The sequence below is a fragment of the Lynx rufus genome, unplaced genomic scaffold (assembly GCF_022079265.1).
Source record: "Lynx rufus isolate CCGP_SWC_20201006 ecotype Redwood Valley unplaced genomic scaffold, mLynRuf1.p SCAF_1, whole genome shotgun sequence".
In the NCBI taxonomy this organism is placed as follows: Eukaryota; Metazoa; Chordata; class Mammalia; order Carnivora; family Felidae; genus Lynx; species Lynx rufus.
In genome coordinates this window covers 163,826,493-163,970,671 of record NW_025814823.1, presented here as the reverse complement: position 1 = coordinate 163,970,671, position 144,179 = coordinate 163,826,493, and the positions used below count along the sequence as shown (strand labels likewise).

General features: G+C 36.3%; 2 protein-coding genes and 1 long non-coding RNA gene across 15 annotated transcripts; all 3 read right to left on the bottom strand.

Annotated features, from left to right (window-relative positions):
• Nucleotides 1-11,126: 11,126 nt before the first annotated feature.
• Nucleotides 11,127-29,329, bottom strand: MACIR (macrophage immunometabolism regulator). 4 transcript variants are annotated; one of them, XM_047090062.1, is made up of 3 exons: nucleotides 29,181-29,329; nucleotides 21,135-21,224; nucleotides 11,127-13,642 (listed from the first exon to the last, which is right to left on the bottom strand). In XM_047090062.1, the coding sequence occupies exon 3, from the start codon at nucleotides 13,617-13,619 to the stop codon at nucleotides 12,996-12,998; it is 624 nt and encodes a 207-aa protein (XP_046946018.1). In that variant the 5' UTR covers nucleotides 13,620-13,642; nucleotides 21,135-21,224; nucleotides 29,181-29,329; the 3' UTR covers nucleotides 11,127-12,995. The 4 variants fall into 4 exon arrangements, with proteins under 4 accessions (XP_046946018.1, XP_046946027.1, XP_046946036.1 ...); XM_047090071.1 differs by lacking the exon at nucleotides 29,181-29,329 and adding an exon at nucleotides 27,968-28,240; XM_047090080.1 differs by lacking the exon at nucleotides 29,181-29,329 and adding an exon at nucleotides 22,044-22,744.
• A 13,994-nt stretch (nucleotides 29,330-43,323) lies between these two features.
• On the bottom strand, nucleotides 43,324-62,312 carry LOC124506700 (uncharacterized). The gene is made up of 4 exons (XR_006960868.1): nucleotides 61,687-62,312; nucleotides 57,396-57,467; nucleotides 45,806-45,936; nucleotides 43,324-43,450 (listed from the first exon to the last, which is right to left on the bottom strand). It is a non-coding gene; the product is annotated as an uncharacterized LOC124506700 (long non-coding RNA).
• Nucleotides 62,313-71,334: 9,022 nt separating this feature from the next.
• PPIP5K2 (diphosphoinositol pentakisphosphate kinase 2) lies at nucleotides 71,335-142,602 on the bottom strand. Of its 10 annotated transcripts, XM_047089984.1 has the most exons (32): nucleotides 142,412-142,602; nucleotides 141,512-141,642; nucleotides 138,526-138,879; nucleotides 133,858-134,053; nucleotides 131,257-131,347; nucleotides 129,971-130,056; nucleotides 128,735-128,889; nucleotides 126,352-126,453; nucleotides 124,823-124,984; nucleotides 123,145-123,266; nucleotides 121,505-121,606; nucleotides 120,285-120,371; nucleotides 119,475-119,550; nucleotides 119,284-119,393; nucleotides 118,482-118,567; nucleotides 115,487-115,612; nucleotides 115,223-115,344; nucleotides 114,767-114,949; nucleotides 109,840-109,981; nucleotides 108,848-109,071; nucleotides 103,369-103,496; nucleotides 102,675-102,789; nucleotides 97,264-97,371; nucleotides 96,999-97,115; nucleotides 93,453-93,620; nucleotides 90,939-91,112; nucleotides 89,579-89,651; nucleotides 87,747-87,866; nucleotides 86,805-86,867; nucleotides 83,251-83,391; nucleotides 79,404-79,529; nucleotides 71,335-73,062 (listed from the first exon to the last, which is right to left on the bottom strand). In XM_047089984.1, the coding sequence occupies exons 3-32, from the start codon at nucleotides 138,637-138,639 to the stop codon at nucleotides 72,950-72,952; spliced, it is 3,732 nt and encodes a 1,243-aa protein (XP_046945940.1). In that variant the 5' UTR covers nucleotides 138,640-138,879; nucleotides 141,512-141,642; nucleotides 142,412-142,602; the 3' UTR covers nucleotides 71,335-72,949. The 10 variants fall into 10 exon arrangements, with proteins under 10 accessions (XP_046945940.1, XP_046945932.1, XP_046945947.1 ...); XM_047089976.1 differs by lacking the exon at nucleotides 141,512-141,642; XM_047089991.1 differs by lacking the exon at nucleotides 141,512-141,642 and having other exon boundaries at nucleotides 115,223-115,341.
• Nucleotides 142,603-144,179: the final 1,577 nt, after the last annotated feature.

Here is a 144,179-nt window from a genome sequence, read left to right as displayed (position 1 = left end):
TTGTTGCGAATGCACAATTGCTTGACACTCTTCTTGGGAAAATCAATTCAGATTTGACATCGGCCATATCACTTCTCTTGCACGACACCAAATATCAAAGATACCTTGAGAGAACAGCTCGCTCGTCATAGCAGAAGAATATGCCCAAGATTGTTTAAACTGAGTTTTCATGGTCTATGAAATGCCATGACATTATTTTAATGGTTAAAAAATGAAAAGTCAATAAAAATGACTGATGCAAACATCCTTAATTATATGCCAAAGGTGAGTAGATGTCAGTTTCTTTATCATAAGCTGGAAAAAAAATGAGTTAACTATTACACCAGACACTGTGCTAAGCAAAGGCATGTTAACTTAGCTCACATCCTCCACAATAAGTTTAAAAAACTGACTCTCGAATTCAGTAGCTCAAGGTCATACAGCTAAAAGCCTCCGTGGCAGGGTTCATGCCCAGAATTCAAATCCAGGTTTTGTCCAATTTTAAGGCCCATGTTTTTTCCATCTCATATTCTGCTGCTTGGTTTCAGATTGACCTGGCTCCCCCCAGTCCTGCCGCTTTCAATTCGATGACCGACCCCAGCAGTGCTGAATAGCTAAAAGCTGCAGAACAAAGGTAGCTGCTTCCTTAAACTCACCTTGCTCTGTTCTCCCACCGCCCTACTCTGGGAATTCTGGGTAGGACACTCCTGGTCCCTCTCCAAGTGATTATAAGAAGTGCCCGAGCTAAACAGTGCATGCAAAGAGATTTTAAAGTCATTCCGGCATAATTATCCTAATCAACAAAAACCAAGTGCAGCTCAATTAAACTTTTGAGAAAAAAAGATTGTGTGGGAGTTAAATTAAAGCATAAGGTCAGGCTTTTATAAGGTGCTCCAGATTCTATCACCTTGCTCTAATTCTTGCATATTTCAGCAGTCACGGTTTTTTGTGACTTCACAGAAATAACAAGTCATTTAAAAAATCCTGAGATGGTTACAAAAGTACTGTTAACACACACTGTGCATCCACATATAGCCCATAGCACTGAGAACATTGGGATAAACTTGGAAGTCTGCAATTGCGAAGTTATTTTTATATCTAAAGCAGGTGAACACTTTAAAAAAAAAAAAAGGAAGAGGTGAGTGTTACTGAACCAACTTAGGTTTCTCAGTTTCCATACTGTTTGCATTGCTCCTTTCATTTCTGGCACTATCAGTGTCATAAGGGTTTGAACAAATCTAGAGCAATTATCTGGAAACCCTCACACATAGAACAACTTCATCATACTGAGGCCTTTTATTCACATATTTCTTCAAACATTAAGTGAAGTTACTTACTTGCAAAGATTCTTCATCGCCTTTTAGAACGGTAATTTCAAAGTTTCTTGAATAGTACAACAGTGATAGCAAATAACTATTATCAAATTGTCAAACGATGATATGTCATGATAACCCAACTGCATGAAACCTTTGGTTATATGTACACAAAACAAAGAGAATGCTATCTGTAGTTTCAGAGAAACTCATAGGCTTTCTGAACATTAACTATTATCCTTAAAAGCCACCTACTACCTAATTTGGTTTAGTGTCAAAGCACTATGTGCACATAGTAGGTTCTCAATTTTTAATCTGAATAAGGCTAAGCACTTAAAACAATATTTTTAATGTTTATTTATTTTTGAGAGAGAGGCAGAGCATGAGCAGGGGAGGGGCAGAAAGAGGGAGACACACAGAATCGGAAGCAGGCTCCAGGCTCTGAGCTGTCAGCACAGAGCCCGACGCGGAGCTTGAACCCAGGAGCTGCAAGATCATGACCTGAGCCAAACTCGGATGCTTAACTGACTGAGCCACCCAGGTGCCCCAAGCGCCCATGCACTCTTAACCCAGGAAATTGTCAGGGGGGGATGGGAGAGAATATATATATATATATGTATATACACACACACACACACACACACACACACACACACACTCTGTAACAGTGACTGATTTCAAAACAAAACACTGATAGAATGAGTATGAGGCATACTATGTATCAGGCAGGCCTTCAGAAAGGGCAATAAGACCCCCCAGGTACAGAATGCAAGTCTGTGAATGGGGAGTCATTCATTAAACAGCCCACATAAAGATGCTTGTTAGTATACATTTTTATGGAGCAACCAACTGCACACAGGGCTATTATAAACATCGATTATGTACCACAATTTGCAGGAATGGAACACTACTTTAAAAAGCCTTCAGGTACAAAATGTTTTGAGAATTTCTGTAATTTCAAAAAGGTCCAATAACACACTCACCCTCCTCCACCCCAATTTTCCATTGCTTCAGATGTTTTTATTAAAACTAGCAGCTACAGAGGTATTGTGAATGCAGATTTCAGCCAAACAGGCTCTTTTGCCTTTCCATTTTCATCCAAATAAAATTTGATTTTTAAGGTTTTTGTCAGTATGCCCATCTTTCAGATATATCACAAAATCTTAGAGAAGAACTAATATAATTTGAGGCTTTGTTACAAAATGAAGAATCTACAGTTGTGCATAAAAAAATGTGTTTTTACTTCAGAAGCTATGAAAAAGTAAGCTGCACCAGTCATAAGAGATTTTTGGAAAACAGATCAAAGGATGGCTAATATATTTTTATATGAAAAAAGACGACAAACTAAATTCTCAGCGGTTCTTGTCAAAGTCAGTTTGCAGTGGCTAGACAACAAATAAGGGCATTGTTAGCAACTCAGGAAAACTCCTGCAGAAATAATTGAAAATTTCCCCTCTGGGTGCTCAATTTACCCTAGGCAAAACAAAAACAACCCTTAAACCAAAAATACACACTAGAAACTAGACCAGGCATTGAGATGATGGCCAAACAAATCTAACGAAGAGATGTAAATGTGCAGGTTATGGTACATGTAAATATTTTCTTCTCCATAAGGAGAGAAAGGAAATGATGAAAATGGATCTCTATTCTTATTAAGTACAAGTAACAGGTATGCCCTACAGGAAGTTAGCTGTAACTAACTGTAGCAAAGTTAACTACAGCAAATAATTGGTGGGGAAGGACTAGGTTATGCTGCATAGTTTGATGGGAGCCATGAGAGCCAGCTGGTCCTAAAGATGGAAAGAACAATATGTGGGTTATGGGCAGGTGGGTCTTTGGACCACACCCAACCCGATACTTCATACTCACTGCTTGAGCACCAGCCGCCTGTGCTAGAGAGGGTGGGGTTAACTCCAGCTCTTAGTTGTGGCAGAATCAGGGGAGTGAGGAAGAAGCCAGTTTCTAATCGCTTTCTGTCATTGTTATTTACCCCTTCATTGCCAAAGATTCTGGCAACAAAATGTATCACAACACAGTCTCTGGTTTTACTTTTTTTTTTTTTTCTTTTTAACCAGGATAGGAGAGTAACCATATGCACAATTTACCTGTCAGTGCAAGAGAAATTGACCTCTGGGAAGATATATTTTGTATGGGAGTCATGGGCCAGAAAATGTGATCAGGAATTCTGCTAATTTTCTGAAAAAAAAGAAAAAGATAAAGAAGTCTTCAAATGATCAGAGATGGCTACCTGGAAGAACTGTGGGGTAAGAAGCAGAAAGTTCTGAAGGGTAAGGCAGTATCATGCCTTTAAAAGACATGACTAAAACCCATGACCAAGAACATGACCTCACTTGAGGCACAAAAAATGGATTCTGCAAATGGGATATTCAGCAAATGTTTCACCGCATGGTTCAGGAGTCCCTAACCAAAACTATAATGTGTGCACAGGAAAAGGTTCACAATAGAAACTTCAGAAACCTATTGAGACAGATGGGTTCTGTTCTGGTGTCTTTTATTTCCCAAATTGTATTAAAATTCCTCAAATTAGGAACTAAAAAGCAAATCCAAAAAACTTGAAAAACACTGCACTGGATAGAAAATTACTAGCAAACAGATATAGAATAAGAATAAAATAAAACTGCCCAAATACTGCCCAAATAAAACTGACCATTTTTTTAAATGGTCCTTATTTTTTAATCTTGCTAAATCTCAAACCCATGTTCAAACATTTAATGCGATAAAATTCTAAGAAATTGGACTTGACAAGAATCTTCATGTTATAATGGACGTGGCCACTTAGATCAGTGATTTCCAAACGCTTATGGTCATAAGTTAAAAAAAAAAAGTTTAAAAAACTGAGTTGATATCTTATATAAAGAGACATTTATATAATTTATGCATTTACTACTATACTGGCACACTATATAAATGATATATACAACAAATACAATTTTTTATTTTAGAGAGAGAGAGCATCAGCAGGGGAGAGGGGCAGAGGGAATGGGAGAGATAGAATCCCAAGCAGGCTCCATGCTCAGTGTGGAACCCGTTATGGGTCTCAATCCCATAACCCTGGGATCATGACCTAAGCCGAAATCAAGAGCCGGATGCTCAAACGACTGACCCACCCAGGTGCCCCAACAAAAAAAAAGTTTAAAATTTTTTTTTTTCAACGTTTATTTATTTTTGGGACAGAGAGAGACAGAGCATGAACGGGGGAGGGGCAGAGAGAGAGGGAGACACAGAATCGGAAACAGGCTCCAGGCTCTGAGCCATCAGCCCAGAGCCTGACGCGGGGCTCGAACTCACGGACCGCGAGATGGTGACCTGGCTGAAGTCGGACGCTTAACCGACTGCGCCACCCAGGCGCCCCAAAAAAAAAGTTTTAAAGGAGAAGATAAATAATATTTTTAAAGCAGCTCTAATATTTTCTTCCCACACGCAAGTGCATGATCTTTGCATAACTTGGAATGTCAATAGCCCACTTCAGAAAACACTAGTTCGCTGAGTGTGAGTGGCAACATATAGTTACCCGTAGCTCACAATTTGAGATTTTATAGTATTTTATTCAAAATATGTCAATTTTAAATGTCGTGCTTTTATTTTACTGTCTAGAACCTTAAGAAATTGTAAGTTTATTTATTTATTTTGAGAGAGAGCGTGCAAGCAGGGTAGGGGCAGAGAGAGGGAGAGAGAATCCCAAGCAGGCACTATTCTGTCAGTGCAGAGCCTGACACAGGGCTGAATCTCATAAACTGTGAGATCATGACCTGAGCCCAAATCAAAAGTCGGATGCTTAACCAACTGAGCCACCCAAGTGCTCCTGTGTAGAACCTTCTTAAAGCAGTTGTGGGGTAAATTAAGACAGCAATTCAGATGTTGCAAAGATGGTTTTTATTTGGTTGCACTTTATTCAGCAATTACTATGTGACAGACATTTTATATTATATGAATTACGTCCAATTCTCCCAAGAACTATAAAGTAGAAATTATTACACCTATTTTATAAAAAAAAATGAAACTAAGTGTCATGATCAACTGTATCCTATAAATAAGTGGTAGAGCCAGGGTGGGCATCTTTAAAACCACAGCATCAAAATGATGCAACTATAGGACATTATGTGAAGGGCCAGCATTTTAGCTCTTTCAATATTTTATTTACAGCTGGCTCCTTAAGGCCGAGAGGGGAACTTAGAAACAAATGATTGGCTATTAAAAATTGCCTTAGTTTTAAAAAACAACAGCCCTCAGACATTTCCACCTGCTCCTCTCCCCTTCTCCAGCAAACAGCCCTTTTAAGTCCTAGAAAGAGGTCTGCAGGCCTGAGTTCTGAAAGTGGTTACAGCAGTCAAAATCATTCGGCCCAGGGCAGGGTTCCACTCGTCTGAAACCTCTGAGCCTAACCAGCACCGTTTCCCCAAACAAGGTCCCCTAGGCTTTAAAAAGAACTTGTGAAGGGTGAGTTTTGGAGCTGGCAGTGTTCGTGTTCTGTTCTGCACTGAGGAAGGGCAAGAGCAGTGGATGCACGGAAAGCCGGCTTCCCTCCCCACCCTTCTCACCGGCCTGACTCTGTAGCAGGAGCATCTTGGACTTTCCCTCAGGGCCCAGTGTTTCCAGCTACGCTCCCAAATACAGTCTGAAACTGGCTTCTTCATACCCCAAAACTTACTCCTCTTCCAGACGCAGATACAACTAAAATCTGAAAACTCTGGACCGACAGAGACACACAAAAGATGGGGTCAGAGAGGCTGGGGTAGTTACATGAAGGTAAAAAGTGGTTGGATTAGGAGAAACGCTGATTGAAAAATTCTGTTTGGCAGTTTAAGTACCATGACTTGAAATTTCACTGCTGAACTCGTGAACGGAAAACATGAGTCAAATACAGTAGTAACTGAATATGATTTCCTTTCTTGGACATTTTTAGATACATGGCATGCTTCTGTCCAGGTTGGTTTAGATAGTAGAAAAAGTAGAATGGGGGGATCCTGCGTGGCTCAGTCGGTTAAGTACCCAACTCTTGGTTTCAGCTCAGCTCACAATCTCATGGTTTGGGGGTTCGAGCCCCACATAGGGCTATGTGGTGACAGAATGGAGCCTGCTTGGGATCCTCTCTCTCTCTCTCTCTCCCCCTCTCTCTCTGCCCCTCCCCCATTCTCTCTCTCTCAAAATAAATAAACTTGAAAAAAAGAAAAGTAGAATGGATGAATCTGGAGGCCTTCTCCAGTTTTATACCCCCACACAGGCATTCTCCCCACTAGCAAACCCCTCTTCACGATTAGTATCCTCTTCATGGTTGGCACCCGAGCAGGGCTTCCATGTGAAGCTTTCCCCACACTTAACGTGGAATTAGGAACTTTCTCCTCTGCGCACTTCAAAAGATCTTAAACTTATGTTTATTAAGAAAGAGGTTTGCACCTTCTTTCTCTCTCTCAAAAATAAAAATAAAAAATAAACATTAACAATTGTTTTTAATTTAAAAAACAAGTTACGATTTAATGAAAATCTGGGGGCCCCTGGGTGGCTCAATTGGTTAAGGGCTCAGGTCACGATCCCATGGTTCAGACGTTCAAGCCTCATGTCAGGCTCTGCACTGACAGCTCAGCGCCTGGAGCCTGCTTCTGATTCTGTGTCTCCCTCTCTCTGCCCCTCCCCCGATCTCTCTCTCTCTCTCTCAAAAATAAATAAATATTTAAAAAAATTGTTTTAAATAATAAAAAAATCTGAAAAAAAAATCCCCCTCTATTTCACTTTGAGGGCTCGATCAAGCAAATATTTAAAAAATGAATTTCAGGGTGGGGTGTAGTTAGGCAATGTTACACCAAATGTAGTGTATGTCCTTTTCCCCACAAAGAGTCCATCTGTCATGTTTAGTATCTTTCTGAACTACCAGTGAGTTACTTTATGTGGCCTACCACAGAATATTCAATCCTAGAAATAACCTAACTTAAAATTTTCCTTTTGAGGCACCTGGTTGGCTCAGGAGGTTGAGCATCCAACTTGGGCTCAGATCATGATCATGGGTTCGTGGGTTCTAGCCCCTCGTGGGGTCGGTGTTCACAGCTGAAAGCCTGGAGGCTGCTTCCGATTCAGTGTCTCCCTCTTTCTCTGTCCCTCTCCCGCCTTGTGCTCGTTTGCACTCTCTCTCTCTAACAAACAGACAAACAAAATTTCCTTTTAAATTTAGTAACTTATTATAGAAGCATGACACCAAATCTGTATGTGAAACATTGAGAATAACGAAACTCAAATCTTGTAAATATTAGAAAGTAAAATACAGAAATCTACCAAGTAACGCAGGGTCCTAGTTAGCTGTATTAAAAGGTGATCTATATGAGGAAACTCCTTGTGCAAAACACTTCTGACATAGTTCAATATCTTATATAAATTATGCCAAGAATACACATTTTTATTTTTAATGTTTTTTTATTCTGAAATAGAGTGAGCGTGTGCGAGCAGGGGAGGAGAAGAGAATCTCAAGCAGGCTCTGTGCTGCCAGCACAGAGCTGGATGCCATGTGGGAGCTCAATCTCACAGACCCTGACTGAGATCATGATCTGAAACAAAATCAAGAGCCAGATGCCTAACCACCTGAGCCACCCAGGCGCCCCAAGAATATACATTTTTACACGTACTTCTGACCCTAAATAAAGCAAACCTTCTATCAATCCCCAGGCCACCTATGCCAGGATGAAGGGCAGTGCAAGAGAAAACAAATCACTAAAATATCCATTTATTTATTCCCTCATAGCTCTCACCTTCCCTGACTCCCAATTCCACTATTTCCGTTAACTATCCTCTACCTTACCTCTTCTCCTCTGGGACGCAGGTCAGTAACCAAGGAGAAAGGTAGAGATAACCAAGTGAACACCGTTGCCATGCCCTGATCCTTCTTAGATTCAATTATTTTGTTAAGCTTTTGCTTTCCCCAAACTTCCCTCTGAAGACTTTTTCTTTTTCTCTTTTTTCACCTTCCACACAGATCAGCAATGAAGTGTGCATATCCAAAATAAATTGGCCAGGCTACTGAATGAGAACAAGATAGTTCTTTCTCAGATTTCAGTCCCATAGGATTTCAGCTCCTCTTTCTTAAATTGCTATTTATTCAACACAACACTTACTTGGCATGCATCTTAGGCTACCTTACTTACCCTTCTCCTCTCCCAATAAGAGTCAGGTCCTTGAAGGTGAAAGCTATCTTAAGCCTTTTTGTAACCAGAGCGCCAGCATATGTTCAGTGGGCACCCTGTGGGTGATGGTAACAGGGATGGGCCGTTCTCCTGTGGTCTCTGGTGAGGAGACAGGACCTGGAACAGCCTCCTACTCAAAAACATTCAGACCATTTACCAGTTCACAGTATAACCTATTATAGGGGGTGAGGGGGTGTGGGGGTGTGAGGGTGTGGTGAAGAAACAGGTTTTATCTCCTGTGTAATGCTGATCAATACAGGAGCAGCTGCCTAAAGCGCTGGGTTAGGAAAGATAATGAGGCCACCTCTGGACTGAGTGAGAGACTGCACTAATGGATTAGTGATGTCTGCCATATGCACTGGTGAGGAGCATGGTGACATGGATGCTCAGCATTTGCCATCCTAGCTCTAAGCACTTAGCCAAAATCTCAATTTCAGTAAGTTCAAAAACTTCTTACTGCTTAAGTTCCTTTCCTAACTGAAGCTTTAGGCCAGGGATAGAGAATTCAAAAGTCTTCCAGATATATATTGCTATGTATCCTTTTATATAAAAGTTTGGTAAAGAATACTCTTCCTGGTGAATCAGACTGAAAGGTCAACATGACGGACCCAGTGTTCCCTTGTCTTGCCCATAGCTTTTCCACAAAAGCAAAAGCATCAAAGCTCTTCGTTCCAGAAGCGACACCAGCCAGGATCACTTAAGGACTCCACTGACGGTGCAGCTACTCTCTTTCATTCTAGTAGATGCTGCATCTTTCCGTTTAAAGAACTCTATTCGCCTCATCCTGTGCTTTCCCATAAATCTGTACATCAAAGACAACCCCAAGATCAGGGGTAACAACATTAAGAGATTCGGTTTCCGACTTTTCCTCTGAAATCATTTGATAAAACCCTGCACAAAGTCCTTTCACAATGGCTGAGAATATAAATTCACCATCTCCCCCAACAGGAGCAAAAAAACGTCCTAGGGGCTCAGCAAACTCAAAATAACATATCAAACCCCATTCTTCTTTGGATTTGTTCCTGGGAGTGCTCCCCTCAGCCAGAAAAATCCTTAATTTTTTTTGTAATGTAAAAGATCAAAGAATCTATTTCATAATTCTTATCTAAAGAAGCATATTACAAAAAGCAAAGCACATCAAGCAGGGACAATCTCCACTTCTAGGTTTATAATCGGATTTATTTTATTTCTAAGGCCATCTTCATCAATTTGCACTTCCCTCATCAAATTATATTGTTTAAAAAGGCAATTTTGCTTAATACGCATCGTTCCCTCTGCATTATGATAACGTGCACCCTTGCTCTCTCCACCCCAACCCTTCCAAAGCATTTATGCCACTTTAAACTGCTTGACAGCCTCTCCTCCCACTTTCTTTGACCTAGAACAAATCACTTAGGCCAGGGTCATTTAAAAGTTCCCTTAAAATGTTTTCAATGGTTGTAACAAAATAAAAGTCTTTCCAAGATAAAAGTATGTTAGAATGAGAAAATAAGTAAAAATCCATTGCTTTTCTCAAGAGTTGAAGAAACATTCTTTGTTCAGTTAAAGGCCAATTTGCTTTTGTAAGTTAACTTACAATCTTATAAAAGCTTCCCAAATCCCAAATATTAGAATCACTTAAATAATTATGTTAGGGAAGAAAAAAGACACACACACGGACATTACATAAGGAGCAAGAGCCTGGAACAGTAGCCTAGCTGAGCCGGAGTCTGGAAGATTTGGGGGTTCTGAACCAGTTTACATTTTAATCCACCCCCAAAAGTCTTTCCCTCCTTGACTGCTGACTACAGGAGCCCTGGAAACAGAGGTGCAAACACAGCCAGGTAGAAGTCAGAGGTGCAAAAGCAGCTCACCTCAGATTTGAGCAAAGAGTGAAATTCCACTGCTACATCAGCTGAGCCTCTAAAACATGGTATTTTTCCAAAAAGGAAAAAAAAAAAATAAAGCCATATAAGATGGCAATTTGTTTAAAGGCAGGTTGTGTTATGGCCAATGGAGCCCTGTTTAGTATAAAATACTAAATTCAATAAAAATGGGGGGGGGATAAAGAGTTCAAAATTAGAAACCATGTGAAAAGTCTATAGAAAATGGGATTTTTTTTTTTTTCCTGCAGCTGAAAGTGATCCAGCCTACCCCTTTTTCTTGATGGGATACTACCTACATTAGGAGCACAAGATCATGGAGAGCACAGAAAACAAGACCAAAAGGAGCTCTCCAAACACACTCTGTAAACTACAGACCTAGACTTTCATAACTTACAACCAAGCTGAAAATTATTTCTCTTTACTAACCAGATCATTGCAAATATGTCATATCTCAAACTTCCTACCCCTTCATTTTGCCACAGAGTTTCACTTGTCTTTAAAACCAAAACGAAAGAGCTACATATTTCTATTTAGCTCAAGAAATTACTTAGGTGCACGAGCAGGGACAGATGTCACAGGCACCCAGTTGTGTTTCCTCATGGACTGAATGCATACCATTGCCATGAATATATCCTTTACCCTGAAATACAAATGAGCTACAAAATTTTTTTTTTTTTTTTTTTTTACAAAAATGGGGCCTAAAAACAAGTCCTTAGGTGGAATTCTTGAACAGTAACTAGCCTGCTGATGATGGACCTTGTTTAAAGCACCACACAACAATGTGTGTTTACATCACCCTTTTATTTCATAGTTAGAAATAATACAGTTCCACAGGGTAAATCATCAATAAATAACGGTGTTTAATCATTAAACGTAAAAATCCCAACTCTTTGGCATCTGACAGGATTCTATTTCTTGTCAAACTAATGACTGTATAGATATAGTTAATCTTAGTGATCATTCGTCAATACAATATGTTACAAAGGTGCAATTTACTTTAAAATATACAACAGCTGAAAATTTCCAGCCCACCAAGAAATCTGACCAACACAGTCTTAAGATATGGGTCAACTTCCCCAAGGCTCTTTCACATGATTTGCCTCAGTGAAAGTATAATAAATGTTGATTTAAAGAGTTCCTAGGGTTTTCTAATACTTACTCTGCTCTACATAGAGTTAGCCATTCATTCTGGCTAAATAAAAGTCATTATCTGCACCAGGAATGACCCACTCATTAATAAAAGGTGTTCTTATTTTATAAGCAAGATGGCTAACACCTAAGAAACAGTCTCCAAAATAAAATTTCAAATAAGCAGTTCTATGCTGCCAGAAATGCCAATTCGGTAATAAATTGCACCTTCAAGAGTCAAAAAAGAAAAAAAAAAATAGAAACTTTTACAAAAGGTTAAGTTACATACATTTTCCTCAAAATATATTCAAGAATAGTTGAGCTGTATTTGTTACTAAAGCCAGGGCATTATTTCTTTAGCAACAAATTAAACCAGTGCAATTGACATAAATTGTTAAGTAATCCAGGATTAACCCATTAAAACTGTAGAAGCCCTTTAGGCTCCCACACTAATCCTAGAAACTGAAATTTCAATGAGCGCTTTGAGCTGCACAGAACTAAAACTGGAATGACCCGATGCCATGCTGAATGGTATCACTTCATACTTAGTTTAAGCATTCGATAGTAGAAATCATGAGTCCTTCTATTAAAGTTTCATTCACTTACAGAACATTCAGATGCAAACAGTATTATGCCTATCATCCACAATTAAAAGAATCCTTTCCATTTTAAAGTTCCAGATGAATTTTAACTTAGAAAGTAAGCACTAAGGAAACTTTTTTAACTTATGAAAACTTCATATTGGAAACTTTCTGGAAAAGCTTCCCCCCACCCATTGTAAAATAAATACTTTGTATCCCAAATTTAATTGTATTAAGACACACTTTAATAATGCTATAAAGAAATATTTTACAGCCATAGAGATCAATAACTTTCCATGCGGAAATAAAAAAATTCATTGCTCAATAGTATTATTGAGGCAAGTGAAGAAAGATTATTCTCTTGTCAATCTGAAATGTTAATTTTTTCAGTGCAAAACCAGTTATAAAATCTTTAAACTCAATATTTAAAAATAAAAAGTGGTCCAATTCAGCAATGTTCAAGTTCTAAATTTCGTAAAACAAATCATTACATACATTTTATAGTAAAATACAGAGATTAAAGAAGTACTTGAGTACTTAAGGATATCAATTTCTAATGAATCATACCAAGTCAGCAACAACCAAGCATATAACATTCCCAATTTGAGTGTCAGAATCATAAAGATGGTATTACTGTACCCGAAGCCTTTTTTCCTAGCTAAAAAGCTATACAGACTAACGGCCAACATTCTGTGTTCTTTGCAGTTGCGTGCTCTAGAATGATTTCCCCCAAAGTACCTGTGATTTCATCCCTGCATTTGAAATCTGATCCAAACAATTTTTCTGTTCCAGGAACGCTGAGCTGATATAACCATCTGTAACATGAAGAGTCCTGTACAGAGTACAACAGTGGGTTTCCCGCCAAGCGCAGGCTGGCCTAGACTGGTCTTTTCCCGCCAAGCGCAGGCTGGCCTAGACTGGTCTGCACTCTCTGTAAGTCATTCATGTGTTATTCCTAGCAAACACACGGTCCCCTCTGAGGGTTAGGTGTTGAAGCTGGTACTGGAGCACTTCGGTGTCGGCTGGCTCCTTGATGTTCATTTTATCTAGATTGAGGTAGTCCAGAGATTTGGAGTGAGCCCTCTTACCTTTAAGAAGACAAAGAGGCAGGGGCCCATGGAGGGCCTTGTAAGGTTCATAAGGTAAAGATTTAGTGCACTTGTCTCCCGAGCTGGGCATCCGCCTTCGCCTCCTGCCATTGACCGCCGGAATCTCGTATGGCTGGTAGTACCTACTTCTGGTTTTATACAAACGAGAGGAACGTGCAAGTCCTGCATCCAGCTGCTTGGAGCGCATGGAAGGCACAGCCTCTCCCTTACTCTCTTCACCTCCTGTGCACTTCTGGGCTAACTTCAGGAGTTCCTCACCAGTTGTGAAGCCCACCAAATAGTTAGAGTCCATGTGCAGGATCTGGTAGCCCGACACAGTCCGGCGCATCGGCGAGCACGGCGTGCTGGAACAGCGCGGCTTCTCTGCTTCTGCCTTTCCTGGGGAGCTCGCCTCTGCCACAGGCAAGGGCAGGGTGGCCAGGGTACTTCTGGACTCTCCATTAACATCTACTTCCATCTTAGGCACCAGTCTGCGCACCCCTGAAAGCAAACAGACTCAGATTGTAAAGGTGTAAGACACAGAATCCTGGGCCACGCTGATCATTTTAGAAGGCTCAGGGAGCATGAAATAACACTGGCCTGAAGAACAGCCAGTGAACAACCGCCAGATCTTTATCTGTGTCTATAAAGCATTCCAGAGCAGGCATAAAATGACTACTACTTCTCTGCCTTCAAGAACTCAAAGGCAGGTTAAATTAAAGTCTGGAGTACTACTAAAAGGTTCAGACAAGAAGCAAACACAAAACAATACTTCTCTAAATGAGGCACTCCACACAAATCACACAAAGTTTATTCCTCGATGTGCTATTAAGCAAATCAAATACAGATCTCAACATTAAGCAAATAAAAATACACACAGTTTATTTACCAAGAATCCACTAAACGTTCCCAACCTGAAAATTTAAATCTTTACATTTTCCATCATTTAATTTAAAACAAGCACTCAGCTCCTCACGCCCACAATTTTGTTTTTCAATTGTGTTTAAGGGACTTTTATGAAAGATAAAAACCTTTCTGCAAAGGTTCCAATCAGACCCAATTTTTCTTTTTAAGGTATGGGGAGCCTTCAGGGAAAGTTCCCCAAATGTTGTAAATGTTGTTCCTCCCATACACCCAATGAATTGTTTAGAGCAAACCATTTTTTAGTTTAAAAATAAACCCCAATCCAATACATCAGGTCGTTTTTAACAGTGAAGTTATATAAAATATCAGATGTACTTTGATTGTTTAATCAGCTATTGCTCTGAGAGTCATTTTATTTTGCAATACCTAAAACACTGTACTTTTGAATAGTATAAAAAATGGCAGAACAATTCTCAATGAATGCTGGTATTATTCACCACGATTATCACATTACATAGTTTGGAAAACCCTACTGACACCAAGTACCACAAATAATGGCCACGTTTCTAGAAAGCCGCAGATACATCAAACTTTGGAAAATAAAATACTAACGAAAACGGAGTGGCCGTGTCATTTCAGAGAAACTTTATTTCTACTTGATCATCAATCAGAAGTAGAAAACACAGTTTTAAGAATCTCAGATGGCTAATCAAAACGATGTCTGAGAGTCAACTATTAAGATGTCAACTTTAAGATAAAAAATTTATTGAAAAATAAATTTATTAAATAATTTTTATAAAATCTCGTTGTAAAACAACCTTTCCCTAATTGAAGCTCTTCCCAAAGTTTGGGTATTCATTTAAAATCCAAGCAATTCTAAAGCTTAATTTAGAAGAAAAAAAAAAAAGAACCTTATTCCCTCATTTACACGCTATACTTTCCTTCATTAGAAAATAAACCAAGACTATGAAGAAGTTCCCAGATACTATCCTGTCCTCACTACAGCCCACATCTATAGCACAACTGAAAACTAACACTAATAAGGATTCCTAAGATACAGCAAACGCCAAAGGGATCCACAGAACTCTACTTACTTCCTGTTCTAAATCTTAGACTATGCATTCCCAAATTTAATTTAATCAAGATACTGTAGCCCTTCAGACCCTCCGGATTTAAAGTGATTGACTTTATTCTATATTACTAATGTAAAAATAAATTTATATTTGACCATGTAATTTATAGCTCTGTTAACAGGACAGGAATAGTAGGCGACTATCAGCTACTTTGACATGCATACAAAAACCTGAAGATTTCTTACCTAATCAACTTTAGAGAACCCAAGCCTCGTCAAACCTTATGCTGAATAAACAAATGTTGACCCTAAGCCAAATGACAAACTAATTTAATACTTTCTTTCTCGCTAATTCTACAGCCCAGAAGAAGCACAAGAAGACAGATTCAAGGCCTCCAACCTACCTAACCTGACAGGCAGCTATAGGCACGAAGTGTTTCTCTGACACTCCATTCTGAAAGACGAGGAGGGTCAGTGAGGCTAAAATAACCCAGGCTACAGAGGAAAGAGAACACACACCCAGATGGGTACCTCACTCAAGAATGACCCACGTGATGACACTCCAGCAGTTAGTCCACATTAAGTGACACAATGGTTTAGATCTCTTCCAAATCTGGTACCCCATGACAGTCCACAGACCTCCACCAGCCACGTTCCTGCATTCTCATTTGGTACATTATAAACTTCCCCAAATCCATGAATTCACACTCCACCCATTCTGATTTGGGTAATAATTCAAACGGAGCTAGGCTGAAAGTCTTTTTTGCCTCTGAAGGATAAAAATTGCTAAACAAGGTAACACACAAAATCACCACAAAGAAGAGCAGGCACAGGCTTCCATGATCAACAGAATCACTTGGAAGTGTGTTCCTATACTAAGCCAATTCTGCTGCATCAAGGCAGACCATCAAGAACTGTGAGACTCTCTAGAGGATGAGGATAAAGGGTGGCAGGATACAAAGGTCTGAGAGTAAAAGGCAGAAATTATCTATTATCTAGAAAATAAGCACCTAGAAAATGAGAAAACTTAAGACAGTGAGTAAAGTGATGTATAAAGGTCAAAATCTGATGGAACATGAAACATGAGGTACGTAACCACCACTGCATAAGTTTCCAGCAGCCATAACATCACACAAAAATATCACCTGGCCTGGGCAAAACTGCCTAACAAGATCTGCAGGCATCTACCTGATAGACAATGATTTCACCCAGATTGTCAAACAAAAGGTACAGATGTGGTTAAAGAGCTCTGGAAATTTCAGCCAAGCAGCCCTGGTGTAAGAAATCTACTGTTATTTTGCTAAGGTAAACAACCCACTCCCTTGTTAGAAAACACCAACGAATGAGAAAGTCAAAGAAATAAGCATTTCTAATACACTCTAACAAATATTTAGCCTAGTGACTAAGGTCAATACTCTACGTCAGATTTCTGAATTATAGTCTCACTGTGCTGGAACATAAAAACGCTGTTTGAAATACACATAAAGCTGCAACCTACTCAATCTCTCTTGATGCACAACTGTAAATTCTGGAGAACTGTGCACGTTTTTGCTACAAAAGCATCAGTATTTCTGCTCCAAACAGTAAGAGAGTCTCAAAACTAACAGCTCTTTTAGGTGGCTTCACTGGTTTCTGCAATGTGCTGCCAAATTCATGACATCTTCAGACCTTAATATTCACGTAGGAATGAATGTCAATGCTGCAACAACCTGAACTCTTGCAGACCACTTAGTTTTTTTTGTTGTTGTTTTTTTGTTTTTAAAGGATCCTTTTTAATTAATATATTGCCTTTCTAAAGAGCATCCACTATGCAGCACTAAGGAAGCTAGGTGGCGGCGGGGTTTCAGAAAAGAGAATGCTGGTTGGCAAATATTTTGTTTTTAGCTAGGTGGAATGCTGACTAAGCAGCATGCCTTCCATTCTTCAATGTGACCGAAAGCAAAGTTTTTATGCTATTAAATTCCTTAGAATTTCCTGACTGCATTTGCACACTGGAGCAAGATCCTGGGAGCAGTTAGCAAACCAGCTTCCACAGGCTATCTCTTAAGTGGGTAGAAGTAGTATAGATCACATCTAGTATGTTCTGAAGAAGTCTAGGTACCTTCTAATTCTGCAATCCTACAGAAAAAAAATAATAAAATAATAATAGTAATACACCAGTGACGCTAAAGATGGATGTCCAATATTTCACATTGCAAAATTTCTCACTAAAACCACTCATCAGGAAACATGGCTACCATGACTACAATTGGAGATGGCCTTTGTTTGGCAGAACATGCTTCATATTTTCCCATGAAAAATTTGCTTATAGGTTATTCTTCATAAACTGCTCATGACTAAGCATTTTGCTTCATATCCTAAAATAAACTGTGCATCATAAACACATACTGCCAAGGTAAAAGATTACAAGAACTCTTGTAAACACTGCGGGTATGTGCAACAGGCACCCTCTCCCACTGCATCAATAAGAATAAACATGAGGCGGGAAATCAGGCACAATGCTAACTTCTGCACTGCTGAACACTAGAAATCAGAGACCAACAACATCCTTATTGATTCCATTAATGCTTTTCATATATAGTTTAAAGCAAAAATAAAAACTGGAAACAGAAAACAGGGAAAGTATTGTTAATAATAACAAAAGCAGCAAAATTTCTGTTGATAGAAGAGTCTAGAACAACACAGTACAATGAGAATAGAAAAGTCAACTTGTAGCTGAATAGTACTTTTAAAAGTGAGTTTCTTAAGTACGTTCCAAGAACAAACATAATTCATATATTTTTTAAAAATTTTATATAATTAAAAAAATTTTCTTTAATTCCATATCAAATTGCCTCACAATCTAATCTGTCACAAGGGGACTAACATATACTTATAAAACATGCAAGCCCTGACAGTGTTCATGGATGCCATTTATTTCTTTGAAATAGATGAGGATTCAAAATTAGACAACACTAGACAAGGTAACATGTTTTGCTAGAAAAATGTACACAGTGCATACAGTGCATATTTTAAAAACACTAGGTACAGCCTGCAATTATGAATTTTGGTTGCAACTGATGCCAACAGGTACAAACCCCAACACACATGTGGGGAACCCAGTACAGCAAGATGAGCACGGTCAAAAGACTGTGACCTGTCTAGAATCTGTTCAGCTTTGAACACTCTCCAGGAAATCTAACTTCCTAAGCATGTGGCACAAGGGGCCTTAAAAAAATATAACCTAAACACCTTAGCTCCTTAGACCAGCTCTGAAAATAGCTGAGAAGTTTCACAATTGCCACACAAAGAATTCTTTTTGAGAAATACTGCATTCTGGGAATTTTTTTTTTTTAATCAGGCCTATCAAAAAAAAGTCACCACCAGTAATCAAAAAATTGTTCCATATGTTTGAACCGCTTTTAGTAACACACAGCAATCCCATTTAAACGAAAACAGATATAACTGTCTAAATATACAGAACAAAAATGTCACCATGTGAACCAAATCCTTTTCAAGAAATGAACCATTTGGAATAAAGCCGGCTCTTGGAAAATGGGGAGTCTCCTAAGCATGACTACTGTCAATCTAGTAATATCTAGAACCACCTAGTTTTAATGCCAGAATGATCTTGGATTGCATGGATGCTGAACTTCTGAAGCCATGAAGGCAGGGGCCTGCCCAGAGTCAGGCAGACATTTCCTGGTTTCCTGTCTCCATCAACTTCATCATGCTGGGCCTGCAGCACATGGTTCCCAAGCTTGTACACATGCTAACATCATCCAAGGAGCTTCAAAAAATACTGATGTCTGTGCTCTACCCCAGATCTGTGATTTAATTCATCGGGGGTACAGCCTAGGGTCTGAAGTTTACAAAAGATCTCCAGGAGATTCTACTGTGCAGACATGTTTGGGAACTTGTCAGAGAACTTACCTAGTAGGAGAATTTCACTGCCTTTTTTGTTTGTTTGTTTGTTTGTTTGCTTTCAATCAGTGATTATTGTCATATTAGTGGATATCATTTTTGTATGCTCTGAATTGCTAACAACCTATCCCTAAGACCTTTAACTTACTGTTTCTAATCCATTGTGGGCTTAATAATGATCTGCTAACCAACCTTGTTAAAACCGGATATAAAATAAAAATAAATCAGTGCTGAATGAGAACCAGGCCCCTTCATCTGCACATACTTTGGTACAGTTACTTTAGTTTCTTAGCAGCTCTTTGGACAACAGTCTGGCAATTACTTGTACAGTTAAATAAGTACTTATTAAAAAACCCACCTACCCAACTTGTAGGCATTTACCTACTAAGAAAAATGAAAATATATGTTCACACAAAGACCTGAATGTGAATGTTTTTAACAGTTTCATTCTTAATCACCAAAAACTGGAAACAATCCAAATGTCCATCAACAGGGAAATGGAAAAAGAAACCATGGTCCGTCCATACAGTGGAATACCACTGAGCAACAAAAAGGAGCAGACTAGCATTACACAAGTGAAAGTTGCAGACAGAAAATGCTACATACTGTGTGATCCTATTTATAGGACATTCTGGAAAAAAATCAATGACTACAAAATGCTACAACGGGGGGTGATTAAAATATTCTACATATTGACTGTAGTGGTCTTTCTACAACTGGATACATTTGTCAAAACTCATCAAACTATACAAAAGGGTGAATTTCACTATATATAATTTATATGTCAATAATTCAGACTTTAAAAGTAAAAGAAGTCTATCACATATTTCCAAGTTTTTGACTGTCCTACTTTTAAAATTCTTCACATTATCTAATCTCAGAATCAGAAGGAATCTTAATGGCTGTTACAGTGTGTGTTTGAACACCTTCAATTACAAGTAACTTACTGCCTCTTGAGTTGGTTCATTTCACCTTCTGCAGCTATGCTAGACTGTCCTATCATTTATAAATATATCTATAATTATGTATACATGCATTTGTCTACAGACATGGATCTGGAGAGAAAGAGACAAACAGGCACACACATTCCTGTAGCTTCTTCTCACTGCAAGTAGTTTTGTGCTTTATTTAAATCAGATGAGTTAATAACCCAGCCACAGTATTTCTTATTCAGTATCCTCTAAAAGTATTTTGTACTTCTTGCTTTCTTTCTCAAAACTGAAAATGTAGTAATGTTTCCATTTTGTCAATGTTTTAAAATGCATTTTCTTAAATCTAATAAGCTATATCTACCTACTGACACCAAAGTGTTGGTTTTCCCCCATCATTCTTTTGAGTCATTCTGCTGCTGACTGCTAATTTGGAAATCACTCATTAGGAAACTAGATTTTTTTCCCCAAGGATTCCCCCCACCCCCCAAGGATTATGATGACTCTAATTCAAAGGAAGGACCTACAAAAACATTGCCCAAGCAGAAGGACATACCAAAGCATGAACTCACACTAACACACTTTTTAAAATGCTAAAAGCTATAATGATCATTATTAAATGTTTTTCACCTTCAAAGAGACGGAGTCACATGGACACCTGTGTTGGCACAGATACACAGATGACACACTGAAAAAGAACTAAAAGAAGACAACAGCACTGCATAATCTGAACGAGTTTAAATTCATGGAGTAATAAAAGGAACGCATACTTGCAGTGAACTGCTACATGACCAAGTGAAAATGATGCTCCATTCAGTCACCTGTTTGCCATTCTTTATGTGGGATAATATACAACTAGAACTTTTTGCAAATTATTGTGCCAATCCCTAGGGATTCATGTTTTACTAAAATCTCCCTGAAATTAGAGCAACTACCTCTTAACTACTCTATTTTGAAATCTTATTCCATAAAACGTCCTGTATCTTATAGGGAATAAAAAAAAAAAACCTACTCAATCAATGAAGCAAACACTTCAAGATAGTAACAGTCTCATTCTGCAACAGTAATTTCAGTTCTCATCATGAAAAAATTCGTAATAGTAGTGTACATATTTGCAATGATATACTGACATTTCATGTTCATTGTTTATGTGGTCCTTAAATTACATTACGATACTATGTTCACACAACTGGTTAACAAACAGAAAAAGCAAAATATAACTCACCAGACTAAATCCCAGAAGATGTCACTGTACAATGTCCAATGAGTCCCAAGGGAACACAGGCATACTATTTTTTCTGCTCTACTCCAGATACTAAACATGGAATATAAAAATAAACCTTTAATATAACAAGTAACACAACTTACAAAGCAATTATAAGAATTCTAACTGCAAAAGAGGATGAAACTAGCAGGAGGTACTAACACCAGGTACAGGTTAGAGAGGACACAATATTAATTCATTTCATTAAAGCAATTTGAGTTTGTTCAGCTAAATTTTAACTTCAAACACTTTATCATGTTTGTTCCTCTGTATTCTGCTGCTGAAATTCTACCTTGAGACTAAGAGCAGCTAACTGGACTAAAGACAGAGACACAAAAATTTGGGGGGTTCACAGTCGATTCCACCACCAATTCGTGTGTTCAAGAGATTCAGAGTATCCTATGGAAAAAGTAAGCCTGAGGCTGAGGTCAAAAGAACAGGTTCTAGTCCTGGCCTTGCTAACAACGCTGCCTCTTGACCTTGCATCAAGAGCAATTATTTAATATGAGGACAGTACCACCCTTCCTCCTCATACAGCTGTTGTATGGATCTAATGAGAGGAGGCAGGTGAACATATTCTTCAAAGTCCTTTATGTATGTGTGATGTTATTGTCATGCAATTAATTTCTGGTGTCTACTCATTTTAGCCACAAAATACCAACAATTAAAAATCCTTCATAAGACTGCTGCTCTGAAGCAAATAAATGGAAAGGTCTTGGAAAACAATGCCCTTCCTTCCTTCCTTCCTAGCAACAATTTGAAAAACACTTCTTTGGAGTTACCACAGTGCTTAAGGTTTCTAGCATCTCCTTTGCGTCTTCCCCCTACCTGGGAAGGTAATGTGTAAGAGAATGTATCTTCACCTCTTACCTGACTAGTTAATTGGCTTAACTTCTTAAGGCCAAGAAAATTCCCCAAAGTCCTTTCCACCTGTAAAGATTTCTTTGGTTGCTGCATTTCTGTTGTTGTGTTTAACTTGGGGTGAGGGAGCCCCAGACGAGCCTTGTGGAGCCACTTCACCCCCACAGGTGCACAGGGCCCGACACAGTGGCTACCATGAAACATGCCCAACTGCAAACAGCAAGGGAAAAGGCAAGGACTTTGTCACTTTATTACTGTCCCCTTGCCAGTACTGAAGAGTTTTAGCCAAAGGAAAGGGATAATTCCCGAATTAAAGGGATTTGCCCCTGCAGCTTGAGGAACTGGAAGGAGTTCGTGCACCAAGAACGGTCATTCCGAGCAGCTCACACGTTTATCAGCCTTCGGAACGTGGGTCCACTTAAGAAACGGACACGCTCCCTGCCACCGCCTGTGGCACAAACCCGGTTCAGACTGGGGAGCCAAGACACCTCGATGATGAACACTAGCTTCTCCTCCACCAATGCAGCCTCTGGTTTTTACATAAAGTGAACTGTGATGTCTCGAAGCTGTTGCCTGACAATACATTCTTTATTTCATACACTCACCCCTCCAAATTTCCCCAATATTACCGTTAGAAAGCTCAACTTGACTTCTTTTCTTTTGTAGACGTTTCTTTATTTTTGAGACAGAGACAGAGCGTGAACAGGGGAGGGGCAGAGAGAGAGAGGGAGACACAGAATTCCAAGCAGGCTGCAGGCTCTGAGCTGTCAGCACAGAGCCCGAATGGGGGCTCGAACCCACGAACTGTGAGATCGTGACCTGAGCCGAAGTCGGAGGCTTAACCCACTCAGCTGCCCAGGCGCCCTGGCAACCTGACTTCTTAATTCAAGTAAATCGATTTTTAATGGGGAAGGGAAATTAAAGAAGAAACTAAGATTTTTTGAGCACCTTCTGGACGCCAAAAGCCCTACACCATTGTTTCACTGCATCTTAACTTCTACTCCACAAGGACGTATCCTCCCCAGTGTAAGTATTCCATCAGGTGACGCTGTCTGAACCCGAACCCCATCTCGTCTGACTCCAAAGCCCACTGACGCTGCTTTATATACATGTGGCCTCTGTTCAGCCATAAGCCCGGATGTACAGCTTTTTACACAATAACCATGTTCCTGAAAAATGTAAATTAATTTCTGTAAATGGAATTCTATTTCCAATGTGTGGGGAGGCACTTTATTTTAAAGCTTTACTGCCTCACTTGTGAAATGATTAGAGGGAAGTAGTTTTAGCTACTAGTTCTAGTGTTATTTCCAACTGGAAAGTGTTAGGATGTCACAGCACATAGTGCAGTCTTCCACGAAGTCATTCTAAGTCACGGGCCCTTTCTTCCAGGAGCGGGTAAGATACTTTAAAATCATAAATCGTAAGGCAGGAAAAACACGTATCAACCAGTGGTTGGGCATCAAATACAGATCGACATTTCCACTGAATATTTCAGGACTACATCTATCACAAAGTGAGATAAACTTCATTTAGACTTCTAGCAATTTTAGATTGAAACCCCAGGAGGAGGAACATGGGAAAAGTCTGGATCTGGTTTAAGTCTAAATCAAAAATCGTTTTCAAAAACAGTGTAAAATCTCAATCAAACTTTCATATAATTTGCACCATGTACTTGGTGATACATGCTTCCCTTCAAACTTTTAAATGCACTGAAGAAATGTACTGTCCAACATTTTTTCTTTTTTTTTTTTTTTTTAATTTTTTTTTTTCAACGTTTATTTATTTTTCGGACAGAGAGAGACAGAGCATGAACGGGCGAGGGGCAGAGAGAGAGGGAGACACAGAATCGGAAACAGGCTCCAGGCTCTGAGCCATCAGCCCAGAGCCTGACGCGGGGCTCGAACTCACAGACCGCGAGATCGTGACCTGGCTGAAGTCGGACGCTTAACCGACTGCGCCACCCAGGCGCCCCTGTCCAACATTTTTTCAACAGCAAAAGAAAAATCAACCTAAAACTTCATTCTGGATTGGAAAACAGAGGAGCCTTAAAGTAATTATCCCACTCGTGCCCCGGAGCTGATGTGGAAGTCTAGGAAATGGTGGTAATTTCATAGTAAACAAAGTGTAGTAACTGATTATCCCTAATAGAGCACTGCCAAGCCAAAAATAGAATACAAACACAGAGTCCAAGGGAGCCACCCAGGCAACACCAAGGCACGGCAGCTCCTTTCCTGGTCTCAGTTTTACTCATTTCTGACTTTGCTTTCTGTCAGGCGTGTACCACCTGCTATCTGTGCACAGGTACTAAGGGGAGGAGGAGGATAAAGATGATGAAAAAGGGGAAGAATCAAAAGAATGAGACCAGACACGAGTATAAGAATATAACTTCTTTAAAGAGACTGCCTATAAAGGAAACTAGTTACAAAAACAAACAACAAAACAAAAAACTATAGTAAGGGCTTACCCTCATCTACTACAAACAATTAGGAGTCTAATATAAAAGTTTCCAACAGATTGGGATTTTTAATAAAAAAGAAACCAGTATTTTTGAACACCTTCTTTACGCCAAAAGCTATAAGCGATTTATAGCTACTCCCTGAGGAAAATACTACCCCCATTTTAAAGTATTCAATCAAATAATACTATTTGAGAGTCCAAGCAAGAATCTCAATGCCTTACCGGTCTGACTCCAAAGCCCACGGACACTGTCATAATAGGGAAGATGAGTTAATATACTTTGTTTACTATGAAATTACCAACCATTTCCTAAATTTCCACTTCAGCTCCAGGGCTGGCAGAGATAATCACTTTAAGGTTCCTCTGCTTTCAAATCTAGAATAAAGTTTTAGATTGAAATAACATTTTAGAATACTTTTAAAATCTATAAATCTCTTAACACTTGCAACTGATTCTGGCCAATGTTTTGAACATGAAGGCTTGGCGACATATCAATGCATCTCCTCTCAAAAACAGTCAGCAAGAAGGAAAAGAATTCACGTGAAATTCTTACAAGATGTACTAAATGCTGTGTAGAAAGACAGACTGAAGTAAACAGACCAGAGGCTAGAGTACATAATGCTTCCAGCTATAAACAGCTGAAACAAACAGAAAACCCTGTGACATTATCTTGTAAGCACTGTAAATAGGGAAAACTGAGCATGGCCAAGGACTTCCCCACAAGCCTCTGGATAGGGAGGCCATGAGTGAGTAAGCAAAAGACACTCAACACACGACTGCAGATGAATCTTCCGCAGATAGAAAAGTTTGCAAACTGGGGCGCCTGGATGGCTCAGTCAGTTAAGCGTCCAACCTCAGCTCAGGTCATGATCTCACACTCCATGAGTTCGATCCCCATGTCAGGCTCTGTGCTGACAGCTCAGAGCCTGGAGCCTGTTCAGATTCTGTGTCTCCCCTCTTTCTGACCCTCCCATGCTCATGCTCTGTCTTTCTCTGTCTCAAAAATAACTAAAAACGTTTAAAAAAATTTTTTTTAAAAGTTTGCAAACATTAACTAGGAAGTGTGTCAAATTTCACAGGCAAGGTGATAGATAGCAAAACAGGTAAATAAAGAAGAATGTCCTTCAAAAGTAGGGTGGCCATGTCTCTGTCAGAGCCCGTTCTCTGGCATAATTATTTATAGCACGCCCTTTATCTCTCAAAAGTGTCCCAGTTTGGCAATTACATTGTTATTCTACTCAAAAGTAATATTTAACAATGAAAAGGCAATGAATTAAAACAGGGGGTAAAAGGGAAAGAAAGCCCCTTCTGCTTGCACAGTGGCTTCCCATACAGATCTGAGGAGTATTTCTTTGGGTGTATCCATTGAGCCATTCAATTATTCATTTACTCATTCTGTCATCCAACAGTATTTCTGGAGTCTTATTATACCCCAGCATTGTACAGGCACTGTGGCAAATAGAAAAAGTGAAGCTGGGAAGGAAAGACAGACAGACATGGAAATAATATACATCTAATACACAGAAGAGGAAACCTGAATGGTCCTGGGAACCCAGAGAAGGGAGTGGTTTTTTTTCCCCAAATGCAGAAAGCTCCCACATGGAAATGTTCAAACCCACACACAAAATCTCTACACTCAAAAAAGCCCTAAGTATCAGACTTCAGCACAGATCCACTAACAAAATAGCAGTAAGAAAAAAAATTAACATCTATCACTTCCAAACCATATGGTTATAAATATGAAGGCCAGGAAATAGCCCTTGCAAAATTCTGGTAAACAAATCCCACTAATCATTAAAGATTATGTTATGAAAAGATAAATTTTGGGCAAAGGAAACTGGTAGAGTAGAGGTTATGGGTTCTAATTCTAGATTGAAAAACACAAAGATAAAAAAGGAAACAGGCAGTATTTCTCAGAGTAGCTCTTTGAGGACCGATCAGTAATTTTAAAAAAGCACCTGGAAAAAAAAAAAAAAAAAAAAAAACAGCAATTTTTAAAAGTCTCATTCAGATTAATGAAAATATTTTGCAACCACCAGTCTCAAATATTACTCTAAAAACAAAAAAGACACAGACCAAAACATCTCTCAAGTCACAAAACACTGAGCAGAAATAAAACAGGTTAGCTGCTAAAGCACAACACACACAATGAAAACAAAATGCTTAGCTGTGCCTACCCTACATGATCCTCTTAAAGATTACTTTAATCTTACTTTTCCATTCGTAACTCATAAAAACTAACATCAAAAATTTTAAGAGCTGTTGAGTGTGACTGTTCTGAAACCATCCTTGACCTTACAAACAAATCACTAATCTCACCAGGGTGGTAAGACAACCCATAATTGGTTCAGTAGACAAAAATGTGTTTCTCTTGCTAGTATCAGTTCTTTCAATAGCAACCCCCTCAAAGTGCAGCATTCATTTTCCCCTCTGTTTCTGCTGGTAGAAATTAAAGCTAGATTACCAATGTTGTCTTACCATTATGTGAAGTCACCTTCTACTTTTAGAAAAAAAAAAATGGGAGTTTCACTACAAATATGACTGATGGTAACTGGAACTGGAGGTCTACATGCAGTCTTTACAAGAAATTTGCCTCCTAGGAAACATAACCGAAATGGGACAGGTGCACACGGTGGAAATGGCTAACCTTCCACATGAAAGCTTAAAACCAGAAACTTCTTCTGATAGGCCTGTGATGAAATCAAGAGTTCTCTCTGGAGGAAAGAGGTGATTCTTCCCCCAGAGGATATAAATTGGCAACAGCAAAGAAAATTTAAACACTGTATATAAAGTTTTATCACTTCTACCACACTACATACTTTTAAGAGTGTACAATAGCCTCCCAAAGCATACAAAGTTACACAGAGAAGGTAAACAAATTTACTGACCATTATGCAAGGTCAATGAATATCCTATGTATCTTATATCTTGGAATAGTCACTATTAAACAGTGTCATTTGCAATTAACTAAAATGCTGACAGAAGAATTTTCTATACACCATTCTTATCAAATTAAGAGGTCTAGGGGCTCATTAATCCTTGTATTTCATCCTGGACATTTTATTAAGTTTATAATGCATACACAGTTACATGATAAAAACACTGAAATCTGTGAAACATTCATTAAACATAACTGTAAGCACAAAGCATGGCCTTTAATTAATAAAGTACCAAAAGCTTCTGCAATAATAACCAACACTTTATTTTGAAATCACTGGGAAAATAAACTGAGAAGAGATCATTTATATCTCCCTGAGAGTGTAACTTCTACAGGGTTAAAAAAAACATACAAAGCAACTAACAACTCTAAATTGTAGAGTGGCTCATCTGAGAAAAACAATGTAAAATGAAGTCTAGTAACGTCAGAAATGTTTTGCAAGAATTGCTCTTTGGGCTAGGAGTAGCAAGCATGCGATTAAATGCTACTGCCTCCATTCTTCCTCAAATGATTAAAAAGTTCCCAGCCCCAGTTTTACCTATGTACAACCACCATGCACAGACACTGTCAGCATCTTGGCTCGACACTCATCAGCAACCCACCCGGATGCAAACCGAAGTGGGTGGAGAAGCAGGAAAACCCTAAGGACGTGGAACACTTGCAAGGGGAAAAGGACGGGGCCGTCATTCCGTTCATGTTCCCATCTCCTTGCTGGCAGATTTGCAGATTCCACCACTAGAGAGAGTTTGGCAGCTTCACAATGGGGCCGCCTGCTCAGCGTCTGACTGCCGCCCGCCTGGAAACCCCTTTCCCCCGCTTATCACCCGCCCTACAAAAGTCCACCCGCGACAGGTGGGGAGAGGGCGGCAATGCCCAACAACAAATCTGCCGCTTTCGCTTCTGGCCAGCAACCCGCCCCAATCTACAAGCGCGCCCCTCCCGGCACTGCCGGCCTGTCCGCCCCCGCTGTACCCGCAGACGCGCAGCGGGCGCGGGCTGCGGGCTCTCGGGCGACCTCACCCCCAGGATTGCAGTGGGGGCGAGGAGGGCCGGCGAGATAAGACCTTCAGGGCTCGCCCGTGGGCGCTATCTGGCCGGGGCAGTCGCACCAGGCGCGCGGCCGTGGCGCGCCGCCAGAGGCGCAGCAGGCCGGGGAAAGAGCTACTTCTCAATGGGGCCCCGAGGCCGTCTGCCCCGCGGTGCGGGCACGCCGGCAGAGGAACCAGCGTGCGCGCCAACGCGCCTGGACTTCCGCACCGCCGCACCGCGGGAGAGGCGCTCCGGATCGCCGAGTCCCTGCACCTCCCCGGCGAGCGCACGCCGCGCGCACACGGGGGCGCACGCCCCCGCACACTCACACGCGCTGCACACTCACGGCGTCTCCAGCCCCACCCCTGTGCCAAGCAGCCGCGGGCTCCCCGCACCCCGTAGGGGCCCCACCCAGTTCACCAGACCCCAGCCTCCAGCTCGGGCGCTCAGGGACCAGCCCGCCGAGGCTCGGGGCCCCTGGGGTCGCCTCGTCGTCCACCCCGAGGCCGACCCGCCCGCCTGGGGTTCCCCGGCACCGCGCGGGCACCGCGGGCACCGCGCGCCCGGCCCCGACACGAGGCAGGGAGGAAGGGGCGGTGCCGCGACTGGGCTGGCACCGGAGCTCAGTGACTGGAGCACCCCCCAACCCACCCACCCATCACCACCACCTTTTCTGCAGCACAAAAGGTTGCAGGCGGAACCGCCGTCCCCGTGCAACCTACCGGTGGCCCAGGGCTCTGCCACCTCCGCCGCGCCTGGGCCGCAGAGCCGGAGAGAAGGGCGGGAGAGGCGCAGGGCTGCGGCGCCGAGATCCGGGCAGAGGCCGCCAGCCGAGCCAGCCGGGTACCCTCTCCTCTCCCACCGCGCTCGGAGCCAGCTACCGCCCGGCGTAGTCCCCGCCTCCTCCTCCTCCTCCACCGCCCGCCTTCCCGCCCTCCTCCCTCCGGCTGCGGAGGCGCAGCCCGTCTGCGCTGGGCCCGCCTCCTGCGCCCTGCTCTGACACCCGGAGGAAGGGCGGGCCGGCCGGAGAAAGGCGCTAAGAGGCCCGAAGTAGTTGGCGGGGGCGGGGGAGTTGCGGACTGGGAAGGGGAGGAGGAGTCGTAACACCTCCTCCCAGTCCAAACCTGCAGCCCAACTGAGGAGCTCCGACTCGCTGGCCTAGGCTGTACGTACGTTTCCTCAGGTGGTGTGGTGATGTTTGTCATTCGTGAGTCTGTGCTTAAAGGACTCAGCCCTGAGCAGACTGAAAGCCCATGAAATTACAAATTTGACCCTTCAAATCTTAGAAAACTGCTAAATATCTAGGGAATGGAGTGAGGTGAATTCAAATTCACATTCTGATTGGATTAGCTATTTTTGAAGCCTCAGGCTTGATCTTTTCCATTCTTGTAAGAAATTCTTTTCTTTGATCAAGATTTTCTTTTCTCAATTCATATGCATCTCCTCCGCCAAACAGGTTCACAAACTCAGTGATAAGAATATATGCCAAGACTTTTCACATGCATTTCCAAATTTACACCTCCCGACAAATTTGTGAGGGAGTGACCGATTATCCACATCCTAAAGGTTTGGAAAGTTTAACTTCCTCGAGGTCACACTTGTACTTAGTGCCTGAGCTGAGTCTGAACCCAGCCACTGGAAACACGAAATTGTTTATAGATGTTGCTAATTTATGTTCCAGTCTCAATCCAAGAGAGTTGTTACTGTTCTTTTTTTTTTTTTAACAAAATACTTTATGTGAACACAAAAGCATAAACTTAATACAAATTTAAACAAATCTTGATTCAAACTTGTTCCCAAATCTGTATATGCTTCTGATAACATAAAAACAAATAAACCCGAACACCCCTGTTTCAAAAGAGCAATGCCCATCGGTTTCTCCGCTAGAAGACATTTTATACTACCTCTCTGTGTCCTAAAGTAAGTATGGGAAGTTAGAGGGAGAAAAAGACTTTGAAGAATATTCTCTAAAGAACAATTTTAGAAAACACAAATTACTTAAATTTTTTTTAATGTTTAATTTTTTTAATGTTTTTATTTTTGAGACAGAGAGAGATAGAGCATGAGCAGGGGAGGGGCAGAGAGAGAGGGAGACACAGAATCTGAAACAGGCTCCAGACTGTCAGCACAGAGCCCGACGTGGGGCTTGAACTCACGAACTGTAAGATCTTGACCTGAGCTGAAGTCGGTCGCTTAACCGACTGAGACACCCAGGCGCCCCTTAAAAATTTTTTAAAATGTTTATTTACTTTTGGGAGACAGAAAGAGAGAGCGTGAGTGGGGGAGGAGCAGAGAGAGAGGGAGACACAGTATCTGAAGCAGGCTCCAGGCTCTGGGCTGTCAGCACAGAGCCCAAAGTGGGGCTCGAACCCACAAGCCACGATATCATGACTGGAGCTGAAGTCGGTCGCTTAACGGACTGAGCTACCCAGGTGCCCCAAAAAACATAAATTATTTTATTTCAAACGTAGATGTGTACATAACTTCTCAAATATAGAACCTGGCACAACATACTAAGTATCAAATAAACGAATGGATTTTTTTTTTTTTTGCATCAGTACTTCAGGAGAACACACTGAAAGTTATTGCAGATTATAATCTGTGTGACATAGCAGTGAATTGTTCTGATGATCATTCTCATAAAACCACTTCCAAAACAATGTGTATATTATATTAGGAAACTTCCTTTCATTCTGTCCTGTCTGAAATCTTAAAACCTTTTCAGAAGAATGCCTTGTACTTGCTCTTTGCTCTGAACGTTTAGCGATGTTTTTTTGACCAAAAGCAACAAAGTGCTGATTTGTCCTTAAGTTTTTTTTTTTTTTTTTTTAAGTTTATTCATTTAGAGAGACAGAGACAGAGTGAGAGCAAGCACCTGTGCTCAAGGGGCATGCAGGGGAGGGGCAGAGAGAGAGAATCCCAAACAGGCTCCTTGCTGTCATGACAGTGCAGAGCCCAGTGCAGGGCTCCATCCCACGAATTGCAAGATCATGACCCGAGCTGAAATCAAGAGTCAGATGCTCAAATGACTGAGCCACCCAGGTGCCCTTGCCCTTGAGTTTATTAGGCTCCAGGCTAACCCTCTTAGGAGAGCATTGTCTCCAAATTGCCTTGCTCTTTGGGTGGTGCTTGCATCCTTGCCTTAACTCCTCATCCAATCAAAACTTCAGTCTAGGATTGTCACATAGAACACCTACCTAACCAATTCGTGAGGCGGTTAATGACTGATAATAGCTTTATGTGTGGCCCCTCAATGACATGTCTGTGCCACCTAAAGACTCTGACTGGGACTGCCTTAATTCAGATGTGTTGTGGCTTGTAGGGGCTGAAGCTCAAGGGAGGTGGGGAATGTGGAAGCTCTTGCCAGAGCTTTCCCATATTCTGTGAAGATGATCTATTCAATCTACAAAGAAAAATGCTGTGCTTATAAACAATAGGGACAAAGGTGGAATAGACCTTGTGATCTGAAAGGCCATCTTTGCCTCAAGCCAGCCTCCCCAGAAAAATCACTTTAAAATGACGGTTGTCTGGGAAGGATTATACATTGATGTAAATAGTATTTATGATGTAAATAGTAAATAGCAAACAGCCAGCTTACAAGAACAGGATAGGTAAATTTGATAATAACATAGTGGATATAAAACAGAAACTACAGGGGCGCCTGGGTAGTTCAGTCTGTTAAGCGGGGGACTTCGGCTCAGGTCATGACTTCATGGTTTGTTAGTTTGAGCCCCAGGTAGGGCTCCGTGCTGACAGCTTGGAGCCTGAAGCCTACTTCAGATTCTGTGTCTCCCTCTCTCTCTGCCCCTCCCCTGCTCACATTCTTTCTCTCAAAAATAAATAAATATTTAAAAATTAAAAAAAAAAAGAAAAGAAAAGAGAAACTACAAAGCCAAGTGTGTAAGAAATACCACATTGCACATTTCCTCTAAACCCTTTTGTTTGCATCAGGGGCTAACTAGGAAAATAGAAACCACTTCAAGTTTTTCCAAACAGACAACTAAACACAAGGAAAGGATAACACAGGCAATGGAAGAACTCAGAAGCTAAACAGGGGTTGGTGAAGTGAGCATAGACCCTTGCTGGAGAAATAAGGGGAGTAGAGAGGGTTACTGGAGCCCAGGGACCCAAAAGTATGGCCAAACTGGGAGCTATGGCCAACCTGGGAGCTATGGCCACAGAGGAGAAACAGCTACTGCCAAGTAGTCCTTTATGGCAGGGAAAAGGGGGAAATGTACATAGGCTCTCCTCTCTTCCTGCCCTCTGATCTCCTGCCAGTGCCTGACATTTAGCCAAATGTAGACTCCTGCCATCATGAGAACCAGGAAAACACCCTTCAGGGCTTAGCCCTTCTGCAACATGGAGGCAAACAGGGGAAGGGCATGGGGTGTGCATCTAAGGGCAAACAGGCCCCAGATCAGCACATCTTTTTATTTCACTTTCAAGGCTTCAGTCTTTCTTCAAGTTTTTTCCCCACTCCCTTGGGTAGGGTCAGAGTTCCAAGAGTTCCATTCCAGGCCATGGGTAGGTGGTGATGACAGGCAGTGGGAGGAAGTCCTTTGGTTTATATGCAATTATCCACAGAGGTTTCTATTGTCCCTTCCCAGAACTATCACCTACGGCAGCAGGCTGCAGTGCACAACATGTCCATAGATGGGATGGCCCTGTCCTATACACTTGAATCCTCCCTTTAGCCCTCTCCTGTTCTAGCACACACTTGGAGCCAAAGAATATTTCTAAGGTCTAGGACTGTCCTACTAAGCCTCACACATTATCAGTCATTTATATTTAGGGTCCTTTATCAAATATATGATATAGGCAGGTTGAAAGTTTAAGAATGAAAAAAAAAGATACATCATGCAAATATTGTTGAAAACAAGAGTAGCATCATTAATATTAGATAAAGTAGACTTCAGATCAAAGAAAATTGATAGAAAGGGGCATTATAAGATGATTAAATGGTCAATATACCCAGAGACTACTGTGCAATACACCAAATAGGAGAGCTGCAAATTACGTAAAACAAAAGCTGGTGAACTGAAAGGAGAAAAAGGCAAACATACACTTACAGTTGAAGACCTCAACACCCCTCTATTAAGAACTGATAGAACAACTAGACAATAAATCAGCAAGGATCAATAACAACATCACCCAACAGGCTGTAACTGACATCTATGGAACACTCCACCCAAGAACAGAAGAATGTACAACTTTTTTTTAATGTTTATTTTATTTATTTTGAGATAGAGAGCATGAGCAGGGGAGGGACAGAGAGAGAGAGAAAGAGAGAACCCCAAGCAGGCTCCAGGCTGTTAACACAAGAGCCCAATATGGGGCTCAATCTCATGAATAGCAAGATCATGACCTGAGCCGAAATCAAGAGCCAGACGCTCAACTGACTGGGCCACGCAGGGGCACTTGTACAGTCTTTTCAAATGCCCATGGAACATACACCAAGAAGGACTATCCTGGTTCATAAATCAAATCTGAACAAATCTAAAACAACAAATCATACAGAGCATTTCCTCCAACGACAAGGAAATCAAACTAGAAATCAATACCACAAAGAAAACCAGAAAATGCCCAACACTTGGAACAAAACAACAAATTTCTACATAATCCATTAATCAAAGAGGAAGTCTTAAGGGAAATTTTAAAAATACATTTATTTAACAGAGTGAAAATGAAAATACAACATTTCAGAACATGTGGGACACAGGTAAAGCAGTCCTGAGAAGGAAATTTGTAACACTAAAAAGAGTACATTAGAAAAGAGGAAAATCTCAGATCAATAATCTCTTCTTTTAAGAATCTAAAAACAAACAAACAAACAAACAAACAAACAAAAAGAGCAAAATAAACCCAAAGCAAAAATCAGAACAGAAATCAATGGAATTGAAACAGAAAACAATAGAGAAAATGAATGAAATGGAAAGCTGGTTCTTTGAAAGTATCAGTAAAACTCAGTTTCTAGCAAAACTAAAAAAAAAAGAAAATCCAAATGATCAAAATCAGGAATAAAACAGAGGATGTCACTGTAGGCCCTGAAGACATTAAAAGGGCAGTAAGAAAATACTATGAACAACTCTATACTTCTACATTGGACAACTTAAATGAAATGGACCAATTCCTTGAAAAATATAAACTACCCAAATATACCCAATATGAAGTAGATAAGAACAACCATGTAACTATTAAAGAAATTTAATTCATAACTTTACAGCTTCCAAAAAGCAATATCTGGGTTGAGAGAACTCCTAAAACCTCTATCATACATTTAAAGGATTAGTACCAGGGGTGCCTGGGTGGCTCAGTTGGTTAAGCGGGTAAGCAGTTAAGCATCCAACTTTGGGTCAGGTCACAATTTCATATTTTGTGAGTTCCAGTCCCGTGTCAGGTTCTGTGCTGACAGCTCAGAGCCTGGAGCCTGCTTTGGATTCTGTGTCTCCCTCTCTCTCTGCCCCTCCCCCACTTGCACTCTGTCTCTCTCTCTCTCTCTCTCCCAAAAATAAATAAATAAACATGAAAATAAACATAAAAAAAAAAGAATTAGTACCAACTCTGTGGTCCCTTTCAGAAAAAGGATGAGGAATGAACACTTCCCAATTCATTTTATGAAGCTAATAGTACTCTGATACCAAAACCAGAAAAAGACACTACTAAAAAAAGAAATCTGTAGACAAATATCCCTCATGAATATAGTTGTAAAAAAACTCAACAAAATATTAGCAAATAAAAATCAGTGATATATAAAAAGAAGTATACACTATGACCAAGTGAGTTTATATCAGGGATGAAAGGCTGGCTTGATACTTAAAAATCAATCAATGTTATCCATCATAGTAATATATTAAAGTAGAAAACTCATATGATCTCATCAATTAATAAAGAAAAGGCATTTGACAAAATTCAACAGCTATTCATGATTTTTAAAAAAGCTCATAGAAAATGGGAATGAAGAGGAACTTTCTCAATTTGATAATGAGCATCTATAAAAAAAGCTACAGTTAATATGATATTAATAGTGGAAGATGAAATGCTTTCCCCTAAGCACTTGGGAAAATACAAAATTGTTCTCACTACTCATCTTCAAATTGTGCTGGAATTTCTAGCCAGTACAATAAGGCAAGAAAAGATTGGAATAGAAGAAAGAAAACTACTGCTATTTTCAGATGACCTCATTTTCTATGGAAAATCCCTAGAAATCTACAAACAAAAACAAATAAACAAACAAGTTCCTAGAACCATTTAAAGAGTTCAACAAGGCCTCAATATACAAGATATACATACAAAAGTCTACAGTATTTCTGTGTACCTGTAATGAGTATATGGAAACCAAAATTTAAAATACAGTATCAATAACAATCACTCAAAAAAGAAATATCTAGGTATAGGTATAGGACTTATATGTTGAAAACTATAAAATGTTGATGAAAGAAATCAAAGATCGAAATAAAGAGACATACTGTGTTCACGGATTGGAATATTCAACCTAGTAAAGATGTCAGATCTCTTTAAATTGATCTGCTGGTTTAATGAAGTCCCTACCAAAGTCCCAATAAGGTTTTTTGTAGACAGAGATGAGTTTATTCTATAATCTATATGGAAAGGCACAGTCCCTAGAACAGCTTAAAAAAAAAGATCTTAACAAAGAAGAATAAAGCAGAGAGAATCAGTCTACTCCTTTGGAAACTGATTTTTGACATAGAAGCAAAAGCAATTCAACAGAGGAAAGATAGCCTTTAGAACAAGTATTGCTCCAAGCCATCGGACGTCTTGGAAAAGAAAATTGAAGCTCAACGTGTCTTATGCTTTCTGCAAAAATTAACTAAAAATGAATCTTGAACTTAAATGTAAAACATAAAACTATAAAAACTATAAAACTTTTCAAAAACGCTAAACTTTTAGCTAAAACATGCAAAACATGATTCATAAGATGAAAAACTAATAAAGTGGACTTCATTAAAATTAAAAACATTCGCTCTGCTAAAAGCCCTGTTAAGAGGATCAAAAGACAAACTGAAGATGGGGAGAAAATATTTACAGATCATATACCTAATGAAGAACTGGAATCTAGAATACATTATAAATGTTTAAAACTCAACCGTAAAAAACTCAATCCAATTAGAAAATAGGCAAAAGATATTTAGAGATATTTCACCAAAGAGGATATACAGATGGCAAATTAGCACATGGAAAGATCACTAGCCATTATGGGAATGCAAAGTAAAACCACAATGAGATACTACTTACATAACTATCATAATGGCTAAAATAACAAATAGTGACAACACCAAATGCTGGTGAGGATGTGGAGAAACTGAATCATTCACATTGCTAGTAAAAATGTAACATGGCAGAGCCACTGTGGAAAACAATCTGGAAAAATACTCTGGAAAAAATTAAACATGCAGCTACATATGACCCAGCAATTACACTCCTGAGCACTTTTTCCAGGGAAATGAACACCTACATTTACTCAACAAACTCTACATGAATACTTATAGCCTTCATAATAATGCTCAGCATTATTCATTATAGTCAGAAACAGGAAACAACCCAGGTGTTGTTCAATGGGTGAATGGTTAAACAGTGATGCAACCATACCATGGAATACTACTCGGCAATAAAAAGGAGAAAACTATAGATTTATGCAACAATCTGCAGAGAATTGTACTGAAACAAAAAAGCCAATCTCAAAATCTTACAATCTGTATGTTTCCATAAATGGGAAATTCTTGAAATGACAAAATTATAGAAATGGAGAAGAGATTAATGGTTGCCAGGGGTTAAGGCTGTGATATTGCACCATAATATAGTACCACGTAGCACTATACTGTAAGTTACCAGTGGGAAAAACTGGCTAAAGAGTTCATGGAATCTCTCTGTATTATTTCCTATAACTGCAAAATAACTCAAAATAACAAACGTTAAAATATTGGATTTAAAAGCAGCACATCTGCATATTTAGAACATATTTTTAGAAGCATAGCCAAGAAGTGGAAAGTATTAGTTGCCCCCAGGGAGGAAAGATGATGGAAAGGAAAGATGATGGCTGGGGAACACAGTGGGAGGTAAATTTGAAATATACTCTTCTGTATATTTTCAATTTTGAACTATGCAAAATTAATGCCTATTCAAAAAATAAATTTTCACATATCTATTTTGTAATTCCTCAGCCAAAGCCTGATGATTTCCAATTGTTAACAGTCTTGATTAATCTGTTAATTTTCTATTCAGAAAGTACATGAAGTGGCTCTTTTCCCCTTCCAGTCATTAACCTATTGCAGTATTACAAGTACTTTGTTCTTCCTAAACACTTAGCCAAAATCTTTATTTTTTTTTAAATTATGAATATTCACTTTTATATACTCATTCTTTTCCAGAATAAAAAGCAGTTGGTGGGAAAATCTTCGTTCCTCTTTGTTACTAGTGTAGTTACTACAGTTTGTTTACTATGAAATTACTGACCACTTCCTAGACTTGCACATCAGCACCAGAGCAAGAGTTGGATGATTACATTAAGGCTCCTCTGCTTTCAAATCCAGAATGGAGTTTTAGGTTGATTTTTCTTTAGGTGTTGAAAAAAAACAGTTCAGAAACTACAGCTGACCCTTGAACAACACAAGTTTGAACTACGCCAGCCCACATATGCATGGATTTATGTATATATATATATATATATATGTGTGTGTGTGTGTGTGTGTGTGTGTGTATGTGTATGTGTATATATAATATATATACACATATATATAATATATATACACATATATATATACACACAGTATAGTACTATAAATGTATTTTCTCTTCCTTATGATTATCTTAATATTCTCTTCTCTATAGCTTACTTTATTGTAAAAATACAGTGCATAATACATATACAAATCAACTGTTTATGTTACTGATTAGGTTTCCAGTCAACAGTAGGCTACTAGTAGTTAAGTTTTGAGGGGTTGAAAGGTATATGTGGATTTTCAACAGCATGGTGGTAGAGGGTTGTTCAAGGGTCAGCTGTATGTGTTTTCAAAGCATTTACAAGTTTGAAAAGAAGCATGTATCACCAAGTACATGGTGCAAATTATATGAAAGTTTGATTGAGATTTTACACTGTTTTTGAAAACGATTTTTGATTTAGACTTAAACCAGATCCAGACTTTTCCCATGTTCCTCCTCCTGGGGTTTCAATCTAAAATTGCTAGAAGTCTAAATGAAGTTTATCTCACTTTGTGATAGATGTAGTCCTGAAATATTCAGTGGAAATGTCGATCTGTATTTGATGCCCAACCACTGGTTGAAAAACCACGTGTTTTTCCTGCCTTACGATTTATGATTTTAAAGTATCTTACCCGCTCCTGGAAGAAAGGGCCCGTGACTTAGAATGACTTCGTGGAAGACTGCACTATGTGCTGTGACATCCTAACACTTTCCAGTTGGAAATAACACTAGAACTAGTAGCTAAAACTACCTCCCTCTAATCATTTCACAAGTGAGGCAGTAAAGCTTTAAAATAAAGTGCCTCCCCACACATTGGAAATAGAATTCCATTTACAGAAATTAATTTACATTTTTCAGGAACATGGTTATTGTGTAAAAAGCTGTACATCCGGGCTTATGGCTGAACAGAGGCCACATGTATATAAAGCAGCATCAGTGGGCTTTGGAGTCAGACGAGATGGGGTTCGGGTTCAGACAGCGTCACCTGATGGAATACTTACACTGGGGAGGATACGTCCTTGTGGAGTAGAAGTTAAGATGCAGTGAAACAATGGTGTAGGGCTTTTGGCGTCCAGAAGGTGCTCAAAAAATCTTAGTTTCTTCTTTAATTTCCCTTCCCCATTAAAAATCGATTTACTTGAATTAAGAAGTCAGGTTGCCGGGGCGCCTGGGCAGCTGAGTGGGTTAAGCCTCCGACTTCGGCTCAGGTCACGATCTCACAGTTCGTGGGTTCGAGCCCCCATTCGGGCTCTGTGCTGACAGCTCAGAGCCTGCAGCCTGCTTGGAATTCTGTGTCTCCCTCTCTCTCTCTGCCCCTCCCCTGTTCACGCTCTGTCTCTGTCTCAAAAATAAAGAAACGTCTACAAAAGAAAAGAAGTCAAGTTGAGCTTTCTAACGGTAGTATTGGGGAAATTTGGAGGGGTGAGTGTATGAAATAAAGAATGTATTGTCAGGCAACAGCTTCGTGACATCACAGTTCACTTTATGTAAAAACCAGAGGCTGCATTGGTGGAGGAGAAGCTAGTGTTCATCATCGAGGTGTCTTGGCTCCCCAGTCTGAACCGGGTTTGTGCCACAGGCGGTGGCAGGGAGCGTGTCCGTTTCTTAAGTGGACCCACGTTCCGAAGGCTGATAAACGTGTGAGCTGCTCGGAATGACCGTTCTTGGTGCAAGAACTCCTTCCAGTTCCTCAAGCTGCAGGGGCAAATCCCTTTAATTCGGGAATTATCCCTTTCCTTTGGCTAAAACTCTTCAGTACTGGCAAGGGGACAGTTATAAAGTGACAAAGTCCTTGCCTTTTCCCTTGCTGTTTGCAGTTGGGCATGTTTCATGGTAGCCACTGTGTCGGGCCCTGTGCACCTGTGGGGGTGAAGTGGCTCCACAAAGCTCGTCTGGGGCTCCCTCGTCCCAAGTTAAACACAACAACAGAAATGCAGCAACCAAAGAAATCTTTACAGGTGGAAAGGACTTTGGGGAATTTTCTTGGCCTTAAGAAGTTAAGCCAATTAACTAGTCAGGTAAGAGGTGAAGATACATTCTCTTACACATTATCTCCCATATTATATTACAGTTAGAAATATGTTTCTATTCCTTACTATGAATTTAAACTTTTGTGCTCTGACATTTATTGTTCATTTCCCTCCCCCACCCGTGTATTTGTCTCTTTCTCTCTCTCTCTCTCTCTCTCTCTCTGTGTGTGTGTGTGTGTGTGTGTGTGTGTGTGTGTGTTTTATTTATTAGTTACCCCTAGGAAGGATAAATGGATATAGCTTATTCTGTTTTTATTTTTTTATTTTTTTAATGTTTATTTATTTTTGAGAGAAAGGGAGAGCACATGTGGGGGACAGGCAGAGAGAGAGAGAGAGAGGGGCACAAGGAGAGGGAGACACAGAATCTGAAGCAGGCTCAAGGCTCCGAGCTGTCAGCACAGAGCCCGATGCAGGGTTTGAACTCACAAACTGTGAGATCATGACCTGAGCTGAAGTTAGACGTTCAACTGACTGAGCCACCCAGGTGCCCCAGACATAGCTTATTCTCAAGCCTTAGGACACTTCACTTTTTGAGAGCCAAAGCCAACATGCACTTTCTGCTGAAATTCCTTGATGTTGTTCCAGATTGAATATCTCACTGAAAATATGGTTGAGGATGATTTCATTTTCTGGATTACATTCCTTGGAGGAAGGGGCTAGAAACAAGGGCAGGTTAAGTCCCTGTGGGGCAGGCCATAGGGTTTTACTAAAACGGGGAGGGTGAACATTGGCAGCAAGGAAAAAGAAGGAAGAAGAACAAGACAGATAGTGTTTGCTCTTAAATGATCCCTTTGATGGGCTGAACTTGCCTGTTTTTCTTTTCTCTTGGACTAGGGAAACAGACATATTTGGGGTTTAATATTAAATAATATTAAAGGTTTTTAACCTTTGTTGTAATTAATTTTATTAAATTATTCTTCATTCTTCAGAGAAAACTGTTTCACCCATACAGCCTTGACTGCTGGCACTTTTGGGGAATTACACTACATAGTAATAAATCAAAGTGCAGAATTTCCAACCACAGGAACATGGAGTCCAGGCCAGTACCCTAGCAGGGCGGACAGTGGGGAGTTCTAGAAGGTAGTAGCCCCCAGTAGAACTGAGGGCAATGGAGAGGATGCGGCACGAGGACCAGTTACCAAGATGAGGCTTCGGAGGGGGGGGGCGGGGGGATGTGATATGAACCTTCTCCTTCACAAATCGCATAAAGAGAGTAAAAGTCGGTGAAATGGGAGAGGTTGCCACATAGATCACACTCAGTAGACACAAAGTATCCCTACTCACAACATGAAAGAAACCCCAGTTCCCACATTTGCCTCTCCCCTTCTTATCTTGGGTGCTTTCTTTCATTAGGAACAAACTTCCAATGTCAGAGAATTATCAGCTGTGTAGTCACCTAATCAAATAAGACAACAAATCAATCTGAGACCATTTTAACAGGTTAGTTCCTATTAAATCAGTAGATTAACACCAGTAATATACTGTATCTACATGAGCATCCACCTTAATTGAAGATGGCACAGAGCCACAGTTCCATAAGGCATTAACCTAATGTACATCAACTCAAATTTATGAATATATGTGAGGTTTCTTTGATGTTTCTGTATTTCCATATTGTTTCAATAGCCACAAGTGAAATGTTGTAGCTAAAGAATGTTTAAGATGCCTCTTTTACTGTAAGTTTCCAGTTGCCAGTTGAAGTCCCTACATTGACATTTAACTCTGACATTTACATTTCAAAGTATTCTGCCCTTGTTGATGTATAATTTGCATACAATAAGTTCTTAGCTCAAACTCTAATGTAGTCAAAAGGACAGTCAAATCACAGAACTTTCATAGACTCGTTTCTGTAAATAGCATACATATATTAATGTGCACCACACAGGTGATTATCATTTTGGGGGCTTCTTGGAACTCAAAGAGATTTTTATATTGAAGTCATCATCCTACCTAAGTATTCAGCAGAATTCATGAATAGAAGACTCATAGGGACAGAATGGTCTAGATATCAATGGTCACTAACCTCCGTCTCTCTGTACTCATTATTGAAAAAGATAGTCTTATTAGGAGACTGGACTCTCCTTTTGTTGCACATGACCAAAGCTTTGAACTGTTGAGAGGTAGCATCTGTGAAGGATAAGCTGGTGTTCAAAAAGCTTCGTGCAGTTTTTTTCTCTCTCATCCTATGCTAAAGTTGATGATTTAACAACTGTAAAGATCAACTTATCCATTTCCTGGAAAAATCCACTACCCAAAGTCATATAAAACAAATTTAGAGTAGAAAGTCCATTTAATCACTTCTCAAAGAAATATTTCGCTGGCAGAGAAAGCAACTTGATATTAGAAGTCTGCCTACTTAGGATTTCAGTAAGAACTGCACATACCCTCACGGGGTTGGGTAGATTATCCAGGTCCTCCTGTTGGCCCATTTGACCTCTCTTTCCTGGGCAACCTAAAGACAAGAGCCCTAAATGGTTTCCAAGCCTGGATTTCCACTTCTCCAAGCTACCCTTTCGGTTCTTTGAACCTCTAAGTATTTACCTGGAAAAGCCCCCACGGCTGTCTTACAAAGAAAGCTTCTCTGAATCAACCTTTTTTTTAAGAGACAGTATCTGGTTTGTTGAGGACGTGGCACCTCCATCCACCACAATTTAGTGAGTTTAATCAACAATTATTGTTTTAAGTACCTTAGCAAATAGGATGACTATGACTTCCTTATAAGGCATTGTGATTTTTGCAATATCACTTTATTGATTATTTTTGAAACTTAAGCCCATTCTTAATGACACAGCCAGAAATTGTAAGTTGGCTCTTGGGTTCCTGTGCTTCTCAGTAACATAGCCATCTTGGGAATGCTACGTTATTAACTCTATTATGATTATTACCAGGCAAATGAAAGCTTTGTTTCTCCATGCTAAATCACAGAGTCAGAAAGAAAGAGTTGGTTTTTAAAATCACACTGTGCATGCTTAAGGTTGGGCCTTAAATCAAACCTGGTGTGTGTGTATGTATGTATGAGAGGTGGGGAGGGAGAGCGAGGGTGGAGGAGAGAGAAAGAGAGTAAGAGAGCGAGAGAGAGAGATGAGACATTACTACATTCTTGGAGGAATGCTGATCATCCTTTCCCCCCTAAAACCTAGGTTAGCTTTACCATGTCTCTGTAGTCACATTTTCAGTTCTTGCCTTTCCATTGCTACAAATCCTGGATGAGCAACTTTCTTCATTCCCACATCCTGGGAGCATACCTGCGACATACAATCAATACCTTCTTGGTCTAGATTCAATTCCCTCAAATCCCTTAGTCCCCAGGATATTCAACAAAGAACTGTTGAGCAAGGAACAATTGCTCACCAGCCCTCCAGGTCTTGCAGAAGGTATAGATCAGAGATCAAAGCTTTTTTTTCTCTTTTATCACCATAATTCAGTGCTAGTACATAGTGAGCACTCAATAAATATTGAGAGAAGCAAGGAAGGGGAATTTTGCAACTGATCTGGCAAAAAACAAACAAAAAACTGGGTGCTTACTTTCTATGGCATGGCATAAAGGGGTTGGTGGTTAGGAAATCCCAATGCCTAAGATCACTCAGAAGCAAGACTGCCGTTTTATATATATGGGGGAGAGGGGAGATACTAACACACATGAAAGTGGCGATGATGATGATGATGGTGACAATGATAATATTTCTTACTTAAAATTTACTGATTTTTAACTGGAGGACTAAAAAATTGAGGAAAGAACACACTTTGATCTGGTTATAATAATATTACTTACAATCATTTACATGAACAACTTCTATCTAAGCCAGACTACTTTGCAATATGATAATGATAATAAACATTTTAATAGGTAAGCTTACTTTTATTATAATTTTATCCCACTAAAGTATTAATCTATATATACTTCTTCATAGCTGTCAGGTAGTAGAGTGATGTTTATTCAGAATATTGCTTAGGACTTTAAAAGAGTCAAAGAAAATATTGCATCTAGTCAAGGGAAAATATATTTCCCCCAGCTGTGGTGAATAAGCTGTTTTGCTCTTTTACTAATTATCCATATCCTCAAACCAGGTTGGATTATCTTCATAATCAGCCTTTGCAAACAAGTGCTATTTTGTTTTGATTACAGACAAGTTGATAGCTTAGAAATGTAACAATTTCTTATGAACAGTACATACAGGGATAAGCTGTATGTGTTTAGGGATACCTGATTTGCTTTTCCTGAAATTTACTAAGTTTTATATCTTGGATATTCTTAAATTTTATAGACTATGCCTAAATGTGGCTTTTTCTTTATTTCTCATTTTTTGTCACACACTATATATATTTTTTTCACTGAAAACATTCACCTTTCAGTCTGGGCAATTGATGTCCATTGTTTCTTCAAACATTAACTCCTCTCTTTACTTCTGGGACTCCTAATATCAAGATGTTAGCTTTTATACTTATCACCTCCACATTGCTTAACTTTCCTTTTATATTTTCTGTGTTGTTATCTTTACCTGTTCCCTTTTGGGAGAGTGCCTCCATCAAATCTCCAACGTATTCATTAATTCTGCTACTGTGCCAATTCTACTTTTTATCCTGTCTATTGTGCTCTTTATTTCAAGTCCTATACTATTTTACACATAATATTTCCACCTGTTACTTTTCACATTTTCATACTGTTTCATATTGGTAATATCTTTCCTAAGCCATTTGAGTGTATTTATAATGCTTATTTTGAATCCTTGTCCCATCAGTTGTAAAATTTATTCTTTTGATGGACTCTAATGCAGTTTGCTGTTTTCTTTTAAAATAGCTGTGCTCCTCAGATACCTCCTTACTTTAACCTTTCAGTTAATATTCCTATTGGAGTACACATTGCTCTGTCCAGAAACATATGTGGGGGGAGACCAAAGGTCAAACTCCAGTCTAACTCAGACCTGATGCCCTTGGAGTGTTTGTGGGGCAGTGGACATGTGTGCGCCTAAAGGCGGAGTGCCATGGGCACCAGAAAAACATCTTAGTTTGTGTCACCAGTCCTGGAGGCTTGGGTGAGGAGTCAGGGGAATAGAGGTGACTATCCAAGGCTATCAATCTCCACCTGCTTGTTTTTGAAACTCCTAACCAACATTTGGGTTGCCAAGATTTTACACTTGAGGACACTTGCATCTATGTGGATTCTGGGCACAATTGAGGCAAGATCGAGAATGCCCTGAACTAGGACCTTCATTCCCTCATGCAACCATTCAAAACAGCCCTCAGTCTTCCCAGGAATTTCTGACAGCTTCCTGTCTATCCTGATGTTTCTATTTCCACTGTTTTCACTGGCGTTGATCTTGGGGGAGTGATCTTGTGGTGCCTGATAGCATAGTGTCTTGATTGGAAGGGGTGATTAAAACTTATCTTACTTGGGGTGTCTGGGTGGCTCAGTTGGTTAAGTGGCCAACTTTGGCTCAGGTCATGATCTCACAGTTCGTGAGTTTGAGCCCCACATTGGGCTCTCTACTGTCAGCACAGAGCCTGCTTCAGTTACTCTGTTCCCCTCTCTCTTTGCCCCTCCCCTGCTCATGCTTGCTTTCTCTCTCTCAAAAATAAGTAAACATTAAAAAAAAACTTACCTTACTCAAACTCCATACAAAATCATGCGCGGTGCTCCAGCGCTTCATAAACATTGTTAACATTTGGTGTAGGCTCACGGTGACAAGATGCTTCATTGCAATATGGAACTTTCAGGCAAGTAAATGGTATTCTATGATAAAATATATTATGGTTGTGAGATTGGAAATGATAAGTCAATACGTATCACCCCAAAATGTGGCCGTGTTTGTTTTATCTCTTCTATCTGAGACACATGATTGTGTTGTTTTTCTGATCCAGAAAGAGAAAATCCTTTAAGATAGCATCAGAGGCCCACCAAAATCTGGCTGGCAGAATTTGCTTTGGCTGCTCTGATACATAGCAGTGCTAACTTCTTGCTTGCTTTAGTCAAGGCTGCTAAATTTGTGTTTTAAAAACAGTCAACCATCAAATCCCAGTCCTTTAACACCACACAAGTTAACATTTCTCTCTCGTGTTATATGTCACCATAAAAATGCCCTGCTTCATACAGTCATTCAAGGACACAGGCTGATGGACCTTCCACTATGCCAACACATGGTGGGAGAAGAGAAAGAAAGGACATCTTAGATCTGCTCTGCTGCACCACTGCTGCTCAAAGCTCATTGGCTATAACTAGTCAAATTGCCAGGTTTGCCCCCTATGGAGCCGGAATGTGTTGTTTTCCATATGCCTCAAAGGAGAGGATATTGGATATTGACGAGCTACCACATGTCCTCAATGCTGTGTCAAATGTGGTTATGATATAAGCTTAGTTTCCAAGATGATACACTACTCAGATTCTCCTCTTAGCTTTTTTATTCACTTTTTCACCCAGGGGATTTACTTCTTTCACATCCCTTATAAATATGTTTCCCAAGGTTCAATTTCCAGCCATATGCTACACTTCTTATGTACTATTTTTCTTGAAGATTTAAGAATCATCTATCATGGTGTCTCTCATAGTTCCTTAACTATAGAAGTCTAACAAATATTGAATTATTGATGAGCTAATTAAATATGAGCTCAAAGCTAAATGGTGATTTTAGAAATTCTATATTTGGTATGCATATTTAGTAATCTTTTAAACTTAATAGTATAAATCTTCAGCATTCTACCTCCTTTTCTCATATTTCTCCTCTTTTCAATTTTTTTTCACCTTAACACCTTAACTTTACTATTAAAAAAAAAGTATTAACTGTATAATGAACTCTGGCCTTTGATAAACCAGAGTTTATAAGTAATAACAAAGCAAAGTAAGTAATAACAGCATGAGGATATTCAAATGATGAAAAAGGAAACAAGAAAGCAAAGTATTATTTTTTATTTCCTGCTTTTTAAAAAAAATTTTTTTTAACGTTTATTTATTTTTGAGACAGAGAGAGACAGAGCATGAATGGGGGAGGGTCAGAGAGAGAGAGGGAGACACAGCATCTGAAACAGGCTCCTGACTCTGAGCTGTCAGCAAAGAGCCCGATGCAGGGCTTGAACTCATGAACTGCAAGATCATGACCTGAGCCGAAGTCAGATGCTTAACTGACTGAGCCACCCAGGTGCCCCTTTATTTCCTGCTTTAAACCACTGAGTGACCATCTTCTTTATCAGTTGTCTCTAATGACTTTTACACAAATAATGCTAACTTCAGTGCCAGAATAATTTTGGAAACAGTATTTATTTTGTTTAGTATCTTCAATTGGAAGCTTTTTTAGAGTAGTGTTTTTCATAGGTAGGAGCAACGTTTAGGGCTAGATGACCAAAACTAATGTTTTAAAACACTGAAAGTCATTTGCATTAAAAGACTTTTATGTGAATATATGAGTAACTCAAAACACAAAATAGATTCATTTAAAAAAATCTATTGAACACAACTGTACTTAAGGCATCTTGTATAAATTCACTTTGAAATCTCTGACCATCAGGTAACAATGAATAGATTCCTAAAAATCTGTCTAATCCTCTTAGATGGATTTAAATTTGTACATTTCTCTGTGTGTACTATGTATGAATATATATAGACACATGTACATATATGTCTCTGTATCTATATATCTAAAGAGAGAGCAAGGCCGATGATCTGACTCTTGTTCCTGCTGTTTTGTCATTGGGTTCCATGGGCCAGGAAAACTTTTTCTTGCATTCATTTTTATTTGTTTAGTCCAAAAATATACCAAAGGGAAACTATGATTCCATATGGAATTAGAGGTATACTTTTTACTCTATGCCAAACATATTGATAAACAAGAGTCATAAATCAGATTTATTTTCAACTAAATTATACTGAGCCTCTACTATAACTGCCTGCTAGAGTGCTAAATGCTTTTATGTATCTTTTGTGTTTTATAAAGAGCCAGAAAACAGTACCATATATATAAAAATACTGTCTATTATGATTTTTTATAGATTTATTGGAGTATAACTAAAATAAAACAAACTGCACTTATTTAAAAAGTACAGTTTGTTAAGTATTGATGTATGTACACACTTGTGAACTCATCCCAACAACCCAGATAATGAAGATATCAATCAGCTCCAGAGTTACCTTGTGCCTTTGTCATCCTTTCCTCCCACAGCGATCGCATTACCACTCCGTCCCCCACCTGGGCAGCCAGTGATCTGCTTTGTCATTAGATTTGTTTTCATATTCTAACATGCTACATACATGGAATGATATAGTACAGATTCTCTTATGCCTGGCTTCTTACAATCATCACAATTATATGGAGACTCATTCCTGTTCCTGCGTGTATCTACAGTGTTCTATTTTAATGCAGAATAGTACATGTCCATGGTTTGGATATATCACAATGTGTTTATGTAGTCACCTGTTTGTAGACATTACAAGTAAAGCTGTTATGAACATTCAGGTTCAAGTATTTGTGCGCATTATGTTTTCATTTATCATGGGTGGATATGTACGAGTGGGATGACTGGGTCATATGATACGTATATGTTAATTTTTAAAGTAGGTGTCAAACTCTTTTCCAACATGGTCATATCATTTCAAATTCTCACTAATAGCGTATGAGGGTTCTGGTGGTTCTGCTTCCTTGCCAACACTTAGTACAATCAGCATTTTTAATTTTACTCATTCTAACAAGGGTGTAGTAGTATCTCATTGTGGGTTTAATTTATATTTTCTTAGTATCAATTAATGTTATGCATTTTTCATATGCATCTATGCAATTCTTTGAGGAAGCATATATTGAGATATTTTGCAAATCTGGATATAGGAGGGTATGTACCTTCAAAAGCGTTTATACTTTTTTTGTTTTTGTAGTATTTTAGAAGTCTGAAATTATTTCTGAGTAAAAAAGTAAAAAAGAAGAAAATTGTTATGAATATGGTCACAAGAATAATAAAAGTTAAATCATCTCTAAGAATATATTTGAATATACAAATATAATAAATATTTAAAGTATAAATATATAAAATATAATATTAACTATCATATAATATTATATTAAATAATAGTTTAAACCCCAAATGATGCTGGCAAAGATCAAGAAGTGGAGAAGGACAGGTGTGAAGAACCAGAAACATAAAAAGCTTCCTATCTATTGAAGTGAACTGAGTCAAAAAAAAAGTTAGTTTCAGTCTTGACTTGCATAATTAGAGATCTGTTTTTTCAATGCAAGTACAAACAAGAAATGAAACCCATACAAATCACTGCAAAAGACAAAAGCAAAAGAACCAAATTCCTTATATCGAAAGACAAAGAGCACGGGGCTTGGCACCAACACATAAAAATAAAGAATTTAAAACAACAGAACAGACAAATCATACATAAAGATTCTTTGAGACACACACAAAAAATGTTCATGACAAAATGTTAATGTGTAAGATGCAAACGTGTATTCAGAATGACCATAATTATGTTAAACACACACATATATATTCAGCATAGAAAAAGAACGAATGGGGCCACCTGGGTGGCTCAGTGGGTTAAGTATCCGACTTTGGCTCAGGTCTTGATCTCACCATTCGTGAGTTCGAGCCCCACGTCCGGCTCTGTGCTGACAGCTTAGAACCTGGAGCCTTCTTTGGATCCTGTGTCTCCCTCTCTCTCTGTCCCCCAGCCCCCTGCTTGTGCTCTGTTTTTCTCTCTCTCAAAAATAAGTAAACATTTTTTAAAAATTAAAAAAAAGACAAAAATGAATAGAGGTAAATACATCAAAGTAGTTGTCTTTGGGTGGTAAACTATGCATACTTTTTATTTTCTTAATTATAATTTATGTTTTTTCAAAGTTGTCTATAGTGAGCATGAATTACTTTTATGCCAAAAATAGGAGTTGTATTTTTAAAAAAGAAAAATATAGCTTTTCATCTCTCCCTGTTTCTAGAGCTAAACCTGATTAAATGGTGCATGAAATGGCATCAAGACCTTCTGCCTAACATTTTCCATGAAAAATGTAAGTCTGCCCCTCGGGCAACATTGCTGAGGTAACAAGTTTTATCACTTAAGTTGTTTTACCTGGAACACTATCCCTCACATCAATTTTAGTTTCATCTTGGGTATATGAAAGGTCATAGCAAGAAGTTACAGGAATAAACATTAATGTCAGTCAATTTTGATTAAAGTGGAGAACTTTCTCCCATTCCAGAGGACCTAAAAGAGAGGGAGTTTTTCCTTTAATTTTTCAATTGTTGTTTGTACTACTAGATGGTTTGGGATCACCTCCAGCAGTGTTCTATTTGACTTCGTGGATTCACAAAGGCAGCAGAGGGCAGAGATTAAGAGCATGGCCTCTGGAGACAGGATCTAGACCTGAGTCCCAGTCCTTAAGCTAATAAATGTCTTTGTGCCTTAGTTCCCTCATCTGTGTGGGGACTACCTCACAATTATTTTGAGAATTTGATGAATTCATGTTTGTAACATGCTCTGAACAGTGCCTGAAACACAGTGAGTGTTATAGAAGTCTTAATTAAACAGACAAAATAGATAACTGAGTTGTAGTCTATGGCACTTCCATCTTCCACCAAGCTCTTATCCCCTAGAGTAACATAAAGTACTATTTCTATATCTTGTCATACACGGAATTGTGAAACACATTGCATTTTTCCATTTTTCCATTGTGCTCCTGCTTCCTTTTGATCGCCTAGTCTTCTAGATACAGTGGTTTTCAACCCTTTCTTTATCTTCCATCACCTCCTCAAAAGCTACCTCTCCCCATGGATCCTGCATCCTTGCAGTCCTATTTTCTACTTTCCAGAATCATGGCTGGGGATAATCTCCACACCAACTTCTTTTCGTGCTCTTCCTTTGCACAGAGCCTTTCTGGAGGTCATGCATCAATCCTATGGATCCAGAATGGTGTGACAAAGAACAGTTGTCAGAGGGACATTAAGCAAGTGTGCGGAGGAAAAGGAAATGGTGTTCAGAGCTTCTAGGAAGTCAGTAAATATTCTGGGTTTAGCAAAACTAATATGCAATTTTGAGGACTCTATAATATGCTCACGTGTATGTTCCAGTAGGGAGGGAAAAGTGTGCACCATTTCTCAAGCTTATTTGCCTTGCGGAAACTTTTATTTTCTCTCTATATTCCTGTTGACACCTGGAAGAGTTGGCAGAACACCGCTCTGAAAAATGCTGCATGCCTTTGCTGAAAGGAGTGGCACTCTGTGGTGGAAACACTCCACAGTCTTGTGGGGAAGAAATATTTCTGAAGACACCATTCAAATTACACCATTTTGGTGCAATTTGGTGGCCAGAATGGATTCATCATCAAAATCCTGAAAGTAATTTGATGTCCCTCATCCTGCCCCAGGCCTTCATATGTGTATTCATTCTACACATTTTTATGGACAGCCCACTGCATAGCTAGATGAGCACCCCTGACTTTGTTTCCTTGGTCGGACCACAGAGCCTTACTGGACACCTGAGAAGGACTATGTGATGACGATTGGAAAATATGGATCAGACATTCAGGTAAGGGACTTTACTCCCCATTTTATGGCACTAGGAAACAGAGCCAGACCCTAGGTGTGGATGGATTGTGAAGGAAGTAAACAGTCACGTGAATTCTGCTTGGTCCACTCTTTACAGTACACCATTCGAGTGTCCTTGGCAACATTCACTCGATCTTCAGTGTAAGAATGGTACAACTTAGAGTCCAACACGTTACATGAGCTGATAATAAAAACAGTGATGAAAATAGAAAATATTTACTACGTTAGCACTTTACATATGTTAAATCTGCTTTTACTTTACTTGGAAGGCTAAGTATATTCCTGTCCCTGGTTGAAATGTCAGGCAGATACCTGAATTTTTGGAATCTTAACAAGAACATACGCCTTCTAATCCCATCTGGGCATAAGAATATTCTCAGTTTAATAATTAAAATGCTCAGTGCGGTGTAATAACTCATGTTCCAAGCTTCCTTCCAAGTTAGTCCTCCCTTCCTGTCCCAGCGTGGGCAACTCCTCACACCCTCACTTCAGAGATAGAGTCCGGGGCAGGAAAGCCCTGCTTGGCTGGCACAGATTGCACCTTTGGGGCTCCTGAGCTGGTGGACCCCTAGGGCTGAGTCCTTCTCTGGCAGAGCTCCTCAGAGACACTGCTGCTGGGGCCCTCACACTGTGAGGCTCACTGCGCCTTGCCCCAACTGGTCATCATGATTCCTCCCTCCTGCCCTGGGCATTTACTTGGTGACCCATCTCCTTTGTGGTGTTCAAGGAATTAAAAAGGAAGCAATGAGACTGAGGTGGCTCTACTGTCTTGGTAGCCTGTGTAAACAAGCAGAAACTTAAACACGAGTCAATTCCTGTAAATGCACTCCTTTGAAGAAAACGAAATTTAAGAACAACCAATCACAAACAGCCAACTGGTTGCTCCTAAATAAGGCAACCACGTAAGCTACATTCAATCAGTTTCCTTGCTTTACTTCCAGGTTTGCTTTATAAAAGCCTTTTTCTCCCACCTCTTGTCCATGGAGTGCTCCATCCCTATCCACACTTGCTCTAATAAACTCTTGAAAATTGCAATGGGCCTCAGGTTACCCTGTAACACTGAGTATCAGATTGTCTTTCCAGATAGGGATTCTTCACATCCTTGGAGTTCACATTTTGTCCATGAGAAACAGCCGTGCTTTCTGGCAGTCAGCAATAGAAGTGTACTTCGCAAGCAGTTCAGCTCTCCTCCCTTGGCTCTGCTACCTCAGGCCTAACCAGCCACAGCCTCTCACATGACCTTCATGTGCTTCAACTCCAGGACACTCACGTCAAGTCCTCCCAGTGTTTCTCTTGAAGGTCCCTTTCTCATGTAGGTGAGAAGGAACGTTACCCACTCTTCACTGTGGTGAGGATGCTCAGATCTCCAACAACTGTCCCAAATAAATTCTCTCTTATTAAAAAATGTTTATTTACTTATTTTTAAGAGAGAGAGAGAGATAGAGCATGAGCAGGGAAAGGGCAGGGAGGGAGGGTGACAGAGGATCCGAAGCAGGCTCCTCACTTCAAGCAAAGAGCCTGAGGTGGGCCTCAAACTCACGAACCATGAGATCAAGACTTGAGTCAAAGTCGGATGCCCAACCAGCTGAGCCACCCAGGTGTCTCTAAATTCTCTTTAAAAACAATTATTTCTTTTGACCCATCCAAGCTCTCTTACATGCTTGGGGGTATGTATTGAGCTGAAGTTTGCAGTGGTTGATAACTCTTTTCGCAGGTACTGCATCAGTGGCCTATTGAATACCTTGCTACAAAATGTGGAGATATGTTGAACCTATGATTTAGTTCTCAGCCTTTGGGGATTCAGTGTAAACTGAGGTAGGGGGTCTCAATCTAACACCCCGGAATACAACCAGTGTCTGATTTCAAGTGATAGATGTTCTCTGATCATCTAGAGACTAGTTACTAGTCTAGATCAACTAGAGACTAGTTACTGGAGTACAGTATAAGCATCACACAGCCAAGGATTTCTATCCTTTTAAAAAGTACTATATCCCCAGCTCCTAGAACATTTTGAGCCTGACATACAGTGGCTCAACAAAGTTTTGTTAAACTTATGTATTATTTTACAGATAAGACAATTGAGGCTTAGAAAGGGTAAGTAACCTGTCCAAACTTAGTCACCTAGTAAACCATGGAGCCATGGTTTGAATAATTGGTGACAGAAAGCAACTAGTGGTAATCAGGTATATTTTATTTAAGCTTTTCTTTTTTTTTTTAAAGCTATTCTTTTATATATATTCTGTGACTTTATATAGAATTATTTGCATAGAGCCTTTAAATTCATCTTATTTTCATAGAAATCTTCTAGAATTTGATTACCCTGTATTTCAGAGATTCATGCTGGCTCATCGCCTATCAGACAACCTGACCTTGGATGGCTACACTGCCATCTGGTGTTGAATATATGAATTGCCTTTATTAAACACCTTTAGGATAATGGCTTTTTTGAAACTTTATATCCATTAAGTCATTTAATTTTCACAACGACCCTGTACAATAGGTACTATTTGTTTTACCCATTTTATAGATGACTTATACACTGGCAGGACCAGGACTTGATCCCAGGCTGTCTAGCTCCAAACTTCAGTCTTTTATTACATTGTCATGTTTTTCTATAGAGGAGAACCAATTCACTCTATTTCAGTAATACTAGATGTTTTAGACCCTCTGCCTTCTCACACTTCTCCAACCTGATGTTGTAATTTTATGGGTTCATTATTACCTCCACCAGCCATATAGTTGATAGTAGGGAGAAACTCAAAATCATTTTGTTATTTACTCATATAATTTTCTTTTCCTCATTTCTGAGTATTTTACCACCAATCCAAGTGAGGAAAGTTACAGTCTGGTATTTCACCAACCATAATGAAGCTTACTTTTCAACATCTATCATCTCTAGTTCAATAAACACTATGCAAGAGTTCACATGATATTGTTATAAAATAATGATCCACATGGAAATGTTTGCCTCATTACTTTATAGTTATTTCTCCTAAAGTTAATACTTCACTACCTGAATGGTTTGGAGGAGAACAGCTCTCCTTTGCTGAATCAGAAAATCTGATAATTACATATCATTAATCTAATGTCATAGCACATTAAAAAAATGAGTAGGTCAAACATTCTTAGTGAGACCAACATTTAATGCTATGCCCATTATTTTCATAATGTTTACTATCTTTAAAATTCCTTGCAGTTTGCAGGGCACTTTCACATAGCTTTTTTTGTTTTGTTTTGTTTTTATTCTCATAATTACAATTTGAAGTAAGTATTTGTACTCTCATTTACAGATGAGGAAGTTAAGACTTAGAAAGGTTTTTGTGACATGTCCAGGGACATAGTTAATAAGTAGCTGAGCTAGTGCTAGAACTCTGTCTGATTATAATCTGGAACCAGACCATTTAAAAGGCTTTCCTAATATCCATACTAATGTCAATTTCTAAATGATCTTTCTCTCCCAAGAGATACATCCATGAGAAAAGAATTTCAAGGTCAAATGCATTTGGGGAACACTGTCTATTAAGTTCCCCATTGGAAGAATCACAGACTTGTTATCATTTTTAAAGGCTATGAAGGACCCTTGCATTAATGAAGCACATTTAACTTTGTTTAATCTGGGCTTATTCCCAGATTTAATTAATCATTGAACTTTTTCCCCCAAGTAATTGGTAATAACAGACAAAAGACCTGCATTAACAACTGTTCAGCTTTAACTGAACAGTGTATTACCAACCATTCTAAAAGGCCCAATGCTCCATGTGGACAGGCCGTATTTTGGATGAGTTTAGGAAAGATTAGAGCAAGACAATAGTCGTGAAAGAACAGAAGTGTATGCTTTTGCTTTTTAGTTTTTAGTCAAAGGGACTTGCCTCATTATAAATGCCATGAAAGTAAGAACCATTTCTAAACATTTTTTGAGGCATATAGTGCAATCCCAAAACCGTATGTTCTGGAGAAGAGTAGCATTAATTTCTCACATCAGTTTTATTAATCATAAACATTTGTTTATCAGAAAATTGAAAACTTAAGCCTATTTTTTTACTTAATAAGGGGCATAGCACTGGGCAATTCTGATGCAGAAAGATCATTTACATAACTGCTATGTGTTTAAGGGACTTCTGACCATCATCACTTAATGAATTGACCAATGTCCCATACGTAGTTTTTGTTTTTTTTTTTTTAATTTTATTGGAGAGGGAGAGAGAGAGAGAGAGTGCATGCATACAAGTGGGGGAGGGGCAGAGAGAGGAAGAAAGACAGAGACAGAGAGCCCCAAGCAGGCTCTGCACTGTCAGTGTGGAGCCTGATGTGGGGCTCCAACTCATGAACCATGAGATCATGACTTGAGCCAAAATCAAGAGTGAGATGCTTAACTGACTGAGCCACCCAAGTGCCCCACCCATATGTTGTTTTCTTAAAGGTCCACGTTAATGCCAATAATATATTAGAGGGGATTCAAATCTATTAGAAAATAAATTATCTCACAATTGGAAAAATAAACAATTATTTTCTACAGTACTTTTTGACTTAAAAATCAATTCTCTTTCCTTTTTTCCTCTCTTCTATTCTCTCATTCACCTGTTTATTGATCCAAATTTCTTATCTCAGAACTCTACAGTAAAGGAATTTCAAATGTCAGACGGAGTGGGTACAAATGGACAGACTGATGTATATCTTCAGTGCAACTAAAGCCCTGGCACATTTGGACAAGCACAGGTACAACCTGCCACACAGATACATATTAATTTAGCAGGCTCTCCTGCCCACTGCCTCCACCAAAATGGAACGGAAAACTTAAATCTAAACTTGTATTATGCCACATTTCAGTCAGGTCTTTAAATGAGTATTCTTGGGGCGCCTGGGTGGCGCAGTCGGTTAAGCGTCCAACTTCAGCCAGGTCACGATCTCGCGGTCCGTGAGTTCGAGCCCCGCGTCGGGCTCTGGGCTGATGGCTCAGAGCCTGGAGCCTGTTTCCGATTCTGTGTCTGCCTCTCTCTCTGCCCCTCCCCCCGTTCATGCTCTGTCTCTCTCTGTCCCAAAAATAAATAAACGTTGAAAAAAAAATTAAAAAAAAAATGAGTATTCTATGCTGGGCACTAGATTGTATTCTTGGCATCATGAATCTTCCATGAGTGATAACTCTGCTTGCAATAAAAGGTCAACAACAATTTTGAACAATTCAGTTTTTCTCCAAACATTTAATTCTTGCCTGCATGAGCACCTTCATATATACAGACACACACAAACATAGAGTTTACTAAATTATTGCTCTTTCAAAACCTACTGTTTACTGGTAAGAGAATTTGAAAACCCAGTAGCCACATAGCAAATCTGAAAACAACTCATAAACTACCAAATTATAGTAAACCTGGATTTAATCCTACAGATTGTTCCCTATTACTCTCATCCCTAAAGACCAGGAATTTCACATAGGTCTAATTGGTATACCTTTGTACTTTGTAAAGAGACACCCAGCCTATTGTAAACCGCCACACTTGAATTGCTTTCGTGGTGGAAATATTTACTAAAGGTCAAGTTGTATCATTCAAGCAAATAAATCCTAACAAGAGCAAAGGCTGAAATGTCTTAAGTGGCCTTCCACTTCCATGAACCTAAGAGGTATCTCTTTACCTGTTCTGTGGTATTGAGGAAATAATAATATCTTACCTTGGTGGTATGCTTCATAGTCTACCAAGCATTTTCCCATATATCATCTTATTGTTGCTTATCACAAAAAGCCTGGAAAGCAGGAAAAGCAGATATTATTTTGAGTTTTACCTAAAAGGCAACTGAAGTTGGAGGAAGGTGACCAGTTTGCCCAGGGAGATGTACTAGTGGAGGACAGGGCTGAGACCCACAGACCTCCCAGATTTTCATTCAGTTCTCTTCCCATAACCACACTGTGGTCAGAGTTGACATACAGACTGAATAAATAAAAGATAAGATTGAGTTATACTTCTTTAAAAAAATTTTTTTTTAATGTTTATTTATTTTTGAGAGAGACAGAGACAGAGCATGAGTCAGGGAGGGGCAGAGAGAGAGGGAGACACAGAATCCGAAGCAGGCTCCAGGCTCTTGAGCTGTCCGCACAGTGCCCAACGTGGGGCTCAATCCCATGGACTGTGGGATCATGACCTGAGCTGAAGCCGGACGCTTAACTGACTGAGCCACCCAGGTGCCCCAAGCTATACTTCTTGCATGAAGATTCCTGAAACCCAGTCAAGCTACCAGAATTTCTGTGCACTAAAATACTTCTGATTTGAAAAATGTTTTTTTTCAGTAACTGCATAATGAATTACAAACACCAAATGATACTTCCTCAGGACTTCAGCCACTTGGCAAGTTTAGCAAATTAAAGTAATAAGCACTGAGAGAGCTAATCATTGAAAGATGGTTCTGTGAGACAAAAATGCCCAGAAGTTGGGCCACCTGAATTCCTTTTACAGCTATGTCACTGACTTACTGTGTTTCCTTTGGCAAACTCTCTGGAGGTCAACTTCCTTATCTATCATGAATAATAATACGTGCTCTGTTAATCTCCCCAGGCTCTTTAAGGAGCTTGGAAAAATAATTTACGATGAAGTTGAAAATAATGTCTCTATTCAAATGAAAGGCCTATAGCTGAGTTACTTGACTAGAACTTCTTCTCTTTTTAAATCAGGTGAATAATAAATAGGCTTAGCATTTTAAAAATTGTGTATTTTATTTCTGGTAATATGTGCAACATTTCAGAAAAATACAAACAATTTTATATTCCTTTCTGATGTTCTAATGACTACCCCCATTTACTCTGATTTTGCTTGTGCTTTTCTTTTTAATAAAGGTGCCAATTGAAAGTGAAATGTATACTCAAGGAAATATTTAATGTCTTATCCATAGTTTGAGGAGAGTGAAGCAAGAGCCAAAAATTGGGCAGGCTTCAATCCAAACAGATTCTGTAGTAAACTGGCCTCTTCAAAGTGAAAACTGAAATGGAAAAGCTAGGAATCTGTTATCTGTGCAGTTTTGGCAATCAACTTCTTAGTAATGCAGTTAGGACAATGAGGTGAGGACACCATTCTCCTGTTTGTACTTAGTCATTATTTAAAAGCTGGCAAGATTCCAGAAAAGTATAATTTTTTTTTTCTTTTAGAGAAAGAGAGAGAGAGAGAGAGAGAGAGAGAGAGAAAGAGAGAATCCCAAGTAGGCTCCAGACTTAGTGTGGAGCCTGATGGTGGAGCTCAATCCCACAACCCTGAGATCATGACCTGAGATGAATTCAAGAGTTGGACGCTCAACTGACTGAGCCATCCAGGTGCCCCAGCTTAATAATTTTTCACACGAATTGCAAAAGGCTGTTAGTGAAATAACTTGTTTTTATTGTAATACAGTTTGCTAAGCACTAGTTAGGTGCAAAAAAACACTATTCAACCTTCATATGCCTGTGCTAGAAAGAATTGAGGGTGTAGACAGTTTGTAAAAAAGCATTGAGGGTATAGACAGTTTGTAAAACTTAGAAGTGATTTGATGCATAGAAATTGTCAAACCTAGAGATGTTTTAAGAAAGGAAAATGGTAAGTAATGGAATTAAATTTGTTAAGGAGGTTATGTAGCAGGATTTTAACACCAAGGAAAGTACTTTATTTTTTATTTTTTAAGCCATACTTATAGCTACTTTAAATTTTATTTACTTTAATTTTACTTTATTTTCCTTGCAGATTATTTTGATTTTTGCAATAAATATTCTGTCTCAATCTAAATTGGGTTAGATCAAAAAAAATAAGTTGCTTATCATACAGACAGCAATGCGTTTAATTAGGAATTAAACTATATACCAAAACCCACACTTCTACTACCCCACACTGTATCTCTTTACAACTTTTGATCCCATAATTCCACCTCTTGTAATTTACTACAAGGAAATAATTTATCAGAAGAAAACAAGCTGTCAGGAAAGAAAAAGAAGGAATTTAAGGTGTCTATAATAACAGACATTTAAACAAATTAGGATAGATGAACTAACAGGCTATTTACATATTGTGTAAGAGACTTCCTATTAATGAAAAGTTCAGCTCTTACAATGTACCTACCCTTTCTTCCCAAACCACTCTAAAATGACAAGAAAGGGGGGGGCAACAACATAAAGAGAGTATGAATGGAAAGAACATCAGATGAGAGGTGTCAACAGATTTATGGAAAGAAAAAAGCCCAGCACATTGTGTTACTGGATTTAAAGAGCAGAGGCAACTGCACTTGAAGGCACTGCAGATGGGGACACCAAAGAAAAGCAAACCAGCCACTCCAGGAAGCAGGGAAGGGCTGGGGGCATATGGCTTAGTGGGAGGCAAGGATGGGATGGGGCTTGGGGGAAAGGCTGTGTGGAAGACAATGATGGATTTCTCTTCAACATCTGTTTCTCACCCAATCTTCTACAGGCTCACCCTTTCTCCTTCTTGGAAGAACACTGTGTCCTTCTCTGAGTGGGACCATGTGACTCAGAGGAGGACATGGGCACAGAATCTGGGAAACATAAAGCTAACACAGGAAAGCAAGGAGGCAGGCTTAGAGAAGGGGCTCACCCTGGAGCGACTCTGTTAATTGAGTTCTGCAATGCATGTGGTCAAGGGCAGCTTGAGGGCACAAAAAAGACTATTCAGAGAGCACTTTGGCTTTTAAAATGCTCAATTTAGTAAGGTTACAAATTCAAAATTCTTAAACACTTAAGTTGACTTAAAGATAACAGTATCATATTTATAAAGCTAGTAAATTTTAATCACTTTTCAGGATCCTCTTATTAATATTCAATCCCATTTAGTAGCTTGGTTCATGAGACTTGTTTAAACTTTTTAAACTGCATTTTAAATGCTTTAAATGTGCGACACATATTCCAATCCAAGGTGCTCATATAATTCTTATAAATTTAATGTTAGATTTCAACTTGAAATCAAATTAAATCAATTACACATCTTAAAATTAGAATCATAAAGCTGATTTGTTAAGTCCAATTAGCCAAGTTTTCTTAAATACTACAGTTCCATAAAACTCAAAACTGCAGATTCTTTTTTAAAATTTCTTTTTTAATTGTTTTTAACATTTATTCATTTTTTGAGAGACAGAGAGAGACAGAACATGAGCAGGGAAGGAGCAGAAAGAGGGAGACACAGAATCCAAAGCAGGCTCCAGACTCCCAGCAGGATGGGATTCTTGCCTTCAACTTTGATTGGACTTACCGAGCACTGTTTATAGCTGCTATACTAAGTAAGCTATGACCTAAAGAAGGAAGAGGCTTTTAAGTACACTGCAACTCTTAAAATGAAAATACACATTACCTATTTTTTTCTGTCTACTCAAAGAAGTTATTTCAGCACAGAGACAGATGTGGGGCTTGAACTCACAAACTACAAGATCATGACCTGAGCTGTAGTCAGATGCTTAACTGACTGAGCCACCCAGGCGCCCCTTTAAAAATTTTTTTAAAGTTTATTTATTTATTTTTGAGAGGGAGAGAGAGAGAGGTGGGAGACAGAGAATCCCAAGCAGGCTCTGTACCATTAGTGCAGACTCCATGTGGGGCTTGAACTCAAACCATGAGATCATGACCTGAGCTGAAATCGAGAGCTGGTCTCTCAACTGACTGAGAGAGAGCATGTCTGTGTAAGTGAGGGAGGGACAGTGTTAGAGGGAGGGAGAATCTTAAGCAGGCTCCAACTCAGGGTGGAGCCCCACAGGAGACAGGATGGCAGGGTTCAATCTTACACCCACTGTGAGACTATGACCAAGCCAAAATTAAGAGCTGGATGGTCAACCAACTAAGCCACCCAGGTACCCCTGCAGGGATTCTTTAACACAAAAAAACATTGTTACTTTGATTCCCTAAATATTCCTCTACTTAATTCTGAGTCTTACCAAGGTTAAAAGATAAATAGTTCTTTCCCACTAAGGAAAAAACTACTACCTACCAATAAAATATTGAACTTACCATCCTATGTCATTTTTACGGCCATCTTCTCAGCTTGTTCAGTTTCCTTCTGTTCTGAGAAGACCTTGGACTAGGCAAGGATGGGATTCTTGCCTTCAACTTTGATGGGACTTAATGAGCACTGCTTATAGCTGCTATACTAAGAAAGTCATGACCTAAAGAAGGAAGAGGATTTTAAGTGTGCTGCAACTCTTAGAATGGAAACACAAATTATCTAATTTTTCTGTCTACTCAAAGAATTCTTTAAGTTGACCACTTCCATGTAATTGGCTATATGACTTGATGGGATTTTGAATTTCTTTGGCCCTTCTTCAAGTATAAATATCTCCCTGTCTAACTTTAAAAACTGAACTTTATCAACCCTTCATTCATTTTGAATTTTTCCTGACTGGTAAGACCACACAACTCTTAGGGATAGAAAGATGTCATTGGATTGACCTCTGAGTATCTGTCATTGTTTTTTTGTCTAGTTTTGTGGGCCCAACTTCTAAAGTCATCCTACTGACAAGAAACAAGAAGGTGATATTCAAGGGGAAAACATGGAACTAATTAGTTATCTGTTACTTTGAAAATAATATTGAACTCTGCTTTGTGAGTTTGAATCTTGCATTGGGCTCTCTGCTGTCACCACAGAGTCTGCTTCAGATCCTTTGTCTCTCTCTCTCTCCCTTCCCAGCTCTCTCACACACACAGCCTATTTCTATCAAAAATAAAACCAAAAAAAAAAGAAAGCAATCAGTCAGTTAAGCATCCAATTTCAGCTCAGGTCATGATTTCGTGGTTCCTGGGTTCCAGCCCACGTTGGGCTATAGCCCACGTCGGGCTCTAGCCCACGTCAGGCTCTGTGCTGACAGCTCAGAGCCTGCCTGGATCCTGCTTTGGATTCTGTATCTCCCTCTCTCTCTGCCCCTCCCAAGCTCGTGCTCTGTCTGTCCCTCAAAAATACATAAACATTAAAAAAATAAAAAAGCCAAAAAAAAAAAAAAAAGAAAATGAGATTTGACTTGGGGTAGGGATGGGTAGAGGTCAGAGAAAAAGGGTAAGGAAAGTGAAGCTCTTTTGTTACATTTTAGTAACATTTGACCTAATATGTAAGTATTACTTTAATAATCTTAATTTTAAGTAAAATGCCAGATTTTAAAGTGACAATTATGACCATTATAAATACTACTGATCATGGGAAAATATCATGTAATATGGAGTAAAGAACCTAGGAAAAACATTTTATGTTTATGGTGCAATAATTACAATTATGTAAAGATACTTAAGAACAGTAACTGTAAGAGACCATGAAAAAATGAAAACACATATAGGGTAATAGAATAAAAGTGACTTAAAAATTTTTTACTTACTGTTATAATATTAGCTTGACATCACTTATTTTGAAAAATTATTAAAATTTACAGAATACCACGTTGAAATACACTTTATTTGGGATTATGTCAGCATGGAAATCATCCCTGTCTCAACAGTTTATATTCCAATGTTATGAAATTCTTGAAGTCTCCTAAATTAAAGTCTCCTACTCTACACCACCTCAAGCACATTCATGAAGTCGTCGCTGTTTTCCTATCTTACCCTTTAAATGTCTCTTCCTGCCCCAACTTTATTCTGCTCCTTTTATGCCACAATAACACACCACCATCTACTTCCTCAGAAAATCTCCTAGGATGCCAAGTGTTTTTTCATGGGATTTGCAAGGTTTTTTTTTTTTTTTTTTAATGTTTATTTTTGAGAGGGAGAGAGACAGAGTGTGAGCGGGGGAGGGGCAGATTGAGAGGAAGACACAGAATCTGAAGCAGGCTCCAGGCTCTGAGCTGTCAGCGCAGAGAATGACACGGGGCTTGAATTCACAAACTGTGAGACCATGACCTGAGCTGAAGTTGGACGCTTAACTGACTGAGCCATCCAGGTGCCCCTGCAAGTTGTTTTTTGAGTGAGCTTTTTTTCAGTGTGATTTCTAGTGTGGAAGCGCCCTGTGTGTGCTCTGGATTGTGCAAGTGTCCCAGTGTATGTTTTGGCATTTGCTTCTTTTTGTGGACCTACAAGGGTAGGTATAAGATCTTACAGTTCTGGTTTGCACACCGTAGAGCCTTTCCTGCTTTTACGAATGGAACCCAGCTCCAGCCATATAGACAGTTTGCAACTTCAAGGCTTCCTCAACAGTACCCTTAGCTAATATAGTTCATGCTGATCAAGTAAATTATCCCTGAAAAATCAGGGATTCAGGTACCCTTTGAATCCCTTAGACAAAAGGACTTCAGACTTGATTCAATTGCTGATTCCTTTCATTTCTGATACCTTCTGGTTTTAATTTCTTGCTTTTGAGCTGCTACATGCATTTCCAAAATAAATATTTTATCCAGAATTTTTAAGTGTTTGAAATATAAGTTCCTCACTCATTTTGCCGTGGTCTCTGTGATTGCTTTAGAGTGCTTGGTCTCCAATAGATAGTAAATTCCTTGAAGAATGGCAACAGGACTTTCATTTTCACCAGGGTTTAGCATAGTAATGGGTTTATAATTGGCACCCACCATGCATTTGGTGAAGGAATGCCTTTCGGAAGACAGTGAGAAAAGCATTTGATAAATTATGGGGTTAATGGCCAGATTAATGACATAAGCCTTCCAAGGGTATTTGCATATTAAAAGGGGTTATCTATGTGTTTGGCAGGGAGTTCACTGAGCTTTCTTAATGATTCTCCCTACATAGACACTGTATCCAGCAAGTAGGTAAGATTTTGAGCAGATAAATTCCTCCCAAATTCTTACTCCTTACTTAGCAACCAACTTTTCTGCTCAGGTCGTAGCCTCCTGGCCCAAGTCTGTAATATGGGGGTCACCTGATTCCTATGGAGTAACTCTAGTTTTTTAGGGATAATTTTTTTTTTTTTGGTCAAAATGAGTTATAACCATGTTATGATAGGATGTTATCAGTCTATTATTTCTCATACAGCAAGACAAATCATCCACTTCTTTGTGGTTGTAGCATTGGTCAGAATATAGAGGGCAGAAGGTAACAAGGAAAATAACTTTCTTAGAATCACATCACCATAAGACTAAAGACAGCTGAGAACCCAGATGATCATTTTATGCCACAACTTTACAGATGTCCATTTTAACAACCAGACAAGGCAATAATGCACATGTAGTAGAAATATAGAACTTATTCTATACACTCAAAGATTTCCTATTAGCCATCTGCTTTTACACAATCATAGTACTATGTCATCAATATGCTGGGTATAATTTTTTTCTTGTTCTTGCTGTAAAAACATTTCCATAACTATATTCTATTCTGTTTAAATATAAAAAAGCTTGCATTTATATTATCAACCAATATCCAGAACTAAATGAACTCAGGTTAACAAATGGGAGCTAGTAAAATCCTCATATAGATAATTCTAAAATTATAAATATTGAAGCATAAACTTTATTTATGCTTACTGTTAACAGTAAATTCCTTAAATGAGCATCTGGGGAGCAAGAGGGAGTAGTAATGGCCATCAGTACCAGTAACTCTTACTTTAGTTATGCTATCTACCTAAATTAATGTTCAAGAACAAGGTAGGTATGGCATATGGCATATTAGAAACTTTCAGAAAGGTTTCTAAATGACTAATGAAGAATCAGTTATACAAAACTGTTGTGAGTTAAAACATTAGGGACTCCCAGGTCTCACTTTACTATAGGACAAGTTAGCATTTCTATGTATGGCAAGAGAGTCTTTAATTATCTGGCCTCCAACTTCTTCATATCAGCAATGTTTTTTGGTAGTACAGTAGAGCTTACGTTCTTTTATTCTCTCTGCCTCACTTCTCCCTCATTTTTTTCCCTTCATTTTTCCATCTATTCATCCATCCATCCATCCATCCATCCATCCATCCATCCATCCACCTTTAACAATAAGCATTCTAGTCAATTGACTGGTTTCAGAAAAATCTAGTTTTCGAAAGTAGCAAAACACTTTCAGAAGGCACACTGTTTTTTTTTAGCTCTTAAAAAAATCATCCTTCATATATCAAGGACTCTTGAAGCACGTTACATTGAATGATAAATAAACAGCTTACTTTCTTCATCGAGATACATCCTTGTAAGGGCTTTAAAATGGGTCTAAATCATACATCTGTTATCTCACCAGGGTCACATAAATTGTGTCATTCACACCACACATGACATGAGATGGATGGGTGGGAGGGAAGGCCTCATTTTGTTTTGTTAAATACTGTTTTTTTTTTTTAAACCTTGCTTTAAGAAGGACTGTATTGTCTTATTTGAAAGATTTTATAAATGGAAAAGATGCCAAAATAACCTTGATTTTTTTTATTTTTTTGGTTTGTCAGATTGTTACTAGGCAAGCTGTTCCTGTGGCAACAAAAGCAACCATAGAAGAGTATTGGGAGCTGTCTAGAACATCCTTGACTGCAAAAATGCTGAAATACAACTGAAAACAGAAGCCTGGTTGACATCTGGACTATATACAACTCCATTACAACAAAAGAACACAAATAATGCTTCAAATTTGTTCTTCCTTTTGCAGTTTACCAAATCATCAGTTCATTTGATCCTGACAACATTGGACTTTAGGCATAAGTGGCATTATTAACTTCATTTAAAAAAACATAGGTGTGGTAAGAAAACAGAAACTTCTCCTTTTCTTCCTCTTCTTCTTCCTTGATGTCAAAGGATAGTAATAAAAAAAGAAGTGATATCCAGTTTGAAAATGGAGAAATCATTTCTCAATAAAAATGATCATCCCCAAATATAAAACAAATATAAATTATCTTAAAATAAAAGAAATATAAACAGTCTTCAACAAAACTAGAAAACACTTGTAACCTCCGCCACAACTTCTGAGAAAGAGCTAACAGATGCAGTCAAGATATAAAAAGAAGATCCCTGGAGAGGATGCTTACAGCTCCAGACCTCAAAGTTATCAGAGCAACAGACTCCAAAATAGCTGGCATATTCTAAGGGGCAAAGCCAATTCCTTGTCTGAAACAATGGAAATGGAGTCAGCACCACCATTCGGGTGTTTTCTGGATACTTCCTGGTACCACAGAGGAGCAGAGCTGCAAAGCCCAAGGAGGAAATACAGACATGTCACTTACAAGAAGCAGTATGTGGATGAGACAAGAGTGGAGGAAGGACGCCCCAAAGGGGAGCAACTCTGTGGCTGACAGTCACTATTTGCTGCAGAGAATAAAAAGGCTAAAAACCAACTTTTGTAGACCTGCAGACCTGGGATAAGTCGCTTCCGTATTACCCAGGAAGAATTGTTAGCCCAAAATGCTATTAACTACCATATGGAAGTATATCAAATAGGTGATCCAGAAAGGAACTTATTTCGAGATGAGTGTTAAATGAAAATGAGCCTGCATAATAGTGTTCATACAAATATACTCCAAAAAAAAGCAGGACTGGAATGGGAGAAACAATAGCAGATAAAACCATTCATTGGAAAAAATGAATCCACTGAGCATATGAAATATATGACCAAATAAGGAAACAAAAACTTCATCCAGAGATACAAGCGATCAGAAACCACATAGCGACACAACCAAAGGAAATGCAACAGGAGCTAAAAGACTTTAGCAAAGAAATGGAAAAGAGAAGAAGAAGACCATCCTCCAAACAATGCTACGCCAGAGGGAATACAAGAGGTGGGTAAACTGAGAGAAGGCCAAGAGGGGATAAGGTGGAAATAATTTCAACCTGTTAATGAGGGGTTCAAAATACAGCATTTAAACTGATAAGCATGTAATAAAGGCATAAAACATTTACAGGTATAAAGCTAAACACAAGAAGAACCAAGGAAATAATACTGTCAACTTAAACTGCTCTAGAGGAAAGGCAGAAAAAAGTACACTAATTGGACATTGCTCCTAACAGGGTATCAAGAGCATCTAGAAAATGAAATATATAAATCAAAATTACAGTTAAGAAGAGAACAAGCGGAACAAAGGGAAGTACAGCAAACACGGATAGTACAATGAAAGTGTAGTGTTCATATTGTTGATCACTTACCCCTTATTCATTCCTCCACCCCTTTCCTAAAAGAACCCTAATTTTGGTCATATATCTATCCTTTTTTCACATAATCTTATGCTTAAAAGCAAGGATTCTTAATTGGGAGTGATTCTGCCTCTGTAGGGGACATTTGGCAATGTCTGGAGACAATTTAGACTCTCTTTCAGGGGGTGTTACTGGCATTTAGGTTAGAGACCAGGACAAGGAGACCAATTTCAGGCCAAAATCCTATGGGTGATATTTCAGGCCTTCTTTATCATGGGCAATTTAAAAAAGTTTTGCCTGGAAGTCTTTATGAGGAAAAGCTGTCCTCCATACACAGAGTCTTCTAAGGGAGCTATATAGTCAAAGACACCAAGGGCCAGCATGCTTATATTCATATCTGCACTCCTAGCCCTGACACCTCCATTCAGAGGCCTCATTCTTACGGGACTCCTTCAGGTGTCTCCACCGAAACCTTCTTCCCGGGGACAGGTCTTGACCAAGGTATTCTTCTCCACTCTGTTTTTCCACTTCTAGCCTTTCCTTCTCTCCCTGTCCCCAGTTCCCTGGGTTCATAAAATGGCAGTGCTCCTCAGCAATGATCAAAATTTCCACCAAAAATTGTCTTCAAAACACTGAGACAATTTCCTCCACCTGCACTGCTTGATTGACCCTTGGCCAGTGCCATTCAGCGGGGGGCTAGGAAAGAACAGTGAGGAGCTAGTGCTACATTTCTTTTTGGCCTCCTGCTTATATTGTCACAGTAAGTAAATAAAAATTTGATTATTATTTTCATTTTGGCTCATTGCCTTAATTGACTACCTCAACTAGCAGTTTAGCATAGGATTATTGCTAAACATCCTACTATGCAGAGAACAGCTCCCAGAAAAGCATTAAACAGTCCAAACTGTCAACAGGGCTGAGGCATTTGGCGGAACCTGACTCCATCACCACCACCTCCAGAGCCAATAAGCCCATGGATTTCTCCTAGAGAATGTTATTCATCCAGGAGCAATAGATGACCAAATAAGAAGGCCTAATCATACTGAAATGAAAGACTATTCCATGGCTGAGGGAGAATTTTCCTCAATTTTTGTTGTGTTGGACATGAACAAGAGAACATAAAACCCTGACTGCCACTGGCAGCCATCGTGTGAACATGATGTGTGAACATTGTGGGAAAGCAACTTTGGGATGAAGTACTTGTACTATGCTACAGGAGTGAGGTAGAGAACCCGGGTCTTTGATGACAGTATGACTGAAAGCACTGTGGCCAGAACGCATCCCGTCTGTGGACTTCCCAAAATGGGTAATAAATTTCCTTATGATTTTAAGTTTCAACTGGAGTTTTTCTTTCTTGCAATGAAAACTGTTCTACAAAAAAGATCAAAAAAAAAAAAACCTAAAAAAGCAATAAAAACAGAAAGCATTAATCTAAAAGCAGAAATATATTACATATAAAAACACTACACTAATGTATGAAATAGGAGGAATCCTAAAAGTGAATCACAAAGCAAACCACACTATTTTAAAATACCTAAACACAGTGACACAAACATAAACAAATTCAGGGATAGATAAAGGTGTATCAAGCAAATGTACTTTAAAATAAAACGTCATAGGGGCGCCTGGGTGGCGCAGTCGGTTAAGCGTCCGACTTCAGCCAGGTCACGATCTTGCGGTCCGTGAGTTCGAGCCCCGCGTCGGGCTCTGGGCTGATGGCTCAGAGCCTGGAGCCTGTTTCCAATTCTGTGTCTCCCTCTCTCTCTCTGCCCCTCCCCCGTTCATGCTCTTTCTCTCTCTGTCCCAAAAATAAATAAACGTTGAAAAAAAAAAATTAAAAAAAAAAAAATAAAACGTCATAATCTTAATATCTGACATTTTAAACTATAAGGCAAAAGCATCCAATGAAATAACAACAAAAGATATTGTTATAATGATAAATGTAAAACCCACATTGTAAATCTAGCAGTCATGAATTCATATGCAACAGAAGACATAAAAATATAGAAAGAAATAAAAAAAAACACAGGCAATAAAAGGAGAAAATCCTTATATGGAAAGTTTCCTTTACCTCTTTCAAGTCATGACTAAGCACATGGGCCAAAGGAAAAGGTTATAGAAAACCTAAGTGACATATTTGAGATATAATTTATATATGTTATAAAAGAATAGATTTTATAAAGTTTTCCATTCTCTGAAAATACAGAGTAGACCCTTCAACAAAAACTGACCCATATAAAGAAAACCTTACACGGCAATAGTTTGGTACCTATGAATGATTCTGTGCAAAGGGAGAGCTATTTCTACTTGAATTCCTTATATCAAGTGACCCCTTCAGAAGGATAAAAATTGTCCCCATGGGCAAGAATGCTGCTGTTGATGACAGCTCTGGGTACAGCTCAAGAGAATTAGAGAGGGTCTAAATTCAGAGTTAACTAAGAATCCCAACATTACTAAGAATAATATAGGCAGTCTACTCTGCCCAGATAAACCAAGGATAAAATGAGGTCATATTAATGAATACTATATGTAAAGCAAACTTTGATAAGCACACAGGAAATACTGTGGACTTTCCATTAAAGTATGCACACAAGACCAAGTAAAAGCAAAATCTTAGCATGAAAAAAATTTAGCATGAAACTAGGTAATAGTGGACATGCACATTAGTCAGCAAAACCTGGAGGAAACTCTGGGTAATAATACTGTTCAAAAGAGGCTTTTCTCTTGTCTTAAGAATTGTAATTAGATCTTTATTGAAGAGCGATACATTTAGCTTTTCTCTTTTAATTGCTGTCTATTGCCCTTTTGTTCCATGTATATGCAAGCAAGCACACTGTCACATGTTCTCTGTCCCTTTACTGTTTCTCCTCTGCCTCCATTTCCTGCTCAAAGGAAACCTGAGATAAGCTGTTCAGCACATTTTGCTGTTTAATCCAATGTTGGTACAACACCTCAAATGTATTTCCTGGTGTTTAGAATGGACTTAGGAGAATCCTATAGAACCAGGGCAGCAAAATCTGCCAGCATTGCTTCAAGGGGAAAGTGAGGTCTGCGTTCAGATGTGGGATTAAGGATGGAAAGATGGAATAATGCACCATGAAGACTAACATCCTAGAATGGCTGGACAGCTCCTCAGGATGGGCTTTCTCATCTCTGCTGCTTGGAGGACTGGGCTGCAAGAAACAGTACCTTGCAGTATTTAAAACAAACAAACAAACAAACAAAACCCATACAGGGATAGAATCATGGGAGAAACGGATGGTTCAGTCAAACCTGCACTAAAGAGTGATAACTGTAATTTCCTGCTCTGATATATAAGACTTCTGTTGTTTTAGAAAATGATTCAAAGATTCTTTCAAATCAGTTTATCTAATCAGTCTACACAAAAATATTACAGAGTTTAGTGACTATGGTGAAATCATAGTTCATGTATAACAATGGTAAAAATAAGCTATGCTGAATTTCTGTAGCTAATTTCTAGGAAATAGATATGGCCAACAGTAAGTTTTATTTCATATCTGAGATTAGCATCGTTTAATACTCAAATAGTTTTCTTATTTCTACTTTGAAAGCTAAAAGTAAAGAGATAAAGACTAGAAATCAAAAATAAGTTGCCACTTAATTGACTCTCTGATTCTGGAAATAAAATATTTTAATTAAGTTCCACTTAAAAAATAAAAGTAGCTTCTTACTCCCACACTGAGCACATTAACATTTTCACATACAGAAAGTTTAGGTACATTCAACTGTTTACAAGACATGTCTCCATATAATACAAGTACATTCACGTGAAGTATATGAACTTATATAATTGTATATATTTGTGACTTTTGCATCTGGTACCTTTTAAAACTAACACTTAATATGTTTATTTTCTAAATGTCAATTCATAGGTGATGATTTAAAGTTACGAGAGCCTCCTGAAGAGTTTTAATAGTTGTGTTCGTATGAGAATTCAATAATATCCTAAATATAAGCTTCAAAGTAAAGCTTTAGCAACTTAAGTTACCTGACTGGCAATGCATGGGATTCTTACCAGGTTGTATTGTTTGGTTTACAGTTTAAGTCATTCAAGTGGCTTATAATTATTTGTGCACTAGGGGATAAAAAAGCACCAATACAATAAATATTTTTTCACATCACAGATGAAATCACAAAACAATGACCTCAATTTCCTTTCAAAATCTAATAGTTTGAAAAGAGCATTTATATCCAATGTTCAATCTTTAAGCTTTCTTAGTGAGATCAACTGATACACTAGAGATAAGAATGGAAATGCTAAAAAGAGGTGTTATGCATAATATCTCCTAACTACAGAATTGAGACATTCTCCTCACACTGCTGATATCCATTTTTGAACTGGTTTCCTTAGATCTAAAAAGAACTCTGAAAATAAGTGTAACATTTATAAACTTATCAACTATGTCTCTTAAAAAGAAATTCTAAAGATGTCTTTCTTCCCGATACATAAAGCAGTATTTTCCTGATGAGCGAAAGCACCTTATGATAAGGAAATATATAAAGCAAGTATTTTCTACAAATTAATATAGAAATTTATGCACATAAAGGTGTAGTCACCCCAGCTGTATATGTAATATTTTAAATAATACACAATAAAAAAAAAAAAACCTCAAAGCACATATTGGAAAAATAACCCATATGCTAGTACTCCAGTTATTAAATATTGCAGCATATATGTAATTCTAACAATTGGAGGAAAAAAGTTTCTAACCCAAATGGTCAGTGAAATCTCTTTGGAAATATACTTTAAAAATCTGTAATATGTAATCCTGGCTGTCAAATTCCAACTCAAGCTATAGGTTTTTATAGCTGACATACAATCCCGTGAAAATGAAAGTATGTATAGAGGTCACCTCACAGATTCTTGAGTAAACAGCATTACTGGTGAGACACTGGGACAGGCTAGCTGAGGTCTCCTGTCATTTTCTTTACAGAGGGCACATAGCAAACATAAATATTAAGAATGACAGACCTTCATCACCGTAAGTTTTGCTAAAATGTTAATAAACATTGCTTTAAACATTTCAAGAGCATGAGAAAAGGTCCTTACCTGAATATATACAAAGAATTCTCTAGATTTAACATATTTTAAAATGAATACAGAGGTGTATAAGGAGAAACATCAATTACTTGCTTTGACAGTTTTCAGTCAAGGTTTATTACGTGTCTTTTTCTATCGAACAACGTGATTTTTATAAATATATGGAGCTCCAGCTTCCGCTAAGATTTCATTTCTTTTTCCCAGTGGTTTTTTTGTGTTCATGCATTTCTGTTTTGCTAGCTATAGTCTTTTTTCGAGATGAGGTATTAGGAACAACGGCATTAGAAGGTCCGCTGGTAGCTATACAAAAAAAAGAAAAATTGTTTAGATTTTCACAAGCAATTCACATTCAAATACTACTGCTAAGTGACAAATAATTAACTTTATAACTGTGATGTAAATGAAACATTGTAAACATTCAATAGAGCATTTTTAACCTTTTAACTTTTTAGAATTCAACATCAATACAGGAAAGTAATGTCAATGGGGTGTGTTCCAAATTTGTCTTTTCACTCTACATTCTTCCTGGAAAACTAATTTATTCCATCATTTTTAACTACCATCTATCCATTGTGCTAACGATATTCAAATGTATACTTTTGGTCCAGGTCTTTTCCCTTACTTCAAGATCTGTTTATTCTGTTCATCCTATTAGAAAACTATAGGAAACTATATATATTAGAAACTATATATTTCTATATAGTTTCTATAAATATATATTAGAAAACTATATATATTAGAAAACTATAGAAAACTATATATATAACTGACAGTAAACATAAACTTAATATGCTTAATACTGAACTTGTCATTTCCCCTTAAATCTATTTTCTCTTTTATATTACCACTACTTAAAAAGTTCAAATGTTAGAAAACTATAAACAGTCTTGACTTAGAACTCATCCGTCTACATCCAAACCAACATTAAGCCCTTATGAGTTATCAAAACGTTATTCTAAGACAGATGACACTTCTGGTATGGATGGGCAAGCTCCTATCAGAATAATTCTCCTGCAGGTTAACAAGTATAAACTCTGGATAAAATATGAAAAACAACTACTTGAAGACACTGAAGAGTAAACAAAAGCAGGTGTATACTGGAAAAAAAAATCAACACTTGGAGGAAGGAAACTCATGTTAAGTCCCCCCCACCCCCATTTTTTTGAAAGCTGTAGGCCTAAGGAGAGTATCTGGTCTGAACCATGTGCAATGACTACAACTAAACATAAAACTCATTCTTACTAGCATGAAGAACCAGAAGATAAGTACTGGAGCAACTATAGCTGCTGGAAAATCAGGTGGGAGATCCCAGAAAGGGAGAGAGTCTCCAGTTCTTTGTATAAAACATGATCACATTTATGGCATGGGGAGGGTAGGCTCCAAGAGTGCAGCTAAGGCCAAAAGAAAAGATGTGAAAGATGAGCTGCTGACTGCTTCAAGGAACACAGTTTTGCAACATGAGTTCGCCCAAGGTTAACTCTTTGCTTGAAAAAAACCCAAACAACTCAATACTCTTGGGAAAAGCGTAACAAAAATAACAGTCTGGAGTTTATACAACATCTCATTCATAATGTCTAGGATGCAATCCAAAAGTACTCAATGTATGAAAAAAACCAGGAAAACATCTTTCTTCTTGGGAATGGATAAATTGGTAGAGACTATTTCTGAGGTCAGCTACATTAGTACACAAGAATGTTAAAACAAGTACTTTAACTTACTCAAGAACAAAGGAAAATATGCTTATGATAAATAAAATTTTGGAGATCTCTGAAGAATCAAAAAAGAGTATCTAAAACTAAGGAATAAATATCTGAAAAAAAACCCCACTAGATAGCTTAACAGCAGAATGGAGATGATAGGTAAAAGTGAACATCAACCCAGATTATAAAAAAAAAAAAAAAAAAAAAAAAAAAAAAAAAAATTTCTAAGCATGCTTGCCATAGTCAAATTGCTGAGAATCAAAGATAAAGAAAAAATATTGAAAGCAGGCAGAAAAAAATAATTCAACCCACTGCACACATTGGGACAATTCAAGTTATCAAAGACTTCTCATAAGAAACAATGGGAACCCTAAACAGGACACAACACCTTTAAAACACTGAAAGAAAAAACTTTCTTCCTCAAATTGTCAATCAAGACTTTTTCAAATACAGTAAGAGATCTGCAGTGTAAAAATGCTAAAGAGATTCAGGTAGAAGGCAAATAAAACCAGATGGAAACAAAGATTTAGAAAAAGGAATGAAGACTGATGGCTAATGTGTGGATAAATAAAATACTTTTTTCTCTTCCAAGTGTCATTAAAATAAATGACTGTGTAAAGCAAATATTCTAACATTGTATTGTAGCCTTTATAATATATGTGGAAGTAACATACATGGATAACTATGTGTCAAGGATGGGTCTGGAGAGGAAGGTAAATGAATCTACAGAGTTGCAAGGTTCCTACATTTTACTCTGAGTAGTATAAAATTATCTCTAAGTAGATCATGAAAAGTTAGAGAGGTGTATTTATAGCCACTAATTAAAGAATGATGCAAAAAGGTAAAGGTACAAAGTCAGTAGATAAGTTAAAATAAAACTCTAAAAAATACTGAATACAAAACAAGGCAGAAAAGAATAAAAGAATAACAATCAGAATGTATAAATCAAAAATATAATAACATAGATCTAACCCAACCATATCAATAATTACAATGTTAATGAACCAGAAACATTGCAACTATAAGGCAGATATTGTTAGAATGGGTTTTTAAATTTTTTAAAAATATTTATATTCTTTGAGAGAGAGAGAGAGAGAGAGAGCGAGCGAGCACATGTGGGGGAGGGGGAGAGAGAGAGAGAGAGAGAGAAAGAGAGAGAGAGAGAGAGACAGAATCCGAAGCAGGCTCCAGGCTCTGAGCTGTCAGCACAGAGCCTGATGTGGGACTCAAACCCATGAACTGAGAGATTATGACCTAAGCCAAAGTTGGATGCTTAACTGAATGAGCAATCCAGGTGTCCCTAGAATGGGTTTTTAAAGAAGCCAAATATATACTGCCTACAAAAGAAAAAAAAAAATCCCTTACATATGAAGACCACAGGTTGTTTGGAAAAATAATCCATGCATACAGTAAGCATAAGAAATGTGAGGCAGCAAAATTCACATCAGATAAACTTTAAGACAAAGCATTACTAGGAATCAGAGGGAAATTTCATGATGATAAGTGAGTCAATACATTAGGAAGGCATACCAAATATGTATGTATGTAATCACAAAGCTTCAAAGCACAGGATAAAAACTGATTGAATTAAAGGAAGAAAAAGACAATCGTACAGCTGTGAGTGGAAATTGCTCTCTAAGCAACTGACAGCACATTCAGAACCTCTCCTCCCATCCACATGTCCCCACCTCTAAAAATAGGAAAAACACAGAAGATATGAAAAAGATTATCAGCAATTCTGACCTAATGGATACTGATAGAACATTACATCAATGAACTATGGAATAAAAATTCTTTTTTAGTGCTCTTGCTGCATTTAAGATGTACCAAGTCCAAATGTTAAGCCATAAAATATCTCACATTTAAAATACTAAGACTGAACAGTATATGTTTTGTAACTGCAACGGTATGAAGGAATTGGTAACAAGACATCCAAACCCCAACCCCCAAATATTTGGAAAGTAACCAATATGTGTCTAAATACTCCATGACTCAAGGAATAAATCACAAATTATAAAGTATTTTTAACTGAATGAGAATGAGAATTAAATGTAACTTTTGTGAGATGTAGCTAAAGAAGTACTCAGAGGAAAACTTAAAGCCTTAAATGTTTATATAACAGGAGAAGAAATGTCTAATAAAAAGTGATTTAAGAAACTAGAAAGAGAATAAAGGTCAACCCAAAGTAAGTAGGAGGATGGAAATATTAAAAGAGAGAAATCAGTGACCTATAAAACAAACAGCTAAAATCTGGTTCTTTGAAAACACCAACAGAATGGATAAATCCCTAGTGGGAATGAAAAAAAAAAATCAAAACACAAACTATCAGTATCATGAATAACAGAAATTATTACTAAATTCATTAAAAGGATAGTGCAGTGGGGTGCCTAGGTGGCTCAGTCAGTGAAGTGCCTGACTTCGGCTCAGGTCATGATCTCATGGTTCGTAAGTTCGAGTCCCATCTTGGGCTCTGTGTTCCAGAGCCTGAAGCCTGGAACGTGCTTCAGATTTTGTGTCTCCCTCTCTCTCTGCCCCTCCCCTGCTCTCTCTCTCTCTCTCAAAAATAAAAATAAACATTAAAAAATATTTAAAATAAATTAAAAAAGGATAATGAAGTAACAAGAAAATTGACAACTTAGATAAAATGAACAAATTCCTTGAAAAACCAACTTACCAAAGCCATCACTAAAATGTAACAGAAAATTGATTCTATCAAAATTTAAGTAAGAAATACCTCTCTTATAAAAAACTTCATTCAGAAAATAGAAGTGGAAGAAATACTTCCAAATCATTTTGAGGCCAGCATCATCAGCCTGATACCAACATTTAAAAGACATCACAAAAACAAAAACCAACATGAAAACAAAAACAACAACAAAAACAAAAAATAACTACAGACGAATCATTATCTTTTAAAAATGCAGGTGTCAAAATCTGCAAGGTCAAACTGAATCCAGCAACATATATAAAAATTATTCATCATGACCAAGTGGGGTCCATTCCAGGAATGCAAGATTGGCTTTTATTGGCTTATGTTATATTGAAAAAGTCAAAATAACACCATTTCATCTTTATTATTTAAAAAGGCATATGAAATAATACATTTATTATGTGTCTAATATGTAGAGAAAAACAATGGACCATGATTCAAAGAGCATTCAAATCTTAGGCCTACGACTGTTATGTGAACAGGGATTAGTCACAACCTCTGCAATTTTTTCATCCGTAATCGCATAAGAATGGTATTGATCTCTGAAGGCCATGTTTAGAAATGTATGAACAAAAAAAGTGTTTTGTAGCATAAAAAACTACACAAATGTTAGCTTTGAGTTGTATATGGAATACACTGTAATTTATATTTAAGATACTTTTTCAGTTGTCTGTACCCGCATATATTGATTCTTTAGAAGGTGCAAACTTTATATTTAAGATATTGCCTTTAATGTATAAGGCCAGATAACCTGACAGAACTATAATCAGGGATAAATGATCAAGTCAGTGGTACAGAGTGTTGTAAGAGTTCTTGTTTTGGTAATCATATAAATACATCACCAGTGGAGGGGGCTGGGTTGGGAGTAGGAAGTAAAAGGAGAACATTTTAGAAGAAAAATGACCTGAGTATCACAAGGATTTATTTGGGAGGAAGTGAACAGTTTGGCAACAGTGTAACAACAGCAACTAACATTTAGTGAGTGTTTACTATGTATGTCAATTACTTTACATAGGTTATTGCATTCATTTCTGACAACCTTTAAAAGAGTACTATTACCCCGATTTTAGGACTATGAAACTGAGGATCGGAGAGGTTAGTAACTTACCCAAAGTCATAAAGCTAATAAGTAGTAGTGTTGAGATTTTAATCTAGGTCCCTCTGACTCCCAAGCCTAAACTATTAACCAAAAGAATTTGTGAGAGCACTAAAATGAGGAAAAGAATGAAGAAATTTCCAGTGAGGATACAGTCAAACCTTGGAGCTATATAGAAGTCTCTCAAGAAAAAAAAGGTATAGGGTAAGAAAAAGTGAACAGTTGGATGACCCTGTCTGGCATAGCAAAGTAGGAAGAAGAACAACTGTCAGATAAGACTAGAAGAATCGGGTAAAGGGAAATAACAGCAAGGCAGAGTACACCGTGGAAGTCAGAGTAAGAGAGGATTTCAGCAAGGATCAACCACACAGTCAAATATGCCAAAAAATAAGAACAAAAAAAAAAGTTGGGGTGTCTGGCTGGCTGAGTCAGTAGAGCATGCAACTCTTGATGCTGGGGTTGTGGGCTCAAGTCCCACGTTGGGTGCAGGAATTAGTTAAAAAATAAAATCTTTAAAAAAAATAGAAAAAAGCTGACAAAAGATAGTTGAATTTGGTACTCATGTCATTAGACTGCACATGGAAAATTAAAACACTGTAAAGAAAGAGACAAAAATAGGGGGCGTGTGGGTGGCTCAGTTGGTTAAGCGTCCAACTTCAGCCCAGGTCATGATCTCATGGTTCATGAGTTTGAGCCCTGCGTCAGGCTCTATGCTGACAGCTTGGAGCCTGGAGCCTGCTTTGGATTCTGTGTCTCCCCCTCTCTCTGTCCCTCCCATGTTCATGCTCTGTCTCTGTCTCTCAATACTAATAAATAAATGTTTTAAAAAATTAAAAAAAAAATCTTTCATATAAAATGACTAAAATAAAGCCTAGACTCAAAAGAAAAGCAATAGGAGACAGTTCATAAGTTAGTTTGGAGAACAGTATGAGTATGAAATATATTTTATTAACAGATACAGTGGCAGGGGAGACAACAGAGGAAAAAATACAAATACATCAACAGACTACAATAACAGTTTCTAACTCTAGGAAGTATAATGATCCTTTTTAAAAACAGATTTTAAACTCAAAAGGCAAGCTATTACTACTCCTCTAATTGCGCTACAGAATCCACAAATTCACACACTGCTAACCTGGCTTGCTGCTTGCTTTCGTATTCTTTAAGGTAGCTGGTGGTGTTGGGAGGATTTTTGCAGGTGTATACGTATTTAAAGATATTTTTCTTCTCATTACTGGACTGGAACGTGAAGCTGAAGAGGCTGAAAAGAAAAAAACAAAACAAAACAAAACAGATACGGCAGTTCAGTAATTTCCTACCAAGTCCTTACATTTAGAAATTTCTAATGACATATTTAGTGGACTTAGGACTATACATTACAGGAGAAAATAGACAATGCAAGGTTTGCAAAGTAAATTCGGCTACATCATCTTTCCTATAAAAAGTTCTCTCATGCTCTTAGCCCAATAGATGTTCTGTTTATACTGCAAATAATAAGCATTTAACAGTATTTACTAATGGCATGCCAAGAATAGAGCAAAGGACTTAATTTTATTGTCCTGATAGAAACTCAGATTCTTAAGGGATGGCAGAGAGCTAATGGCATAATTTTACTGCCTAGTTAAAAAAACAAACAAACAAACAAACAAAACTCCCAAATTGTTTTTCTCTTAAAAATATGAAGTAGAGATTCAGGGACAGTTACTTTATAAACACTATGGTCTATTAATCTATTATATTTATAAGTAATAAATCAGACTGTCTCCCTATATTACCTAGTGAGATTTATCTTAATGCAAGGAATTTTAAAGATTTTTTTTCTCTTTCTAATCAAGGTGGAGTGGTTGAGAGGCATGAAAAGGAAAAGTACGGTAATTCTGAAGTATGAAGTCCTCTGGGGAAGGACAGCTTCTGGCATAAGCTTCCAGGTTCTTAACTGAAGGGAGGTGAGGAGTTAACAAAACACCAACTCGCCTGCTTTTGCAATTTTTGGAGGACCTGATAGCAATAAACAGCATGTCTCTGAAAAACATATACGTGAGCCAGTCACAGCAAATGTGTTTCATGTGGCTGACCCGTATCTACACTGAATGAATATAAATCCCATTGGCAGAAGCTCCAAGTAGTCACTAACGATATAACATACAAGTGATGACAAAAATCCCGAAAGCATCATGTAAAGCACTACACCACTACTAAGCTCTTTCCTGCTTACATGTTTGATCCTGTCTCGTTAACTTCCATCTCTAACTTATCCAGTTAGTATTTCCACACCTTTCCCCCCATCTGATACTGTTAGTGTTCCATTGTAAGCTAACTTCTAGTTGCCACAAAATTGATTTAATTTTGCTTGAAGTGAGGAAAAAGCCTTTCTGAATGACAGAGGATTAACAATATCGGCTTCATTATAAATAGCACAAAATCAATATAGTCTACATATAATGCTAATTCCTTGACAATTCAGGGAATTAAGTATAAAATAATATAAATATACTGTGATTACTAAATATTAATTCTGCAGTTACAGTATAAAATAGAGGATTCAGAGGCTTCTATTACAGCTGGCACCTATTTTCTTTTCTTTTTTTAATATGAAATTTATTGTTAAATTGGTTTCCACAACCACACCCAGTGCTCATCCCAACAGGTGCCCTCCTCAATGCCCATTACCCACTTTCCCCTCCCTCCCACCCCCCATCAAACCTCACTTAATTCTGCAGCTACAGTATAAAACAGAGGATTTAGAGGCTTCTATTATAGTTGGCACCTATTTTCTTTACTACTCAAGAAGAACTAAAAAACCATACACTCAGAAGACATGGGTTTTTTAGTATTGCTTGACCACTAACCACTTGATTTCCTCAATGGTGTGTAAGTTTTTTTTCTTTAAAGAATAATTTTTTCTCAAATGAAATCTTAAATAAAATAGATGAAAACATATACTCTAGTTGAAGCAGCCATGCACGACATAAGGCCTAACCATTCAGCATCATCTTCCTAATGGAATTTCCAAAAGCTCTTGGGAATACAGTCTGAAGACCAATGAACTAGCTTGATTTTAAGGTTTATTCAACTCTATGAATTGCATTAACTGTATTTACGTTCTTATCTAGTTTCCTTAGTAAGTAATGGCATGAAATTTTAAGAGAACTAGAGAATATGGGGTACAACTTATATCCATGATATAGAGAAGAGCTAATCTGAACTGGAAAAAGAATTTAATATCCTTCATTAATACACCTCAATAATATACTCTGATTAATTGAATTCACTAACCACAGAAATAAAGCCATCATAATAAAACAGCACCACAGAATATACCTTCAGAGATTTTCTTTCTGTAAATGTTCTACCACAATTCTCTTTCCAAAACAGATGTCATTACTGCTGTTACCTGTAAGTCACTCACTGAAAATCTTCTAAATTCTAAATAACATTGATATCTATCCCAAGTTCTTTGTTACTAATTAGAACTTTTCTTTCATCTTTATTTTAAGATTATAAATCCTTGCCCCAGTGAAGCTATGAAACATCAAATATAAAGGGGTAAATAGTAAATGAGAATTAATTCAGGTTCTCCACTGCATTCTGAGGAAAAGCATTTTCCATTCTATCAGCTAAAAGGGAAAAGAAGATAAACATACTTCATTTTCCTAACTTTGACCTCACACAGCTTAAAGAAGTTATTTCATTTGGAGTATTATCAATTCTCAGAGTCAGACACATTCACAGGAAAACTTTGAAATTAAATCCTACTTCCTAAAACCATTCCTAAAGTGAAATATTTTAGAACATAAACCCAAGTATCTCTCCATTGCCATCAATGATTGAAACCTGACCTCTACTACTAGACGTGGAAGAAAAGGGAAGCCCACTATACTGCAGAAATGCAAGGGGTGCCATTTAGACAGAATACAATGTGACGAGAACGCTCTAGAATAATACAATGTGAAAGCCAGAAAAGGGAAGAGAACAGCAATACACGAAAGTGGCTTTCATTCCAAGACCTCTGGTTTCATTCTTCAGAGAAACACATTTATAGTATGCTCCTTACGAAAAGAAGAAAGGTATACACTCAATGTTTGTGACTTCACAAAAAATAGGACTAGCCCTAGCAAGATTCTTAACTAAGCAGAGCATGCTCTCCCAAACTGGATGCTTCCTAAACTGGAAATTCCCACAGGCTGAAGGATCCTATAGAGCTGAGGATCATAGTAGTCAGCTGACTTCTCATACCCAAAAAAGGTAGCCCTAAAGGTTTCCCAGAATGATGTCCCTCAGAATAGTGCTACATGGTGTCTAAATGTGTCACCAAAAATGTGTCTTCGCAAAAAATAAGTTTTGGAAAATCTAAGTATACAGTTTTCCTACATTAATGTAACTGTCTCTCCAAAGGGAGGCGGGATATAATACACAGTTTCCAAAATTTACTGAGTCATGAATCCCTTTTCTTCACACACATGCATTAACTTTTGCAGAATATTTTCTGAAAAACATAATTTGAAAGCCTGTTGTCCTAATTTGCTCTCTTTAGTCAAGAGCTCCTTCTGAATCATTGTGAATATGTACCAGAGGTGGTGAGGCATGGAATGGTATTTGTGCATGTGTGGGTTAATGACAAATGGTATTTTGTAGTTTTTAAAAAGTTTATTGTAAAATCACACACAATAAGAAAATGAAAAAAAGGCCATCAGTCTATATTGTTGACTTCTATTGCTGGGTCTTAGATTTTTTTTTTTCCTTTTTTGGGAGGAAAGTTTTTTGGGAGTTATAAAGAAAAGTGGTACATTCCACATCAATAACACCAAAGAATTTCAAATAATGTTCCTTTATACCCCCTTCTCTCCTAAAATTTTATTCACTATCACTACTTGAGTTTGTTGTAATAATTCTTCTTATAGTCTGATAATATCACTGCCACAAAATAATGAAACTAATAACAACAACAACAACAACAACAACAACAATAATTATTTTCCTACAAATTTCAGGGGTCTTCCGTGGAACTTCACTTGATGGAGAAGCAATGGAAGCAAGAAATTCATCCACCTGCTTTAAAGACAGGGCATTGTGAAGAGTTTCTAGAGGACAAATAGATGGCACCATGGAATACAATTCAAAGCCTGAAAAAAAGAAATGAAAAAAAATTTGCATATTTAAAAAATAATTAAGAAGGAAGAAGACCATTGCTTAGAACTGTACAGGTTAGGTCTTTCCAATCTATCACATGCAATCACATGAGATCTCTGAAGTCATGACACCAGATGCTATGCAATATGGGACTGGAACAAGATGTGACAAAGATTTCATTTTAAATGTATTCACATAGTACCGCATGCACACAATTTCATTCTACACTTTAGTAAAATCTAAGAATGATATTTAAAGAAAAAAAAACTGGGGGGGGGGGACAGAAAAATTACATTGTTTAAGTTTGTACTTTATAAAAATCAGGTCTATTTGACAGGTGAGTAAGTTGATGCCATGATGTGTCTCTGATGCTAGGATGTTAAAATTAACTTCTTGTTGAAAAATGATTACATTGTAATTACTTGAGGAGTGATTTTAAGTAACTTTTCTAGTAATACCAAGGCCAACAATACTCTCCAGTGTGACCTGAAAACCACACTCATTCATTTATGCTGAAAATCAAATTCCAAAACACATTTTACCTACCTTTATTGAAATAACTCAAATATTCTATTGTTGGAAATTGCTAGCTGAGTACCGTTAGGCCAAGTAAAAAGCAATACAAAATACAGACATGTTTGCATTCAACAATGGCACAGAAATAGAAAAATTTCATGAAACAAATCATGCACATATATATTAATACCATCAGTGAAACAAAACTGCTTACAATATACACTTTTTTAAAAAACAAGATATAGGTTATTTGCTTTTTATAAAAATTGCCTGTTGATTTAAATTTTATTCAACTGAATGGCTTTTAAAATTGCTCTCATAAACAATTAAAGTAGTAAGTCTTCCTGCACCTCTTCTTTCTAACATTCAAACTAATTTCCCTCCAAAGGAAATACTTTTAATACTTAGATTAAGATTTTATATAAAGGCTAACGTTATTAAATAAAAAGTAAAAATTAATTAAACTCAGACTACAAAATTTTCTGCTTCAATAGGCATGTGCTCATTTTAACACTGACTGATATTTACTTAATTTCAGGAGGAAACAGTGACCCAAGAACTGACTAATTCTTGGCTGGAATAGAGAAACTGGTTAAAAGGGAATCTAATCTTTCTATGAAAATAACCAAAGGATTTACAAAATTGGTATGTTTGATTTTCAGGTGCAAACCAAAGCATGACGGAATGTTACATATGCTTAAAGAACAAAACAAAACAGAAACTATACCATAACAGCAGCTAAAGCACCTAAATAAAGCACTAAAAGAATTGGGCTTGCACAAGTAATACATTTTTTTAAAGTATAAGACTCATGCAAATAAGCGCAAACCCTTTCTTTGCATTACACTGAACTTAGCAATGTTATGTTTTTTATCCTTTCATCAGAATGTTGCTAAGTATTCTGTAACAGCTATTTCCTTGCATTTGCCTGTTAGATTTTATAACAGGCAAATAATAATATAATCAGGTTCCTCAGGACTGCATTTTCTCCCCATTTATCTTTAGTAAACTTTGTATTTAATGCACAATGAAAGGGTTAGCGCAGCAATTTAAAAAGCCACCCTGCTGTCATGTTTAGAAGCTATAAAAACATACCACTGGAGCCTAGACATTCCACAGAGGAAACGGACCAGCACCTATAGAGGTGTAGGTGTTCTGCACAGAGGCCCAGAAAATAAGGTAAAGCACTGTCAGAAGATACTTGTTTCACCATGTTCCTTGAACTAAAGATGAAGGGAGGGGGTAAGTCCATGATATGTATTAAGATGGAAATAACATGAAAGTTAGGGAGAAATAAAAAGTGAAAGAGTCAAATGACAATTCATAGGACAGATAAGACAACACAGTATAAAAAAGAAAAAAAATCTTGAAAACCCCAAAGAAACATTTCTAGAATTGAAAGAAATGCATTTTAAACGCATTAAGTCACATGTGTGGAAAATCCACAATTTTAAAAAAGCTTTAGCCAAAGGAATATAAAGTTGTTAAATTTAACTTTTTTTTTTTTTTTTTAAAGCTTCAGTAAACACAGATTTCTCCTATGTAAAACTTTCCATACTGGCTGTAAATACATAAGCATTCTGCACAAAAACTATAGTCAGTCTTAAACCTGCAATGTCTCTTCTTAGAATTTTGTGACTTGTTTTTCTTGTGACTTTGGTTTTTCTTCTAAGAAGTTCTTTAGAAGCTGCAGCTGTATCAAATAAGGACCTTTTTCTTCAGAAAGTAGCATTTAAAGAGCTACAAAGGAGGAAAAGCACATAAGCTTTAAGGGTAAATTTTCTTGTTGAGGATGAGATCTTCTTACTCCACCTCCAGAAGTATTTAGTGCACTTCTATAGGATCCAGAAGGGGGAGAATGGCTATAAACTTGTGTTTAATCCTTCAGTTTCATCTAAGTTTTTGAAAGACTTGACTTGAATTTTTGAAAGGTGTATTTGCAGTTAAAAGGAACAAAAAAATTCCAGGGGATAAAAGTACCTTCATTCCGAATAAAAGCAAAAACGGGTATGTTTTCTTTTAAATTCTTCTATCGTCAATTATTTACAAGTGGTCAGTAAATATTCCCTCTTGACCCAGAAGAACAAGCTCTGTGTAAGAAAGCTGTAATAATGCAACAATTCAGTTTATAAACAATGGCCACAAAAACACTTTACTGTTCAGCCTCAGAAATTGAATTTAACTGAATGAGCTTTCTAGATTTTTAGCTTAGTGTTCTTCCTATCAGAAGTTCTCCAAATTTTAACGAAAAGCAGTGGTACCAAAAAGAATTGGTTGCTTGACAACAGCAAACCATATGGCCACATGAGGATAAAGTAAATACTGGATAAAATTTTCAGAGGTCTCCAGACCTGGTTGGACAAAGAGCCACTGATAAATGTTACACAGTGAAATCTGCATCTCCTAGTTCCCAAGAACTTTTCAAAGACATCCTCTGGCTGTTTGACAAGCGTGGCTCAGTATTTTTTATCAAGTAGCTCAATAAAATAACTATGTGATCAGAAAAGAATTCAGGAAGAAAAAAAAACATTAAAATAATTAAGACTTAAAAAGAAAACAATACTAATTGTTGTATTTTTAAAATTTGTGTAGACTGATCACTTGAGAAATTAGAAGGGATTTTTAGGTGCTAATTTAGTATTAAAACTCATCATCATTGTGGTCATTTAAAAATTTGAGATGAGTGATGTTAAATGATTGTGTAAATTACAGCTGAAAAAGGGAGCGAGACAGTATCAATATTTTGGATTAATAGTAAGTTGGAATTACATGCCAACTGAAATTAAGAATGGAGAAATGAATGATACTGTATACCCCACAGTTTGAAATAAAAGAAAAATAAAAAAGGATGAAGCAGGGGAGTATCTTTTAAAATAAAAGCAAAACGTACCATTGGTTGGGTGTCGAGCAAATGAGATAGAAAACCTTTTAACAGCAGAACCGCGTGTGGCGTCTGAGAAAGAGAAAAACAGGTACCTGAAATTCGTAATAGCTACCAAAAGAAGGACACTTAAAAAAAGAGGGAAAAAACAAATATATAAGGAGGTTAGAATTAGGTGACATGCAGAAGGGAATGAGAGAGGGTACTGGTTAAAAGTAAAATGGCTTGAGGACAGAGGCAAAGTGTTTAATGAAATACACAAAAGAAAGAAAAGCAGGATGAGCCAGCAATTCTGTTAAGTCCATGTTTTACTGACTTAAGTAAATTTGTGGATATATGAAAAGAAGTTTTAAATAAATCAGAGGGTAATAAATACTCCTATTAATAGAAGGGACAAGCTTCCAGAAGCCTCCAAGGATAGTCCAAATATTAAAACTTAAGGTACATTAACAACAGTGAGAGGCTATCCAACTAGGGATTCTAAAATATTCTCATCATATGTCTGTTTTTATAAAAATATTGCCAAGTATAGAAGTATATTTTCTTCTACTTATCTACATTCCATTCACTTTATTTTATTTTTATTAATATCAGTAAGTAAAATAAGGGATAACGATAAACAAAAGTTTAAAAGATCAAAGAAAGATTTATTCTTTATAACACGGCTTATCAACTATCTAAAAGACCCAATACACGTAATGCAGCTCTAAACTTCACATTTGAACAAACTGTTTATTGAATAAGTACTGTATGTCTAACTACAATTAACTCTTTGATGAAACATGAATCCAAGCTATGGATAAGAGAGCACTGGTTGTCATTTAGGCAAAGGGTGCTAGGATTCCATTTGAGTTAGTCAGTGGGCTTAGGCTTGTCTTTGAGAAGTACTATATGCTCATGGGTGTGTGCATGGGTGTGGATATGAATCTGTGTGTGCATGTGTGCACATACCATCTATGCAGCCAGAAGAAGTCAGCTTTTTACGATGAGTACGAGCATAATCCTGTAGGTTAGGTGCGCTTGAAGAACCCCCGAGCACCGAGGTGCTAAACAGGCCCGCACAGTGAGACCCTGATGGGAGTTAGAGAAAATACATACACAACGGGTGTTCTTCCATTCACATTGGGAATTCATGCAGCATGCAATAACATGGCTCTTACCACACTTATCTGGCAGTGCCTTGAACAGGCTCACAATTCGCTTGTAATGTCAAGTTTAATATAATCACCACCATTTATCATATGTACAAATGAGGGTACTTAACACTGTATAAAATGTTGTCTTTGAGGAAAATAATATGCCTACACAATTAGACATATACATTTTAAAACTATTAAAAACACTACTATAGAAGTTAATTTAGGTTGATAAGGGATTCTGTCAATTTGCATTAACAGGTCATATAAAGAAATCTCTCTTCACACAGATCTAGTCACAATAGATCAGCATTTTTGAATGTATGTCTGTAAATGAAGAATTTTTTCTGATACCCTTGAGTTAAGAATCATCAACATATGTTATGAAATAAAACAAAGCTTACTAATTTGTGAGAAGACCAGGTAAGAACAACTTCTTGTAGGTCATCCAGGCCTAAATCATCTTACACTTCTAATACTTGAATGACTTAAGATCTTAATTAATAAGACCCTATGAAACACATTATCAGCAAATAAAACACAGCCAATACAACTGATGCTTAGTTTGTAGTCAAAGTCTTCACACCCAAGTAAAACTTTTACCACTAGGTGAAGATTAAATAAATTTCTATCAAATACATTTTGATACATAAAGGAAGATCATGTGGGAATATTAAGTTACCAACACAAGCTATACGTAATTAACTAAAGATCTTCAAGTAAGTAGGCATCAACAAGCAGTTCATATACTTAGTATACAGAGCAAAGTACATATATAGTTGAAAATTACTTATTTATGCTTTTATTAAACCTATTTAGACAACTACTTACAGAAAATACTATGCCATTACCTCATATAGTTTACCAACAATGAGCTTAAAACCTGTAAGTTTAGCAAGATCTTTCTCGATGTTGCTTTGCAACATTATTTGCAAAGAACCAATTATGTTCTATAGGTCAAGAAAGAGTAATAACTATCTCTGTGCATTAGTTTTGCTTTGGTTTCTCTTAGGAAATAGTCAAAAGGAAAATTAATACACCAAGAAAGGGTTTAAAACACTCTTTACTAAGTAACTTAAAAACAACAACAACAACAACAACAACAATTTTTTAAAGTAGGCTTCACAATAGCACAGAGCCCAACGCGGGGCTTGAACTCATGACCCTGAGATCAAGACCTGAGCTGAGATCAAGAGTTGGATGCTTAATCCACTGAGCCACCCAGGCGCCCCCCCTAAATTTTTTTTTTTTAATCAGAAAAGTAGAAGGTTCTGTTTTGTATGCAATAGCGTATTCACAATTTTATCAAGTGGGAAAAATGAAGTTCCTTCCTAAATTAAAGCATTTTGGGATTTTAACTTATAGAATACAAGACTAAAAACTAGCATTGGCAATTGGACTAAGCAGTTTACATTATGGACATTTAAAAAAAATTATACATCAAAATTAAATGCTATTTCTTGTTCATTTTATCAAAACTTTATTGTATACTTTGAGTTGTACAACTCAACATTTTTGAATTAGTGTATGTTAAATAAAAATAAAGCATAGCATTTGGTCATGCTTTCATCACTGAAGAGTTAGTTTTACATGTGTGCAAAATAGGGAGTTGAAGGTCTGGAATTCAATTTCCTTTAGACCACATACCTACAGTAGGGTTCTGCTTCTGTTCCACAAGAGTTCTTGGTGTTCGCAGATAATTAGCATTTTCAGATACAACCTGCACAAGGAAAGCAAAATAAATGAGGTAAAACAGTAAAATCAATTTAAAAGTCCATACTTCATTTGCAGCCTGTTCCAGACAGACAAAGGTTAATAAGCTGTATGATAAATATTAGTAGAAATACATAAAACATGAAAGATCATGCAAGATCCCCTTCTGAAGGGAGTCCATTTCATATGAAGTCCTTGCAATGAAGTGGTGCAAAGCAGGCATTCAGAATGAAATACCATGTATGAAACAAGACAGATGAAAAGAAACAATTAATAGATTGATAAAATTTCACACTCTCTTAAAAGAAGCCAAATGCCCACTTTTAAACAGCTCCTGTATTTGAAGGGGGGAAAAAACAATCACAAACAAAAGAAAAGACAGACAGAGACTGTTGAGGTCACCATACAATTACTGATCCATGCACGGGCTTTATCAGAGTAACCTTTAAATATTCACAGCCTTAATGGATACCATAATCCCTTTTCCTATAATCAAATGCATTATACTTCCAAAAGGAAATTGCTGAAATTCTCAAAAAAGTCAGGTGTAACAGCATGGAAGTGTAAAACCTTCCACTATAAAACAAACAAACCCCCAAACCCTAGTATTTTAAATTTCCAAATGTCATCACAGAAAGTCCTTCTGAAATCATTTAACTTTGGCCCACATTATTAATGGGCACCTATACATTATACCCTCTCATAAAGAGAGCATTAAAATATTACACAACTAAACCCCACGCTGTATATATCCCTTAAATTAGATACTTCCAGATAATGCAATAGTGAGGGAGAGAACAATCAGTATTACATGAGCCCTGCTAATTAACACAGGACCATGTAAATCTTGGATTTTAAAAAATGTTCAAACTCTCAGCAAATTCCAAATGGAGTCTAATATTTCAATTATGGGGGAAATGGTTACTGAATTTTCTTACCATCAAATTATGTAATTTTGTTTCTAAATGTTTTAAAGGACAACTATGCCAAAAAAACGATTTCTCTCCTTTAAAAAAATTTTTTTATTAACACTAAAAGTTCCAGGAGTATAAAACTTATTAACTTGTTAGTCCTGGATATTTAAAACCCTCCCAGTAAAAATCCTAAACACATGCAAGGTAAGTGGTTTCTTTCCCTCAAATATTGTCAGATATCACAAGCATTTGAAAATTAAAAATTAAAATACAGAAGGATTTACTCTGATGTTAAATATAAGGGATTAGATGTCCTCAAAGACAGCTATTTGTTGCTCTGAATGCAGGTAGAAAATTTTAATGAAGTAAAGTTTAAAAACCTGTTGCCATGAGCCAAAAATACTGGATGTGAAAGCCAATGATTTGGGGGAGACAGGGGAAGAAGTGATTTGTTCCCCTGATCTGCGTCTTCGACGCCCAGTACCCACACCACTGGTATAATGCAGCCAGGTACCAGTACCCTCTGGGCTAGACACACTCAGGGGGCTCTCTTCCTGGAAGTGAGAAAGGGGCAAAAAAAAAAAAAAAAAAAAAAAAAAAGCAGAGCATGCAAAGTTAGATACAACAGAGCCAAATGATCAGAAAGAAAAAAAAATACAGTTTGTTTGCATTTGTTTAACAATTTTTAAGAAACTATTAAACAGTAATTTGGGAGCCAAATAATTCAAATATTTGAGAAACTGACAGGAATGGCTTACAAATCTAATTGCATGTGACAACAACTGTAAGAATTACCTTATTATCTTAAATATACAAAATATCTATACTGCTTAATAGTTGTTCCTTGTCTCTTAAAACTGGAAAGATTTAACAATTTTCTGTCTTAGCAACTTATAAAATATGAAAGTATTGTTTAATTTTAGATATTCAAGACGTTTTGTGCTATACTAACCTTTTAACCCAAAGCACTAAAGAATTGTGCAAAGGGTTAAAGAGATTTCAATGTACGTAAGGTAGAAAAGAAAACCTGTCTGCCAGCCATATTAAAAAAAAAAAAAAAAAAAAAGAGGTAAGATGGATTCAAACTGCACTTGTTTCCACTTTCAAGTTATTTACTTGTTTACCCCCTCCAAAGATTATTCATAGAGTTCAATAGGCAAAACATGCAGCAAACATTCTCATTTACATGTTTGCATGTTCAGGTTTCAGACAGTGAGGACAGAGTAAAATCTACTTGCACAAAATGAAGAGAATAGTCTTTCTCTCTGTGTGTCTTTTGGAAGTACAAACTTCTGATATCCATGGAGATGGTGGACGCTGGAAAAAGTCTTCAAGGTTTTACTTGAATTATTTACCTTATGGAAGTAAAAGTTTAGCATGGCATAGAAATAATCTCTTGAAAGCAACTATTTAAGTATGAGAAAAAGGTTTATAAATGTGTTCTGCGTCTTAAGAATTAACAAAGGGCAGTAATTTTGTTGAAGATTTTATAAACATAAATGTGTTGCAAAATGGACTCCCAACACATTTGGCTGTATCAGTATTGTAACGTTTTTGGAGTGCAGGAAAAGGTTTAATGGTGAAATTTTGAACAATCTGATTAATTTGCAGATTGCTCTTATTCAACGACATCAAAATCACTGCCCTCACACAAATGGTAGTTTAGGTTATATTAATATGTCATTTCCCGATTTTTTTAAATTAAAGATACCTGAACATAACCCCAGGTTTCTCATTTTTAAATTAAGTATAGTAGAACATAATCCCAAATTCTACAGTTGTTAGTCATCCTCTTTTATAATTAACTTAGAATATCATAGAAATCCTAACTAGTACACAATTTTTATTATAAAATTATAACAATCTATTTTACTGATGGATGTTTTTCCTATTCATACTGGCCCAACTGGGTCACAGATATATTTGAAATTTGAGAATCCTAAAGCATAATTTAGGATTTGTATAATTTGAGGCTATAGAAATGAGCATAATTCTTTTTTGTTATTTATATTCTGACTCAACAACTGCTAAATAAATGTTATACCTAACTCTTAAGTCTTGGCATGTTTAATTATCAACAAAAAATATTTTTCTAATTAAAAGTTTATGGTTGTTTCTATCTTACAATCTTGCTCTATGCTTTTACTTTAGCATTTAGACAACATTTGTAAGCACTAATCTCAATCAGTACTGGGGAGAATCATGCTACTGAGAACACAGATAACCCAAAATTAAGGTATTTAAAATATAAAAATATATACAGGTGTTAAGTATTTACTTAACTAGTTACAATTCAACTATTCAACTTTCCTCTTAAGTCTTCTTTTAGTAGTTATTTAAGTGTTATTCTATTAGAGAACATAAGAACTAGCTTTATTTAATTGTAGACAAAGGTAAACTTTCAACTATCTCTTCAAATTTTCAAATTCCTATACTGGTTTTTGCAATCAGGCTGACATTTTAGAAGTTCATATCTTTATAACAGTGTCACTGGAATCAGTTGTTGTTGAAGCATTTCTGGCAATACCTCTCTCCTTTCAGACAAAAATTATTCTCTGCTCATTACATCAAACTCTTAAAAAAGTTCTTTATTAGAATAACCTAAAGTGACAGGACAAAAAAAAAAAATAGATCAGCTCTTGGAAAGGTCTTATTTTACCATATCTGTTCAACTTGGTTACAAAAACTATACATAGAGCTCCAGATTCTTAAAACTAATCTCTTTTTTAATGGCCTCTATATTTTTAAAGTATTTATTAGAAAAATAGGCAAAGATAAAAATAAAAAATCTGTCAGGGTCCCAAGTTCCATAATTAAAGCTGTATTTTCTTTTCTGGTTTATTAAAATATAGTTAGTTTATTTAATGAAAACATGCTCTGACACATATACTTACTTCATTTGTAGCCATCTTCCTAGATCTTGGAAGTGGAGACTTCCTGTGTATATGAATTGGCTCTGATACCATTGGTTTGAACAGTATCACAGCACGATCAACCTCATCTTTTTTAGAAGTATGTGGTTCCTCATCATTATCAATTTTAAAAGATCTCCTGCCTTCATTCTGTAGGCAAAGAATACAACATATAAAATTCAGATAAATTCTCTTCTGATGAACAAATTCAACCACCAGTTGGTGAAGTCAGTTGAAGTACATATACAAGTTTGTTTATTCAAATCAATCCATATTAATTGAATTTTTACAACAGCCTAGTACTATACTAGGTATCATGAGACAGATGACAGAGTACCCAACTTTAATAAAAACATATACTCCACAGAGAAATTAAACAGCTAAATGACAATATAAAGCCATCTAAAACAAAGCACTTTTTATCAAATGCCAAAATAAATAAGAAATAATAACAAATGACAGTAATAACAGACATCAATTTTATTATATAGGAATGGCATCAGCATGAGCACAAACTAAAACAGCATTTTAATTTATAAATTTCAGAATATTTAAATTCTGTTCCAAATATTCCCAACACATGTGATGAATGCATACATAAATAATCATGTGATGACCTACTAAATATTTAGGGTGTGCCAGGACACAGATGAATAAGATAAAGTCCCAGGTAAAAGATAAACAAATTAAAAAAAATTATACCAAATATATATCTATAATAGAAAAAGTAAATTGGGGCATAGTCATAACACTAAAACACGTATTGTAAAGCAGTAACAATGAACAGACTAAAAGTAAATATAATTATATCAAAGAATCTCACAAACATAAGATTAGCAAAAAGAAGTCAAGCAGAAGTACCTAAAACCCCTCATCAAACTAAGGAGTATAGGAAATGAAGAGGAACTTCTTTCATTGGTTAAGGGATATCTAAAATCTTGACACAAGGGATATCTAAAATCTTGACAACTGAGCCTGGGTGGCTCAGGTGGTTAAGCATCTGACTTTAGCTCAGATGCATGATCTAACGGCTTATGAGTTCGAGCCCTGCATGGGGTTGTGCTTACAGCTCAGAGCCTGGAGCCTGCTTTGGATTCTGTGTCTCCCTCTTTCTCTGCCCCTCCCCTGCTCGTGCTTGCTCATACTCTCTCTCTCTCTCTCTCTCAAAATAAATAAACATTAAAAAAAAAAGATCTTGACACATCATCAGTTAATAAATCACTGAAATATTAGTGTGTCTACCATTACTAAATCTACTCAACACTGTATTGGACATTTGTCACAATTAATAGATATGATCATATACATAGGAAATCCAAATGACTCTATGGATAAACTACTAGAATGAATAACAGCATGCAGTGAGGCTGCTAGTTATAAAATCTTCATATAAAAATGAGTTAAAATTCAATTTGACAATAACAAACAAAGGAGAATTTGAATAAACCACTTATGATAGCATAAAAATACAAAGAACTAGGAACTAATCTGACAAAGATACAACACATGAAAAAATCCCTTAATTGTATCAAAAAGATATAAAAATAGCTAAATAAATTCAGAGATATACCAAGTCCTTGTTATTGCCCTCAAATACTGTGTTATTGCCCTCAAAATTGATCTGGAGAATTTATGTAATCTCAATTAAAATCCCAAAAAGATCTCTTTGCAACATTACTTTTTGCTTTAGCTTGAGAATGTCTAAGTGTTTAGTATCAACACTTCTATTCAACACCATACTGGTCCAAGCTAGTAGCACTTCATAAAAGCATATCCAAATGGCCAATAAACATATGAAAAGGTGCCAATCGTTACTGGTCATGAGGATAATGTAAATTTAAACCATGACAAGAAATCACTACATATCCCTCAAAATGGCTACATTAAAAAAAAATCTATTTATCTATATCTGTATCTGTATCTGTATCTGTATCTATATCATACCAGGAGCTGACAAAGATGGCAGTATCTTTAGAAAACTATTTGACTGTATTATCTCAAGCTGAACATATGCACACCCTATGACCTAGCAAGTTTACTCCTTGATGTATATCCAAAAGAAATGTGTACATATATTCACCAAAAGACTTGTACAAGAATGTTCATGAAAGCACTCATCTTCATAGCTTGAACTGGAAACAAATGATCAAAGTGGAATAGATGAACACATTGCACTATATTTACTTCTATTTATTGTTGCCATGTAATCCTATATGTCAACAGAAACAACAGAATGGATGAAACTCATTAACATAATGAAAGAAAACCCACCCCACACCCCCCAAAAAGCATGTATTTTGTGATTTCATTTATAACAAGTTCAAAAACAGGCATATTTAAAACATGGTGCTAACTGTCTTGATAGGTATCTTTGGGGAGAAGACAGGGAGGCTATGACAGGGAGGGGCACAACTGGATCTTCTGGAATGATGATATTATTCTATCTATTACCTGGTTGGCTGTTTTATAATTGTGTTCATTTTGCAATACATCATTAAGCTATACACTTTGGATTTATCAATATGAGTTATAGTTTAGTAAAAAGTTTTAAATTTAATATATATTTAACTTTGTAAGATTACTCTAAGAATTAAAATACAGTAATTTGTGCCAAGTGCTTATTAGCACAATGTTTACCATGCAATAGTGCTCTGTGGGAGATGCAGGAGAGAAGCATCAAAGGAAAAGACTTCAAAAGGGAAAGGCTGGAGAAGGTGCAAGGCCTTAGTAAATGTTTACATACCTGAACTAGGCTGGCTAGACTCCTAAGCCTAGAGCCATTAACATTGTCCAGGGCCGGATCCTCCTTCACACCTGACCCTTCCTAGTGTTATAGCAACAATTAACTCGAAATTCAACCTTGAAAAGCTAAACCATTAGATTAATTAATACTTGCTTAGATGACTTTATGCACAATTATCCTAACAAAAAGCTTCACTCTGGAGTTGGGGGCCCTGGGGCCTCATTCCATCCAGTATGAGGACCTTTGCTTAACTGCACTTTATTTGCGCACTCATCTTTTGCGACAGGCCATACTCCCTGCAACAGTGCTCAAGTAATACAACCAAAACCCAAACCAAAACTAGAGTTAAGCATTGTAAATAATGGCCTTAAAAATACAAAAAGTTTAGGGGCCCCGGGGTGGCTCAGTCGGTTAAGTGTCAGACTTGGGCTCAGATCATGATCTCCTGGCTTGTGAGTTCGAGCCCCACATTGGGTTCTGTGTTAACAGCTCAGAGCCTGGAGCCTGCTTGGATTCTGTGTCTCCCTCTCTCTCTGCCCCTACCCAGCTCGAGCTCTGTTTCTGTCTCTGTCACGGTCTCTCTCTCAAAAATGAATAACATCAAAAAAATTTTGAAAAAAATACAAAAAAATCTAAATAAAACATAAAATTTCTAGTATACTCAGAAATGTTGTCCTCCCAGGGTGCCTGGGTGGCTCAGTTGGTTAAGTCTTCAACTTCTGATTTCGGCTCAGGTCATGATCTCACAGTATATAACCAAGCCCTGAGAATCTCATCTTTATTACCTCTCTTGAAGCTGGTCTATATCCATAGCCTGATGGTAAATTTTTGTCTTCTTCGCATCCTTTAGCTCCAGGACTAAAATGTAACTCAACATGAAAGCGTTCCTCTGAGGAAAGATCCTAAAAAATATTATAGAACATTTTCAAAATGAGAAACGTCAGGCTATTTATTTACCTATGGTAATACACCCAAATCAAGAACTCTTTTTACCTTGTTAGGCTATTTATTTACCTATGGTAATACACCCAAATCAAGAACTCTTTTTACCTTGTTAGGATCCTCATAAAGCATGATAACAATCTGAGTCATATAATTGAGTTCATTGACAACATTTAAGTAATCCATAGCCCGTTTCCACTGTTCATCCTTCGATTCCTAAACAAAAGGTATATATGGTAAGCATTTTCTCCTATTGCTTTACTTGAAAGTCACTCTATTTTCATTATGGTAGTTATTTAATCTTGAGTGATACCATACAAATAAGGTAAATAAGTATATGCTCAACCTCTCAAAATAACTCCACTATCTTTAAGTCTTGATAAATTACTTATGTTTAGGTAAATTATTTTAAAAATCTGTTATGGCATTCTTAGAAAGTCTAGTGGTAACTTTTTTTAATAGCTTCTAGAATTTAAAAATTAAAAATCTCTTGAAATACAAACCCACAACTGAATTCTGAGGGTAAGGAGCAGTGAGCTGTTAACCTTAAGTTCCAAAGTACCTAATGTAGTATCATGCTTTGTAAACTGAATACTATCGTCTAAGAATAGAGCTATTTTTCCACCATCAAATAGTGCATGTATGTATTACATGCCTATCAGTAAATATGCCTTGTTACACTGCAGTGGTATTTAAAATAATCAGCAGGAGGTGGCACATGTAGGTTCCATTAATCTTACCATCTCCTTCATCGCTCCTCCACCTTCATTTAGATAATCCTGGTCTTTAAACATCTAATCACAGAGCATCAGAACTGAAAGGGATCCTAGAGAACATGAACTACAAACATTCTAAGTAGAAAATTCTATCTGAAAAGGTTAAACTAGTCAAGGTACAAAGTCTACAGTCAATAGTCAATAGGGTCCACATCACAGAAAACTCTCTTCCACATGTCATAAACTTTAGAAATAAAGGCATACAACAATTTTTTGCATATACTAAGAGTATTCAGTATTTTGCACTTCAGTATAAAATGTGCATTGTTTTAAGAAATGAAATTTGATATACAAAAGCCCAAACTTATAACACCACATGTTAATTGTATATTAAAAAAACCCAGAAAACAAAACTAGCATGTATTTCCTTTTCAAATTTAGACACTCAACATCCCTGAGGAAGCATGCCCCTTTTCAAGTTTATGGAAGAGTAAAATTAAATATACATCATATAATTTGTATTCTTCCATGTGTGCTTAGCATCATTGTAACAAATGGCTATCCACACCTCTAAATGCTGTAATGCCAAGCTATCAAAGCTGCTACTCTTAACCTAAGCAATACTCCAGAGAAACAACTGCATCTGTGTGTTTGTGAGTGTATTTGCGGAAGGTATATGTGCAAAGATATATACATTTTTTTCAAAATTAATAAAGAAAAATATAAGTTAGTATAACATTTCTGAGTTATACTAAATGAGAATTACTATAAATGAAGGGTTTAAATTAAATACTAAAAATTTTCAATAGGTTCATGATCCTACATTATGAATAAGAACACCATCTAATAATATCTAATTCAGTGTTGTAGGTATAGGTTCTGCTAGGTCAGTGCTAATGAAGAGATGAAATTAAATAATATTTAGTAGCACTTAGTACATAGTACACTATGTGTAGTATGTATATAATATATATAGCACTATATATACTACATATTTAGTATATTTAGCATATATTTAGTAACTTCCTGAATATAGTCAGTATGCAAAAATCCATAAAAACCTTTTTTTTTTTTAAATTAAGTCTCATAAAATATAGTCTCTGAAATCTTGTTTACAATATTGTTTCCTTAACAAACACCTTTAAAAAAAAAATCTATTATGGAGAGCTAGATTTTACCGAGTTCACACTGAAAAATCTACAATTTCAAAATCTACAATTTCAAGGTTTTAAGTATATTAGTTACAGGGTCTTATAAAGATATTATGACCTGGGACAATGATTTATAGTTCAAATAAATTAATTTTTTTAAATTAGCAAATGGGACATCATATTGATATTATAGACTTTACATGTATTTACTAATGTGAAAAATACTTTTTTTTTTCGAAAATCTGGAAGCAGAGTTTTAAAAGAATGGTGTTCAGTTTCTGTTTTACAAATGCAGCCGAGCGTGAGATATACTCAACAAGCTCTAGTGTATTGCCACCACCCTAGTCCAAATTACATCATCTTTTTTAGATCACTGCCATAGCTTCCTAACTGGTTTCTTCATATCTACTCCAGCCTATCTGCTGTCCACACAGCAACCAAAGCCATTTACTTCCCTGCTTAAAAATGGCTTCCTAATCCCTTTAGGATTCCCAAAGCACTGGCTCTTCATCCTTATTTGTTGCCATTTTCTCCATTGCTCACTATTATGCTCCATAGCCTTGTTCTATTGGTTCCTATATTTTCCATGCTTCATCCCCTAAGTAAATGTAAGAGAGTAAAAAACGAACCATGTAAGAGACGTAGTTCTCTCCCCCCAAAACAATTCCATCATTACTACAGGATATATGAATTCTTGCCTTGCTAATTAAGGGTCATTTTTTTCCCCAACTATTTTGTTTATTAAAGCTGCAAGGGATGTCACTTGGCTATTCCTTAGGGACCAACAAGAAACCAAAACAAGAGGGAAGAACATATGAATTAGAAAACATGATTCAAAAAGAACACTGAAATAACTTCAGGGTTACTTTAATATTAGTTATTCATCAAGGCTAATAATAAAATTAAGAATCAAGAGACATAAAAACAAATCTTCATTATACATCTAATTTCTCTTTACTAAAAAAGTAGGAAAACAAGGCTGGATTTTCTTTTAAGGACTGACCATTTTGTTAATAGATGTGTATAGATGTGTACATCAATATATATACCAATGTCAAATTTAGGATGTAATAGAATAAGAAAATTAAAGGAAAATTCTTATTTGTTGCTATTTTACAGATGATGCAAAAATATTTTTGATATATAACAGGGTGACATTGTATTTTGGATAATCTATGGTTTGGGTATACTGAGAAACAAAGAAGATATTAAAATTTTTAAGTCTCTTTGGTACATTATCACTTCCATTGTCAATCCCTACAATGTCATTTTTTTTTATCTTTTCAAATGCAAAATCTCTGGGAATCTTATTACCAGCCACTACTTTATTGTCATTAATATGTTGGCTTAACTCTGTACCTTTAACTCACATCTGTGTCCTCACATATGAACATACTCAAGCTGTCTAAAACTAAACTTACTACTTTCTTTCTAAGACCTGATCCTCTCCGTAGGTGTTACTTTTATCAGTGAATGGGTAGGAATATCTACCAATTTACCCATATTAGAGATATGGGAATCTTTCTCAGTTCTCTTCTCTTTCTTACTCTTCATACCTGTGAGCACTGGAAGGCTCTCAAGGAGAGCATTAGTGAAAGTCTAATGGGCCGTGAAAAGGTTGTTGGTGAGGGATTATAGAAAGAAAAATGTTACTGGAAGGTATAAGAAAAAGAACTCTTGCTATGTAGTGGCATAAAGTGTAAAAACACTAGCCTGTAGATGGTGGAAAATAAAAAGTATATCTAATGAGCTAGCTATGGAGATTTCTAGGAAAAGTACTGAACATGTCATCAAGATTCTTCTCACTGCCTGTGACAGGAGACAGCTAAGCTGCAGGGAAATTGTCAATTACAAAGAAGCCAAGACTTTAAAAAAAAAAAAAACACACCAAAAAAACTGTTCCTCATTCCGAGACTTTTTAGGGAACAAACAATGCTGTAATTAAAAGATGGCTTTCAGGAAGAAAGGGTACACAGGAATCCGCCATGAAAACGATGTGATTGCAAAAACACTTGTTAAGACCTCAAATCCTCCAAAGAAACAGAAGACTTCCTCAAGATCTTAGGAATATGTTTTTCAGATGCTCAGAATTAAATAATAAGGATTGCTGAGTGCCATCCCTTAATAACCACAGAGGGAACCCAAGGTAGAAAAGGGCTTATCCTTAAGAGATCTTTGGGTATGATTTATTTAGTACAATGTATTTCAAATTACTCCAGTATGATAGAACCCTAATTAAAGAATGGGCAACATGTACCTAGGTAGATTTCAAAACTGCTATGACCAATGACTACAGTATACCTTCTGTTTTACCCTCTCTTGAAAAGTTTATCTACTATAGTTATCTCATGCCTAACCCACCACTGTATAATGGGTATTTGAAGGACAGATAATTGGTCTCTTCAGTGCATAGGTCTTTAAGACTGAATGCTTTTGAGCACTCAAGGAGTTGTGTCCAAGGAGCCCCATCTACATCTGGACTTGACTTAGATGAAGAAGCGTGGGATGCCAAGTTTATAATTAAATAGGGATAGGATGGGTATTACTGGGTAAAAGGTTAAGTGAATTTTGAATATGGGAGAAATATGGATTGTGTGGTCAAGATGAGACATAGTCTCATCGGATAATACGACAGTGACACTCCACTCATGTAGTAAGGTGGATCTATCTCCCCACCTCTTGAACCTGGATGAACCTCTGTGATTGCCTCAATCAATACAGCTCATGATGTTATGTGACTTTGTAAGTTAGGTCATAAAAATGTCTTGCACTTGCACCTTGGTCCATTATGAAACTAAATCTTGGAACTCAGCTACCATGTTTGGAGGAAGCAGGTCACATGAAGAGGCCAGAGGTAAGTATTGTGGTCAAGAACTCAAGCTGAAGTTCTAGCTGACATACAGCATCAAGCACCAGACATGAGGAAAGCTTTAGATGATTCAAACCCCAGTCACTGTCTAACTACAACCTCATGAGAGACCCAAAGCGAAACTGCCTAAGTATATCAGTCAATCCTTTATTTAAGCTGTGAGATAAAAATGTGATTGTTTTAAGCTAAACTTTGGTATGATTCATTACTAACAGTAGATAAGAGGAGCAATATCCAAACAAACCCCAAGTTCTTTCTAACCCTAAATAACTCAGATTTATCAGCTTCTCTTTATCTTATTACCACCAGCCTATAACATCATCTAAAATATTTTGCATTTGGGGCACCTGGGTGGCTCAGTTGGTTAAGCGGCTGACTTCGGCTCAGGTCATGATCTTGCGGTCTGTGAGTTCGAGCCCCGCGTCGGGCTCTGTGCTGACAGCTCAGAGCCTGGAGACTGTTTCAGATTCTGTGTCTCCCTCTCTCTGACCCTCCCCCGTTCATGCTCTGTCTCTCTCTGTCTCAAAAATGAATAAACGTTAAAAAAAATTTTTTTTTAATATTTTGCATTATTGTTTGTTTAAATTAATCTTCTCCAAAGGGAAGGGAACATGTCTTTATTCCCAACATCTATCACAGTGCTTGGAATATAGTAGACCCTTGACAAATGATGGCAAATGATCAACTGTTGAAATTGCACAGTAAAGACTGGTGTTAGTGATTTGATTACAAATTCACAGAACCATATTTGTTAAGTAGATTGGAATAACTTACTTTACTTACATTGCATAAGGCACCATAGCGAAGAATAGATAGTAAAGAATGTACATGACTTTCACTGGTAAAATATAACCTGGTACGGACATGACGTTCAGGAGACAGAACACCTCTGGAATACCTGAAGTTAGTAGCAGACAGTATTAGAATATAAGCATACAGTCAAAACTCATTAAGTACTGACATTATTTTGTAAAATGGAACTTCATCTTACTAGAAGTCAAAGACCACAATAAGTAAATCTATCAGTCTTCCAACCACAAGGAGGAGTTACCTTAGTAGATATTCCTCTAACATGAAGATTAACTAGAACTAACTAGAAGTTCTGAGATTAGTCAAAACAAAAGTTAACATTAGTCAAGTTCACTGCAAATAATTTGGTCATTTTAGCTCCTCTATTAGCAATGACAAATGTCTTAGCACTAAGGAAGTTCACAGACATTTATGGTGCTGAATGGGGTACACATTGATGATCCCATGTAAATGATGACACATATCACCTTTTCCTGTTCACCTCAGTTTTTCCTCAATTTGGAGACTTAAAGAGCCTTGGTTGGAAGTTAACTGTTAGGAATATCTAGGTAATCCTTATTTCCATAGTGCGCTAAGTGACACATTCCTGATTTCTTCATAGGAACATTAGAGTTGAAGTATGGAAAAACAGATGCCTACAGATTTAAATACCAGTACAGTCTCTTACACAGGATGGAGTTTATTTACAGTGTCATCATCTTGTGTCCTCTGAAGGTCTGAGCGAATTTTTCTAACTAGAGGAGTACAGTAGCCTTTGGCAATCTCCAGTTTTTCAGCTTTAGTTATACCATATTCCTGAGCAGAAAATACATGATATTAGAAAAAGGGTATAATGACAAAGCACTCTAACAAATGCACTGTTAAAACATTCTAGTAACAGACAAAATATTTCTATTAAGCTTTTTTTTTTAATATTACACAATTCCTAGTTTACATTTTTTGCAACTGCAAGGATACTATTCCTACAACTATTAAGTATAATGGGAAAATTTTTTTTGGTAGAACTGAAAAAGCAAGTGATTTCTTAAAAGGGAAGGATGAATGGATGAATGTAATCTTTATGGACAGTAGCTCAACTCAATCATAAAGTTTTCAATGAAGAAATAACCCTAAAAGAAAGATGGATTAAGGACATAAACACTAAAGCACAGAACAACAATCAATAACCCTATGAAAAGAAACATAAATGAAACCATGAGATTTGATTTAAATGTCCAAGATGAAAAAGGCTAAACAATTATTTAAAAGCCTTTGGCTAATACTTTTAAAGACTTACCTAGTGGTGAGCAAGAAATGTCATGAAATTGTCAAATTTAATGATGCCTATAATAATGAGTTAATTAAATTTACAATGAGGAATTACGATATGAAGTGTTAAGAGAACATACTCATAATTGTAATAAAAATGAGATCAAAGAGATAGATTTAAAAATGACCTGATGTGTGAAGAGAAAAAGCTGTGACAGCTGTGTAGATGGAAAGAGGGAGAAAGCAGAAAAGTGGAGTGGGAGGGGCAGAGACAGAAAGGAGAGAAGAGAGAAGGAGGGAAGAAACAGGCATACTATCTCTCTCCAAGTTCATTCAGTATATCTGAATTTAAAGGCTACTTCCTGCTATCAGGAACTTCCCAGATAGCAAAAATTCTTTATGGATAACAGATCTGAAAAGTGCCAAATAAAGAAGAGGTTGATTGATTACAGATGGAAGGCCTATGAAAATACTTCTTGGTGTCATTTATCTTAAACTAAAGCTTCATTGGTTCAATAATCTTACCAACATAGGTGACTGTGAATTGGGTATGCAAAAAACATGTATGTATACATATAATTGTGTATATGTGAACAAAAGGAAAATATTGGCATTAAAAATCATCAGGGGAGGGGTGCCTTGGTGGCTCAGTCGGTTAAGCATCCGACTTTGGCTCAGGTAACAATCTCGCTGTCATGGGTTTGAGCCCCATATTGCGCTCTGTGCTGACAGCTCAGAGCCTGGAACCTGCTTTGGATTCTGTGTGTGTCTCTCTCTCCTCCCCTGTTCACAGTCTGTCTCTCATTCTTTCTGAAAAATAAACATTAAAAAAATTTTTTTTTGTTGTATGAAAACCAATTTGACAATAAATTTCATATATTAAAAAATAATAAAATAAATAAAAATTAAAAAAAAATCATCAGGGAGAAATTTTGTGTGTGTGTGTGCGTGTGTGTGTGTGTGTGTGTATGTGTGTGTGTTGTTACCAAGGTATGAATAAACAGGTAGTCTTCTACACTGTTTAACTGCAAGAAAACTGGTAAAAGATTTCTGGAGCTACAGAAATAGTCTTGAGTGCATGTGAAGATGTTTAAAGAGAGCAAAATAAAAGATATCATATTCCCAAATATGAAAAAATCATTACATAATTATTACATCATACCATTTAGCTATTAGAAATAACGATGTACATATAGGTTTAATAAAATGAAAGAAGTTCTTCGTTCTAAGTGAAGAGACAAAAATCAGGTTGTAAAATAGTATGGCTTTCCTGGTTCCCTTTTGCAAAGAATACATTTGTTATATGTATGAATTTATGAGAAAAATTGTATCTTCATGATTCAAGAGAAAAGTCCTTTAAGAATTTTCCAAAACATTAAAATGTTTTTCTCTAGTTGGTAACATCACAGTGATCTTTTTTTGCTATTTCTACATTTTCTAACTTTACACATAAGTATATTAATTTTGTAATAAAGAAATCTTTCCCTTTAACATATTGACATATTTTGTTCATCTGCTACCACCAACTGGGATCAAATAACTGTTAGATATCTTAGTTCTCAAGTGTAATTACAATATTTCTGCCATAAATAGGACTAACTAAAATACGAGATGAGGCTATCTGAAAGCTTATTATGTGGTTTTATTTAATGAGAGTGTCAATTGACTTTCTATGGCAAATACTGTTATAAACAATCCTCTGCATTTCACAATCCATAAATATTCAAAGACACGGTTTTCAAACTTTCTTAAATGTGATCTCTGTTAAGAAAACCTTAATACCAAATTTAGTCTTTAGATACTCTTATTGACTGCCATACTATCATGATGATTTTAAAGTATCATTTTTAAGCCAGGGCCTCTATTTGCTGAAAATTGAGACTGGTCAAAAGGTGAAAAGTTAATTTTATCACAGCAAAAATTCTGTTAACAGCTGAAAATTAGTTTAACTGTTAAAATAATTAAAAGTAATTATGTTGTATTTAAGCTTAGATATGATTAGAAGCACATATTTCACATAGCACTGATATAAAAATTAATCAGTTCAATGTAAGAGTAGAAATGTATTTTTAGAGGTATAGCAACACTTTGAGGTACACCAGAGCATATATGCATTTTCTTGCACAGTGATATTCTCTAAAACTAAATTAGTATATTCTAAACAAGTCAAAATTTTACATTATTTAACTGAATCAAGTCTCTCTGCTTGAAATACTCTTTATTTCCTTGAAAATGAGGTAGGCAAAATTTTCATTTTTCCCCATTATAAACTATAGTATCATTACAATTACTACATATACATTAGTAATTTTTAGTTTGTTCAGTGATTGAAAATGCCTTTTTTTTTTTTTTTTTGTCCATGGTTCTGGATTTATAAAGGCTTACTTAAAGTAACAAAACAAAATATTATTTATTGGAATGAATTCAGCACTTCATTAGAAAAGAAGAGATCCCAAATTTTTGCCACAATAAAGAGTATCAAACCAAAAAGTTAGGGAGGTAAACCCAAAGTTGTCCTTTCCTCAAATTATAATTTCAAAACTCTACGAAAGCATGTAAAAAAAACCGCGGCTTTTAAAGTTATAACTTTACCAAAATACAATTATGAATTTACCAAAAATAAGACTGATTCTGGTAAGCTTGGACAAAATGTTGTCTGAAGAGTTGTAAGATTTAAAAAATAAATAATTTATCCAAGAAAAAAATTCTGGAGATGTCTTCAAATAAGTTCTTAGACTGCTGAGAAGATCTAAGCTAAGTGCATCAAAAGACAATGTAACAGAGACTGAGAACCACTGAGCAAGACCAATTACTTTAAAAGATACAAATGACATCTCAAATCTTTCCCAAACTATTCTCATTTTTACTGGTTCTTTTAATTACAGTACTTTAAAAAATTCATTATAAAAATTTAAGTTACAAGGAGATGGTAAGAAATTTCTTCAGTGATGTAAGTAATATACCTGAAATACATACATAACACATAGGAGAGATTACATCTAAAGCCCTTTTAACACTTGACTATCTTTTTAAGCCCAACTCTAAGAAACCAACTTTTCATTCCCAATTCTAGAACATGTAGTATATACATAACTGAAAAAGAGGAGACATGAGGTAAAATAAGCCATGTAACAAAACAGACATGATTATGTAACAAATCATTTGTGTATTTAGCCACTAAAGTGGTAAGTTTAGATATACTTAAAGCATACTTTGAATAATGAATATAGTCACCTGAAATACTTAAGAATCTTATATTAACAGCTCACCTGTTAAACAGCATACTTAAAAATAATCTCCACTGTAAGAATAAGTATAAATAATGTGCACTGAACCTAATATGCACAAGGCAATACAAAACAGTGAAAAAAAACTGGATCTTACTTACACTTCCAACCACTGAATCATGTAATATACCAAAGATGGTCTATATTATACATCTGATCAAACAAATAAGTAGTGTTCTCTCATGCTGAAAGAATAAGCTAATCTTTAACATGAACACAAGTAATTATAGGTAAGTTGTGCACTGTCTGAATTTCCAGTTTGTCAAAGCCTGTAGTTTTTCCTGAACTTTCTGTAAATATTAAGGACACTGATCTTAATTATTTTTATATGTATCTTTAAGTGAAGCAACTTTTGCTCAGAATCCTCATACTCTTCATGTATTCCATTTTTTCCTGCTTTTTAAGTTTGCTCATAGTTGGAATGTCTGATCTACTCCAATCTCCTCTTTAAAGGTCTTTTTTTTTTTTTTTAATTTTTTTAACGTTTATTTATTTTTGAGACAGAGAGAGAGAGACAGAACATGAACGGGGGAGGGTCAGAGAGAGAGGGAGACACAGAATCTAAACAGGCTCCAGGCTCTGAGCCATCAGCACAGAGCCTGACGTGGGGCTTGCACTCACGGACCGTGAGATCATGACCTGAGCCCAAGTCGGATGCTCAACTGACTGAGCCACCCAGGCACCCCTCCAATCTCCTCTTTACAATATCCACATAATCATTAGTAATTGAGTTGAAAACGGGTCCCAAAAGGGTATCTGCTAACATTTCCTGTACCTCAATTTGTCTTGTTACTTACCTCTTTATTATCAATCTGATTCTCTGCCCTAATTACATTTAAATTATTTGAATTCTGGTTACACCTTTATTTTTATTCTCCTATAAATGAAAAGACCCATGACCCAACCCACACCCCTCCAATAACAACTTACACCTTGACTTCTAAATAATAATTTCAAAATACTTGCACATGAAGTAAAAAGACTTGCAAAATTTAGAGCCACAGCTACGTTTTTCTCCCATTCCTCACATATTTTCATAGCACAGACTTGATAGGTACATAATGGGTACCCAGCAAACACTTAAGTTTTATTCCACCCTGTTTTAGTTGTCTTGTTTGTTAGGATATTACTGTTCTTTAAGAGTATCAATTCTTAAATTTTAAAAAGTCACTACAATCAAACTATTAGAAAATCAGGTAATGACTTACTATACTAAAAAGTTTTGAATATAAAATTCACAATTATTCAGTTTCCTTTCAAAAGTTATGGATTTTATAGAGAGAAGAAAACCAACTATGTTTTTTTTTTTAATTTTTTTTTTTAACGTTTATTTTATTTTTGAGACAGGGAGAGACAGAGCATGAACAGGGGAGGGGCAGAGAGAGGGAGACAGAGAATCTGAAGCAGGCTCCAGGCTCTGAGCTGTCTGCACAGAGCCCGAAGCGGGGCTAGAACTCGCGGACTGTGAGATCATGACCTGAGCCGAAGTCGGCCGCTTAACCGACTGAGCCACCCAGGCACCCCAAAACCAACTATGTTTTATCCAGTGATAGGCATTGTAAAAGAATCTACTCAACACTGTAAGAAAACTGATTCCTAGGAATTACTTACCTGAGGGATAACAATATCTGCTAATGCCTTTGAAAGCCTGTATAATTCCATTGTATTTTCTAATTTCAAGGAACCATTATGCTGAACATCATATTTTATACAGTCATATATGTCAGGGATTTTACTAATGTCGTATCTTCCATTCTTTGTTTTAAAGTCTTTTTCCAACTTGGACCATCTACGTAGCATAAGCTCTAATGTTTCACTATGGTAAAGTTGAATATCTAAAACAACATAACAAATTTAGCATATTAAACTTAGACTCAGATTAAGGGTATATATTAAAAAGTTGACAATTAGAAACATTTTTAAATATCAGAGGTATAACTGTTAAGAAAGTAGGGAATGTTACCATAGGAGTATACTATTAGTAACCATACATTTTATAAACTTAAATAAAAGATATAAATACATGGCTTAGGACTTGGGTTTGGGTTTGTAAAAGACCTATCATCATGTTACACACTTCAATAATCAAAAGAAAAAGAACAACAATAACAAAACTCTTAGGCTAATGCATTTTCAATTCAAAATTTAAATACTATATAATTTTCTTATTAGATTCACAAAACTAACAGAATAGACAGTCTTTAGCCGAAAGGAATCTTAGAAATCAAATAGCTGAAAGGATTTATTCTTACCACTAAGAATCCTAGATTTCAAAGTTGCCAAATTAGAACCAAGCTAATCTCAGAGTGAGAGTCCAGATCTTCTTCCAATTGTTTGCTTCTTATTAGGCTAGTTATTTGCTGCCTAACTATATGACAATGCTACGTAATTAATCAAATAATATTTTATTATCTTTGTCATGCTATCATGGATAAAATAAACCATAACCTAATTATTATTCTTTTGCTGGATGTATGTTAACTCATACCTAGATACAGTATGAGACTTAATTTTTCAAGAATTGATGCATCTTATTTTAAAATGTTTATAGTAATTAGTTAATATTTTTATTTGCTTTATGTTCCAAGGCACATAGTATTTACCTGATGATTTGGGATCTTCCATTCGATGTCTGATCTGAGAAGTCAAACTTTGTATCAAGGAATAAACTTTGTCACAGGTCTTCACAGGATTTTTAATTAAATGCATTGACTTGATAAGAGAAATGCTCCCAGATGGAGTAAGCTACAAATGAGTAAAGTATATATTTCACATGTAGTTATGCCTAATTGTCCAAGAGAACAATATACAAAACTTTCCAGTAGTTGGAGAACAATTTAATACCACACATGAAGATGACCCCCCAAATATAGTAATAACATCAAGAAGGAAGTAAAAATCTCAGAATTACATGTTAAAAAAATAGCAAACATAAGCTATCATCAGATTGTCCACAGAGAAAATTTAGCAAAAGTACTCTTACAATGAGAGTTTATTCTAACAGTGACAAATTGCTGACTCAATACGGTTCTAGTCATTCGACATATATTTACATGTAATAACACTAAGACTCTATTATTATCACCATCTTTTTCCAGATGAGGTACTTAACAGAGGTTAGGCAACTTGCCTAAGACCAAACCAAGAGTATGTCAAGAGTGGGATAAACTATAATGGATTCATATATAAATTTACCAGTAATTTATAATGTAAATAAAACTGCCTTAAACAAAGATTTTCATAATAAATTAAAAAAAACTAGCTTTATGCAGATTTTGATACACCTAAAAATACAATTTCCAAAAGATTGAAAGTAAAAAAAGATATACAATGCAAAATCAAGTAAGAGGGGAAAAGCTGTTGTTACTATATTCATCTCAAAACTTTGAGGCAAAATGTACTGATTGAAATGTATCTATTCTAAATTTGTAATCTACCTAATAACATGGTATCAAATGTAAATATGTAAAGCAAAAATTAAGAGAACTACAAAGACAAGGAAAATCCACGAGTGAGGAATTTTAACACACAACAGTGAAGAAAGGAAAAAAGTCACAAAGTTTTGTTTTTATTGAAATGATAGAAAGTTCAAAATAAAAAAAGTTTAACTTAAAAATGTCATAGGTTTGGAAATTCTAAAACTACAGCTCTGAATCATCTATGACCAAAGAAGAAATCACAAAGGAAATTAGAAAATATCCCAAACTGCATAAACCACAAAATTTATGCGTATAATCATAAAGGGAAATTTATGGCCTAAAGTCCTTATTTTAGAAAAGATTGAACATTCAAGAATTAATAAGCAGACAGCTAGTGACACAGGTTTACAAAAGTGGAAGGAAAAAAATATAAGCAAAAATTAATCAAGTGGAAAACAAGTGCAAAATTCAGAAGACCAACAAATCAGTTATTTCTTTGAAGGGAGTAATAAAGTATATTAACCATGGTTAAACTGATCAAGAGAAAAAAAACTGTAGAATGTTACGAAATAAGAAGTGACAACTCTACAAAATCCTGTAGACATCACAAAGAATTTAACGAGGATACGATAAACTCCTACAACAATGTAACTTAATACTGACACAACACATAACAACAATTACTCTGGACTCCATGATTATAATGATTATTTGATTTCCCACAAAGAAAATGTCCATAGGATTTATCAGTAAATTTTACCGAACATTTCATTAAAGATATGTATACAAACTATTCTACCAAAATAGGACTCCCTAACTAATTTTATGAGACTAGCATAATCCCAATATTGAAAGCAGACAAAGGCATAAGAATTAAAATGTAAAGGTTAATCTGAATCCTGAACATAGATGTAAAACTTCTAACCAAAAATAGTAAACCCAAACCAGTGAGATATATTAACACCACCACCACCACCACCACCACCACTATGTATATATGTAAACTGAGTTTATTTTAGGAGCCAAGATAGCTTAACTTTATTTACTTTTAAGAAAAAGGGAGCATGAAAGGGACAGAGAGACAGGGGCACAGAGGATCCAAAGCAGGCTCTGTGCTGACAGCAGAGAGCCTGATGCAGGGCTCGACCTCAAGAACCGTGAGATCGCGACCTGAGCTGAAGTTGGACACTTAACTGACTAAGCCACCCAGGTGCCCCAGAAGAGCCAAAATAGCTTTACATCACAAAAAATCATACGATGCAACAGATGAAAAGAAAATGATGAAATTCAGTAACTTTTCATGACAAAACTTTTAGCAAAATAGGGACAGAGTGAAATTTATTTTGAAACAGAATAGCTATTACAAAATGTACAGAAAACATACCTAACGGACAAGCATTAAAGGCTTTCTTTGAGAACATGGACAAGAAAATAAATGCCACTTCTATATAACATTGTTTTGAATGTGCTAGTTACTGAAGTTAAACAAGACAAAGAATAAAACAAATAAGGATCAGAAAGGAAGAAACAAACCTGTGAGTATGCTTTTAAAGGATCAAAAAATCTACAGAAATATTATTAAACAAATGAGTTCAATAAGGTTGATGCATATAAAGTCAATATTAAAAAGCTATTTCTACGTATCAACAATCAAAATAAAATTTTTAGAAGTACTATTTACAATGGCATAAAAATATATTAAGATAAATTTTCAGAAACTAGATTTGATGCATCTAAATCAATGACAACAGGATATTTGACAGCATATTTTAAAATTTATATGGAAATGCAAAAAAAAGTCCTGAAAAACTTGAAGAAGGAAGCATGTAGGACTTGAGAGATCTTATTCAGTGGCCCAGGATCGAAAAAAGAATATAGTGTAGAAATAGACCACCAGATAGATTATAAAGATGATACTATAAAGTGATACTATAAAGGGGAGCCTTTTGGTATGTGGTATTGGTATATTTGGATGTATATACAGTTGGCAAAAATTAAGTTTGACATCTTTACCTTATAGCACACACAAAAGTCAATTTTAGCTGGATTATAGATAAATGTGAAGGGCAAAACAGTAAAGCTTACAGAAGATCATACATAAGAGTATTTTATGACCTCTAGTTAGAAAAAGAAACATTAAAATGCACTGACTACAAAGGGGAGTGGGAGATAGAGGCATCCAGTTATTGAAGTCATGAGGACAGACAGTACAGCATAGGGAATATGGTCAGTGGTACTGTAATAGCACTGTGTGGTGATAGATGGTAACTAGACTTGTGGTGCTGAGCAAAGCACAGAACATACAGATTTGTCTAATCACTATACTGTACACCTGAAACAACACTGTGTGTCAATTATACCTCACTAATTAAAAAAAAAAAGAAAGAAATTAGACATCAAAACTGCACTGACCATAAAGGAAAAAATTCAACTTGGAATTCATGAAAAATAAGAACCTCTGCTTACTGAAAGACATCATAAAGGCTCAGAATAGGTGGTGGTATTTAGAACACATATCCAAAGAACCTCTACCACTCAATAAGAAAAATACAGACAAAAGGTAGAAATAAAGGACAAGAGATTTAATAGAAGGCTTCATGAAAGACGATATCTAAATGGTCAAAAAACATCCAAGCCACGCTGAACTACTACACATCCATCTTCAGAATGGCCAAAACTGAATAGTCGGAGAATGCAAAGAATAGAGACTATGTAGAACAATGATTATTTTCATGGACTTCTAGTGGGAGTATAAATTGGTTCAATGACTTTGGAAAACAGTTTGACATTATCTGATACTGAAACATAAGCATACTGTGGGTCACAACAATTCCAATCCTAGAATGTACCCAAGAGAATGTATGCTCATATGCAGTGGGAGACATACAAGGACACTCATAGAAATATTAATCACAACAGCCCAAAACTATAACAATGATACAAGGTATATATCAATTATGGTATGTTCATAAAATAGAATACGGGTCATTAAACTATGGCCTGCAGGCCAAATGTGGTCTGTGGCATAGCCCATGGACAAAGAAAGATATTCACATTTTTATTTTTATTTTTTTAGTTTATGTATTTATTTTTGACAGAGAGTGCATATGCAGGAGGGCAGAGAGAGACATAGAGAAGGAGACAGAGAATCCCAAGTGGGCTACACACTGTCAGTGCGGAGTCTGACGTGGGGCTCAAACTCATGAACCACGACCTGAGTCCAAATCAAGAGATGGTCACTTAACCGACTAAGCTACCCAGGTGCCCCAGTATTTTTAAAAGGTGGTTAAAAATCAAAAAGAGTATGCATCAAGAGACCACATGTGACCGGCAAAGCCTAAAATTTACTATCTGGTCTTCTACAGAAAAAGTTTGTTAGTCCCTGAAATAAAGTACTACATAGAACTGATTATTAGTTAACTATGGAAATTCTCAAAAATACAGATAAATGTCACAAACACGACATAGGGCACAAGAAGCCAAACATAAAAGAAAACCTAATCTAATGTAAGAAACTTAGAAAACAGCCAAAACTGAGACCATAGTAGTTAGGGATGATTACTTACCCAAATAAGTATTCTTGATATAAGAAGACTATAAAAAAGAGCACTATTAAGTCAGGATAGTAATTATTTCTAGGAGATTGGGAAGGAGTTGCAATTGAGAAGGGGCACAAAGGGATCAGAGGTGTCTCAATGTTCTATTTCTCCATCTGGATGGGGACTATAGGAGTATTTGCTTTATTTAAAAAAAAAATTAATGTTTATTTTTGACAGAGAGAGAGAGGCAGCATGAGCAGGACAGGGACAGAAAGAGAGGGAGACAAAGAATCCTAAGCAGGCTCCAGGCTCTGAGCCATCAGCACAGAGCCTGACACCAGGCTAGAACCCACGAACTGTGAGATCAAACCTGAGCCGAAGTCAGGCGCTTAACCGACTGAGCCACCCAGGCACCCTTAGGAGTACTGCTTTATAATACAATAGGCTCTAAGTTTTTGTTTTATATACTTTTTGTTATAAGTTTTGTTATAAGTTTGTTATAAGGTTTGTTTTTATATACTTTTATATGTGTGTGCATATTTCACAACGTAGAAGAGTTTGCTAAGACCCACCTTTTCATAATCTTCAGCCGTAAAATCTCTATCTTTCTGAAGTATTTCGTGAAGTCTTGCTTTCACACGTTGCTGGCAACTGCTCAAAGAGTCACTATCACTATCCAAAAGACCATTCATATTCGCACTTTTTACCATCTGAACAAGAATGGGTGTAAGCTCTCCTTCTAGGGCTAAGAGCCCCTAAACATATTAAATAAAGCCAACACAAATTCAAAAATTAGTATGCAAATTAATGAAAAGTATCATAATTATTTTGTTACATGCTGAATTTCATAAGGAATAAGCTAACTATTTGCAATGAATAAACTTTATTAATAATACAACCTATCACAATTTCAGGGCTTGAGCTGGAAATTTCAAATTTGGAATGTTTAAATATTGCCTTAGCAAAAATCTTTTAAAATGTGGTATTAGATGAAATTTCTAGTAATTCTGAAAAACATTTATTTATACCTTTGCAAAAGCAGCTGCAGTCATCTGGACTCGTCCTTCATCAGAGGCATATATTTTGAGGTCATGTCGGTAGGTACTATGTAATCTAAGTAAACCACAACCAGGAAATCCTGCATAATCTCCTGAAAATAAATACTCAAATCACTTAAGCTATATTTTTGTCTCAGTGTATTTCTATAAATATTTAGTAACATCTCAAAATAAGTGAAGATTTGAAAAAACAATGCATAAACTTAACCAAATTAAAGAAACTCCAAGATTTACCTTGACCTCCAGGATACATACACCTGAAAGCTCTTCCAAGTTCTTCGGCCTGGACCCTGCCTGCAGGAGTTAGTTCTCCTCCCCATTTTAGAACCAAAAGTAAGGATGGTTCTTCTCTTCGGCTGTCTAAGATATATGTTAATGAATAAAAGCAAATAAATGTCAAGTTTGTTTCTTTTAAAGAGGCGTGTTTCAAGATTATTTTTTTCTTTATTTTCTCTTCTGTAGCAGAAAATAGCTTTTTATGTAAATTATTTTGTTCCTTTGAACATACCTACCTTTGTATGCTTTTGATTCTGTAGGGAACAACCCTTGCTCTACCTGTTAAAATCTTACTCTAATTTCATAATCTCTTCCTCACTTTAGGAAGAAGGCTCTTTCCCAGTTTTCTGAAAGGAAGTGATGTTTCCCCACCTTCCCTGCTCTCATAGTGATATGACAGCAATAGTATTTGTCCAATATATTTAATTTAGTTGTCCCAGCTGTTACATTAAGAGCTCCTTCACCACAGGATCGAGATCTTGTCTTTATATCAAGAGGCTCGCATAAAAGGTAATGTTAGCCAAAGTGAAGATGTATACATTTTTACAAAGAGGAATCAATGATTTGCATAATTTTTTGAAAGATGTGAGAGAGCCTAAAACTTACTGTAATTTAAACTTATGAATGAGATATACAATAAAATGTAGCCAAGAGCAGCTTTTTAAATTTGGAATTGTGGGGGCACCTGGGTGGCTCGGTCGGTTAAGCATCCAACTTTGGCTCAGGTCATGATCTCACGGTCCGGTCCGTGAGTTCGAGCCCCGCATCGGGCTCTGTGCTGACAGCTCAGAACCTGGAGCCTGTTTCAGATTCTGTGTCTCCCTCTCTCTCTGCCCCTCCCCTGTTCATGCTCTGTCTCTGTCTCAAAAATAAATAAACGTTAAAAAAAAAAATTAAATTTGGAATTGTGTAATCTTTTTCTGTACCCGACCAAAGTTTTTTCTCAGATATTCCACAAGTGAATGAATTTCTGTACCTAATTTATCTGCTCTTTATGTCCTAAGATCTGCATTAGGCTACAGAAAAGAGGTAATTTAAAAATGAGCAATATAAGTGCTAAAAAACTTGATGATTCATGAAAAGTGATAGGAATCAACTTTGTGCCAGGGGTAGTACCTTGTAGTTGTATGTGCTTTATCATGCAGGCTAATATTAATTTATGGAAGGACAATTAATTAACAGACTTTTTCAATCATAGTTATATACAGAATATTTTTGATTACAAACATTAAAGTATAGGAAATTAATCTGTATTGCTACCAATCACAAAGTGTGACACAGTAGCAATGTCAAATTTTAAAATAAATATATGAAGATCAATATAAACAAACTTGTGTTCACATTTAAGATAATCACTACTTCAATTTATGCCACTATAAATAATGCCATTTTGGATATCTCCACAGGCCAATCTTTCCCTGAATATTTGATCACTTCCTTGGGATAAATCCTTATAAGTAGAATTAAGATATGAGAGATGAATGGGTGGCTCAGTTGGTTAAGCATCAGTCTCTTGATTTCGGCTTAGGCCATGATCTCATGATTTGTGAGTTTGAGCTCCACACGGGGCTCAGCACTGTCAGTGCAGAGCCTGCTTGGGATTCTCTCTCTCTCTCTCTCTCTCTCTCTCTCTCTGTCCCTCCCCCTCTTACACACTGTCAAAATAAGTAAATGAACTTAAAAAAAGGTAAAAGCATATTTGAAGTTTCTTATATTGCCAAATTACCTTTCAAAGGGCTACATCAATTTATACTCCTACCAACAGACTGAAATCCACTCATACTATATTCTCATCAACATTCTTTAATAATGATTTGACAAAATAATAAGAAAACACTCTGCTAGTGAGATAGGCAAAAGTAATTATTACTATTATTATAACTGTTTTATTGGGCATCTACATTTCTTCATGAAATGGTTTCTACAATTTCTGCCCATTATTATTATTTTTTTAATGCTTATTTATTTTTGAGACAGAGAGAGAGAGTGGTGGAGGGAGGGAGGGAGGGAGGGAGGGAGGGAGAGAGAGTGAGCACAAGCAGGGGAAGGATAGAGAGAAAGGGAGACAAAGAATCCAAAGTGGGCTGCAGGCTCTGAGCTGTCAGCGCAGGGCCCAATGTGGGGCCAAACCCACAAACTATGAGATCATAACCTGAGCCTAAGTCGGATGCTCAATTGACCCAACCAGGTCAACCAGGCACCCCTCTGCCCATTTTTATTTTAAAACGTAAATGAATTTTTGGAGTTTTATGCTGACTGCTTTTAGGAGAATGACCTTATTTAAATGCTTTATTCAGACTTAATTGGTGGAGGAAATTAACTAATTAGAAACATGAATATTGTGTATTCTTTCAAATAGTCTTTTTGTACTTTTTGAGCTTTCTTCCTGAATACTCTGCCCTCTTCTACCAAAAGAGGAAGAAAGGGACTGATGAAGTAACATTTAGTTATAAATAAGGTTTCTGAAACAACCCCAGAGTAAATCGGGAGTCCTACAGTTTTTAAAATAAAATAGATCCTTTCCTTAAAGGGTAAACTATCCTTTATTTATTTATTATTTAAAAAAAATTTTTTTAATGTTTTTATTTATTTTTGAGAGAGAGAGAGACAGCATGTGAGCAGGGGAGGGGCAGACAGAGACAGGGAGACACAGGTATCTGAAGTGGCTCCAAGCTCTGAGCTGTCAGCACAGAGCCTGATGCGGGGCTCGAACTCACAACACGTGAGATCATGACCTGAGCCTAAATCAGACGCTTAACTGAGCCACCCAGGAGCCCCAATCTATCCTCTATTTAAAGGATAGAAAGCAAAGTTGACAAAACTCCACTTTAATTTTCCTTTATTCAGCATGTCAGCTCCTTAACTGTTACAAAGGAGAGGGTCCAAAGGCAGTACAATGAGTAATAAGTCTCTACATATAATTAAAACACAATAGGCATTAATAGTGATATACCTTCCTCTTCACTAGATGTTTTAGGACAACCATGAGGGAGATAAGTTAGTTGGACTTTACGATTTATTCCAGAAAAATGGCCATACCTGAAAAACAAAATGGCAAGCGGAATGAACAATTTTCAGTAAGTGTTCAATGAAACCTCTTAAAGAGAAACTAAAATCCATCTAGAGAAAAATTAAATCTACATATTAATGCCCTCCTCTATTTTTAATTAATTGTTGAATTCTTTAAAATACTGTAGCAGAATGTCTGTACCATAGGTAGTCATTCTAATCACATTAGAAAGGAAAACACAAAGAAGTTTCTCTACAAAAGTTAGACATTTGAAGAAGATGACAAAGTATAGAAATATATAAAACAGAAATGTATGGGCATTTAAAAAATTAAGGAAATAAGATTCTAGGTGGCCAAATGTAAAGCTTCCAATAGTAATACTGGTGTTATCAATTTCACTTGACTAAAGCATAGTTCAAAATTGTTTTTTACTTAAACAACATTTAATCTGTGCTCAAGTTAGCCATGTTGCTTTCATCCTAAGTGGTACTTCATAAAAGATCCAAATGTTTCTCAACAAAATTAAAAGTAAAACTAAAACAAGAAACTTCAACACAACAATCTATTTTCTCACTGGTGCAAATAAAAGTCTTACTAAACTTTCACTAATTTCTCTTCAGCTTCAGCACTAAAGTGGAAAACAATCAAACTGTGAAGGCAACTTAACATAGAAAGTCATACATTATAAAAGAACACTGTTATCAAATTTAGTTATCAAAATTAAGGGTTTCAAAAATATTCTCACATTTCTAATACGGTCTTAAGTTGTTCAAGTTTTGACTTGTTTTCTTCAATTTCAGAATCATTATTTTGCCCCAGCTCCATAAGAAGTTGTCGGGCAATGTCCAGCACTTCCTATAAAATAATAAAGAACTGAATTTTTATGTTACTTTGCCATTAGCAATTTATAACCAACAAGCAGTCAAATGCACTTGCCTGTAATTGTTTTGGCTTTTTGAGTTTTAATTTCCCAGATTTATATCCATCACACTTTTCAAAAAGATCGAAAAATCTTATTAAAACAAAAGAGCACAGTTAGTCCTTTGCAATAATTAATATTACCACCATATACTTAACATAAATCAATTATAAATGAAGACATGGGACTTGGTCTATGGATTTCAAATACTGTATGTCCTCTTTCACTATAGAAGGTTGCTCATCTACTGTCAGTGACAAAACTTGGTATTCTCCTAACCACGGCAAGCTAATAATCACTATAGATTATTTTTAAAAGTTTTCTCATGATGGAAACTGAATATATGATTGTAAAACTGCATATTATATTCTCTGAAGTCACTGCATACATATACATATAAAAAATATTTCAACACATATTTATTGGCTCAAGTTTTAAATTTTTATTATTTCCAAATCAAATAGTGAATAGAAATAACAAACTTTTATTCTACCAAGTTTTTTCTACAAGGTTGAGAGGTTAAAGGACTCAGAGAAAGCAATGTGAGAGAATAACAAACCAAGATTAAACATCTTAGGATGTTTACACTTTTACAATAAATGAAAGTTAGGTCAGACGGATGATAATTTACGGATATTGCCATAATTTTCAGATGCTAATATATACAATTACTTTAAATGGATTTTGTCTCCATCCAGTGGTTTAAATTAATGGCCAAGAAATGGGAAAACAGTTTTCCTATATGATGTATTGATCAAAATAGCTAATCACCTATCAGAAATCTTAAATTATCTCCTAAGTGTTAAATTATTCCCCTTAAAACATACTTTTGATGCCTCACTTCCATTTTCATTTTTTGTTTTGGTGTTCGATCCCCATGACGTATTACAGCTATGACACATCTGAGTTCCATCCTAAAATAAAATAAAAGTTCTCAATTTTCTAACAAAGATTTGTGTTATATAATTCAGACTCACACAACATCTCATTTCTTTAGAGCTATCTTATACCATTTCAAAAAGTTTCCTATGAAGATAGTACTTGTAACAACTAGTCAATTTTATCAAATCCAATCTTAAAAAGATTTTACGAAGCTGGAGGGGGAGTAATATTAAGCTATATATCAGCTTCTTCTCTAGAGATGACTATGCTAACTTCGGAATAAAAGTAAACGAATGACAATCCCGGAACTTCATAAAATACTTGGTCTGTAGCAGAGATTATTACAGACTGAGATTTCATTAAATCAAAGCAAAATAAAGCTTTACTTGATAGCTGCTATATTTATTTTGCCCTTGTAAGAAGAACAAGTACTTCAAACTAAAATTACTAGAAGATAAAACTGTCTTAGAAAGAATGCTAGGGTATAATTTAGTGTTTGTCAAACTACACGCCACAGAACACAACCCTGCAGGATTTTAATAAGTTACCTAAAAATTTTTATGTTAAATAGTTTGAGAATACTGCTTTAAAACAAAATTAAGTATTTGTGTTTCTCCATCCCAACCAGCCCTTCGCAGAATATTTAACATGCTAATGTAAATGTCTAACTTGTAAATATGAAGCATTTGGTCAACCCACCTGAGTAGCAGGTGAGTTTCAAGCAGTAATTTTCACTAGAATATTATGAAACACTTTCGCAATACTGGTCTAATTAATTTACCTCAAGATAAAACTGTATATTTTTTCTTTATACAATGAGAGAATAAAAGCTGTACAGCCACTGACTATGAACCTTTAAGTGACATACCTGTTGATACCTCCTTTATTTTTGTGACTTAATTCAATAGTTCTATAGTTATACAAGCATTTTTCAGGATTTTATTTAATTTTTTTTCAGATTTTATTTTTAACAATACAGAAGAGTTTTAGTCTAGGTGGACCCTTGCAAAAGCATATAGTCTATTTTTCCATCTGCAAAGTGAATTATATGAAAATATACAGAGTAAAGTGTCCAATGATCGTTTAGAAATTTAATCTTTATTGTAATAGCAGAGACTGATGTACAAAACCCAAGGAATTTCTAAATGAAAATATTCAAACTTACATAGTTCCAGATGTAGTTGGTACAATTGGGATATCTTCAGCTTCTAAGGGTATTGACCAGGGGATATGAAATTGTGGAGCAAGCTCTCGCATTACAATATTGCTTTGATACAAAAATAAAAAGCTAAGAATTAATTTATTTTAAGGCAAACCTCAGTACTTAATGACTAATGATATAATCAATGAAATTAAAGTCAAACTAGTGGTTCTGTGATTACAGCACACAAAAATTAACTCAAAGACTCAATCCTGATAAAGAAAAATTAGATTAGCAGTTCTAAACTGGTATATAAGAACACCCTAAAGAGATGCCATGAATTTGGAATTATTAATTATTTACGTTAGTTTTAAAATATAAGTCACATTGGATTCAAATAAATCACTAAAGCTGCATCATATGCACTTATAGATACAATCTGAAAACCAAGATTGGCTCTTCTTTATGGCTACGGATCATTTCTTACAAGTTTATTGATCACTTTTGAAGTTACTCTAAATACTGTGGCTCTTTTTTAATAAATTTCTATTATACTTTACTAATAGGGTTAAAAACAGAAAACATGTTAAGTAATTATAAAACATTTTTTGTTTTGCTTAAATTTAGCACTTATTCATGCTAAAATTTAGTAAGCTCCCCTAAATTTCACCTTAAGGGTTAAGTTCACCAATCTTTAAAATATTCTATAAAAGCTGACTCCAATTAGGACAATACATTTATTTATTTATTTATTTATTTATTTGAGAAAGACACAGTGAGGGAGAGAGAGTGCGTGCATGAGTGGGTGAAAGGGGCAGAAGGAGGGAGGGAGGGAGGGAGGGAGGGGCAGAGGGGGAGGGAGGGAGAGAGAGAGAGAGAGAATATCCTAAGGAGACTCCAAGCTAAGCATCACATGAGGCTTGATCCCACCAACCTGGGATCTTGACCTAAACTGAAATCAAGAGTGAGATGCTCAACTGACTGAGCCACCCAAGTGCCCCATGACAACACATTTTAAAATGTAAGTTTCTTATGGCTCTGTCATATATACTTTGAAATGGTTCAAAAATATTTGTCTTATGAATCTTCTAAATCAAAGTATAAAAAAATAGGTCAAAGAATATAAAAATGGTATTTCTACATGCAGTACTTTCTTTTGGATTCACTAATAATCTCATGGGATTATCTTTAACTGACATATGCTTGTAGAAAGCAGTATCATTCAAAAGAACCCTGAATTCCAAATATTTCTATTTTACCCTGGTTACTAATTTCATGAATATTCACTTTGTACCTTAAAGTAAGAGAATTAAACCTTTTCAATTATGTATCAAAATCTTGAGGGACAAAGTAACCTAACTAATTAGCTGTTTTGACTAACAATCACTGTAATAATCACGGTATATATTTGTGAATCTATGAAGTTCAATATCTTTAAAACTTCATCTATATTGGCCCTAAATTAATCCGCCTTTGATATCCTGAAGTATAATTCAAGATTTGTCATGGTTCTTTGGAGATGTCATTTTGTGAACATTTGTTTTTACTCTAGAGTGCTTACAAGATTCTGATCGTTTGATGCATTTACAATTATTTGGTTTCTGAATACCTACTATGCATTAGCTATAACAAAGGTATAGAAGAAAAAGATAAAAAATTCTTACCCAAGTATTTTTGCACAATCATCATAATACTTCATGGAATTTTTCACAAAACTGAAGCCATTGACATCACAGACATAGGACTGTCCATTGGCCCGTAACAAATCAAAACCACAAACTGTTTGCTATTTAAAATAAATTGTAAACTTTAAAGTTACATTTGAATTAGGATTCACAATGTTCTAGTCTTATTACAACATATCAAATTTTATAAATGCCTAAAAATGTACTACTGCATCTTAGTTTACTTCATAGTAAGTAATGAAATTACTCATCTGTAACCTGAGTACTCTGAAAATATGTCAAACATACTATATGATTGTTTTAGTTCCACACCATGAAGTAAATATGGAACAAAAATGCTTCAGGGACTAGAGAGGCCAAAAAATAACCTACTGTATCAAGAAGTTCTTCAAGTAATATTTAATTAAAAAGAGGAAAAAAAATTTTAAAGTCCTTGTAAAATTTTGTGATAGTAGAAATTATATCACTTTAATCCAAAGCATAAAGGAAAACATAAAGAAAAAATAGTTTTGAAGATATGTCCCAGAGGAAATGTCCAATTATCCCTATGAATCTTTTTTTAAAGAAAGATTTTATTTTTATGTAATCTTTACACCCACTGTGGGGTTTAAGCTCACAACCCTGAGATTAAGAGTTGCAGGCTCTACAAAAACTAAGCCAACCAGGTGCCCTTCGTTCTGAATCTTTTAAAACTTGACAACTATATACTTGTGAGCACTTGAAATAAATTAAATACATTTTATTTAGGAGAAGAAAACCATTGCAAGGTATAAATTTCCTACTCAGGCTCCAAGAATTTTCTAACTTCTGCATTTTACATTCAAATCATGACACATTAGCATAAATATGATTTTAAGTCATGTCTTTTAGAATCCTGGTATTACGAAGTTAAGACAATTCATACAAAGCTATTAAAATATACTTACAGGATAATATTCCTTCCATAAAAGTGACTTCAAATTATTAAGACATAAAGTATTATTTAATAACCAGTAACACATCCTAGTCTTTACATTATAACTCAAGACAAGACTTCAAAAAGGTGAAGTTTATTCTTTGTTAGATGCAAGTTGTACTACTTCTATTTAAATCTTTACCACACATTACTGGAAACCTAATGATGTAGACTGAGGGAACTAGTCAAATGTTAGAAGTAAAAAGTTTTCTTTAAGGAAAGTTATTTGTATTGCTTTCAAAAACACATTTTATTATATACAATAAATAGGCTAAAGGATCTATTACCAAGGCTAGAAGACTACTGAAGACCTTTTTTATTCAAGAAAACAATCATGTATCAATTCTGAGTAAATAGTACTTGCAACCAGTTGTTTTAAGCATGTTAAATAATATCTCTAAACACTGGTTAATGCTACTGTTTTAGTTAAGTTTTCCTCCATCATTTTAATTTCTGAATAAATTGACAAAATTCCCTTTTATATAGCAGATAAACTAGAGAGAAACAAAGGCCTTCATTTATTATATATTTTTATTAATGGCGCTATAAGAATCCCCTGAAAAGTACATAAACCATTTAAATGTATCATTTTATTTTCTCAGCTTACTTCTACCACTAAATGCCCAAATAACATTTCTTTTACTCAAAAAAGACATTAGAATTTCTTTGACAGGGGCCTGTATGGCCTTTAAAACATCTTACCTTAAAAGCAAGGCAGACTTTCCAAGCAATTAATTTCTCGCGTGCATTCAGAATAACAGGGTATCTAACTTCTTTTCCCTCACTATCTCGTTCCACCTTGCCATCGAGGGCTGGAGATTTTCGAGCCTCAGCATGAGCATAATCTGGACCCACTGTATAAACCTTTCATTAAAGTTAAAATATATAAAAATTTTTATATTATTCAAAATGTATTTTATTTTATTTTTTTTTTATTTTTTTTTTCCACGTTTATTTATTTTTGGGACAGAGAGAGACAGAGCATGAACGGAGGAGGGGCAGAGAGAGAGGGAGACACAGAATCGGAAACAGGCTCCAGGCTCTGAGCCATCAGCCCAGAGCCCGACGCGGGGCTCGAACTCACGGACCGCGAGATCGTGACCTGGCTGAAGTCGGACGCTTAACTGACTGCGCCACCCAGGCGCCCCAAAATGTATTTTAAAAAACAGCAGACAACAAACTAAAAGAAAAATAATAAAACTTTACTTCAGTCTCCAGACTATTCATTTCACATGCCAAAATTTTCAATACAATGGAAAAGGTTATAAACAATAACATGGCAAAAAAAAATGGTAAAGTGAAGTTCTCTTCTTTATAGAGATTGATTATGCTGAGCATTATGAGGGAATACTAGGTTGTATATGAGGTGATCTTTTTCAAATTGTTTTAAGTTTAACAAAGGAGAGGTACAAGTTAATTATAAAAACATAAAAGAAAAGAGTAATGGCCAAAAGGAAGATTAAAAAATGGGGGTGGTGGTGAGGGACAGCATAGAATGAAAAGCAGATAAGAAAGAGAACAGCACTCCAAGCACAGGTAATTAACACAGAGGCCAGAGGTGTTAAAGAGCATGATGTATTCAGATAAGAGTAAATTATTTAGTATAGTTTATACTGTAAGAAATAAGGTTGATAGAAGACAGACTGAAACGTTCTGTATGCCACACTTAAGAACCTGATTATTATCCTCTGGTCAACAAAAATCCATAAGAGAATTTTAAAGGAGAGGCTCATGATCAGGTTTATACCTTAAACCAAGACTGGCTGAAGGTAAAGCAATTAAGACCTTGTCTGTCACCAAAAGAAGTCAAACATATTTTTACATTATGCTACGGTTGCTGCGGATCTCAAACATCATTTATGCTAATCAATGCTTAGAAACTGGTGGCTATTAGACCTTTACTGCTTTATTATTTAATGTCCTTTTAAAGAAGCATACATTTTATTATATCACCAAGTTGTTTATTAAATATTTTTATAATTGTATTTCAATAAAATGTCTCCTTGGCAATCCTGTTTTAAGCATTTAAGAACATTATTCTAAAAAAAGGGTCCATGGCCTTCAGACTGTCAAAGGCATTCATAATACAAAACAGATTAACAATCTCTAGTCACAAAAAAAAAAAAAAAAGAGATCCAGAATATAGATATAACTAATTAAAGGGTAATCTCTTTTTCTGTTGCCATCGGTAAACTAAATACAAAATTAAAATATACTGTAATCAATCCTACCTTTACATCAGTACCATCTGTGGGCATAAACTCTTCATATATATATGAGCCTGTTTTTCGTACATTGCTTTCTGGGGAATAAACACTACTTCTACTGCCAATCTGAAAACAAAGATGTCCATGAATATAAAAACTAAATTATTCATCTCATTTTATTAATATAAACTTTCACCATATTTTTCCATCGTAGATATTTCCAAAAAATTTTTTTGGTGCACAAGTATTTAACAACACTTACTATACAGTTGACGCTGTATTATTTTCTACCATAATTACAATTTATATGTAAGTTAAATAGCATAAATATACAATGAATGATAAGAATAATGTCTCTTAGATTCAACCATGTTGTTGCATGTAACCTGGTTTGTTCACTTTGTCTACTATAGAATTTTCCACTGTGTACGTACATGGAATTCATTCATTAACAGATATTTCGGTTGTTTTCTAAGCTTTTGTCAGTAGAACAGTTTTGCTTTGAACATTCTTATATGTGTCCCATGTGCAAGAGGGTTTCTAATGTATATACTACAAGTAGAATTACCAGGTGATAGAATTGCTAGGTGCTCATATTCAACATACAAAGATAATGCCAAAATCCTTTATGAACTGTTTTAACAATTTAGAGTTCTCTTAGCACATATATTAGTTCCCACTGCTCTACTATAATTGGTATTGTTAGACTTAATATTTGCCACTCTAATGGATATAAAATAGTATCCCACTGAGTTTTTTCTTTGCATTTCCATGATTATAAATGTACACACATTTTAAATCTTAATGTGTTATTAAATTATATTGCTAAGAGGCTATATTAACTTGCATTCCTGCCAACAACATGTGGGCTTGTGCTTGTTTTCCAACTACCTCAATCTTTTAGATCTTTGGCAATCCAAAAAGTAATTCAATGTCATTAACTTTTAGACTTCATTTGCATTTATTTTATTATGGGTACAATTTTTTTTAAATCTTTAATATTATTTTATTATTTTTTTTATTTTTTTTAATATATGAAATTTATTGTCAAATTGGTTTCCATACAACACCCAGTGCTCATCCCAAAAGACGCCCTCTTCAATACCCATCACCCACCCTCCCCTCCCTCCCACCCCCAATCAACCCCTCAGTTTGTTCTCAATTTTTAAGAGTCTCTTATGCTTTGGCTCTCTCCCACTCTAACCTCTTTTTTTTTTTCTTCCCCTCTCCCATGGGTTTCTGTTAAGTTTCTCAGGATCCACATAAGAGTGAAAACATATGGTATCTGTCTTTCTCTGTATGACTTATTTCACTTAGCATAACACTCTCCAGTTCCATCCATGTTCCTTCAAAGGGTCGTATTTCATTCTTTCTCATTGCCATGTAGTACTCCATTGTGTATATAAACCACAATTTCTTTATCCATTTATCAGTTGATGGACATTTAGGCTCTTTCCATAATTTGGCTATTGTTGAGAGTGCTGCTATAAACATTGGGGTACAAGTGCCCCTATGCATCAGCACTCCTGTATCCCTTGGGTAAATTCCTAGCAGTGCTACTGCTGGGTCGTAGGGTAGGTCTATTTTTAATTTTTTGAGGAACCTCCAAACTCTTCTAGAGCGGCTGCACCAGTTTGCATTCCCACCAACAGTGCAAGAGGGTTCCTGTTTCTCCACATCCTCTTATGGGTGCAATTTTGAGCATACTGTCATGTATGTAAAAATTATTGGTATTATTTTTGTCTATGAATCATCCATCTTGGGGGCTATTTTTCTTCTCTCTCTCTGTTTTAAATAGGCTCCATGCCCAATGTGGGGCTTAAACTCAGACCCTGAGTCACATGCTCTACCAACTGAGCCATCCAGGTGCCCTAAGGTGCCATTTTTCTTTTTTTTTTTTTAACACTTATTTATTATTGAAAGACAGAGAGAGACAGAGCATAAGCAGGGGAGGGGCTGACAGATGGGGAGATAACAGAATCCAAAGCAGGCTCCAGGCTCTGAGCTGTCAGCACAGAGCCGGATGCGGGGCTCGAACTCACAAACCACAAGATCATGACCTAAGCCTAAGTTGGAGGCTTAACTGACGGAGCCACCCAGGTGCCCCAAGGTGCCATTTTTCTTAAATACTGCTGATCTTTACCTGAATTTCTCATAGGCCGGATACATAACTGGAAGATGCAAATGAAATCAAATAATACTCTTCATACTTTGTACCTAGAAATTTTGCATGCATCGCATTAAAAAATAAAATAATGCCTTGCTTTTCTAACAAAGAAGAGTACCAGTTTTCATTTATTCCTAAATGATACATTCTTAGTCTTAATTCTATTAAATACTTGATTACTTTTAGTAAAATTTGCACAAAGTATGAAGAACAGTATTCCCTGGGATAACAAAGGTTTACCTTCCGAAAAAGTCTTTGACTTCCACCACCAGCAGATGTTGGGTAGTAAATGTAAACATTATGATCCTCTGCACTGACTGGCTTTTCTACAAATGGCTTTTGAAAAACTTCACCATTTACTTCTACATGATCTTCACCTTCAATCAGATTGCACTCTAGAAGTCAAACAGAACATCAGGAAAAATTACATACTGTATATTATCTGGAAATAGTATTATTATTGAAGTTTTTACTACAATGGAGATTACAAAGAAAAGTAAGCTTGGATAATATATGATTTGATTTTAGTTAAAACTATTTATGCAAACAACATACATCAACATCTATGATCTATGACATTAAAAACTATAGTTTTTCTTCAAAATCTAATGAACCTGTCATTTCACCTTATCAATCCACAGAATACAAAGTTAGATAGGAAATGACACCAACAAGAAAGACTGAGAAATAATTTTAGAACGCTATCATCTTCTAAAAAATGTAAGGGATCATTTGTATCACAGATACTATAAAACATGAAATTATTCAGGTTACTAAAGTAACCTATACAAAGTAAGCAAGCAATCTAATTAGGAAGTTATTTTTTTACCTCTAGACAAATGAGGGAAGTTCCCTGTTACAGATAATAAATGTTATATTTTGTTTTTAATAAAAGTTGCTTTTAGATACAATAAAATCATCAGAATTCCCTAAAATACTCTTATCAGAATATTAAATCTTAATGCAGATAAACATTTATCTTGGTTTTTTTAGACTGCTATATATAACTTACATGTTATGTTTTAGATAACCAGAAAAATGAAGCAAAGGGTGCTTTAAGACATTAGTAGGTAATAATACTCCAAAATTCCTAGTCATCAGAAATTTAATCACAGCATTCTAGTGTGAAGTTTCTAATGCTTAATTCAAGAGTCAGAGATAAATCACTTGTTTACACTAATCAATACAAATTTATTAAGCACATAATTTAAAAATTCTTCTTTACATTTCCCAAATAGATGTCAAATGCAAACCAAAGAAAAGTAGGATATATAACTCTTAAATTATTACTGGGTCTTTTACCTTATAGTGCTACACTTCAACTGAACATAATACTTAATTGGTTCATTTCTTTAAAAAAAAGTAAACAAAATACTATGAATTCTTCAAGTTCCTTCTACTTAATTATAGAAGGGAAGTGGCTCAAAAGTATGTTGAGTGACAAAAGGCAGCTCGCTCAAAATCTCTTACTCTTACCTTTGGGATTATTTGGGTCACGGTTCAAAATTGCGTAACGTGGAAGTAAAATACCTTCAGCCTGAAGAATACTGTATACTTCTCTCCTGAAAAAAAGGGAAAACATCCTTTATTGTTTTATTCTATTTCACAAGTACATTATTACTACTGTATTACTAAAAAGGCATGGATATCAAGCCTTATTTTTTAAATAAAAAATTTGTCATTTAAAGTATCGAAAAAATATGTATTCAAAGGAAATATTATGCAATATTAAAACAAAAATGTCTGCACAATACTTTATGTGGCATATTAAAATACTAACATTTAAAATTGGGAATGTAAATGTATAAAAAGAAATGGTCAAATAAAGTTGCTATAAGCAATGACAGAATATTACCTAACCATTAAAAACTTTATACCTAAAGAATATTTAATGGCATGGGAAAATGTTCATTGTATTGTAAGAGAAAAGTGACCCTGTGTAAAATGTAAGTCCATGTACATATTGTTTTCTATATGAAAAAAATATGATAGATATGGTGGCAGGGTAAAATCCTTTCTTGATGCTTTTATTTTCCAAATTTCTTAAAGTAAATATGCATTTTCATATATATGTATATAACATATAAGCATGTATTAATATGGAAATCTAGGAAAAATGTTTTAAAGTTTTAGATATCAATAATGTCACTATCTGGAAGAACAGAATGCCAGAAACAAAAAACCATAAGGCCTTATAGTTTATAAAGTATTTTCATACATATAATCTCATATTGTAATGTTCACATAAAGGAAAATCAAATGTTGGTGAAATCATAAGGGTAGCCATCAGAGTGAAACATCAAACAATATAAATAAATATATTTGTATTTTACAGTGTCTCTTGGAAATCCATGCTTTTGACCTGTAAAATGAATGCTAAGATAGTGAGGTATTTTTCAAAACAGTTGCACTTTACCATTAAAAATAATCTAGTATAGCCCTAGTTTCATCATCAGTCACCATGACAGAGAAGTTGTTCATAATTTTCAGTGGTTCAGTAGACTCCAGAAATTAAATAAATCTGGTTTAAGTCCTCGTCCCACTATTTGCAGGACTACTTGTGACTTTGGGCAAATCAATTCATCTCCCTGATTTTCAAGATTCTTCATCTACAAAATTGGGTATAAATACCTATTCTTAAGTATTATTTAGAGGACACCAAAAATTAACGTATATGAAAACCCCTGATGCCGTATCGCTTACAGTATATACTAAATAAATGTTAATTTTCCTTCCCTTATTCAGCCATCTCCATCACTCACCTATCTTGTATGAGATACTGCATATTCAAGTCATTGATTACAAATGGATTCCTGAGTTTTGCATAGGCAACTGCTTTGTCCAGTGGAAATCCTAAGAACACATATTATTAACATATTCTGTACAATCTCAAGATAAGTTGACATCTATAACTTTATCAATTTGAATTTATGCCATTTCTGATAATAGATTAGTTTTATTATCACTACTTTCCATATAAATCATGGAAAAATAAACACATAAAACTTAACTTGTACTATTAGTAAGTCTTATTTTTTCCTAGTTAATTTGATTGATAAGGCACAATAAGCTAGTGGTTATATAACCAAATTTAGACCACTGACACATTAGTCAACACCTGATTATTCAAAGTCACTGATAAAAAGTTAAGATTACCTCATACACAAACAGAAATCTATATATAAATAAATATATCACAATCACTTGGTGATTTTTAAAATATATATAACTCTTTTTCTCACTTTTTAAATTTGATATCTATACATATAAATTGTTGATAATTCAAAGAATTTATGCATCTTTAAAATAGCAAAAACAAAAGTTAATTCTCTTGCAAAGATATGCTCTAAATATAAAGTATACAAGTAGAATCATACTTGCTGTTACTAGGTCAACGTTAAGATATCAGAAATTAACTCAAAAATTACTAGACTTTGGTAAAATTACTAATTACAAGGAAAATAAATCAAATGGCAGATATAGTAAGAGGCCTAAAGTATCTAAAGCATTTTAATGATTCTACTATGCTGTCTGTATTGACGCTAAAAGCTCCAGTTTTATCCATCAATATCTATTACTTAGAGATGGTAAGGCAGTATTCCCTAAAGGTTAATATAACAGGGTCCAAAGTCCTGGCTCCATCTTTCATTAGCTACGTGATTTCGGGCAAATTTACCTAAAATCTCTCAGCCCCTGATTCACAACTATAAATGGGTATTTTAACAGTCTTACCTAGTACAGTTTTTGGAGGAACTCCATCAAGGAGTATACATAAAACACTTAGCACAGTACCTGACATAATAAGCTCCCAATAAATATTATTATTCCTTAAATGAAAATATTTTAATGAATATCTAATTGAAGAAATAGAGTAAAAATCATTAGGTATGCATAACTTCAGAATTTAACTACAGCATACTATAGTATACCTGTGAAGACGCTGTGTTTTGTAGCATTATCGGAACAGTTGGAGAAGTTAAGTACTAAGGCATACTGATGTTAAAAAAAACTAAACAAAAAACCATAGTCAGTTAAAAAAGACTTATTCCTAAATTCCTTTTAGTTTTTAAAATGTAATGAAAGTACTCTATACCTAGAATCACTTGGCCACAAATTACAAACCCTTCTACTTTTGTAAAGACTCTCAGAAGAATTCATCACTTGTCATAAAGATATCTCGAGGTCTATGATTTCATGTTTCCTAACAGAACTCAGCATATAGGAACCCTTATTCAGTTCCCTGCTTTTGTTGTTGTTGTGGTTAAAGAGGACATTTCCCTTACCAAGAGACAGCATATGGGATATCACCTTGGAGAGCACCTAGTTTTTACAAGCAAATAAATAGCTCTGTAGGAAGAACCATGTAGTAGTAAGGGAAGAAACCTTACCCTCAAAGATAAGCTAATTTTCATATTCTCTGAAATAAAGGACTTCAGTTTATAAAGACCAGGGCCTTGGCTTCTCTATAGGCTATAGGAGCACAAGAAGTCTCAAACATGCTCCACCCCTTTCTGGCTGAAGACGTTTCTTGAATACCTAAGTAAAGTTAAACTTTAACACAGCTAGAGATTACATATTTAGGTAACAAGTTTGCTTTAATATGAATTCATTTATAACTGAGTACATATCTTTTAAATTATAGTTCTTAGTAAGAAATACATTTAATTCACAGATAACTGGGTAATAAAAATTTCAGATATTCACTAATAATTTTGATTAGTGGGTTTTACTATGAAGGCATACTTCACCATCAAGTAATACTGAAGTTTAATTATATTTCACTTTGGTTTATAAAAGAAACCGAGTAAAGTCTAAAATTCAAATATTAAGCACCTCAGAAATAAAATATAAATATGTATATGAGGAAACATCATTTTCTATATGACAAAAGCATAGACCTTAAAATATTCAATAATTCAAGAATTCATTCTAAATAACTTAGAGTAACAAAGATATACTTTCAAAGAATTCATCAACCTATTTTTCACTATTTTTAATAGTGAAAACCGGACACTAATTGTTAAGATACTGGCTAAATGTTATAGTATATCCTCATGATGACAAGCTGAAATGTCATTGAAAATCAGGCCTCTGAAGAATGTAATGAAAGGAAAATAAACCTCGATATAGTTAATGGAAAATTAAATATAAAATTACATATACACTGTAATAGTAAATTTGTTTTTAAAAAATACACAGAGGAAAAATGGCTGAAAAGAAATATATCAAAATGTTAGCAACACTGATCTGTGAGAGTGGGTAAGTTTAATTTTATTTTTCTATTTTATCTAATAATCTACAATTAGTATGTATTGGTTTTATTATAAGAGGATAAAAGTAGTTCCCACCCCATTCTTTAATACCTTTAGAATGGAAAGAAATAAGACAATCACATAAAGGCCAGTTTTCTACTGGTTCATTCAAAATAACATCTTCTTCAAATACTACTACTGTGATATATTTAAATAAGGAGATCCGTTCAAGAATTTCCTTCATTGGTTTGGATTTGGATTTCTTTGCCATGGAACATATTCCAACCACAATCTGTCTTTCCGGTGGCTAAAACAGAAGGAAAACAAAACAAAAAAATCAGGTTGACTCGATATGAACTGCAAAGTAGAGCTATTTTAAATCTTGTTCAGAAGTAGATGAGGGATGTGATTAATACAAATGACACACTAACCAAAAAAGGCATTTTTCAAAATTACATTGTTATTATAATAAATAACAAATAGTTGTTTACAAAGGTTTGGAAAAAATTCTAAAACAATACACTTTCAGGACATCGTTACTATTTTCATTCTGATTTTAAACTTAAACAAATACTCCTTTCTTGACTGTCTTCAACACTTGTTGTTCTCCTTACAAATGAAAGGGGAAAATAAGGGCCAAAACTTATCTAATCCAAGTAAAAAGACCAATGAGAGTGAGATAAAGAATTCTCTTGCCTAAAATAAGATGTTCTGACTACAAAGCTGTATTACAGTGTTGAACTATTTTTGGAGACTGAGCTTGAATAGGAGTTGGTCACCAATGACAACTTGGAAGAAAATTTTGGAGAAAGCCAAACTGCTAACAGAGGTGTCAATGCTCTTTGAAGCTCCTATCTTTATACTCAATATTCCCATTAATGGTGTTGCTCATCTCTGGCACCCCTACTATAGCTCAAAGGCCATGGTTCATCGTGAGACTAAAAAAAGGAGGAGACAGAAATAATTTATGAGCAGCTCACAGGTTTACAAAATCACTCAAGATTCATTCTGAGGTCTCTCCATTTAAATAGTTAATAATTTATCAAATAAATAAAGCTGTGTCTAGTTTTTCTTTTTAGTTCTCCCCCTTCCATATTTTATATATTTCAGATGACAATATAATCCATGCTCAAGTGTTTTACTAGACTCTCTCTTATAAATCTAAAAATAAAATAGGATAACATCAGATTTAAATTGCTATTCTTTATGCCTAAAATTAGATTTCCTCATTGCCTCTTCTAACTCATAAAATCTAGAGGTCAAATTGGTATTGAATTTGATTGTAAATCCTAACCTTCTCAGGATTTGCTGTCTTTCCACCTTGATTATCCACTTTTATGTTCCCTTATTCAATTATTTCCTGATCAAAAGCCTCTATCCAGCTCATGATGTTCCTAATGAATATTTCCCTAGCCAACAAAAGTACTCAAGCTAAACCATCAACAAAACAAAAAAGGCAACCTACTGAATGGGAGGAGATACTTGCAAATGATATATCTATTAAGGGGTCAACTTCTAAAATATACAAAAAACTCCTACAACTCAACATCAAAAAAACCCAAATAATCCAATTAAAAAATGAACAGAGGACCTTAGTCGGACATTTCTCCAAAGAAGACATACAGATGGGCAAAAGATTCATGAAAAGATGGTCGACAACACTAATCATCAGGAAAATGTAAATCAAAACCACAATGACACATCACCTCGCACTTGTCAAAATGGCTAGTATCAAAAAGACAAGACATAACAAGAGTTGGCAAGGACAATGTGGAGAAAAAGGAATCCTCATGCACCGTTGGTGGGAATGTAAACTGGAGCAACCACCGTAGAAAACAGTATGGAGGTTCCTCAAAAACTTAAAAATAGAAATACCATATTACCTATTAATCCTACTTCCGGGTATTTACTAAGAAAATAAAAACACTAATTCAAAAAGATATGTTTACTGCATCATTATTTACAACAGCCAAGATATGGAAGCAACCTAAGTGTCCATCCATAAATGGATACACATGTGATATATATTATATATATTACACATACCATATATAATGTATATATACATATATATAGATATAGAATATATATACATGTATGTATATGTATATGTATATATATATATATATATATATCAGGCATAAAAAAGAATGAAGGGGTGCCTGGGAGGCTCAGCTGGTTGAGCATCTAACTTCGACTCAGGTCTTGATCTTGCGGTTTGTGAGTTTGAGCCCCACATCGGGCTCATTGGTATCAGCCTGGAGCCTGCTTTGGATTCTCTGTCCCCCTTTCTCTGCCCCTCCCCTGCTTGTGCTCTTTCTCTGTATCTCAAAAATAAACCTTAAAAAAAAAAAAAAAAAAGAAGAATGAAATCTTGCCATTCACAATAACATGGATGGACTTATAGGATATTATGCTAAGTGAAACAGAAAAACAAATACCTTATGATTCCACTTACATGTGGAATCTAAAAACTGAAAGAAATAAAAAAAAAAAACATCTAGACTCAAACACAGAGAACAAACTGGTGGCTCTCAGTGGGAAGGGGAGGTGCAAGGATGGGTGAAACACGTGAAGGGGATTAAGAGGTACAGACTTCCAGTTATAAAATAGAGAAGTTAAAGGGATGAAAAGTACAGCATAGGGCATACAAAGTAGAAACTTTGTATGGTGACAGATGGTAACTACACTTATCATGGTGAGCATTCTGTAATGTATACAATTGCTGAATCACCATGTTGTACACATGAAACTAATGTCAATTATACTTCAGTAAAAACAGCATTCAACCTAACACTTCCTACTGTTTTACAGATTAAAAGGCTACTTTTATTTTATTTAATATTAAAATGTCAAATTTTGTTTATTACAGATCTATTTAATATCTACTCATTGGCTAAGATCAACTAGAAACTTTCAAGTTTAAAATGCACAAATAAAGCTGCATTATTAAGACAAAATCACAGAATTTTCCTATCAGGTAAAATTACATGATAGCATATAATTACTTTTTAAACAGATCTAAATTACTTTGTCAGATTTAATGTCTAAAATGAAATTCATACCTTTAATCTTAAAAACAGAATGACCTAGAACAAATCATTTTGTTCTATAGGTCAACAATCTATAGGTCAAATGAACCAAATTGAAGCTACTCAAAAGTGACAATTATACATCACAAATGTGAGTTCAATTTAATTAGTACCAATAGTCTAAGAATTATACTAAAAGTTAGATATACAGAAACTACCTACACTCAAAGTGCTGTGAATCTAACAGGGATTACAGTAACAATGCAGTACATTATGATACATGGAATACAAGTATATGTGTTAAGGTATAGAATGGTACTGAGGAAGAAGTATTCAAGTTTACAAGGAGAAGGGGAAGAATGAATATGAATAATGAGCAGAGTTTTGAAGAATGAAAAACTATTCACAAGGTATCCCTTCCCAGAAAAGGGCATTCTATACAGATAAAGGAATACACCCAATGGCGAAGAGGCATGGCACAACATAGAATTAACACGTGAAAAGCAAAAATTTGATACTGCTGAAACATAAAAGGTAGAAGGGAAGAGAGACAAATAGAGTTCTGGATATAAGGGACAGAAGTCCTTATCTGGAAAAAGTGGACTTGATGGTCAGTGACATTCACAGTGTGTTCAGATGTACTCTAGTGAAAAGGGATAGGAGTACTTGAAGCTGAGTCAATAGCACTTCCTAGTTTAAGTCAGCCAGAGAAGGTCTGCTTTCCTGTTTTACTTATTGGATTTCTAGACAATACTTCAGATGAAGAAAAGCACTGCTCGTAAGAGAAGCTTGAAAATCATCTTTCCTGGGCTGAGGATGAGGGGTGGGTGGGAAAGGTTTCAAGTGAAAGCAGTCTGATTCACCCTTCAGACACGCATAACTGCACTGGGAAAAGTATTAAATAATTACGAAAAAAGATTTAAAGAATAATCTAATAGCTATTTTTGGTTTGTTTTTAACTACTTTTACCAAGTATAACAGGTTTGGAAACAAAATTCTCTTTCGAACTGGAAATATGAGGGAAAAAACCTAAGTTTGTATCTTGTTTCAGTCTTCACAGTAAAGCAATGTCTATGTGTAAAGGGAAAACAAGACAAATGTTGAGCTAATATAACTATGGTAAAATGAACATAATAAATGGGTGTTATTCCTGAAGATCCACTATGGTTATACATCCTAATAGATCAGATCAAAAAGAAAGTAAGACTTACACAGTTACACACCCCTGTGGATACTTGAGGTAGCCTCTCCTAGCCACACAGTTACAGGTTTCTGAATAGTTAATACATAAGGCTATCTTTGAGTCAAGCACCACTTGTATTGACAACATGACAAACTTAATGAAGCTAAGAAGTCCTTCTTTGTAACTTTAAAATGATTTCCTTCAACTTACTTCTTTCTCTTGACATGTTTTTTAGGTACTTCTACATACAAGAAATCCTTTTGGTTTATGGCCCTATTCTTTTTGCCATGTTTTCAACTGAGTCTTGTGTCACGCTAGGCATACCAGTGAAAGACACTAGAATAAGCATCATTAAACAACTTAGAACTCTGACTCCTGATTGGATTTCTTGATGCAACATAGATTCAATAATGTTGTAATGAAACATGCTGTTTTAGTGCAAAATACTTCCAACAAATTACTATGTGCAAAAATGGCTTCACAATTTAGACAGTAATAATTCACTTTAACAGTGATGAGTAAGAAGTCTATACTGTACTGGTCTTCTCTCACCAAACAACTTACAGACTCATCCTCTTCCTCCTCATCTTCATCTGCATGGTGGAAGAAATGTCGATAATTTCCTGAATTTATTTCTGTATCTTCAGGCCCAACAAAGAACCTGGGGGCTTCACTCATTTTTATTTCATTTGATATAGATATAAAGCACTATACTAAAATTGCTTTTAAATAAGCCATTCTCTCTCTACTATACAAGGTCTGTTGCAGCTTGTTTTTGCTTTTACAATCACTTGAAATTGTGATGACAGTTAGTTGGCAAGTGTTCTTCTGTTCTCAGATATCATTGCTTCATTTGTTGATGAAGTTTAAGAGAGAGAGGCTTAGTGCTTCAGTCAGTCGATGCAACAATCTTTCTACCTAAAATACAATGAAAAAATTAATTTTGGAGACTGTACTTCAAAAACATTCATGTAAAAGTAAAATGATACTTGTAAAATCATTACCAGTAATTTGATGCATACCTTCAGATACAAAGACATTTTCTTCCATGATATTAAAAAATTAGGCTTTGATATTCAATAATCTACATTTTAACAATTCAACAAACTGATTCAAAAATAACAAAAAGACAGTAACAATAAAAATACACAGTAAATTCTTTAAGTCCAAAAATACCTAATAAGTGAGAACATTATTCAAATTATAACAAAATTCCATTAAAAGTTGAATTCCTTTGCAACACAGTTCAGTAATATCTGAATAGATCAGATCAATATCTGGGGGAAAAAAACCCCAGATAAAATGCAATGTAAATTTAAAACCCATTGACAACTATAAATCAATTTGAAAACTCATTAAATCAATTTTTAAAAGGTTTTAACTTGAAAGTTCAACTTGCAAACAAGGCTTTTTTTTATTTTTATCTTTTTTAGGGAATAAAACCTTTCTGCATTCTAGTCTCAAAAAATATCAATAAAACGAGAATAAAGAAAATATTTCATTTTAACAGCAGCTTTTGAAGTTTTAGAAGTCAAAAATTCTTTGGCTGAACTAATAAAAATCTATAGATTCTCTCCTCAAAAAAAAAAAAAATGTACAAGTGTAACAAATTCTGCAAAAATTTTATGTGATTGACACCCAAGCTTTCCACATAAACAGATGTCTATCAAAATCAGTTCAAGAAGTCTCATGTAACAGTGACATCTCAAAATATTCTTTACCAAAGTTGTTTACATGTACTTGTTCCTTGGTCACATTAAAACTAATTACTGACCAAGATGAAACTATATATCAAATAATTCATTGGATTACTGGTAATATAATAAATTATTTGATCAAATATTCTTAAGAGTTGGGAGTGTATGTTAGATAAAAAACTGTAAAGTGTAACTCCAAAACTTTTATTTCTAAAGATGTAATTCTAGTTTAATTGGTGGCTCCCTATTAAATACTGAAACCCTAGTGTACCTAGGCAGGCTTCATTGTATCCAATTTTCAAATTAAAATTGCACGGTGTTATGAAATTTAAAACAGTTTGTGATTAAAAAAGGTAGAAATACTTGTTCAAAAGACAAATGCTACTCAACTCCGATTTATAAATTGTAAAGTACCATGCTACTAAAGTATCGACACTCAAGGAAGTGGTTCTCAAACTTCATCACACATCAGAATCACCAGGAGGGCTTGTAAAAATACTAAAGTCTCAAAGTGGGAGACAATACTCTGCATTTTTAAAATTCCATGGTGATGCTGATGCTGCTGGCCTGGTAATCACACTTTGAGAACCACTGCTCTAAGAGCGCCTGGTTGGCTTAGTCTAATAAGTGTCAGATTCTAGATTTCAGCTCAGGTCATGATCTCACGACCCCAAGGAGGGATTCTCTTTCTCCCTCTCTCTCTCTCTGCCCCCTCTCCCCTGCTCAGGTTCCCGCTTGCTCGTGCTCTCTCAAAAGAAATCAACTTTTTTAAAAAGGAGAGAGAACCATTGTTCTAGACTTTGACAAAAGTGGGTTAGAAAGCTTTTTCTAATAGTTGTTCAGATCTGTATCCTTAACTAAGCTACTGAAACTCTCTAGCCACCATCTGTAAACTGTGATAAATTTAATAAATTATTTTGAAAATTAAATGCCAAAGCAGCAATTTAGCACAGGGTAAACATTTAGTAAATGTGAGGTGTTTCTTTTATTGGCTTTTATAATTAAAAAAGAGATTCCTGATCTAACTTAACTGGCACAGAACAAAGGCAAACAATTTAGTTTAGAATGTACCTATTTACTGCCCTTGCAATGAAGCCACAGAAACTCCTCCTTGCCACTGCTTCTGCTGGAGACCTCATTACATGTTTTCTAGTCTTACCACACTGCTTCAGACTGTCATGAACACTACTGCCTGGAATAAATACTCATCTTCTCCCCAAATTTAAGCTACTTAATCCTTAAAATGACAACTTGGATCATCCATCAGTCCTATGTAGTGTACAGAAGTCCGTCTTTCTTGAGGACCCTCAGCTCTTATTGCTCAGTCTAAATAGACACATGGCCAATTTTCCTGAAACCCCAAAAGCATTTTCCGGATGGAAACATTGCTGTGAATGGTGACAATGCTGCTGTCAACGTTAAGTGTAATATCCTCACAACTACCATGAAAGTCATAGGAGTTTAAAACCCAAAATGGCAAGATTTGACTGGACAACTCTGAACCTTCTGCACGTAATCACTCGCTTAAAAAAAAAAACCCATGCTACAGTCAGTATTTTGGTTTCTAAACTATTTACTTCTGCATCAGAACAAGGAAGCTCCATGAGGACAGAGATCATTTCGTCAGACATAAATAGGCACACTGAATTTGTTTTTAATGAATACTTTCAACCACTTAAAATGTTAGTGAAGTAACTGGAAGCAACGAAGCACAATGGTAAGACAACAGTAACAGTCAATAATACAGATTTTGGAACCTGAAAAATCTGGTTTCTAACAGAGGTTCAAACGTTTACTAGTAGCAAAAGTTTATTAGGACGAATTAAGTGACCTCTCCAAGCCTCAGTACCTACCTCTGGAAAATGAGACGAATAATCTAACATACATCACGGAATTGTTGAGAGAAGTACATGAGAACATATGTAAAGCACCTGGCACACATAAGAACTCAGTCAATGGCGGCTATCTTTAATATTTAATCTGCCTGAAACAAAAACGGTATTTTTCATTGAAGAATTTTCAACAGCAAAACAATACCCTATCCCAGCGTCGGGCAAGGATGTTGGGTGCTAAAGCCAGCTATGCTTCCTACTTCCCCAGCTAAGCCTTCCAGCACACTAGATCAAGACAAGTATCACCCTTAGGAATTCAAAGGTCGCAAACTCCCAGAAGCCGTCCATAAACTAGTAAATGAGATACAATGGTCGCCACCCTCGTTCCTTCTCCCTCCAAGCGCGCGAGGTGCAACACTGATTAGGTGAGGCAGAGACCTGCAGCCTCCGTTTTTATTCTGGAAAGCTGCAACGCAAGGGCCTTTTTGTTCTCTTGAAGTGGGGGTGCAGGCGGCGAGAAAAGTGGCAAAGACGGAGGAATGAAAACAAAAATAGCGATCTCGACCCACAGCAGTCCCCAAACTCGAGGCTGCCTACTTTGGTGGAGCGAGCCCACAGGCTAGAGTACCAGCTTAGGCGCTCGGCAGTTCCCTTCTGGCTGGGCTGAAATCTCGTGTATCTCAAACCCAAGAAATAAAAAAGGGAGGCAATATAAGAGAAGAAGAAATCCAGACGCGAAAAGCGCCTCAGGGCTGTAGTGTCACTCCTTCCTCGCCCACGCTGCCTTTCGCTCTGGCACACGCCCCTGGGAAGAGCGCGTGTCTGGGCTCCGCAAAGCGCAGAAGACAAAGCAACTGCCCGGCAGCGGCCTCGGTGACCGGGTTCGGCAACTCGGTTCTCCTCCGGTCCCGGAATCCTCACCTGCCACCGCTGCAGTAGCCACGCGAGCTGCAGGAGATAGCCGAGCCCACTCGGGCTTCGGTTTCCCCTTTAATGCCGGAGACAGGAGTGAGGTGTTCGTCAAAAGACTACAGCTGTTAGGTAGGACGTCGGTCTCCTCTCTACAGTAGCAGATGAAGGGCCACGCAGAGGTTCTGCAAAGCACTACACCACCTCCCTTATCTCGGTCGCGCCTCACCCCGCCCGCCTCGGGTCTCACCAAGAAATCTCACCGGGCGGAACGATTTCCGGCAATTGCCAAACGGTCCGCACGGCCCTCATAAGCACACACCTCTTAAAGACACCGGTAGTTCCGCTTCCGGCAGCACCAGATAAGTCGCGAGAGGAAGCTTAAATCCTGTCGTTTGCTTTTAGGACCACTTTCGGTGAGTGGTCGTCCCGGTATGCTTTGTTATGTCTGATGATTTTTAAAGTGAGGCATCACCTGACAGTAGTTTCAAAACCATTTCTATCGACTAGTTTAAGAAAGGGTTTAATTGACTGTGGAGATTGCGCAGGCGCTCTTGGGGCGAGAGGGCCTTGCTTGGGCGTTACGGCGTCCCGCGCCCGCTGAGTGGAAAAGGGGCGAGTTTTGTTGTCAGACGTGGGAAGGTGCCTAGTCTGTGTAACCGAGTTTTACTTGATGGTCTTCCTGCTTTTGTTAAATTTAGCTGGACCTTGCCCTGAAGAATTGATTAACGAGCCATTAAACCTCCCTGGAAATGCTCTCTAATAGTTAAAATAGCGTCCGAGAGTCGGAGCAGGTTCAAAAATTGACCGTGGCAGTTGGCTGACATGAACGAAGTCTCCCTACTTACTTTATCATAGTTGCCATTTAATCTGAAATATTCGCCTTTCGCCCCAAATTACAATCTCCTGTGGCGGGGAGAGACGCGAATTCAAGGGACAATCTTGTCCCGTAGTTCTAAAGGCAAAGTACACACTTTATTTCTGTGGACTTCTCCTTTAAATGAGCTTTTCTGAACTAAAGTGGAAAAATAATTTTCAAAATGGAAATTCACTTATCACATGTGGCTTCATGTGTATGCATATAGGGATGAAGGCATTTTTTGTTAAAACCAATTTATAGGTTGAATCAGATTAGAAGTGCCTGGTGTAATTAGATTTCCCAGTCTTTAACATTACGTAAAATTATGCTTTTCTTTTTGTCAGAGATTAAAGTAGACTAACGCAGAAGTAAAAATAATGATCACAAGTTCACATGTTCATTGAAATGTTACAGATTTTAAGTTTTTAAGGTGGAACACATGCATTTAACAACTTTTTGGAGGCTTAAATTGGTAGTCTTGATGGGTTTTGTCCAATCCTAATTTTATTTAAAGTGATACTTAACCACTTCATTTTATTGCACACAAAATAAAATGATTAAAGGAATTAAGTAATAAGTATTTGCACAGGTACTTACTGATTTTATTTGACGTTGTATTAGGGACATAGTGTTAAAGCTCAACCAAATTCGATCCTGACAGTTCCTCTTGCAAAATTAGAAGTTGTAGTCAGCCACCTTCACCTCCTTTTCTCATTCCTACTTTTTTAAATACACAAATTCTTAAAAATAAGAACATATTTAAAGAAGTCCTAAACTTCATTCTTATAACTTAAACCACTTAATTCTATCCTGTAAACGATACCTTCATTCAGTATTTGGGTATAGGAAGATATTTAGGTTTGTTCTAATATTACGGTTTAAAGCCGTTTTCTTTATATTCACTACTCAATTGGATGGTTT

Coding starts and splice junctions, on each gene's coding strand:
- PPIP5K2 (XM_047089984.1), bottom strand. CDS start 138,639: ATGAGTGAAGCCCCCAGGTTCTTTGTTGGGCCTGAAGATACAGAAATA. Junction 131,348..133,857: donor TATTTCTTTCCATTCTAAAG/GTATTAAAGAAT, acceptor ATGTGTTCTTAG/GATTTCCACTGGACAAAGCA. Junction 103,497..108,847: donor CAGATATTGTTATCCCTCAG/GTAAGTAATTCC, acceptor TTTTCTGCTCAG/GAATATGGTATAACTAAAGC.
- MACIR (XM_047090062.1), bottom strand. CDS start 13,619: ATGGAAGTAGATGTTAATGGAGAGTCCAGAAGTACCCTGGCCACCCTG.